Raw genomic sequence first — 144,179 nt, forward strand, 5'->3', positions numbered from 1 at the left:
TAGGTTGGATTAAAGGTGATATTGCATGATTGTTTTAAATTCAACTAAAGGGAAGGTATATGTGATGTGAAATTGCATGGCGTGCAATTTATGATATTAAAACACCCATGTGAGAGTTGTGATATTAATTATTTTATTATGTTTATTGATTGTTCATTATGCTAGGTGTGAGCTTTTGTAAGTAGTTTTTACCTCTCTTTTTTGGATACTACAGTGGTTTTTCCTCCCACAAATCTCTTTAACTTGGAGCCTTGAGAAAATAGTTTCATATAAAGTTGCAAGTATCCAAGTGCTACTGGATTGCTCAAAGAAGTGAAGTAAAGAATACTATTGTGCATGTCCCTTTGAAGATTAATTATACTCTTACCCTTTTTTTTGTGTACTTTTTTTCTAAAAGGTTTTTCCACATAAATATGTTGTTATATTTGGTATTGTTGGTTTTCTACTTTTATGTTAAATGTGCAATCACTATAATCATCATATAGGCTTAATCTTAAGTCTATTTCAAATTTACAATCATTTTGCATAAGTTAATATTGTAATTTAGTTTTGCCATGTTTCTCAACAATTTCCACTCTTTAAATCTATCATCATAAGTACTTGGCTCCACTCAAGCAATCCATAATATCATCAATTTTCATCAATAAAGATATATACTTGATCCTGATCTTATTGATGGAGCCAAATTTGGTGCACATTCTCCTCTCTTCATCCCTCTTTGATGCTAGTATTGTATGTAACTGTAGAGAGGGAAAAAGCAACGACTCTTAAAGGTGGCAGATAACCTCTCAGGTACTTAATAAACATCTCCACTTAAGATAAGCACAAAGCATAGAGGTTGTCAAGTGCTAGTAGATAACACTAAATATGTCATAGAGATCTTCCAGTGACTTCTACCAACTCTTTTTCCAAGGACGCACACATAGGTTGTGGACAAATGCTGGCATCCTATATGGATAGAGTACAAAGTTTCATACCAAAAAATACATAGCAACTAGATAGTTGTTTTAATGTGTTTTAAAGGTAATAAATAAATAACAGAGACTGAAATAGTAAAAAATATGAAGTGAAAAGACAAAGAAAGGAAAGGAAATTCTCACAAAGGGTCCACGAATGAAGCTTCCAACAAAGTTAGCTCTTCCCTAATATTATCTTGCACACAAACCAAAAAGATGAAAATGTTGGGGTTGTGTTTTAGAGGTCTGTCACAGTCAAACCCTCATATTGGTGTTTCCACCTCCACAGACAGCAAAGATAGATAGATAGATAGATAGATAGATAGATAGATAGATAGATAGATAGATAGATAGATAGATAGATAGATAGATAGATAGATAGATAGATGATAAAACAAAATACAAAGTAAAAGAAACAATAGATATGCTATGGAGATAAAATGAAATGATAAATACAAGAGGAAAGAAACTCCCCTTCCACACCCAAAAGCGAAGAGCTCCTAGAAGAGAAGAAGAAACACTAAGTCCTCTCAGAACGTGAAGTGTAACCAAAAAAACAAGAGCCAAGAGAGAGAGAGCTCAAGAATGCAAGAGTGAGTGATTAAAAAGTTGTATGCAAGTGATCCTCTAAATTCTAGAGAGCAAAAATGAAGCTAGGAAAGGCTAGATATGTAGCCTAGGAGAAAAATTGATGTCAGTGCACTCTGAAGGTGTCATTACAACCTCAACCAGTTGCAGGCGTAATGCTCCAACAACCACCTTCAAATTGCATACTCATATAATGTTAGTGCAACCCGCAGGCATCCACAAGCCAAACAGTCAAGAGAGTCAAGAAAAGGACATAGACGAGGCTAACATGGCAAGCCGAGTGAGAACATGGACAAAAGGTGAAGGAGGCTTCATTTCTCTAAAAATAACACTTCTACTATGTATTACCTTTTGTGCAACAGGGTCCCAAAGCTTGTACCCTTTCACACCATAATTGTATTTGATGAAGATACATTTCACAATGTTGTTCTCCAACTTTGTTACAATCTATACTTTCTCATACTTTTTCATAATTGAAGGGGTTCTCCAATCGGCATAAAGCGAAGGAGCTTATGTAGCATGGAATTGCATGAGGTACAATTTACAATGTTACAATAACACACAAGGACTCGGGCTCTCTTTAACCTTCCTTTCTTCTATAGGTCTTGAACTTGTTTGTTCAACTCATCATTCTTTACAAGAGACATAATGTGGACTTTCTTAATTAGCAAAATTGTTCCTAGTATCAAATCCATCTAGTGATTAATCTTCCTTACTAGTGGCAAACATTCAAGTATATTATCAAATATAAAGTCCAAGAACTCTTCCAGTAGATCTAAACTTCTATTGATGCATCTTCATCTTCTTCCTTGTTGACTCTAGGAATCAATGCAAATGGCATATGCTTATGATTCATACCATCCAAAAAAAATTGTCATCAATCAAACAAATTCTTGCATTACTACACACATTTTCTTCCACCTCCTTTAAAGACTTCAAGTTATGGTGAACTCCATACTTTGTTGAGGAATAGGTGTTGGCACGACTATCATGTAATGCACATTGATCAAACTATTATGACCTCCCTAATAATATATGACAAGTATCCATAGGCATGGTGTCACACAATACCTCATCATGGTAATTCTCAATCTAAAACTTTACTTAAAGCATTTCTCATTGACCAAAGCTCTATGGTCATACAACCATGCAATTTGATATAGATGTAGATGTCTCATACCAACTACAATTTGTTACTGAGATTATTAAACCTACCACTATCATGTTGGCATATGTGCAGAGTTTGATGACATGATGGTGTATGTTGTCATCGATGTCAATATGTTGAAGTATGAACCGGTATATTGAAGTAAGCGATCTGGCAAGTGAACCGGTATGATGGTACAAGTGAAGCGGTATGATGAAGTGTGAACCGGTATGATGGAATGAACCGGTATATGCAGAAAGTGAACCAGTATGTGAACTAATATATGGAAAGTTTGTATCGGGGTTTCTGGTTGATGCATTCCAAGTCTGTGTGATTCGACTGACGATATCCTATGATGAGTTAGCATTGAAATGAAGATGAGATCGTGTTGCCACGTCAGCGTTGTGCACATGAAGAATCTTCTTGAGGATCTTGCATGAAGAAGATTGATTCTATCCACCTCAAGAATGTGCAAAATCTCAGTAAATGGTGGAGAGCACGTGTGTTAGGTCTCGGAGACAATTGAGAGGGGGGGTGAATCAGTTGTTAGATAAATTCAAACCAAAAATAACTTAGCCAACCTTAATGCTTAATACCAGTAAACAAAACTTTTTGTCGGTAGACAGTTTATCAGTTAACTACAGTACCGGTAAGTATTAATGCATGAAACAGAAAGACAATAACATCCACAACACATAACACCAATATTTGTACGTGGAAACCCTGTAAGGGGAAAAACCACGGTGGGAAACCTTACCCACAATCAGATGATACTACTGCAGATAGTATGTGTATACAAATGGGGTCTGCACATGCAGAAAGGCCAAGCGCCTAGAGCTCACTGCTCAAACACAAATAGGAGTCACATTGACTACAATTGGATGGTTAAATCCAATAAGAATGTACTACTTAAATTAGCATCTTTCTATGCTGGATTCAGTACCGGTGTAGTTCTGATTGTCTTCACAAAACCTTGCTTTACCTTCAAATGATGTCTGTGTGTATAGCTCTACTTATTCTTGCATATACCATCTTACAATTCCTTATCCTTATCGCATATCGATCTTACAAATAAGATCTTACATATATACCATAACCTAAGACCAATTTTAGTAGGTCGGCTCTAAAAGATATTACAATAAAACAATTACAAGTAAATCAATAATCGATGCAATATTCGATTCAACATGTCGGCTTAATGCATTTACAATAGCAACAAAATCATCTCAAAAGCGTTTCGTGCTGATCTGGAATAGATAAGCCTGTCGGTGCTTATCCTGGACCTATTTGCCGGCAATAGAAAATATGCAAATATGAATATGCCAATGAACAAATCTCCAAGACAAAGTGTCCAAACGATGTCTTCGACATAACTAGGTGTTTTCCATATCATTCCAAGTGTCGGTGAAAATTATATCATGTCGGTGTACCAGATATCGGTGACTGTGCATAAGTCACTTGCTTGCCGGTGAACATTGTTGATCCTCCAAAGTGCCAGAGTTGATAAGTGTTGATAGGTGTTGACATCAATGACAAAACCATACGAAAATACCAACAGCATGATGGGTTATCAGCTTCCAGAAGCGGTGAAGAACGGACGATGGAGAACGTCTTGAGATCTGTTTGAGACTGTTTTACTCCATGCAATGTGTTTGAACGGTCAAGATTGGACCGACTGTATTGTTAACCTAGATGCTTAGGGTTTTAGGTTTTAGCTACCGACCTAATTGTTGTCTATAAGGTCGATGATGGTTTTCATTTGAAGTTGTTGGCAAATGCTATGTGTGTATCCAAGTGAAGAGATACTTGATTCTTGCCAGACCAGAGAAGTGAGTAGATACCTGCAAAGTGTAATTGCAGATGTAAAGGAACTGAAGTGGATCTGCCTTGGCATTAAGTGTTGTTATCAGATCAGTGTATTACCTGTTGACTTCTAACCATTTCAACAGTTGGAAAATCCCTTTACCGGGTATCTTTAACAGGCTTTTTGTAAATCCTTTAACAAGGTGACTCAAAATCATTGAGTTCTTCAAATCCTCTTGTGAGGTAACCTTTAATAGGGTTTTAACCTTTAACCGGGTATTTAGCCATCCCTTAACCGGGTGATCCCTAGCAAGATCGGTTCCTAGCAGAACCTATTGTAAAGTCTTTAACCGGACTAGGCTCCTAACAGAGCGAACTTCAGAAGAGTTCAAGAACAACTTGTGGGTATTCATCCCCACCGTGGTTTTTCCCAGTTGGGTTTCCACGTGAAAAATAAGTGTGTCATGTGTGATTCTTTTTCATGTGACGTTTTAGTGTTTTTTGTTAAGCGGTGATGCATGTTGATCCAGTGGTCAGTATATTTTTGATGTATTACTTGTGTAAGCATATGGGTGAAGTGGAAATGAGATATTAGGTTTTGTGAAGATCTATGTGTTACCGGTTTATGACTTTCACAGTCACTGTGTTTTACCGGTATTGCCTTGATTTAGATCAGTGATGTTGTTTACTGGTTAGTGTAGTCTTTGTTGTTTAAATTCGTTAAAGAATTTTTCATCTATACTGATTCACCCGCCCCCCCCCCCCTCTCAGTATCTGTTGAGTATTTATTGTTCATCATTATTCATCAATTGGTATCAGAGCATCCTCTAGGTCCTTTGTGTTATAAGCTTAACCGCTTGAGGAAAAGATCCTATTCTAATGATGAAGAGGGAAGGTCCTAAGTTCAACAGAGATAACTTAAGATATGGAAGGACAAAATGAAGATATACATTAAAAGCATGGGTGCTCAACACTGGAACTATGTTGAGAATACTTATGTTGTCCCTACCGGTACTCTCACCGATGATCTAAGAAGAGAAATTCAGGAGAATGGGAAAGTCATGGAAGCTCTTATCAGCAGTCTATCTGATATTGAGTTTATAGATGTTCAAGACAAAGACAATCCCAAAGATGTATGGGATACTCTGGAGTCTATCTATGGCGGTTATGAGCATGTGAAGCAAGCTAAGGAAGAAAGCCTTAGAGGAAAGTTTGAAGACATGCGGATGGTTGAAGGAGAGGCCATTCAACAATATGGGATAAGGATTAAAACTTTTGTTAAAGACATCAAGAGTGTAGGAGGTACAATGGATGATTCCACCGTTGTTAGCAAAGTTTTGAGAACCTCATTACCGGTCTATGCAATAAGGGTTGCCGCTATTCAGGAGTTGATATCTATTGACAAGACAAAGGTATCCCTTGATTCCATTATTGCTAAGTTGACCGCATATGAGCTAAATAGCTATGATGGTAGTGTTCAAAAGACTGATTCAGCCTTTAGAGCATTTGTTGCACTATCTAGAAAGGGTAAAGAAGCTAGTACCAGTTGTGAGCCTAGACAAAGCAGAGATATGGATGATGAGGGATCCTGATGGAATTTGAAGCTCTTCTGGCCAAGAGACTTCCTAAGGGAACTGGAAAATACAGAGGTAAGCTCCCTTTGAAATGTTTTTCTTGTAATAGGATAGGGCACATTGATGTAAACTGTCCCAATAGTGATAATAAGGACAAACTGGAGAAGTTCAAAAAGTTCAAAGGAGGAAATAGGAGAAACTGTCTTGTTGCAGTTGATGAAGGTGTCACTGATGATGAATCAGAAGATGAAGAAAGTGAAGACATAGTGTTTGTAGCCATTAAGGAAGATGTGTCAGACAAGAAGGCTCTTGTCTCCTGCTTTAATAATTCTAATGAGTGGATTATTGACAGTGGTTGTTCTCACCACATGACTGGTGACTGGAGAAAGTTTATGTCTCTGGAAGAGTATGATGGAGGTGTAGTCCGATTTGGTAATGATGCACCATGTATGGTAAAAGGAAAAGGGGCCATCTCTCTAAATGGAAAAAGCATTTTCTGATAATGTGTATTGGGTAGAAGGTCTCAGGCATAACCTTTTGAGTGTTGCCCAACTGAATGATAAAGGACTCACTCTAGAATTCAAAGATGGAGTATGCAAAATAAAAGGAAAGAGTGGTGAACTGATGGCCACCGGTATGCAGACCAAAGGTAACTTATTTAAGTTAAATACAAATATCAGTCAATGTCTAATGGCTAAGTTTGATGACAGTTGGATATGGCATAGGAGACTCTACCATTTGAATTTTGATAATATTGTGAAAGCTAGTAAGATCAAGGAAGTTAGAGGATTGCCTATGCTGAACAAACCGAAGAATCCTTTATGCAGAGAATATCAACTGGGGAAAATGTTTTCCTCAACCTTCAAAGGTAAATCTTTCACAACAGATAATTTACTTGATCTTGTGCATATTGATTTGTGTGGTCCTATGAAAACTAGGAGTGTTCAGGGTGATAGGTACTTTATGATTCTTACTGATGATTGCTCAAGAATGATGTGGGTCACATTCTTGAAAGACAAGTCTGAAGCTTTTGGAAAGTTTAAATCCTTCAGAGCACTAGTTGAAAAGGAAAGCGGTAAGAGAATTAAATGCCTTAGAACTGACCAAGGAGGTGAGTTCACTTCTGGAGAATTCAATAAGTACTGTGAAGAGAATGGCATCAAGAGGCAACTGTCTGCCCCCCGGACTCCACAGCAGAATGGCCTAGCAAAAAGGAACAATCGGACTTTAGTTGAAGTAGCCAGAACAATGTTGATTCAAGGGAAGGTTGCTCACACTTTTTGGAGAGAAGCGGTGAGCACTACAATCTACACTATGGACCGAGTACTCATCAAGAAAGGTAAGGATAAAACTCCTTATGAGTATTGGACTGGTAAAACTCTAGTGGTAAGCTACTTTAGAGTGTTTGGTAGCAAGTGTTATATCAAGAGGAGTGAACACCAAAGAAAGCTTGATGCAAAATGTGATTAGGGAATATTCCTAGGGTATTCCACCAAGAGCAAAGCTCTTAAGTGTTTTAACAATAGGACTCAGAGAATTGTTGAAAGTATCAATGTTAGAGTTGATGAAACCTCTAAGAAACCTGAGGAAACTGGCAGTGAGTGAGCGGAAGATGAACTGGTCGTAACCTTCTGGGAACCTGTTGCAAAACAACCAAGTACAAGTAACAATGCTTCTACACCAATAGCTGCTGATGTAGATGAAGATGAAGATGAGGATGAAGAAGAAAAGCAAGAGGAATCAGTTAAGATCATTCCTAGGTATGTAAAGCTACATCATGATCCAAAGCAGATCATAGGAGATAAGGATGCAGGAATTCTTACAAGAAGAAAGGTCAGAGAAAATTCTTGCATGATTTCTGAATTTGAGCCCAAAAACATTTAAAGAGGCACACAAAGATGAAGACTGGATTAAGGCTATGGAAGAGGAACTTGACTAGATAGAAAAGAATGGTACATGGTCTTTGGTACCCAGACCTGAGCATAAAAATGTTGTTGGCACCAAATGGATTTTTAGAAACAAGCTAAATGAAGATGGCATAGTGGTAAGAAACAAAGCAAGATTTGTATGTAAGGGATATGCTCAAGAAGAAGGAGAAGACTATGGAGAAACCTTTTCTCCAGTAGCTAGATTGGAAGGAGTTCGAATGCTTCTTGCATATGCAGCCTTCAAGGGATTCAAAGTGTATCAGATGGATGTGAAATCTGAATTCCTAAATGGAATACTTGAAGAGGAAGTGTATATAGAGAAACCAAATGGGTTTGCCCTATCAGAAGACAGTGATATGGTGTGTAGGCTACATAAAGCCTTGTATGGATTGAATCAAGAACCTAGAGCATGGTATGAACGTTTACACTCCCATCTTGTAAAGATTGGATTTGAAAGAACAAGTGAAGATAGCAATATCTATCTGAAGTCAGAAGGAGATCAGATTCTGATATGTGAAGTGTTTGTTGATGACATAATTTTTGGTGGAAATGACAAGATGAGCCATGCGTTTGCAGATGAGATGAAGAAGGAATTTGAGATGTCACTAATCGGAGAGATTAAAATCTTCATTGGACTACAGATTCAACAAATGAAAGATGGTATCTTTATCACTCAGTCCAAGTATGTCAAAGAGCTATTGAAGACCTTTGGCATGGAAGACAACAAACCGGTTGGTACATCGATGATGATCGGTTGTAAATTGTCAAAAGGAGATGATTCAGCATTGGTGAATGAGAAGAAATATCAGTCAATGATTGCTAAGTTAAACTATGTAGTACACAGCAGACCGGACATTGCACATGCAGTGGGCATTGTTGCGCGTTTCCAGAAAAGTCCAAGAGAATCCTACTTGGTAGCACTCAAGCGGATTCTTAGATATCTGAAGGGAACTATAGATTATGGATTGTGGTATCCATACGGTAATGATTTCAATCTCAAAGTGTTTACAGATGTTGATTGGGCTAGTAATGTGGACGACCGGAAGAGCACAACCGGTGGTGCATTCTTTCTTGGTGGTAGACTAGTCTCATGGATGAGAAAGAAGCAGAGTTGTATCTCTCAGTCTACAGCAAAAGCAAAATATGTAGCAGCATTTATGAACTGCACTCAGACAATTTGGATGAAGCATGTATTAAGTGGTTTCAAAGTCCCTGTATCTGAACCGATGAGTATATTTTGTGACAACACAAGTGCAATTAATATTTCCAAGAATCCGGTATTGCATGCTAGAACCAAGCACTTCAAGCTCAAATATCATTTCTTGAGGGAGAAAGTTCAGAACAAAGAGGTTGTATTGGAACATGTTTCCAGTAAGGAGCGGTTAGCAGATATATTCACCAAGCCTCTACCGAAGGCTACATTTACCTATTTAAGAGGTGAATTAGGCGTGCTGTCCCTTCAAGAGGTGAACTAAAGGTATGTGCTCCACATCAGTCAAGTATTGCATTGTCAAATCTTTTCAGGATTGGTGTGTTGAAGGATGCTACTCCTCAGGGGGAGCAGCATAGTAGATCATGGATGTTTGTGCCTCCACTTTGGCATTGTTGTCAAAGGGGGAGAAGATGTGAAGCAGAGAAGATATCTGCAGTTTTGAAGACATATAGTATGGAAAAGATTGGGGAGAAGATGTGAAGATGCAGAGATATCTTTGTATATTGCCATCAATGCCAAAGGGGGGTATTGTTGGCATATGTGCAGAGTTTGATGACATGATGGTGTATGTTGTCATTGATGTCAATATGTTGAAGTATGAACCGGTATATTGAAGTAAGCAATCTGGCAAGTGAACCAGTATGATGGTACAAGTGAAGCGGTATGATGAAGTGTGAACCAGTATGATGGAATGAACCGGTATATGCAGAAAGTGAACTGGTATGTGAACCGGTATATGGAAAGTTTGTATCGGGGTTTCTGGTTGATGCATCCAAGTCTGTGCGATTCGATCAACAACATCCTGTGATGAGTTAGCATTGAAACGAAGATGAGATCGTGTTGCCACGTCAGCCTTGTGCACGTGAAGAATCTTCTTGAGGATCTTGCATGAAGAAGATTGATTCTATCCACCTCAGGAATGTGCAAAATCTCAGTAAACGATGGAGAGCGCGTGATGGGTTATCAGCTTCCAGAAGCGGTGAAGAATGGACGATGGAGAATGTCTTGAGATCTGTTCGAGACTATTTTACTCTATGCAATGTGTTTGAATGGTCAAGATTGGACCGACTGTATTGTTAACCTAGATGCTTAGAGTTTTAGGTTTTAGCTACCAACCTAATTGTTTTCTATAAGGTCAATGATGGTTTTCATTTGAAGTTGTTGGCAAATGTTATGTGTGTATCCAAGTGAAGAGATACTTGATTCTTGCAAGACCAAAGAAGTGAGTAGATACCTGCAGAGTGTAATTGCATATGTAAAGGAACTGAAGTGGATCTGCCTTGGCATTAAGTGTTGTTATCAGATCAGTGTATTACCTGTTGACTTCTAACCATTTCAACAGTTGAAAAATCCCTTTACCAGGTAGCTTTAACAGGCTTTTTGTAAATCCTTTAACAGGGTGACTCAAAATCATTGAGTTCTTCAAATCCTCTTGCGAGGTAACCTTTAACAGGGTTTTAACCTTTAACCGGGTATTTAGCCATCCCTTAATCAGGTGATCCCTAGCAGGATCGGTTCCTAGCAGAACCTGTTGTAAAGTCTTTAACCAGACTAGGCTCCTAACAGAGCGAACTTCAAAAGACTTCAAGAACAACTTGTGGGTATTCATCCCCACTGTAGTTTTTCCCAGTTGGGTTCCCACGTGAAAAATAAGTGTGTCGTGTGTGATGCTTTTTCATGTGACGCTTTAGTGTTTTTTGTTAAGCGGTGATACATGTTGATCCAGTGGTCAGTATATTTCTGATGTATTACTTGTGTAAGCATATGGGTGAAGTGGAAATGAGATATTAGGTTTTAAGCATATGGGTGAAGTGAAAATGAGATATTAGTTTTTGTGAAGATCTAAGTGTTACCAGTTTATGACTTTCACAGTCATTGTGTTTTACTGGTATTGCCTTGATTTAAATCGGTGATGTTGTTTACAAGTTAGTGTAGTATTTTCTATTTAAAGTTGTTAAAGAATTTTTTATCTATATTAATTCACCCCCCCCCTCTCAGTATCTATTGAGTATTTACTGTTCATCATTATTCATCATATCAATGATAACATCACAATGTTTACTAAGATGAAATTCGATATAGATGTAGATGTCTCATACCAACTACAATTTGTTATTGAAATTATTAAACCTACCACTATCAATGATAACATCACAATTTGTTATTGGTCGATTCTTGAAGGTCGATGATGCTACGTCTTCAATGGACCACACTACCTTTGCCCGCATCCTCGTGGACATTGGTATCTCTTTGTCTCTCTCGGGCGATGTGGTTCTTATGGTGGGAGATAAGCCTTGGTCACAGTTGTTGGATTTTGAGGGCCTCCCCTTTCCTTGTTGGAAATGCTTCTCTACGGGTCACCTTGCTTTGGACTGCTATGTTTCATGCCACAAAGGTGTTGCCACTTGGTGGAAGGACACTACTGCTGACCACTTGATCATCCATGCTACTGATGTTGATTCAGATGGCTCCTCTCGGGAGGATGAGGTGCCCCTTACTACTATTGATGTTACCGTTGATTCCATGTTGGCTCCTCTGGTGGACTCATCTTCCGCCCATGTGGTTTCTACTCCGGTCACTCTAGCTTCACTACCACGATCTACTCCTATTGGTTATTCTTCTACTATTGTTTCACCACAGCCTGTTGTTGCTTTGCAGTAGCCCCTTGTTGTTCTGTTGTAGCACTATGTCGACACTTCTGATTGTAACCCTGTGGGGTCCATCTCGATTGATCTCTCGTTTGATGGTCCTAGTGACAGCATCGCCTGGACTGTGGCTTATCGCAGGCAAAAAGGGAAGTCTTCTCCCCTCCCCCAAACCCCCCCTTGTCTGGATTTGGGTGTCTCTCCCATTCCTTGATTGGGGTTTTGGGTGTTTTCCAGTTTGACAGGGTTCTCTTTGGCATGTCCGACTATGTTTTGTTCCTTACTGCCTTCGGGTTATTTTTTTGCCAACATCATGATTTTTGGTGTTGATTGTTTGTAGTTGATAGTTTTTAACTATGTTAAGGGTCAGCGCCCTGGTTAAGGTTGCTTTACTAATCAAAAACATCACAATATTTACCTCCATTGTTGCACCTTTTGTGGGAAAAACTCTTCCTTTGAACTAGTTCTCTTTTAACATTTTGCAAGGGTCTCCTAATGACAAGTGTGTCTCCTCTTTCTAAATATTCATAATGCTCAAATTCAACATCTTCATCTACATGTACAACATGTACATTACCTTGAAGTCTTCTATTTGTCCTTCCTTGATGTTGTCGACACGCATATGCTTGATGTCCTCCGCATTGAAAATAGGTTCATTTGAAGCCTCATCTCCCATGTTGTTAGGGTTTCAAGCAGATCCGAAGCAAATATGAACTAACAATTATATGCAGATTTAAATACAAAAGATAAAGGAATAAAACACAACACAGATAACACAGAGATTTAACGTGGTTCACCCAAAATGGGTTATGTCCACCATACACAGCCATCCAATCTTTCTTATTATCCAGCAAAAATAGTACATCAACCTTACAATGCCTTAAGCATCACAGCTGCTTATAACATGCATTTTTAGGGCAACAAACAAAGTCAGCCTTTTTAGGGTTTTATTACAATGTCGGTTTTCATCCCAAAAAAAAAAATTCTCGGGGGCTGCCACCCCCAAACCTCTGCCCAGGGCCCGGCCCAACCCCGGACCCCAGCAAGGATACGTGCTGAGTGTACAGTACTTTTCTGATCAGTCGCCACATTTTAACAATCTCCCACTTAGAGACTGATCAAGCTCCACACCAAACAATCTCCCACTTGGAGACTGATACTACACGACACCACTGTACATGCAACATCCGCTGGATAAAACACTAGGACGCGACTGGTATAAATTCCATAATTATCAATCAAGAAGACCAATAGAAACTGATGAAGAAATCAGCTTCTCCTGTGGAACTACCTTCGTGAACATATCGGTAGGATTCTCACTTGTGTGAATCTTCTCAAGCCATAACTGACCCTCCTCCAAAACAGTCTGGATGAAGTGGTACCTGAGCTGAATGTGCTTTGTCCTTGAATGAAAACCAGAGTTCTTCGCAAGATGAATGGCACTCTGGCTATTAGTATACAATGGGTGATCCTCCTGTGTCTGACCCAATTCCTCCAGAAAACATTGTAACCAAATCATCTCCTTGTTGGCTTCTGTAGCAGCAACATACTCAGCTTCAGTGGTTGAAAGTGCAACAACCTTTTGCAGCCTAGAAATCCAACTGACTGTAGTTCCCCCTATAGTAAAAACATACCCTGTAGTACTTCTCCGTGAATCAATATCACCCACCAGATCAGAGTCAACAAATCCACTCAGAGCAGCATTAGATCCTTTGAAACATAATGCCTTCATAGTAGTTCCTTTCAAATACCGAAGAATCCATTTCACGGCATTCCAATGTTCCATACCTAGATTACTCATAAACCTGCTCACAACTCCCACTGCATATGCAATATCTGGCCTTGTGCATACCATTGCATACATCAGACTGCCAACAGCTGATGAATATGGGATGTTAGACATTTTATTAACCTCTTCCTATGCCTTTGGGCACATCTCCTTAGTCAATTTGAAATGACTAGCCAAAGGTGTACTAACTGCTTTTACATCCTGCATGTTAAATCTTTTCAACACCTTCTTTATATACTCACTTTGGGACAAATTCAAGGTTCTATTTTTCTTGTCCTGTGTAATCCTCATATCGAGAATTTGCTTAGCTACACCCAAATCCTTCATAGAAAATGACCTGGCTAATTTTTGTTTGAGATCATTTATGTGTTCCATGTTAGAACCAGCAACAAGCATGTCATCAACATAAAGCAACAGGATAATATAATTGCCATTATCCAATCTCTTAAAATATACACAATGATCAGAATGACATCTATGATAACCATGTTCAGCCATGAAACTATCAAATTTTAAATACCATTGTTGGGGTGCTTGCTTTAGGCCATACAAATTTTTCTTCAACCTGCACACCAAGTTCTCCTTACCTTTGACCTCATATCCCTGTGGTTGCGACATGTAAATTTCCTCCTCCAAATCTCCATGGAGAAAAGTTGTTTTGACATCTAATTGTTCAAGATGTAAATCATCTGCAGCCACAAGACTAAGTACAGTTCTAATTGAAGTCATTTTTACAACTGGAGAAAATATTTCATCATAATCTATACCCTTTTTCTGTGCAAAACCTTTTACCACAAGTCTCGCCTTATATCTTTTCTGACCTCCTTCCTCCTCCTTCAGCCGATAAACCCATTTGTTAGGCAAGGCTCTTTTTTCTGCAGGTAAAGGGACTAAGTCCCAAGTCTTATTTTTCATCAAGGAGTCCATCTCCTCTTTCATGCCTAGCTCCCATTGTTGTTTGGCATCCACCTGCATTGCTTCTTCATATTCTTCTGGTTCACCAGAATCCGTTAATAAAATAGAATACAAAGAAGGAAAAAATCTTTCAGGGGGTCTACTTGTCCTCATAGAACGTCTAACACTTGCAGGAGTTTATGGGACAATCTGTTGTTGTTGAGCATCAGGTACCTGTGGCATTTCATTTTCAGGAATCTCATCCAACACCACATATTCTTGTTTGTCATGTTCATGCTTCTTTTCCTACATCTGTTCTTTATACATAACCTTCTCATTGAATATAACATCTCTACTTCTAGTTATTTTCTTATTTTCAAAATCCCATAACCGATAGCCATATTCATCTATCCCATGTCCAATGAAGGTACATTTGTGAGATTTAGCATCAAGCTTGGTTCTATTTTCTTTATCAACATGGACAAAAGCTTCACAACCAAAAGTTTTTAGAAAAGAATAATTTACCTTTTTACCAGTCCATGCCTCCTCTGGAATACCACCATCCAAAGGGGTTGAAGGCCCTCTATTTATCAAATAGACAGCAGTATGTACAGCATCTGCCTAAAAATGTAAGGGCAATCCAGCATGCAATCTCATGCTCCTCGCACGTTCCATGATAGTCCTATTCATTCTCTCTGACACACCATTTTCTTGTGAAGTTCCTGGAACTGTCTTCTGCTTTCTAATCCCGTTTAAGGAGCAGTAATCTTCAAATGCTTTGCTACAATACTCACCTCCATTATCCGATATGAGACACTTCAACTTTTTTCCTGTCTCATTCTCAACCAAAGCTTTCTATTTCTTAAAAGTTTCAAAAACATCTGATTTTTGTTTTAGGAAATATACCCATGTTTTTCTGGTTGAGTCATCAATAAAAATAATATAATAACAAGAGCCACAAAGAGATGATACTTGAGCCGGTCCCCATACATCTGAATGTACAAGCTCTAACTTCTCGCTCTTCTTCTCTTTCCCAACCTTGAGAAATCTGACTCTTTTTTATTTACCATAAACATAGTTTTCACAGAACTCTAAATCAATCTTCTTTAGTCTTGGCAATAGATTTTTGGAGTGAAGGATTTTCATCCCTTTCTCACTCATGTGCCCAAGCCTATGGTGCCACATTATCGAATATGTTCTTGCAACATTTATTTTTGTTGTCCCTGCAATAACTTTATCTGTAGTAGCTAAGGTAGAGTAAGTGTTACCAGTACACAGATATAATGTGCCTACCTTCGCACCTTTAGCTACTACTAATGATCCTTTAGTGACCTTCCACATACTGTCTGAGAAGGTAACTATGCAACCTTCACTACCTAGTTGCCCTACAGAAATTAAATTTCTTCTTAAATTAGGAACATGTCTTACCTCCTACAGAAACCAGTCATTACCATTCTGCAACTTGATCTTTATCTTTCCTTTTCCAACAATTTGACAGGGCTCGTCATCACCCAAATATACCTGTCCAAAATCACCTTGAACATAATCTAGAAAATATTTTCGATGGGGTGTAGCATGAAATGAAGCCCCAGAATCTATTACCCAGGAATCATTAACATTATCCAAACATAAGATTAAAGCATCTTGTAAAGTATTGCTTGCAATATTAGCTTCCTTACTGTCATTTTCATTTTTGTCTCCTTCTTTGTTTTTCCGAGACCAACAGTCTTTCTTTAGATGACCAGGCTTTCCGTAGTACCAGCAATCTTTCTTTCCTCTAGATTGAGAGCGTCCTTTCTTTGACTTCCCTCGTGACTTCTCATTCCCGGGGCCTTTTCCTCTTTTCTTTGATCTTCCTCTGTTCTCCACATTCAAAACACTACCCGATGATGTTGAAGTCTCACCTGTGCTTTTCCTTCGCATTTCCTCGCTTAGAATAACACCAACAATATCATCAAATACCAAAGTATTTTTACCAGAGACAGAGTTACTTACAGCCATAACCAAGCTATTCCAGCTTTCTGGCAAAGAACATAAAATCAAGAGAGCCCTAACCTCTTCTGCAAAGGTAATTTTTACCAAAGACAATTGACTGGTAATTGTATTTGTAGTCACATAAATCTGTCCACTTAATTAAATGAATACTTAGTATTTATTTGATTATTTAACCATCAATTAATAATTAATTAAATTAATATTTAATTAATTCATCTTAACCCTATTCTCCTATTAATTAAATAAATTATTCAATTTATTTGATTTAATTCACTTAACCAAATTCAGACCATTAATTAAATAAATAAATCATATTTATTTAATTAAATCTTCTCTCACATTTAAATAAATTAATATTTATTTAAATCCCCCAAAATCCCACCTCTCACATTTAAATAAATAAATCATTTATTTAAATCACCTTTATCCTCCACCCACTTGCATTTTCCTACAAATGCAAGTTGCACAATTATTTTAAATAAATCATTTATTTAAATCACCTTTATCCTCCACCCACTTGTATTTTCCTACAAAAGCAAGTTGCACAACTATTTTAAATAAATTATTTATTTAAAATCCTATTTATCCTCACCCACTTGAAACCTTTAATGGTTTCCCTTAAAGTAGTCAAACTTGATGGCTTTAAAGTCTTCAAACTTGATGGCTTCCTTCTATAGTCTTCTTAAGACTTTAATGGTTTTCCTTAAAGTCTTCAAGCCTTTAATGGTTTCCCTCAAAGTCTTCAAGCATTTTAAATGCTTTATCTTCATTTTTCTCATTTAAGTAAATTAATATTTATTTGAATATTTATCCAAATGCAAATTACACCATTTAATTGAAATAAATGATTTTATTTTAATTGAAAATACCAAAATTTCTCCCACTTGCATTTTCCTACAAAATCCACTTGTATGCCTAAACCCCTTCTAGATTCTTCTAAACCCTTCCTAATTAGCCTAATCCATCCCCTAAATATTGTCACATTCCTAAGCAAATTGGAGTCACTTCTCAAAGACTCCAAAGTCTTTGAAAAGCAATTAATGCTTTGTGTGTTCAACAAATTAACCCTCAAAGTCTTGGATAACCTTTGAAAGCTTTCAACCTTCAACCACTTAATCCCCAAAGTCTCCAATAACCATTAATGGTTAATTCAACCCTCCCACATGGTTAAAACATTTGTTTTGACTCAACCTCTACCCAACCCAAAGGTCTCATCAGGCCATTAATGCTTTGACCATGATTATCTCTTAAATATTTGCACAAAGGTTTATCCTTGCATTAACTCCTAATCCAGTGGGTAATCCTAATTTATGCTTGACCCTTACCTTCTAGATAACCATGAGGTCTTCTCAGGCCTTTAATGCCTCCAACCTCTTCTCTCAACCCAATCCTATGTTGACACTTGTCACCATTTTATTGGTGCCAATTGTGCACATGGATCCCCAACTTTCAATCCTAACCCTTGTTAAGATTGCTCAATCTTAACCCTTCATTTCTCCATTTCTTCTATAAATAGAACCCTTCTCCTCAAGCAAAAGAGAAGCATTTTAGAGTATTGTTGTTATACTGGCATTAGCATAGAGCTTTTTCATAGCATCACTATCTACTCTTGCATAGTATTTTCTTATCATATTCAACCATCTTGAATCTCCATATGGCATCCATGGCTAGTGCTAAAAGCTGAGAGCTACACTCGTTTGGGACTTGGAGAGGAGAGGAACAAGGGAGGAGCAACTATGAGCATCTTGATTAGCTATTTCATTTTATGTTTATATGCTTTCTATTTCATGCTTAATATCTCTCTTGATATGCCTGTTTAGGATAATCTTTTGTTGCTAACACTAACGTTTGTTTCTTGTGCTCTTGTGTGTGTTGCCATCAAACAGATTTTCTAATCCTTTTTGCAGAGCATCATTTGGTGAACCCGACGTGAATCGAACACGCAAAAAGAGCAACTTTTTTTTTTAACCAATAACATGTTTGAATGTTGAAAATGTCACACAGGTTGCGCTTTTGACACTGTTTTGGTGTGTTTGACATTATTTTGGCGCTATTCACTCTGTTTCAGTGCTTTTCCCTTCTCTGTCTTTCCCTTTCTTTTAGTGCGTTTGTGTTAAATAGTGCCTCTGTTCAAACGCAGACTAGCGCTATTGTAACAAAACGTTGTACAAATCACCTTGTAACCAAAAAAAAAAAAAATTAGGCTTGTAGAAGCCCACCAAATAGGCGGATTTTACTAACTATTTTTCTCTTTTGTGCAGATTTAAATTAGATTAAAAAGTAGATTTATATTTTTTACTAACTTGTTTTTTGAAGTTGGTTTTAAAAATGAATTCACTTTTTATTTTGGTTTAAAATTAACTTCACATTTCAAATTTGGGCTTTTAAAAAAGAATCACACATTTGTTTGGGGCTCTTAAAAAGAATTTCATTGTTCAAAGGTAAAAAGAACCACAAACTTATACAAAAACAACTTTATTTTTTTTGCAAGTTAGGAAACAAACTTCGTTTTGGTGCTTAAAATCAACAAGGCAAATTTTATTTCTTGCATCAAGATAAAACTCACAATCCACACTTCCATTTTTGGTGCAAATAAAATTCACAATCAACTTGTCTCATTTTCAAAGCAATTTTCCTTCAAAGCAAAACGTGTTTTTCATTAAGTTGACCAGGATTTTCAAAATTCTAGATTACAAAACACATTGCCTTTGAAGTTAAAAAGAACACCATGACTGTTGGAGCAACATCTCCAAATAGTTAGATCATATTGCCATGATGGATTAAAAAGAACAAGTGAATTTCATGTTTGGCACGCTTGTGCACAAAAGTCAGTCGAGTGGACCTACTTCTAACACACACTATCCTCTCCCTTGGCTCTCGTGGTCCTAGGTGCAAGAGAAAAGTGTTAGTAACACTCAAAATTTTATTTTTTTAAGAGAGGCCTGCCAAGGGATCGATACTCTTGGGAACGACCTCGAGCGGTAAATCCTTCGAGCCGCTATAGAAATCAGGTGAGAGCGAAAGCTGTAGCCTTGGGTATAGCTGTTCCTACAGTGTAACTGGCCGAAAGGACAAATGGGCCCCACCACCAGTTACAAGGCTCTTAAGTGAGTCACTGCAGAATGAACTTATGTCCAAAGCCATCGAACATGACTAAACACCTTTAAGTAGTAGCTCACCCGTTCTATTGATTGAGGATATTTGAGATACAATTTAGTGCAAGAGCATAGAAGGTTTTGCTCCCAAGATACTCACCATACATATTTCCTTGAGTAGAAACATAGCTTTTTGAAAAGTCACTTGTGACTTGATAAAAGTGGTGACTCCCCCATCATAGGGATCATCTATTTGTTATGCTCGTGCAAGACTTAGTATATCACATCCTTACCTGCCACGGCGGGATTCATAAGGTATGTAGTACCAAAGTCGAAGAAATATCAAGATGTGGGCTAAATTTATCACAACTGGCCACTTGACCTTAGGGATAAAAAGTGTTTGAAGTGTGTTCGTTTTACAGACCTAGTGCAAATTGAGCCGACTTCAGGCTTTGGAAATACACCTTAAAATAAATCTAAAGGAAGGGTCAAAAACAAGTCCAAGGATTGGGTTGATCTAGACCCATACTCATTTGTGCCTTTGAGGCTACAATTTTGTGTTTGTGTGCTTGCTTTGTTTTCTTGTCAAAGAAAAATCAGAAAATCAATCCCAAAAACAAAGTATTCATCCAACATCTGTCAACACAACCAAAAATACCAAAAACAAAGTGCAAACAAACAAAGAGTCAAAAATTTATGACCATTCTTCACATCTTGCGAAAGAAGAAGTGTCATCAGAATATTACCTTGAAAAGAAGACCATTAAGCTCAAAGGCTTTGATCAAAAGGAGGAAATTCTTCTATCTCAATAGACAAATCTTTGTCTCACATAGAGTCTTTCTACATCGCATGCGTCTCTATCTTCAAGGTAAAACAAACGAGTTTGATTCCGAATCATTGAACCGCAGAGCTTTTATGCAATATAGGGCTCTGAGTTATCACAAAAATCAAGGAGGAAAGATTAATCCCAACTTCTTCCCAAAACGTCTGTATCACCTACAACACAGCTCGAGAAGTGCCACCAACGCCTGAAAGGGAAGAGGTAGAGTTTGTTCCATTTGTAACACAAAGTTTTTATTGAAGTTGAAAAACAAAACATCCATCATCTCATTCATACATCATCACTTCATCATCAATTCATCCCAAAACTCTCAAAACATTAAGAGGTTCTTGTCCCAAGATTCCTTTTTTAGATATTGCTTGAAATCAAACACATCACATCACTTTTAGATTGTTTCTACATCTAGGATAAGCTCATCCTAAGAGACACATCTACGCAGGTTAAAACTAGTTCATGAGTGAATCCTCTCATTGCTAGGTAGTCAAAATCTGTAACACATCTCAGATTTCTCTACACCTTATCACATCCAAACTCATCAAAACAAACAAGCAATTCAAAGAAAGAATTCTGGTTACATTTACCTTTAGAGTGCTAGAGATCTACAATCCACTAATCATCCATCTTTCATTGAACAACTCATCATCATCTTCAATCAACTTCAACACAAACTTGCAAACAAAATGGCTCAAACCCGATCACGATCAAGGCAACGAGAAATGGAAATTGAGGAAGAAGAGGACAACCTCAATGAATTTCAAGAAGCACTTGGAGGAAATGGGAATGATGAAAACCCAAGTACTCCCACTCCTTCAACAATCGAAAGGGTTCAGCATAACCCTCATTTTAACAGATTATTTGATGAAATACTAAGGAGCAATGCGGATGCTCACTTTTTACGACTTGCTCAAGAAGGAGCCAAACTCCCCTCTGACTTTGATCTCGCCCAATTAAGACAAGCATCAGAAAGACAAAGTCGCCATGAGGAGGAAAGGCGTAGAGATCCCATTAGATATAACATCCCTCGAGGTAACCCACCACCTCCTCCTCCAAATGAAATAGAGATGTTGCGGCAACAAGTCGAGAATCTCGCCCAACAACTTCATAGTGGTGTTAAGACCAATCAATTCTCACTCAACGACATCTGTCCCTATCCGTTTGATAGGAATCTTTATATGCCACCCTTTCCACGCGGGTTTGAAACACCCAAATTTGAAAAATATAGAGGAAAGGGGGATCCCCGTGATCATGTCCGAGAGTTTCATTCCGCTTGTCTTGAAGTGGCTTATGAGGACACGTACCTAATGCGCCTTTTTCCCCAAAGCTTGGGAGGAACAACCACATCATGGTTTTCCCGACTACCAGGTGGCATAAGAACATTTGAGGAACTCATCCAGAAGTTCCTATCTCATTACTCTTATAATATTGAACGCGACATCACCATGGCTGATCTGTGCAACACCAAACAAAAACCAGGTGAATTATTCTCAGTATTCCTACAACGATGGCGCCAAATGTCTAGCAGACGTTCTCTTCAGTTACCTGAACGAGAACTAGTGGAAATTTTCATTTCCAACTTAAACGAAGAAATGGAATTTCACCTGGATGTCAAAGACACAGACTCTTTTAACGATATGATCACCAAGGGTATAAAATGTGAAAGGGCACTCATCAAAAAAGGACTCATCAAAATCTTTAATGAACCCAAAGATGGTCCTCGCCCGCGCTTCAATAGCGATAAACCGAACTTCTGGAACAAGAATAAGAATATCGTCAATGATGGAGTTGTGGATGCCAGGACTGTCCAAAATGCACAACCTATGGTTCGGTTTGCAGGACAAAATCCTCCACCTCAAAATAATACACATGGTCCTCCTAATCAAGGTCGCATCACATCTCAAGATGAACCAAGACCTCGTCCACAAAAACAAAAACGCACTTACACTCCCTTAGGGGAACCCATTGAAACAGTGTTGCGACAACTCCTCTCTCAAAATTTGGTCACTCTACCTAAGCTATCAAACTATGAGCCTCAAGTCAAACCAGCATGGTGGAAAGATACTGAACACTGTGAGTTCCATCAAGGAAGAGGACACAAGACAAGTAATTGTCACCGATTGAAAGATCTCATTCAAGATCTTATTGATCGAGGAGAAATTGAGATTGAAGGACATGATCCAAAAACAACAAATAATGATCACCTGATGTTCAAGAATCCACTTCCATCACAAGATCAAAGGGGTCCTTCCACTTCCAGGCGAGGCACCGATACCACTGACTATACGCAGGCTGCGTATAACTACACTGTAAATCACCTATATGATGCCAGTGAACAAATTGCAACTATAACCTTCAAAAATCCCACCTCAAATTGCAATGTTGTTACACGTCGCGGCAAAGTTACCATAAAGGCAGCTCCACAGGGCACCACCTCTGTCCCGAAGCAATACAATCTTGTGGAACAATTAGACAAAACCCCTGCACTTATATCCATTTTGGAGCTTTTGCGTCTGTCACCCTCTCATAAAACAATCTTGGATCACGCACTCCAAGAGGCGTCAGTCCCTGCAAACCTAAACACGGACCAATTTCAAGCCATGGTTGGAACTCTAAAGTCATCACCTTGTCTCACTTTTTCCGAAAGTGACAACTCTTCCTTCCAACAACCTCATAACGCTTCGCTACACATTGAAGGATTTGTCAACCAACACAGGATCAAGCGAGTCTTGATAGATAATGGAGCAGGCCTAAACATTTGTACACTACAGTTGGTCACAGCATTGGGATATGCACTAGAATCAGTGGATCCTCGCAAGAAGATCACCATCAAGGCCTATGATGATGCAGAGCGTTCATCCAAAGGAGCTGTGGTACTACCCATCCGAGTGGGCCCTGTGGTAAAACACATAATTTGTCAGGTTCTGGACCTTCCTCTGCCATATAATCTATTATTAGGGAGACCTTGGATACATGCCATGCAAGCTGTTCCATCTACCTACCATCAATGTATCAAGTTCCCACATAACGGGGTCGAGATCACAATCCTGGGCGATGCAAATCCCTTTGCATTTTGCCATAATATCAGCCATCAACCAGAGATTACCGTTCCTAATAATAGAGAAGCCATTTCCTCCACATCATATGTAAATCCCACCTCTCTTGCCAGTTCGAACACCCCTATACCCAAGCAAGAAAAGCTTAAGATGAAAGTCGCAGAGGAAGGTCCCGGGGAATATAACTTAAGTCAACTCTTTTGTGTGGGACAAATGCCCACTTCTCCTAGAACACATGGTAAACCACAGCAGTTACTCCAGCAACGACTAATCACGCCAGCATGTGCCTTAACGCCTTTCATCCTTGGAAAGAGTCAAGAGGAAGAAACACAAGATGAGGACCTAGCGGACTGGATCTATAAAGATCCCATCACCACTGACAAACCGCAAGTTACACTTCCTACGGAACAATATGGCAAAGGCCTCCTCATTATGCAAAGAATGGGATATGATGGTCAGAGTGCTTTGGGATACTGCAAACAAGGACGACACGAACCTCTACTACCAGAATTCAAGCCCAAAGGTAATACAGGCCTTGGCTTTGAAAAAGAGATCCTTCCTAAACTCAGATTCAAAGGAAAACCCAGCAAACCATTTTGCCCACCTACTGCAAAGAGGATACCTTTCATAATCAAAGCACCATCAAGCACTATCCCCACTGCCCCCTCAAGGCTCACAACTCCACCATCACCAATGTCACTCATCCCATCAAACGAACCAGTAATCCTATCAGCAACACCATTTGTAGCAGCAACTATATTGGAACCCGCAGCAGCATCTATGGCACCAGTAGTTCCAGCAGAAGCCACTGAGTCACCATTACCGATACTTCCAGTGACAAATCCATTAAACCCCATCACAATTCCTGCAGCACCGATCACTACAAGGATACATAAACCAATCACACCTGTCGTGTTTAACTCCAAAGACATCCCAGTATGGTATAGCAATCGGATGCTGGAGAGTGATTCAGAGACCGACTCACATGAGTGGGAATTTGATTCAGTGCAACTTAACACTTCAGATGAGGAAGACACATCACCACCTCCACCCCGCAAAGACATCCCTGTTTACGGAGAAGCACAGATAAAGACCACTTGGGTACCTGAGCTGGAAACATCTTCCACAGACCCTACGTCTCATCCTACGCCTGATTCTGACAGGGAGAGTACCATCAACGACCTTCACCACACCGTCTTAACCCTCACTGATACATCTCCCGCACTTAACTTAATCGATGAAGTAATGCCCATTATCCACCCTGAACTCATTGAATGGAACCAACCAAATCCCCCATGTCTTGACCTCTTCCAGAACGATGAGGCTATCATTGACTTTTTGGAATTAAGGGATAATCTACCAAGCGGGGATCACAAAGCTGGATTCGCCATTGAACTTAATAGCACAGCATACTTCGGAGCGGATGCCAAACCCTTCAGCTGCAAAAATATAACATTAAAACATGGATCTTCCAGTGAAAACCACACTGTGGCACTGTTTGATCCAACAAAAGTAAAAAGAAAGAGCGTATCCAACGGTGAAAACCTCTCTGAGGCGCCGGAGGATGAAGGGTTTGACATTCTCCCTGCTAGTACACAACAGGAACGATCGACGATTCTCATTGAGGAGACTAAAGAATACAATGTGGGGACTCCTGAAAACCCTCATATCATACATCTGGCATCTCTTCTCACTCCAGAGGAACAGCCTCAATTTATAGAGTTCTTCCAACAGCGTCAGATCAACTTTGCATGGTCATATGCAGACATGCCTGGGCTTGATCCTGATTTAGTCATGCATCATCTCACAGTAGCAAAAGGAGCCAAACCTGTCAAGCAGAAGCTTCATAAGATGCATCCTCAGATTGCCGTGCTAGTCAAAACAGAACTCAAGAAACTCCTGGATGTTGGTTTCATTAGACCAATTGATTATGCAGAATGGATCTCCAATATTGTGCCAGTTGGCAAACCAAAAGGGGGCATCCGCATTTGTACAGACTTCAGAGATCTAAATAAAGCATGTCCTAAGGATGACTTCCCTCTACCAAATATCGACATCATAGTAGATTTGACAGCAGGACATGCCATGCTTTCACTCATGGATGGCTTTTCAGGATACAATCAAATAAAGATCGCACCAGAGGACCAACATAAGACAGCCTTCACATGTCCATGGGGCACATACTGCTGGAATGTAATGCCTTTTGGTCTAAAGAATGCAGGAGCGACCTATCAAAGAGCAATGACCACCATCTTCCATGACATGATGCATACTATGATGGAAGATTATGTGGATGATTTACTAGCAAAATCACTCACAAGAGAAGGACATCTCCATATCTTAGATCAAATCTTTGATAGACTGGAACAATACCATGTTCGACTCAACCCAAAGAAATGTGTCTTCGGAGTGACCTCCGGGAAGCTTCTAGGATACATTGTCTCAAGCAAAGGCATTGAGGTCGATCCAGCAAAGGTTAAGGCAATCATGGACATGCCACCTCCAAAGAATATCAGCCAGCTAAGGACATTACAAGGGCGACTTCAATCCATCCGAAGATTCATTCCACAATTGGCTGATAAGTGTCACCCCTTCACACACCTGCTACACAAGAACATCCGCTTTCAGTGGGATGCCCGATGCCAGCAAGCATTTCAGGCGCTTAAAGACTATCTCATGAATCCACCATTGTTGATGCCACCAGATCCAAGTAGACCGTTGTTACTTTATATCTCAGCGACAAGTACAGCATTGGGTGTACTACTGGCACAACATAATACAGAAGGTAAAGAGTGTGCTATTTACTACATCTCTCGCACACTGGTTGGCTATGAACTCAATTACACACCTATTGAGCGAGCTTGCCTAGCAGTAATCTTAGCAGCCACTAAATTGCGGCACTATCTGTTAACACACAAGGTGCAACTCATTGCAAAGATTGATCCACTCAAGTATTTACTTAGCAAAGCAGCATTGACAGGTCGTTTGGCCAAATGGGTAATGATTCTAAGTGAATTCGACATTGAGTATGTGGACCGTAAGGCTATCAAAGGGCAAGTTATTGCAGATCAGTTGGCCGATGCACCACTCATAGGCGATCATCCTCTCATTTCCAATTTTCCAGATGAAGAGATATTCATGATCACAGAAGTACAACCATGGAAATTATATTTTGATGGTTCATACACTAGGCACGGCTCGGGGGCAGGCATTCTGTTTATCACACCTCAAGGTGATAGCATCCCGAAGTCTTACAGGCTCACATTTCCATGCACAAACAACATAGCAGAGTATGAGGCCTTGATCACAGGACTCAGATTAGCCATACAATGGAAATTAAAAGAATTGCAAGTATATGGCGATTCCCAACTAGTCATTCGACAAGCAACAGATGAGTATCAGACCAAAGATGATAAACTCATGCCATACAAGCAAATGGTGGACAATCTAAAGACATCATTTACTACTATCACTTTTGAGCAGATACCAAGAGATCAGAATCGAGCTGCTGACGCTATGGCTACTATCGCATCTCTCCTAGATCTTCCACAGAATTCAACACGCTACGAGTTCTTGGTAGAACAGCTTTGGATTCCCGCTTATGATATCCCCGAATCCGAAATGATATGTCGCCTTGTCGGTTCTGAATCCCCATGGTATGGTGAGTTCTACACCTATCTTCGCGATCATACCCCTCCTCCCAACCAATCGAATAACCAACGAAAAACCTTCATTCGCCAAACTGCTCGATATACCATTATTGCCGAAACCCTATACCGACGTAGTCTTGATGGTACTCTCCTTCGATGTCTGGAACAAGATGAGATAACAAAGGCTTTGGAAGAGGTGCATGAAGGAATTTGCGGGACTCACTCAAGTGGTCCATCACTAGCCAAGAAGATCATGCGAGCTGGATACTATTGGCCATCTATGGAAAAGGATTCCTACTACTTTGTCAGGAAATGCAAAAAATGTCAAGTTCATGGCGACCTAATACATGCACCAGCTCAAGAACTGCAACCAATCACAACACCATGGCCTTTTTGTCAATGGGGCCTTGACCTTGTGGGTAAGATTCACCCATCTTCATCCAATGGCCACAAATTCATTATTACTGCCACCGAATATTTCACCAAGTGGATCGAAGCTGTTCCACTTACCCAAGTCACCGGCAAGCAGATCGCCTCATTCATCCTCAATTACATCATCTGCCGGTATGGTGTGCCCATGTCCATTGTCACAGATAATGGTCTTCCTTTTAAAAATCAGGATGTCCGTGAGCTCTGTGAGAAATTTCATATCCAACACCGCTTTTCCACTCCCTATTACCCACAAGGCAATGGTCAGGCCGAAGCATCCAATAAAAACATATTGAGGATCCTAAAGAAGACAGTCAATGATGCCGGTCGTGATTGGCATGTTCAATTGAATCCAGCATTATGGGCATATCGAACTAGCATTCGGACCCCTACAGGTGCAACTCCTTATTCATTGGTCTATGGTGCCGAAGCTATCTTACCTATTGAGGTTGAGATACCATCATTACGAGTTTCCTTGCATAATCTCATTGATGATGAAGCATACAGAGTCTCACGCCTTCAGGACTTAGAGTTACTTGATGAGAAGCGACAAGCTGCATACAATCACCTCAAAGCCTATCAGCAGCGCATGAGTAGAAGCTACAATCACCGAGTTAGACCTCGTACATTTGAGGTAGGTGATCTTGTTCTTCGAGAGAATCCTCGCAACCAACCAAACAGAGAACATCAAGGCAAGTTTGAATCAAATTGGCTAGGCCCATATGTTGTCACTGCTGTATTTGGGTCCGGGGCATATCAGTTGGCTACATCAGACGGAGAACCGCTTGCAGATCCAATCAATAGCATGCACCTCAAAAGATTTTATACCTAAGGTATACAGAGCATCAGGCTCCCCTACATATCAGAAAAATACCAAAAACATTCAGAAAATGTCCTGAAGAAAATACAAAAACATTCAAAAAAGTAAAGAAAAATCATGCATCCAAACGGTGAACAACCACTCCGGTGGCACCTTGGGTAAGTACGATGGCGAAAACCTGGCAAACAGGCGCCACTCGTAAAGGCTATGGCTCCATTGTCTTTCAGGCTTGTTGCGATCACATCTACTTCATACATACATCCATCCATCCATCAACCATGGCTTGTTATTCCTCTGCAATTATGATAGTACTCCATACATCTTGCATCCCGCTTTTTCATAGTCATGTCTAAAACTGGGGGCAATGCCTTTAACCTATTGATGGAAGTGGATTCTACATTGTCTTCTGTGTCATTACGCTCTTCATTCAGGCAATCATCAAAAATATCAAAAACATTCAAAAATGTCCCAGAAAATATCAAAAACATTCAAAAACAATACAAAAATCCAAAAACATTAAAAAATGATTCACCAAATCCAAAAACATCGGAAAAACCATCAAAAATCACCCAAGAACATGACAACACCTTGTACATACTCATCCATGCAGATACCAAAACAAACATTGCGACAAACTACTCACACAATGACCATTTACCAAACAACCACACAATCCACATCAACAATCCAAAATTGTCTTTAAAAACAAGGATGCATCCTTCCTTACCAAAACAAAGACAAAAGTGACGTTTTCTTTGACAAGAAAATTATGTTAAGCTATCAAATGCTTGGTTGATTCGTGAGTAATTCATTTGTTTATCTGTATCAGGATCTTTCAGCATTGTTTTGTATCGTTTGCGCATTACTTCCGATGAAATTCTGGGGCATGTACTAATGGTGTCTACGTGGGAAGTTCACCAAGCTACATGATCTTATGCAAAATGCAGTCATAGATCACTACGGCTTTCTGACTACAGCGTATACCTCGACCATCTGAGCATAAACCATTACCAAGGATCCTTATTCTTTATTCTTTATGTATATATACTGCTTGGTTACAGGTACAATGCTCATCCTTTGATTCCTCTTCCTCCAAACTGGATAAAGATTTTATCTCTTATTACGGTATGCACTTGTCTCAGGATATGATCAGTCTAAGATCAAGGAGGACGATCCAAGTCATGCATGAAAGGAGATAATCCTTGTCTGTCCCGCAAGAAATACTCAGGTCAACTTGATCCATTATATCAAGTTGCTTGTATTAACTTGCTATATAAAAATCCATGTAAGAAATACTCTGGTCATCTTGAATCTTTATGTCAAGTTGCTTGTATTTTCTTACAACATTTTAAAGCTCAATGATGAAAAATAATGCACCATGGATCATCATTCCATCTCATTTGTATATATTGCATTCCATTGCATTCCATCCATCCATACATTCATAAATAGCTGCATATCATTCATACATAGTAATGACAATGGATACTCTATTTTCCTCTTCTTCCATAGGAATGTAATAGGTCCTCCATTTCTTCTATCTAACATTGCACCCCCCCCCACCCTCCCCATCTCAATAATCAGCATCACATACCCTACATCGTGTCCCAATCAGCCTAATCAAGCCACGTTCATCACCATCCATCTCTAACTAGGAGGGATTGTGTTTCCTATCCTAAGTCATCCAATAAGTCAAGAAAGTTACTCTATCTGCACAGATACATCAACTCCCACACACCTAGACTATCAACAGATACTCTGATCAAGTATCTTCGGGTCTCAACAGGTAATCGATTATGGTAATCCTAGACTACATCAGGCATTTATCATAATGACCTAGTCTCAACAGGGCTGCCATGATTCCCCACAACCATCCATCACATGCACACACTATCAATTGATCAACCAATCAAACACAATCCAACGGACAATTACATCAATTGTCTACGTCTCAACGAGTATTTTGCTTCATATACCTTGACTTCATCGGGCAATTACATCAATTGTCTAAGTCACCATCAGGTCACTTTGATTCACTTACTCAGACTTTATCATGTCCAAGCGATCAACTGACATCAACTGTCACGCTTTGACTTGACCGGGGCAATTCAACTGATTGCACCAGATTGTCCAAACAATTTTGATCAATTGTATAGCATCAATCCAAACCCCACACTACATCTGCTATGTATCTCTTGCATGACCTCAGGGTACTCGCTGGCTTGTTGTTTCTTCATATTCACTCCATTTTCTCCCATTCTTTCATCATTAGTTCTAATTTCTTCTATTCTACCTCCCCTCCGCTTTTCATTCTTTTTCGAGAGATCGCCCGATTTTTCAAAAAAATTCGGCCCATCCCTCGAGGGGGCATACCACCCATTAAATTTACATTTTATGGGGCATTTCTTCACACCTATTTTTCTTTCTTTGAAACGACGTGATAAACCGCACCGTCTCAAAGAGGGGCAAATGTAGTCACATAAATCTGTCCACTTAATTAAATGAATACTTAGTATTTATTTGATTATTTAACCATCAATTAATAATTAATTAAATTAATATTTAATTAATTCATCTTAACCCTATTCTCCTATTAATTAAATAAATTATTCAATTTATTTGATTTAATTCACTTAACCAAATTCAGACCATTAATTAAATAAATAAATCATATTTATTTAATTAAATCTTCTCTCACATTTAAATAAATTAATATTTATTTAAATCCCCCAAAATCCCACCTCTCACATTTAAATAAATAAATCATTTATTTAAATCACCTTTATCCTCCACCCACTTGCATTTTCCTACAAATGCAAGTTGCACAATTATTTTAAATAAATCATTTATTTAAATCACCTTTATCCTCCACCCACTTGTATTTTCCTACAAAAGCAAGTTGCACAACTATTTTAAATAAATTATTTATTTAAAATCCTATTTATCCTCACCCACTTGAAACCTTTAATGGTTTCCCTTAAAGTAGTCAAACTTGATGGCTTTAAAGTCTTCAAACTTGATGGCTTCCTTCTATAGTCTTCTTAAGACTTTAATGGTTTTCCTTAAAGTCTTCAAGCCTTTAATGGTTTCCCTCAAAGTCTTCAAGCATTTTAAATGCTTTATCTTCATTTTTCTCATTTAAGTAAATTAATATTTATTTGAATATTTATCCAAATGCAAATTACACCATTTAATTGAAATAAATGATTTTATTTTAATTGAAAATACCAAAATTTCTCCCACTTGCATTTTCCTACAAAATCCACTTGTATGCCTAAACCCCTTCTAGATTCTTCTAAACCCTTCCTAATTAGCCTAATCCATCCCCTAAATATTGTCACATTCCTAAGCAAATTGGAGTCACTTCTCAAAGACTCCAAAGTCTTTGAAAAGCAATTAATGCTTTGTGTGTTCAACAAATTAACCCTCAAAGTCTTGGATAACCTTTGAAAGCTTTCAACCTTCAACCACTTAATCCCCAAAGTCTCCAATAACCATTAATGGTTAATTCAACCCTCCCACATGGTTAAAACATTTGTTTTGACTCAACCTCTACCCAACCCAAAGGTCTCATCAGGCCATTAATGCTTTGACCATGATTATCTCTTAAACATTTGCACAAAGGTTTATCCTTGCATTAACTCCTAATCCAGTGGGTAATCCTAATTTATGCTTGACCCTTACCTTCTAGATAACCATGAGGTCTTCTCAGGCCTTTAATGCCTCCAACCTCTTCTCTCAACCCAATCCTATGTTGACACTTGTCACCATTTTATTGGTGCCAATTGTGCACATGGATCCCCAACTTTCAATCCTAACCCTTGTTAAGATTGCTCAATCTTAACCCTTCATTTCTCCATTTCTTCTATAAATAGAACCCTTCTCCTCAAGCAAAAGAGAAGCATTTTAGAGTATTGTTGTTATACTGGCATTAGCATAGAGCTTTTTCATAGCATCACTATCTACTCTTGCATAGTATTTTCTTATCATATTCAACCATCTTGAATCTCCATATGGCATCCATGGCTAGTGCTAAAAGCTGAGAGCTACACTCGTTTGGGACTTGGAGAGGAGAGGAACAAGGGAGGAGCAACTATGAGCATCTTGATTAGCTATTTCATTTTATGTTTATATGCTTTCTATTTCATGCTTAATATCTCTCTTGATATGCCTGTTTAGGATAATCTTTTGTTGCTAACACTAACGTTTGTTTCTTGTGCTCTTGTGTGTGTTGCCATCAAACAGATTTTCTAATCCTTTTTGCAGAGCATCAGTATTAAATTCATTTAAGTGCTCCGCTACAGATTCTCCCTTACTCATTTTCAAATTAAACAAACGCTTCATAAGAAATTTCTTATTCGAAGCCAAGGGTTTCTCATACAACTTAGTCAATGTTGCCATCAAATCTACAGTCGTTTTTGCTTTTGTTATATTGAATGCTACAGACAGCGCAAGGCACAATCGAATGGATCCCAGTGCCTTTCTATCTAAAATGTCCCACTCTTCGTCTGACATTGTGGTCGGTTTCTTTGCCTTTCCTTCCAATGGCCGCCACAAATCCTTTTGATACAGATAATCCTCCATCTGCATTTTCCATAACTGATAATTATGGCCGTTAAACTTTTCGACCTTGAATTTGGAATCCTCCATTGCTCCCACTCAAATCTGAAAGTCCTGCCAATTTACAGAAAACCTCGCTCTGATACCAATTGTTAGGGTTTCAAGCAGATCCGAAGCAAATATGAACTAACAATTATATGCAGATTTAAATACAAAAGATAAAGGAATAAAACAGGACACAGATAACATAGAGATTTAACGTGGTTCACCCAGAATGGGTTATGTCCACCATACACAGTCGTCCAATCTTTCTTATTATCCAGCAAAAATAGTACATCAACCTTACAATGCCTTAAGCATCCCAGTCGCTTATAACATGTGTTTTTAGGGCAACAAACAAAGTCGGCCTTTTTAGGGTTTTATTACAATGTCGGTTTTCATCCCCAGAAAAAATTTTCTCAGGGGCTCCCGCCCCCGAACCCCCACTTTTCTCAAGGGCTGCCACCCCCAAACCCCTGCCCGGGGCCCGGCCCGACCCCGGACCCCGACGAAGATACGTGCTGAGTGTACAGTACTTTTCTGATCAGTCGCCACATTTTAACACATGTCCTCATCTAGGTCTTCCTCTTCCTCTTTGTTCACCATTATTGTGAGCACAAGAGCGATAGGCATTATTTCCTCATTGGTTCTTATTAGTACAAGTCTCTCCATTCTTCTTTTGATCTTCATTTTGGCCTCCATAGGATCTTCTGCAAATCTTTCCATCACAACCTCTTCCTCTTTACTTTTCTACTTTTATGGCAAACTGATAAGGATCTTCTATAGTAGTCATTCTAACCAAACTAAGCTCCTCTTGGATACTTGGTCTCAACCCATTAATGCAACAAGCTACCTTCTCCTTGTTAGCCTCTTAATGGTCTATTCTAATTATGATCTTGTAAAACTCCTCGATGTATTCTTTAACAAATATACTTACTTGCTTCAAACCTTACATCATCTTCAACAACTCTAACTTCTAATTAATAAGAACGAGTTGTTTCTTTAACTTCTCCATCATCAAATCCCATCTTGTGATCTTTCGTTTTGCTCTTCTATTTATTTCTAGTTGTAGCTTTTTCCACCAAATTTTGCCATGACCTTTCAATCTAGTCTTTGCAAACTTGACCCCCTCCGAATCTTCTATATCTTTATATTTGAAATACTCCATATCATTTATCCAATCAATTAACTCTCCATGGCAAGCTTATCACTTCTTCAAGAAATGTGTTTAACAAATCAATAACATATGTAACTTCATTTCACTAAAGAACATTTTTGCTTGAATAGTAACTCCAAGTAATTTTTTATAATGGTGCAATCTCGCATTCCACCTAAACTAATAATTAAATTATGACTCCCATTATAATTTGTTCAACGATTGGCACTGGTTCTCTTACCAACATTGTTCTTCCCCTTAATACAAATATATCGTGTACTCTTTCCCAAAATATCCCTAGTTCCTTGAATATTAAATGAAATTGTGAATTCAATAATAAATATGTGGTTAAATTGTGTGCAAAAATATGGGAACTCGAAGCTATTCAATTGCTCAAATACTTGCCTAAAAAATCCTACATTCCAAATTGTCTATTGCCAATAGATTAAAATATGCACTTGTTCACCCAATTCAATGTCCCTTTTGCCATTCAGATAAAACTTCAATACATTTACTTTGGTGTTGTGTGTTTGAAAAGCAACGGTCTACTATTTTAAGAGACTTGTTGCTTTATTTGATCATCATTTGAACTCCAAAGAAATCATGGATAATATTTAAGGATAACACATTGATTGCTTAGCAACTAGAATAAATCAATTTGCAAATCAACGAACTCCTAATAAACAGTTTTTTGCAATCGGCTCACCATATAGTTTATTGTATTCAATCACCATTCTAATATTCTCTTCTCTTATAATGATATTTTGTATGCTTATACTTGTTTAGCCATAGGCAAATCTTTTCTTTACCTTTGATTCTTCCTAGCTGCATACTTATTATAGTAATTCAGCTTTGTCCAAAAAAAAACACTTTCATCTATATCTAATAATAGACAAATATCATTCCCCTCACGTCATTCTTAAATCAACTTCTTATCATCTATATCTAATAACAAACATTTATTTTCCAATCAGTAGAAAAAACTTTTCACATTTTTCTTAACTTCAAAGTCGTCGTAACCTAACAATAATGGGCACCCATCACTGCATTACCTAGAGAACATGGAGTGAGGTTGTGGTGCAATAATTATTGGGTAAGATCCCATCACTAAATGTCAACTGGTAACCTGTTGTGACGTATTCACACATCGCCCCATTGCAAATGGGGACCCCTACTTTTTTGCTTTATGGGGTTTGTTTCTAGGTCTTTTAGGGTTGTGTCTATTAGCCTTTGCATGCTAAGTGTTGCCAGAGGAATCACTAAGATAGTAGGCTCTATTTTAGCTAAAGGTGAGTCAGTGGATGCTCTGGGTTAGGGTCATCTTTGAAAGTCTTCCTTAGGACAAAGTTTTGCTCTTGTTGCTAATTGTGTCTTGTTTGAGTTTGAGGAGGTCCATGAAGCTTAGTGAGTGAATATCATCTTTGAAGGTCTGAGTTAAGTCAAATTGGTGAGTGATGAAGTCTGGAATGTCATCCTGATCTTCAAATGTCCTGAAATTTGGTTGTCTGGAATGTCATCCTAATCCTAAAATTTGACTAAGTCTGGAAAATTGAAGAATCCTCCAAAAACTAGATTTTGCATTATAACTCCTGGAGGTCTGAAACCACTCTCAAACATCTTGACAGTATATATGGAATATGACTTAAAGTATAAGATATTCCATATATGAATCCTGATGGAGAGGCTAAAATGTCAAATTTCACTCCTGGCCCTTCCAAAGGGTCCAGAGCGAATTTCAATTTCGCTCCTGACCCTTCCAAAGGGTCCAGAGCGAAATTTCACAAAGGACCTAAATTTTTCACCTAAATCATTGAATGGTTGAGCAAATTTGCAAGGATAGGGAAGGAAATGGATCTAGGATCAAGTCTAAGGTAAAGTCAAGTCAAATCCAAGGTGAATTGAGCCTAGAATAGGAAATTCGCTCCTGGCCCTTCCAAAGGGTCCACAACGAATTCCTCTATAAGACACTCTACATTGCCCAAAGCCATGAACTAGCTCATTCCTAGGCATTTGTGAAGGCAAAATACTTATTTGGAGTGAAGAAATGTGAAAATGAAGTCAGGATTTGAGCCCAAGGAGGAATTTCGCTCCTAGCCCTTCCAAAGGGTCCAGAGCGAAATTCATATAAAACCCTATTTTCCACAAAATCTTGAGCTATGTGTCAACTTAAAGAGCAAATTTGCATGGTCATGATGGAAGGAAGCCTAACAAAGTGTGTCCAAGGCATGAAAAGGAGAAAGGAAGTAAGAAATTAGCTCAAAATGAGAATTTCGCTCTTGACCCTTCCAAAGGGTCCAGAGCGAAATCCTCATTTGACCCTCAGTTTTGGCCTAAGGCATTGAAAATGAAGATTTTTGAGCCAAGTGGATGGCAAGTGGACTTGAATATGGCGAGAGGAGGGTGAGTTTGATCAATTTTGAAGATGGATTGGATGAAAGAGGTGAGAAATCAATCAAGAATGTGAATTTCGCTCCTGACCCTTCGAAAGGGTCCAGAGCGAAATTCTTAGAAGACACCTTTTTCTTCCTTGTTTGCACTGAAAGTCTTGCTCTTTGGGAATGGTGGGGGTAGGTTGATATGTTCTTGCCTTAGGAAGTGATTGAAAGTGTTGAGAAGTGAGGATCTTGTCCAAGATTGTGAATTTCGCTCCTGACCCTTCCAAAGGGTCCAGAGCGAAATTCTTCATAAGCCTCATTTGCTTCCTTGTTTAGACTACCAACCTTGTTCCTTGGGCGTATTTGGAAGGGAAATGACATGTCTTTGCCTTTTGAAGTGATAGAATGTGAAGAAGTGAAGGATTTTGGCCTAAAACTAGAATTTCACTCCTGACCCTTCCAAAGGGTCCAGAGCGAAATTCCTAAAATCTATCTTTTCCTCTCAATTTTGTGTCTAGCCAAGTGTGGATCAAGATTGAAGAGGTCCTTAGGCATGGTTTTGAGTTACTTGTGATCACCAACTGTGAAGGAATTGAGCTAAAACTAGAATTTCACTTCTAACCCTTCCAAAGGGTCCAGAGTGAAATTCTTGAAAAACACCTATTTTCCCCTTGGAGGAGGTCAAATCCTTAGTTTTTATGGCGTGGATGGGAGTGGAGTGATGTGTCCTTGCCTTTTGAGGTGGATTGGAGTTGAAAAAATGAAGAAATGAGCTCAAGACAAGAATTTCACTCCTGACCCTTCCAAAGGGTCCAGAGTGAAATTCCCAAAATCCCTCTTTCTTCCATTTTTTGTGTCAAGACAAACCTTGATCAAGGTGAAATGAGCTTGGAACGACCCCAAGGCGTGCCTTTGAATGGATTGTGGCCACCAATGATCAAGATTTTGAGCTAGAACAAGGATTTCGCTCCTGACCCTTCTAAAGGGTCCAGAGCGAAATCCTAAATAGGTCTTGTCCCTGGCCATGATTTTTAGCGAAATTCTCCTTTCTAGCCATTTTGAGGGTCAAGCAAGTGTTGCATGCATGGGAGAAGGATCCAAATAGAGAGTCAAGGTAGATCAAAGTGAGAAGAATGGATCTAAGTAAGAGAAATCAACCTAAAAGGAGAATTTTGCTCCTGACCCTTCCAAAAGGTCCAGAGTGAAATTCTTCAAACCACCTATTTTCTCCTTGTGTGAAGCCAAAACATTGATTCCTATGGCATGGTTGAAGGTGGAGTGAGGTATTCTTGCCTTGTAAGGTGAATTGAAGTGAAGGAAGTAAAGAAATAAGTCTAAAACTTGAATTTCGCTCCTGACCCTTCCAAAGGGTCCAGAGCAAAATTCTCAATTTCACCTAATTTGCTCATGATGAAGGTCAAGGTATGGATTCCTAAGCTTAGGTAGAAAGAAGACTAGTGTGTGCTTGTTTTAGGATGTATTTTGGAGTAGAAAAATGATAAAACTTGAGCCTAATCAGGAATTTCGCTCCTGACCCTTCCAAAGGGTCCAGAGCGAAATCCTTAAAAAGTCCATTTTGCTCCAATTTTGCATCAAACTTGGTGTTGGTTGAGATTAAGGGGATCCTTAGACATGCATTTGAACAAGTTGTGGTCACAAAATGTGAAGATTTTGTCCTAGTATGCAAATTTCGCTCCTGACCCTTCCAAAGGGTCCAGAGCAAAATTCCCTATAGGTCGTGTCCTTGGCCTAGGTCCAAAGCGAAATCCTCTTTTTTGGTCTTTTTGGAGGTCAAATCAATGATGTCTTCAAGAGAAAGCAATTCAAAGGTCAAGAGAAGTTCGGGGCAAGGAGAAGATGAAATTTGAGCTAAAATACAAATTTTGCTCCTAACCCTTCCAAAGGGTCCAAAGCGAAATTTTTATAAGGCCTGTCCCTGGGGAGGATCTTGAGCAAATTTCATTCTAATGTTTTTTTGTTGATGATTTAAGGTAGAAAATGCTATGTGAGATAATTATATCATGTGTACTTAATCATCTTTTGATTTGTTTTGCAAATAGAAGAAAATCAAGCCAGGACAAGGACGACCTATTCTAAGCCCATCACCATCAAGGACATCCCAGATGCATAAAGGAGGACTCAAGGTGTTTTGAAGAGTTGGAAGACTTCAAGTGTTCGAGGAGTTGTCAGCTATCTCTAAAACCTTCACTTCACCACACTAAGGAACCACAAGATGACAAAGAAAGGAGTTGTCAACACTTCAAGGCAAGGTATGCTACCAGAGAAGGAAGACTTGACAATAAGAAAGCCTCATCAAGCATATGGGAGTCAAGGAGGTACGATGTTCATCAAAGTACATCAAGGACGAAGGAAGATCAACCAAGGCACAAAAGTCAGACAAGGTGGCATCCCAGTCACTGCTCCTCCAGTCAGATTGGTCCACCTTAGCATGTTCAGATTCAACGTACCTGACTCATCGAGGACGGTGCAAACTTCGGTGTACCTACCCCTGCTTCCTATTGGTCCTCATTCCTTAAATGTAATTATCTCATTGGCTAAAGGAGTTTGTTCTAACAAATCCTAATTAGGGTTTCTATCCTGCAATCCTAGTCATTGATTCTAAGTCAATCAGAGCCATCTGTTTGTAAAGGGTTCTATATATAAAGCACTAGCTCTTCATTTGTAAAGGTTAATAATTCATAGTCAAAGAATAGAGAATAGTTAGGAGTTAGCAAAAGGAGAGATAGTCAATAAGTAGTAGCTCAATAGTAGATAGCATTTTAGAGTAGAGTAGAAAGAGAAGGCAAAGATTGTTGCCAAGAGATTGTTGCAAAAGACATGTAAACTTCATTGAAGGAATGGTGAATTCTATGTGTCGATTCTACAATTTGCATGGTCTCTATACTTCTCAAATTTAATTTCATGTTATTAGATGAATGGAAGAAATTTGTATGATCAATGGTGAAATTTGTATATCCATACTATTAGCGGTTTGTTGATTGCAAATTTATCTTGCGTAGTCAACTGGAATCATTCAACTTAAGATTAACTTCAATTATCATTTTTTCATTGATATGCATCAACCTGACGGTGTCTATGCTTGTAGCGGTGGTCTGAACATCATAAAGTTTTCCTTAGAAAATCGCACTAACCTTGTGGAGATAATCCTAGCATGTCAAAGCAAGACTTAGTTAAAGTTTCATCAAAGGTCATCCATTGCTCCTACATTCTTAGTGTTAGAATTATATCCTTCTCCAACCCTTATCCTTTTCCCTTTTTAAAAAAATCAAGGATCAGTAAAGACCCACGTTCCAGTGATATCCAAAGCAAATCAGACGCTCGGGTCATCAAATGTAAGTCCCCTTGTGATTCCAGCAAAATCACATCATACCGCAAGAGCTTATCCACACTTAGAGAACCTACAATCAGAAGCTTGGAGCTACTCTGATTGATCCTTTTGCGAGATCTTCAGCATTCGGGGAAGCTTTATTCAAGAGAGGATAAGGTACCTTTAAGTATTGTATTTTGTGTTTGGTCGTGTACAAAAGACGCATCAAAATAACCTTACTCAAAATTCATCAAGCAAAAACGATATTTTCCTCCAATCTTCTTAACATTTATTCCAACCCAATAGTAACTGCAGAACATTTTTCTCAATTTCCCACAATCTTCTTGACATTTATTCCAACTAAATAGTAACTGCAGAACATTTTTCTCAATTCTCCACAATCTTCTTGACATTTAATCTAACTAAAAAGAAGCTCGTTCTCACAAAAATTGAATTCATCAGACCTGTACAATTTTAATGCTCCCCTTCACTTTAATCACATCATATAACAGAATTCAAACGCCAAAAGGAAGCGCAGTGTATGTATATCTCCATCCAGTCTGACACTGCTCTAAACAGAAACCATGCCTTCCTTGCTTAATTATATAAGTAATATAAGACATCTTATATCTCATAATTAATACGTGCTGCACTTATGCATCCATATTTGGTAAAGCTGATCGAATCTGCAAACACAAATGTTGTGGCTGGCTGGAGTAGCAGTATTTTCAAAGTGGAAAAATTTCACATAGCTGCGAGTATATCAACTCTCTTGAAGACAGTTTACCCTTTATTTTACTTGTATTACAGCGCCTATTCCTAGTATGCTTCAACAATACTAATTCGTCAATTATTTTTGGTAGTTGGATCTGTTTTCTCTAGCATCCAGGTTTACCATGTTTACCATGTACAACCATAAAAGCAGTTTTGGGGATTTCTCTATTGTATCTATCCAAAAAATAAGACAGAAACATACAACGCATTTGCAACTATATAATTTGGCGAATCTCAATGCATGGTCGAAGGCTCTAAAATCTGAATCTATCAACCAATATACATAGGACAATTCCCAAAGGGCGTGTAGCACTGCTTCAAAACCCAAGGAGAAAAACTAAAAATAAAAGCAAATAGGTTACCATTCCAATTCCCATTGAGATTACATGCTAATTAAATAAACAGACTGGAATTTATAGCAGCTAGGCTACACAAAACCAAATTAATCTCATAATCCATTTGGCAACACATGATATCATGTGTGTAATAACCCACTGACAAAACTGTCTATATATTCTCTACGCAACAGTAAGGTAGAGAATGCATGTGATATAAACCCTCTATAGCCTACTTCAAAATGACTTTGATTTTCATGCAGTCAAGATTTACACTCCTCATGTCTTGCCCTTACAAATTTTCTGCTGACAGATAATCTCACACATATACAAGTACTTGCCTTTATACTAGAGAATATAGCATGACAATCAATCAATAGTTGGAACTTCAGTCTAAAGGAAGAAAAATATCAGATCACTGCCTAAAATTCCAAGTGAATGGCATTTAACAATTTGATCTTAACCGCCATCATTCTGGTAAGTTGATAGTGCCTGGTTTACTACAATGACAACAAATATACAGGAGCTATTTTACCCTGCAGACTTTTACTCATGCAATGAGTTATACTCTCTATATGTCTTATATTCTTCCAAAGATTCAGCTGATTGATAAGCTCACTCTTGTACTCGAGAGAATATCGCATGCTAATTAATTAATCAATCAATCATTAGGGCTTCAGTTTGAAGCCAAAAGAGGATATCAGATCATCGCCCAAATTCCAAGTGGAAGACCTTATGAATTTGGTCTTGGCCACCATCATTCCACAAAACAGCAATTACACTCAAATTCATTCCTGTTATCCTCCAGCAACAACAAATATTCCTGAATTGCTTGAACAGGCATATTTTTAAATGCCTATTACACTCGTCATAGAAATAATGGATGCCTCTGTTTAATTCGCATTGATTGGATCGCTTTGCTTTTTTATATCGACCAATAGTCTTAGTGATACATTGAACTCATAATACCATCACAAAAACAATGCCATAATTACTACTTGCGCTGTCAAGATGTATGTGTTATATGGCTCACCTTCCAGCCTTTACCCATGCATCAATAATGTCACACCCATGGCAATGCCGATCAATTTGGAATGATTGTTCGGCGCCTCTTCAATTAAATAGCACTGCTGTTTTAATTGTTTATTACCATATTAGTTTAATCATCTAAAATATTGAGTTTTGTGCGTTATCTCTTGAATACTTAGTAGAGCATATTTCAACTAAAAATTCTAATGCAGGTGCTGCAAAATAAGAAGCTTTCCATGCACTTACAACTTTGATGGCCATATTTTCTAGTAAAGTGATATCGAAGCTTTTAAACTCCATCGATGACCACGTTTGCCTAGATTGAAAAGGCATTGTCATAGGTTCTTTAAGGCATACTCACTCGAATGGGTAGTGCAAGCTGCTTGTATGTGAAGTTAAAATAAGAGAGGATGCTGCATGTCATACATATTTAATTAATCTAAATATCTGATATTTACTCATGGGCTTCTTGTATTGAAATTCTTCAATTTCTATTTTCAAAACGTATAAATTGGGGGCAGCAATTGAAGCTTTTGCAATTGCATTGAATATGTAACAGGAATGAGGACTATTACCAAGGTACTGTAAATATTACAACAAAAGTTGAAGCATGCTGCGGTATTTCAAACAATGTTAGTTGCAGCTTCAACTAATCAACAATTCTCTACCAGCACGTACATTAAGTGCCGCCTTAGCCTTAATTAGAATTTTTCCATCACCAAAAATATACAAAACAAGGCATGGCAAATAAGACTGGAATAGATCGAAACTCAATTGACCTGTAAAACCATATTCAATTCAGTCTGCTGTCATGCAGATTCATCCACCATTCCATGGTATTCTTGCAAACAATGCAGTGTTACTCTTTGCCATGCTACAGTTGCCTTCACATTAACAAATTTTGATTACTGAAAAAATCAGCCAAACAGACTATGGAATGTTCACACTTCTTGAAGAGCTACACTCAATTCTTGGGAAGATTTAGCAATAGCTCCACCTTTCCTGTAGCATAACAGCATGGTAAACAAACATATGAGAATTTGAATTAAGAGATTATAAAAATTCACTTCTTGATTTGAAACTACAATCTACCAACATTATTTTAAACAACAATGAATTGTGTTACTTGCCTGCTCAAAGGACCAAGAATCTGCTTGACCTTTTCCAGCTCAATGGAACATAGTTTACAGCGTTCAAGCCTATCAAGATTTCAACTACCAAGGTTAAAACACTAAAATTAGCAGGACAACCAGCTGACACAACTGCTAAGAGAATGCTAACCTACCTTTGCTCTGCTTGAATATCAACTCCAATTGTTGGAGATGCCACAATCGTTGCTCGAATAACATGACCAAAGGTCTTCACTAGCATTACCAGAGCTTCAAGCGCTACACTAAGATGCCTACATACAATAATAAAAAAGTAAGAAAAAAAGGTAGCATGATCTTCCCAAACATAAAAGCTTTTCAAACAGTCTTCCTAAAATTTAAGGACAGATTCAAACAAAAAGCACAATCTTTCTGAAATCAAAATTAGCCCAACCAAAAAGAGTGATCCTTCTTAAATCATCTCATAATTAAAAGGGTAGTAAAATATTGGATTGGGAAATACAAAGCATTCCGTTTCAGTATTTGTACAGAAATTTGCATCATCTTATTCCATAATAGATTGTATAACAAAGTACCTGTCAATCTCACTTTCAAGCAACCGACTTAGTAATGGAAGCAGGACTGTGCAAATATCAAGAGTGAAGACATCACTCCTTTCAATCAGAACACTAATTACATCAGTAAGGACCTGCATAAATTACATCATTAGAACCAAGCACTAGGAAATCTCAACAGATTCTTTAGCAACAAATCCAGTATGTATATATGTATTTGATGATTCCAGCAAAAATAAGATGAATGCTAGTGAAGGACACGCATAATTAGTTGAATTAGAAGTATAAACAAAGATTTCATTACAAAATTTCAAGCACTGAAAATTACAACGAGAAACACCATTATCAGAATACTTACAGAATTGTCTCCCATCTTTCCCAATGCCTCTATAGCACCTTTCAGGTCACTCCTTCGCCAAAAACGTAATATTACCTGTCCAGAAAAAGGTCAAACACATCACGACATCTGAGAATATACCAGCTCAAAAAAATTGAGAGGCCATTATTAGCATGGTATTGTGTGCACACTTCATATATATACCCCATGAAATTCATGGAAAGCCAAACTGCCAAGACATCGAGGTCAGATATAATTATATATAATAGTCTTTTATCATCCTTATAATGCATTCTTCTAAACTCTACGCTTAAGTTCAAGGTAATCCACTACATAGACTAAGTTTGTATTACATAACAAAATCCCTCAGTTGATGAATACAAAATACTCCATACATGATAAATGCAAAGCCTAAATTTCTGCGAAGAATAATGGGAAACAACAAAATTAAAATACCAAGGTGGTCAAAAATAAAGGATTGATCCATAGGCAGGCATAAACAACATTAGGTAAAAAACGTTGAAAATAAAAAACAGCCCAAAAAATCAGGTTACTAGTATATAAGTCAGTTAATGTGGTGTTTTTGTGAAGCAAAAAAAACCCAGAAAATAATGAAAAATCTCATATTTTATTTTATGGCTCTCTTTTCTATATATTTATTCACTGATTATAAAATTGAGAGAGAGAGAGAGAGAGAGGAATTTGAGAACAGTTTTGTGGTGAACAAATTACTTATTTTGATAAATTCTGCCCTACCTTTCCCCTGGCAACAATATGAAGGCATCCTTTGTCTGTCTCTTTGATTTATCTGTTCTGGTCTTTGTAAAAGGGTGGGGCCCTTTCAAAATCCCTCTTTCCAGTCCATAGCTCCAATCAAAAGCGTTTACCCATAATCAAAAAAAAGGAGCTGCTTTTATAAAAGGCCTAAGTTACTGGGTTCGCCCTCCTGGCCCCCTGGTCCTGGTCCAGTCCGGACAGGGTCCGTGTTCCACAGGCATGGTTCGTGCCAGGACGGACCTGAGCAGACCCAGGTCGAACCCGGGCAGCCAGCAGCCAAAAAACGCCATTTTATTTGCAAATTTAATTTTTTTTTATTCCGCCACTTAAAAAATGAAAATAAAACCCTAAAAGTGAGTTTTAAAACATAAACATTGCTCATTTCTCCTCATTTGTGTTGCAAACAAAAGTTTATTCCTAGCAGGTTGAAGAAAGGGTGAACAAAGTTTTGCTTCCAAAATCAAATAGGAGTTGAAGACTGATTTTTGAAGCTTCAACAAGTGTTGCAACATCATTTCTACACATTTGCAAGCTCCCATTGGCTGAAAGACGTAGGTTTTTGAACCTTTTTTTCAACTATTTTTGTTTCACAAATTGTCAAACATGAAACATTAATTGTTTTTCATTATTTTAGTTTTGTTTTGAATTTGTTCATATTATTTCTTGCCATAGGAACTAGAATGGCACCTACCTCTTCCTCCATTGGCACAAATGAACAATCAATCTCAAAACAAATAAATGATCCAAATTCTCCCCTATGGAGGTATGTTGACATTATAAGACCGCTTCCAGGAGGTGGGAGATTCCGTTGGAGATGCCAAGGATGTGGTGTTGAACGTAATAGTTCATATTTTCAGGTGGCAGGCCATTTGTGTGGAATACAAGGAAGAGGCATCAAAAAATGCCCTGGAAAAGAGGGTAAACCTATACCGAATGAGATGGTGATAAAATATATTAGGGAGCATGAGGCAGCAAAAGAGAGAGAAAGAGATGGAAGCCCTCAGATTGAATCAAACCGCACAACAAAAACAAAGGGAATGCAAACCCCATCTAATCCCAATGTTGTAGTAGAAAACCACCCCTTCTTTTCCACTGCTGAACCTTAAAGTGAAGCACCCTTGACATGCAAAAGAACAAAGGGGCCTTTAGAAACCGCATTTCAGAATGAGATGTAGCAAGGTGCATATATGCTAATGGGTTGGCTTTCAATGTTGTTCGCTCCCCATATTGGAAACAAATGTTGAGAAGTGTTAATGAAGCTCCAAGAGGGTATAAGGGACCAAGTTATGAGAAAGTAGGTGGCACCTTATTGGAAAAAGAGGTGAAGGGGGTTGAAGATGCATTGAAACCCATAAAGGATTCATGCGCTGAGACAGGTGTATTAATTGTTTCAGATGGGTGGAAACTAGAGAGATTCTAAAAATTCTCCCTTGATCAATGTCATAGCGGTGTCCCCTAAAGGGGCAATGTTTTTTAAAGTTGTGGATTGTGAGGGCCAAGTAAAAGATGGCAAATCTATTGCAGATATACTTAATCTCCGCCATTGAGTCAGTGGAACCCCACAATGTTGTCCAAGTCATAACGGACAACGCAAAAAATTGTAGAGCATCTGGTTTGTTGGGTGAGGAACGCTATGATCACATCTATTGGACACCTTGTGCGGTCCATTCACTCAATTTTATGCAACAAAAGATTGGGAATAAAATTAAATGAATCAAAGATATGTAAATGCAAAGGCTGAGGACATCCAGATCACAAACCACCACATGCCAAACTTTGAAGGTAAGTGAAATAGTAATTTAATTTTACATTTTCTGATTTTTTTAATTTTCAATGTTCATGATATTGTTGTGTAAGCTATATTGTATATTCGTCTTTAAAGTTTGGCTTTATTTTTTAATCATTTTGGCATTAATTTGTGTTATAGGTTGTTGAGACCCGTTTTGCATAAAACACAATCGTCCTGAGACGACTTGTGATAGTGAAAGTGGCACTTTGCAATATGGTGATCAGCACAAATTGGACTATATGGAAGCAAAGTAGTAGTGAGAAGGCAGCAAAAATTAGGGAACGGATATTGAATGAGTCATGGTGGGATCTTGTGACATCTCCTTAGTTTCATTGAGCCCGTTATGAGCATGATTCGCTATACCGACATGGATAGGCCTTGCATTGGTGAGATTTATGATGGCATTGACTTGATGCTTGAAAAAATGAAGTGCATTATAAATGCAAGCGAGAATGACCCCAAAGAGAAATTCTTCAAACAAGTGGAAGCAATTGTTGTAGAAAGGTGGAATAAGATGACCACTCCTTTGCATCTTCTTGTTGATGTTATAGCAGCAGGAGATATCTTTCCCCTGACTGTTGTATTAGTTGTTATAATTACTTTATATTACAACTTGTGTTTATTCTAGTTAAACTTTCGGATTAACATCTCACCCCTTGGTTTTGACTTTGACCCACCCGATAAGAGTCATGCCTATTCGTTGTCTTGCCTTAACCGAGTATATAGTTCCCTTTGATCGGGAGTCTTGGAGGGGTGGGGTCATCATAGGATATACTATGGTTGCATATGCGATACTTGTGGATAAACAACATGGTATCAGAGCAAAATAGATTATGTGCCTACTATTTAGTGATAATGACCAGGAGATTGAAAAGTATTAATGAGTTATGAGTATTTGTGTATACTTGATGGCGTAGGAGTGTCACTCAAGCATCCACCCAAGTATAGTGTTGCAGAATTACCGTTTTAGAGGCCTGTGATTGCAAGGGCAAATTGTGAAATTACCCACGGGAGTAAGTTGGAGATCGTGTAAGCTGAAAAAAATCAGGCGCTTCAAGTATTTGCACTCTTCACGTCACTCTCTGCTTCAACCATGAACTTGTTGAGAACGAATCGTTTCCATGTTATTATTTGCTGATGCAAGGCGAGTTTGTTGAAGTTGATACCTGGCGCAAGCATCTCTCACCTTTGAGCTAGGCATAAGTTTCTTCAGAACTTTTAGGGATATCTCTGATTCATCTACAGCACTTGTTTTGTTCTCTTAAGCGATAGCACCAGTATTCACAGTTGAGTGAGATGGTGATGCCAAAGCTTGATTCTTCTGCAGTGAAGGCGTCTAAAGATCGGTCTTAATCTCTCTCTCATTGATCTTCTTTATTTGGAGGTTCATACTTCTTTTTCAAGCCACGATTTATCACTCGAGATTGCAATCTGGTTTGAGAAGCTAGCCAAACCAGATCTGAATATGAAAAAAAATTATTTCTTGACTCAACCTGATAGTCAACTCAAAAGAATAAGATGTGCCTTGGCATCATTAGCCAGCCTTGTTTGAGCATAGTTAGCTTGATCATTGATTGATTGGGCATTATTTTTGGTGCTTTTTGTTGTTTGAGAGAGTGAATTTGAGGAGTAGTTTGCTACAGGTGAGATAAAAAGAGGATTATTGCATTGTGTGTTTTTCAAAAGCCATCGTAGTCGCCATTGTTAAGAGAGCGTGCTTCGAACTCAGGTCGCTGCAGAACCGTGTGCTTCTTGACGATGAGAATGGTAATGAGAAGAATGTTTTGGAGCGCGAAAATTGCGTGTAGAATCAGGAAAATAAGGTCGTTCCGGACTTCGACGTTACTGTTATTGAGAGCGACGACAATGAGGAAGAGTTGAAAAAGGCAAAAGTCGCCACGAAAGTTGCTCAGGAAAAGGTCATTCTCGTCATGCAAAGAAGAGCCCGATACAGTGGTTGAAGAATCCCAGCAATGAAGAGTGAGCCCTAGGCTCCTTATCGTCGAAAGGCCTCTGTACTTCCCACGTCCTCAGATTGTGCAAAGCCAAAGCTAAGCAAAATAATAATGATGATGACGATCACGATGATGATGATAGAAAGCAGCGCTGCCGTGAAAAACCTGAAAGGGCCCCTCGAAATGGTGTTACTCGGTACGACGGGGAAGTACCACAGGAGATATCTTTCAATGGCTTTGGTCCACGTGCTATGGGGCTAAAGGACCAAGATATGCTAATTCCCTTGGCTGCTGCAACCGGCCTAAAGCCAAATGGCAAAGAGGCTACTCATGCCGAAGGGAAAATCCAGTCAAGCGATGCCCCGTTGGAGGAGTCTCCACAAACATTTGATCAGTGTGTCTTTGGACTTTCTGCAGATAGCATACTTACTCCTGAGGCTGTTGCCATGTCAGTGAAGACAAATGGGGTGTCTAGGCACACTAGGCATAATAAGGCTAATAATGTCAACAACTCAGCTTCCCTGAACCCTACCAATAATTCGGCACAAGCGAGGAAAAGAAAATCAAGAGAAAATCAAATTAAACAAACAACTTCTGTACTTGGTAATATCGTTGAGATATTGAAGATGAACCCTGCGGAAGAAGTCGATCAGTTTCTTCAAAGAGGAAGAACCTATACAAATTGCGATCAATTTCTTCAAAGAGGCGGAAATAACATTCAGAGGGGGTCTAACAAACCAACAGAGGCAACCTTGGGCGAGGAAGTCAGGAGGTTGATGCAAGAACTTGGAGCTTCAAAGGGAGTCACATCATCATAAAGCCCTTGTTAGTGTATATTTCTCTGAGACGGAGAAGTATGAGATGAAAGCCCTTGTTAATGCATTTTTCTCTGTGATAGAGAAATTTGAGGTGAAAACCCTTGTCTTTCCACCCTCTGGGAGTAGCCATGGTGGACGTCATGTTGAGTAACTCCACGACGATGTGTTTCCTTCCACTAATGGGAGTAGCCATTGTGGACATCACATTGAGAGACTTCATGATGATTCTCTTGTACTTGTGTTTATCCACTATCTGGGAGTAGCCATGGTGGACGTCATGTTGAGAGACTCCATGACGACATCACATTGAGTGACTCCGTGATGGACACTTGTGCACTTGTTTCCTTCTGTATACACCTAAAAATGGTCTAAAGATAATTAATTGAATAAGCAATTATTTAATTAATCCCCCTTCCTAATTTAATTGAATTCATTAGCAATTTGATTAAATTCTCCCATTCATCTACTTATTAATAAATCTAAGGATTTATTTAATAGGTTCATTTCAATAGTCCCCTTTGATTAATTAATCCAAATTAATTAATCCTCCCCCCATTTAATTCATTTCTTCTAATCCCCTAATTAATTAAAACAAATCAATTTATGAGTTGTTGAAAGTTAATTAGCCTTTTCCTATTATTTGAATTTTTAAATTCAAATTACCCACATGCCTCCTAACTTCTAACCACCTAGCCTAACCATCCCTCTAACCTAACCCATTTCACCTAACCTTGGGTTTAACTAACCCTATCCTATCTTGCACATCCTAACGTCCTTATCCTAACCTCCTATGGGTTGGATATTCTCCCCTTGAGACACATGGCACTTAGGCCACATGTCTCCTCCCTTGGACACTTGCCCTCTCATGAGCAAGGCTCCTTAACACTTGTCACCACAGAGATGGTAAGTGTCCCTCCCTCCAACCTCGTCTCCAACCTCCTCCAATTTCACCCTTGATATCTTCAGACTCAATCTTGACCGTTGATTTTGCCACCTCACCCCTGGCCTTGGAAATCCTATAAATATCCCCTATTTTGGAGCACAAAGGATCCCATCTCATATCAATTTATGCATTGTTACTATAGGCATATCCATTCTAGCATATCATTTGAGCATTGTTATTATAGGTAATTGCATCTTAGATCTAGTATAATTTGATCATTTTCTAGCATAATTGTTGGATCATGTAGCTTAATCAATCTCTTTTCTAGCTTAATTGCATCATCATCATAGCTTAATCATGCATATCAGTAGCTTAATTAACCTCTTGGATCAATCTATCATAATCAATCTCATCTAGCTTGCATATCATCATCATTTCAAATCCTCCGTCTAGGTGTAGTCAAGTCACTGGGATTGCTTATCCAAATCTGAGAGCAAATCCATACTCGCATCTCTTAGGAGGCGATAGGTCGCTTTGTCATGGTTTATCTTTCATTTGCTTTTAATTTGCTAACCATGCTTGTAATGATCTATTGAATGTTTGTGTTGCAGCTGCGGGTATCCTACTTCACACACACGACACCTTCCACTCTGAGAGTAGCCATGGTGGACATCATGTTGAGTGACTCCATGATGATATCACGTTGAGAGACTCTGTGATGGGCACTTGTACATGTGTTGCATTCCACACATGGGAGTAGCCATGGTGAACGTCATGTTGAGAGACTCCACGACGACATCACATTGAGGGACTCCGTGAAGAACCTTTGCGCTTTCCACAAATGGGTGTAGCCATTGTGGGTGTCATGTTGAAAGACTCCATGACACGAGTATCTGGAAAGATATCTCCCTAGCTAAGAGGGAGTGTTGATGTTATAGCAGCAGGAGATATCTTTCCCCTGACTGCTATATTAGTTGTTATAATTACTTTATATTACAACTTGTGTTTATTCTAGTTAAACTTACAGATTAATATCGCACCCCTTGGTTTTGACTTTGACCCTTCTGATTAGAGTCATGTATGTTCGTTGTCTTGCCTTAGCCGAGTATATAGTTCTCTTTGATTGGGAGACTTGGAGGGGTGGGGACGTCATAGGATATACTATGGTTGCATATGAAATACCTGTGGATAAACAACACTTCTTGCCTACACCTTGACACCAAAGTACTATAGCAATCAATTTCTTGATAAACCAGGAAGGATTCCACCATGGAGAAATCTAGAAGTATCTGATGGATACAAGGCAGCATTCCTTAGACTCTATCCTAATGATGATTTGCGAGATATTGATACAAATGAGTTCATAAAATTTGCAAATGGAAATGGTCTAAGTGTTGATGCTCTTTGTCATAGATCCAAGAAGGATGCTCATAGTTGGTGGTACTTCCATGGCACATGCTTCCAAAACCTACAACCCCTTGCTGTCAAAGTTTTATCACAAGTTTAATTAATTAAAATTTATCACAAGTTTATTTATAGTTTACTTCGTCTTCATAGGTTGCTAGTAATTTTTAATTTTAATTTTTATAAATGTATAACTTTAATTGTTTCCTTTGTCTTCATAGGTTGCTAGTTCATCTGCTTTAGAAAGAAATTGGAGCACATACTCTTTCATCCACTCAGTAAAGCGCAATAGGTTGCTATCAAAAAGAGCAGATAATTTAGTATATATGCATTCCAACCTACGTCTTCTTTCACACAAGCAACATGACTACAAGCAAGGGGAAACGAAGATGTGGGATATAGAGCCAGAGCATACTGATTTGGATGCTTCCACTTCTCAGCTTGTTGCATTTGGTGACTCGGATAGCGAGCAAACTTATAGTGCGAGTGCAAGTGAAAGTGGCATTAGCATTGGTTCATCTAATGTCAATGTCAATGATGAGGAGGAGGAGGAGGAGCAGAATTAGGATGATGAATTAGAGAATCCATTTGATGATTAAACTTTAAATTGCTGAAAGTTGAAACAATGATGCTTGAATATTTTGTCATTTTGATATTAAACTTGATGTACATGATGCTATTATGGTTGATCATGATGCTATGATGTTGGTTTTGTTGTTTATATGATGCTTTGTGACATGCTAATCTTAATTCATGCTTATAGGCTGCATATATATATATATATATATGTTTTTGTACTAACAAACCCAAACCCCTTTTCAAAATTTTGCTATACCGGAATACCAGTTCTTCGAAACCAAACCGGTGCTCGAACCCGAACCGGCAACCTAGTTTATCTATAACAATATTGTGTATGTAACATGTCACTGATGGTCCTGTGGTCTATCTTTTTAACCTGACACTATGATGGCTTTGTAGCCTGTGTGCTGCCTTGTCAGGCTATGATGACTTGACGTTTTGTAAGCTTTCTGATGATTGATGCTATTTGAGCCACGTTGTAAACTCTATTCCAATATTTTTTTTTTTATTGATAAAAGTATATTTATCCAGTTGATAGAAACCACATAATAAGGATACAAGCTCAAGACAGAAAGAATACCACAACTGAAATCTTCATCAGCTAATAACTTCTCTCACCTTCCACTCATGAGTAAGTTAAGCAATTCTGAAATAAATCCGCAGAAAGCAAAAAACACAGACATATGTTAACTAGTATGAAGACAAATATAATTACAATAATGAGAAAAGGTATTTATATTGTTGATATCTATTATGAACTACTCATTATAGAACGATTCAATATTTACTTTAATACCAGCACAAAGAGCTTCTTAAATATAGCTTCATGACAGATCAACGTGTCATACATGTGTACAATTGGTACATATTGTTATTTCATGATATGCCATGCCAGACAAAAATGTTAATAAAAGCCTAACAATCCAAATATAGATACTGCAATCCAATGAGGAAAAGAAAAAGAAACAGATTTGTTAACTATCATCTATTTAAGAGAAAAACATAAGACATCTTCCAGAAATGTTAATACAACCACAATTACCTGCAATTTTGTCAAGCGGGTATGAAGTATACCCATAAATGCATTATGCTGCTGCATGAGGTCTTCAATAGCACCACTGTCATCACCAACTGAGCAATCCTGCTCAGAAGCCCCATAGCTTCCTCTCTGCCTTAACCATAAATCAATATTAGTGTTTAAGCAGAAATAGTCTGGATCCCAATAGATGACACCAGATAACAAATCTCAAATAAAGTATACCAAATCTAAACAGTTGTGTTCACCACAATGAATGCAAGCAATTGTCAACCATCATTTTTTAATAGAATGTATAATTATCCACTTTGGGGATAAATTTTACATACAGGGATAAATGAATTCATATCCGGCCCCACAGCTGGGGTGGAAAAATTACTGAGCAATACAGGTGCATCTGTAGTATTAGCTCTCTGTCGCCTTTCCCAGCTAGCAGCTATAGCACGCGCACGCCCAGGCTCAACTACTGATGATATTTGTAAGTACCATGTCAGCTTATCAACAAACCGTGTCTAGAAAAAAGCAGAACAAACATCAACAGAAAACAGTGAACAAATAGTAAGGAAGCCAACCTTTGATTACCTCTTTTGGATAATTCAGCTGCTGCTGTTTGTTGTACTGCCTGGGTTAGGCTGCCATCATCTACAATGTGACAAAAAAGGTTTAAATTAGCAATCTTGATACTGATTATAAAGAGAACATATAATTATTAATTTCTCCACAACTCTCCAGGCATAAAAAGCTTACTCCTGAATAGATAGAAAACATTTACAACACAGTTGCTTCAAACTTGAACTTAAGGAAAACAAAAACTTGAACATTAGGAAAACAAAAATAAAGATATCAAAATATATAATAAATTTATTGACAGGAGTTAATCCCTTGTCTGAAAACAATAGCATACTCTGCAGATATGCATTACACTGACATACATAAACATCATTTTCCTAACAGAACAATAATTCCTATAGAAACACTGCTCAGAGACACTACGACAAATCAGACAAAACAAAAACCAAACAAACACACCAACTTCAGCAAAATCCCCATATGAATAATCCTTGTTAGTTTTAACTGGCTCTGTAGGTCCCTGAATATATCCCAACTGATATCATTGGGTTTCTGTAAAACCCTCCTAAATTTTGTGGTTACTGTGTTCTTCTGCAAATTTCTGTGTATGTTTTGGTCAAGTTATATCATATGTGGATCTGGCTATTTGTTAGAAATTATCTCAATTTGATCAAGTATAAAAATTGGTTCATTATGGCCTTCGATCTCTCTTTTGGGCTTAGGGTTTCCAAAAGAAATAATGAACAAGTGCTTTTCAGCAAGCCTTTTGATTGGACATTTGCAGATAGATCACAAAGTGCTAACTTCAAAAGAAGCAAACAAACAAAGCTTATTAAGTGTTTTAAGTTTCCCCAAAGTATGATCTATTCATTTGAAGGAATGTAATCTACGTATAAATCCTATTGAAAACAATGTCTATGATTTATACATTTAAGGGAATATAATGCTATATTAATTCTTATTAGGATTAATGTTAAGAGATTAAGTTTCTACATTCACATGTTAATGGATTGGTTGGGCTGGTCATCCTTCTAAGTCTGAATGTGCACATAAAGAGTGTTGACCAGGAAATGAGCTATCAGATAATCATAATCTGGATCATTGAGTGGCAAGGTTAAGTCCAAATAAACAAGCCAACGAAAGTTGCATTAATAAGATGGTCCCACTTGATGATTCAGTGCATGTGCACCATTGATCTTCCTTAGCTCAACATATCAAATGATTACACATCCTAAATGAGGAGCCCACAGTTTGTAAGGCAAAGCCTTTGATTCACTATTCACACTTTCATAAAAACATAAAACATCTTGGAAGATGAACCAGTGATAGCTGTCGATCTTAGACAATCATAAAAATTGGTAAAGTCATTCAATCACCTGTTCAGACTTCGAAAAAAGTAAAGCGAAGTAACACAGTGAATAGGTAAACAAAAGTATATCCAATCTTCTAAAAAATGTCCTTCACTCTATTGCAAGATACTTCGCCTTCAATCTAGTCAGTCCAAATGGTTCAGTAGTTGTCGATTGTCCCTTTGAGTCCCATCATGTGATGAGATGCTGCTTGATCAGATGTTTGCTCATCGTCCAAATCCTTGATATTTTACTCTTCAAATGGGCAAATGAAATAGTTTTAAACCCGATCAGCTACTAACCAATAGCAAAAAGCAACCCTGGTGTTGAGGCCAAAGACACAAACACTGTTGATCCTCTGTGATCTAACTGACCAGATTTCACCACATATATATATAGAAGGGACAAAAAAGGTGAGCTTGGAAAGTTACAATCAAAGATTCAGAAATTTTTGAGAAAAGGTAGGCAACTGTCTGAATATGCAAATGGAGGAAATTTCAAAAAGGAAGGGCGTGTGCCAAGATGTACCTTCCTAATTATTCTGCTCCTTTCAAAATTCAATATAACCAAGGCATTTACTTCATTATTCACCATTAGAATGTGTCTAAGCATCCAGATCAAGTTTGGCAAACCAGAGACTAAGCAGACAAAGTGAATTTGCACTTAGAATGCGAAATAACAGGGAATTGAATTTATTAGACAGTGAGTTTGCATCCTGTCTTGTTCTAAGTTTTCAGATAAGTTTAATACCAGGTAAAATTTGGTCAAAAGAGTTATGAACCAATATTAATTGTATCTGGGATAAATCTGGAGATTTGCTAGTTTCAATTGATTGAAAATTGAATTGTTGCTGGTTGGGATTGGGTTTGGATATGATTTGGATCTGTAATCGTGACCCCTCTGGTATTCCATATTTGTGTTGAATAGCTAGCAAGATTCTGTTGGCCATGTTCCATTTGAATATTTTTAAAGCCCTAGGAAGGAATGGGTTCAGACTTGTGACCATACAGATATCAAGCTTGAACTCTAATTTCTGTATCCCCAGATTAGTAGTTTAGTTTAATCCCTGCCCAACTATACAGAATCCTGTGAATGTAATGTATAAACATGGAATTCAGTGCAATTGCAACATTGTGTTAAAAATGGCACTTAAGTGAGCTTTAGAGCACAATATTGTTATTGATGAACCAGATACCTCAATTGTCTCAAACAAGAAGCTCAGAAAGGATCAAGGGGAAGAAAAGAAGCTGTATTCCCATAATTATTTAAGGACATTAGGGCTGAAGAAAGGGAACTGTTTTTCTCCTCCAACGGTCATGATCTATCTGGACAGTTAGATACTACGATGAAAAACTCAAGAGTAGTTACGAACAGTGCAGGAACAACGATATTGGATTTAAATAAACCACCCATCTCAAAGGCCTTCAGTTTGAGGGGCAACAACTTGAAAAGTTTACAGCAGACTCTCTTAGAGTTGATGAAATACAGGAAGAATAGGCACTTGCACAAGAATGTAAACTTAAGAGGCATATCCACTGCACAACCAGTATGACTTGTAATCAAAAAAGCATTGCAGATAATGTGGCCAAAATGTGATGTAAGTTTATTAAAAAAGAATTTTCAGACCAAATTATCACGTTTCTATTAAATGATGGGAAATGACAATGGCAAATCAGTTGACAAGCCTACAGCAGCATTCACGTGTGACGTCCTATATGCACAAACCTCAGTTCTATATGACTCTGCAGGGTTGCATACCAAAAACCTTGACCACAAGTTGATGCAATACAACAAGAATAGTGACCACACAAGTTCAGGCACTATTCACTTTTGTGCTTCAAGTACTTATACAGACATACAAAAAAATGACCTAAGAAGTTGGAATTCGAGTGGCTTCCTAGAAACAGTACAACTCAGCAAATTGTGTCAAGGTCACTACAATTATGATGCACCCACATGGATAGGCAACATTACAGGGCCAAATATGCAAAGTTCAAGGACATTTTTGTGGGCACATTGTACACAATAATTTGTGGTCATGACAGGGCTAAGTTGTGATTGGCTTCAATCAAGATACTGAATCCCAATCACTATACTGTTCCAGGGGGGCAGGCCACAATTGGGTTGATCAGTGGTTAAACTCCGACTGCACCTATTTCAGAGCCTCTGGCTCAAAAATGCCTCTATGTATGTTATTGTTGCATGCCCCAATCAAGTTTGTAGCCTTGGAGCTGACCAGACAGAATCAGTCAGCCAATGAAGAATTTTGGGAGATAGGAAAAAGGGCTCTCTTGAAATTCTCTCCTGTCATAAGTGACTTCACGCTCAAGCACAGATGTGTTTTAAATGCATTAATATGATTACTGAAAGAGGTTTGGATAAACACCAAGAATATAAGAGGCATAATCCAGAGTGCTTTATTAATAGCCAAATGATTCTCACCAGCAGAAACAGTGGTTATTGTCATGGGCCATTGGAGGTAGAAGATGCCACCAGAAAGTGCCCATATTATAATGATTTTGTAGAGAAAAATTCTACCTGGAGCAAGGTACAAACTACAGAAACCAGGAAAACCGAAAAAGAAAGTGAACCCCAACTACCCTGGGGCCTTAGCTGGAATAAACAATCCTGTGAAGAATTAAAGCAATTTTCTCTGACTTATGATTTGCACAAGGTGCAAAGGGGAGTGAGAATCATCGAAGCTACAAAAGAGGAGCAGGATACAACAGGCACTAGTTTTGGAACAACTTCCTCTGCTACTGTAATAGACTTGGATACATTATGATTAAACCAAAGCAAGTAAGAAACAAGTTGTGGTTGCTTGCTCCAGCTGAGATCATTCAAGCCATGGTACTGCATGAAATGATGGGGTCAGTTCAATACAAGCCAAGACTTTGGGCAAAGGTTTGACTCAGCCAAAACTGCTCAATACTTCCATGGAACTGAGTTTAATGTAGAGAAGAAAAATGTTTGATGCAAAATAACCCCAAGAATGTTACATTGTTGATATGGCCTCTTGTGGTGTGCTTGATCACCCGTGTCATATTCATGAGCTAGCAGCACACCTCCTTTTTGCACACTGGTTTGCAGCTCATCTAATCAAAGCATGCACTCCTTACCTCATGACTTGCTCATCACACAAGACAGCACAAGATTGTGAGAGTTCACGTAAAGAAAATGGTTCCTTGTATTCCACATTTTTCTCATGGACCAACCCTGCTTGTGCAAAATGAATCTTAGGCACCCTCTTCATCAACTCCTGTAGTACATGAAACTGGAGGTCCTTTCCCATCAAGCTCTAAACATTCTCAGCCCTCTTCAGCCCCAACTATGATCATTAAAATCAAAAAAAGAAAATTCAAAGTTAAGGTTGATGATGGAGGTAATGTAGTGTTCATTGAGATCATGATGTGGAGTGCAAGACCAATCAGGGTGTCTCCTTGGTAGACTTGACAGCTTCAGATAATCCAGGGAATGGAAAAAGAAAAATAATGGGTTATGATTGATGTTTCAATCTAAACATGGCTGATGGTTTCATTTGAACTTTGATAGACTTCAGACTTTTATTTCTATGTCGCAGGCTTTATAGTTCTGTTAGGATATTGAGTTGAATACTTTTGTTTTGAATGATGGTTTGAGAATGAATTCTAATGGCAATTAATAATGGTGGTATGATTGATTTTAGTACTAGTTAATTCAATAAGTTGATAATGCAAACTATTCAAGTTTGATAAGGTATTATGGTCTCAGCCTTAAAGAAATTTTGTATTGTGCAGATTAGTGTTAAATTTTGAATGTTGTCATGTGGAAGTATGATGAAATTGATTTGAGTTGAGTACTGCAGATTTCTGTTTTATTGAAACTTGTTTGCTTGTAATCATGATCAAAGGTTGAAAATTAACAAATTATTAGCTTGCAGAGATTGCTTATTATTCTGTAGATTGCTCTCGTTCTGACATCCTATGATTTAATAATGGTGGTTTGATTGGCAAATTGGAAAAGGATATTGAACTGCTTGCTGTATACTCATGTTTTCTTGTAGATGATTATAGATATAGTGTTAGATGGTGGTCTGTTTTATATGTTGGAATATGGTCTATGTTGAAATATGGATATGGCAAAATCAGCACAAGAGAAAGCATTTATCACATTTCCGTTAGGTGTTTAGCTAAAGTTTAAAGTAGCTGGGGACACCCACCAATGAATATCATTTAGTGCCATTACTATAACAACACCTAATTCCTTTGCCAGCTTGTGAATTAAGTTATAAAGTGCCTTTTTCTATATCTATGTTAAATTTATAAATTTTATGGTCACTTCTCTATTATAACTTATGTTTCATAAAGTCACTTTTAAGTTTTTATTTTATGATCTAAGTCAACAAAAGTTATTTGGGGGTGGGTGGGAGGCCCTTTATTCCCACCCATCCCTTGTCAGGGCACTTACTATTCTAATGGAGTGGGAGGGAATTCTAGTGTCAGCGCTCTCCCTGCTCTGCTTATTCAGCATTCCTTCTATTGTTATTGTTCGTTCCAGATGTGCCGAAAAGATCATCTCACAGTACGTTTTAAAGGGGCACTTCCATCTTTTAAATTTAATTTATAAAGTCGCTTAGTTATAACCAACTTCAAACTAGGAGAATAGAATTTCAGTACGAAAGAAGTTCTACAAGTACAAAAAAATCTAAATTATTTCCATGCTTAACTATTTATATGAAAAACATTTCTAAGTTGGACATCTGCTTGCAAGCAGGTCAAAGACACCTTCTATCATGGTAAAGAACTTTGCTTAAAACATACAAGTATATCCAGATTGTTGATTCATTTCAAGCTGAATATCTGATTATTGATTCAGAACTGATCATTTTCTGATTTCAGAACATATTTGCAATCACATGTAACTTAGAGTTGTTGCTCTGCTTTGAAATGATGAATACTTCATGCAGATGAATGCATGACGGTTTGTTGTCTTCAGATTGGTTTTAAACAACTGCAAGTTCTTGTTCAAATAATTTATATCTTTATTAACATTTATCATATCGGTAATTTATATCTTTTTGTATTGCACATTTGTGACATTCAATTTATAATGTCTATAATTAAGTAATTCAATTACGGTGTAGATGAGATTAATGAATCAATTTTAACTTGTACTGAGAACAATTTTTCCACAGTTGTATTCTTTAATGGGTTAAACATATTTTAGATCTTCACTCAAATATTTGACCACCCTTTCAAATTGTGATTTGAGGTAGTTTTCTAATATAGCCATCCCCCATTACAGATTGATTATATTTTAAGTTAATGCCTTGATTACCAAATATCTATTAGGTTTTAGGTTCACATACACAATTAAATTTCCCTTCCCACTTTACCTAGTCATCTAGTTCCGAGGTCCCTTACAATAAACTGGTCTGATTCCATTTTGACCTTCACAATAGGTGAAAGGGTTGATTTGTTGGTCAAAACATTTTTCAATATCATCATGGATTGTAGCTTCTCCACATAACAAACCAATGAACCGACACTAGAAAGTTGCAAACATAAAAAACATTAGAAAAGGAGAATACAAGATTAACAAGAGAAGCTATGAATATAAAGGTTCTCCTTGGGAAGAAAGATTGGATGATAAGGAGGCTTGTGATATAACCCCAAGGTGCCCAACTCATTCTTTCTCAAACTTTGATGCTTCCTCTGGTTTCAAATACTCCTTTTGTTATGGTAAATCGATGTTGTATTAAACAATAGAGATGAAAAGCATTTACAAGAGCCGATGTTTCTAAATGAAACAATTGTGAACTGAAGACAAAAAAGGAAACTTCCTAAACTAACTAAGATGACCATTAAATGAACATTACATTATTTTAATACCCTCCCTTAGTGGTCATCGTCCTAACAACCCTACAGAAGACAATCTGCAGGTCTTTTGATCACAAACACAAAGAAGGCTGTCCTTTCACCTCAGAACACTCTACTGCTACTGAGAACCTCCCTGGATCTGCCAAATGTTAATGATCAAGATAACCAAAAACCTTCCAACAAAAATTGCCCCTCCTTGTAGCCAGAGACACCGAGAACGACCGCATAAACTGAAACCACAATTTTGAGGAAAAATCAGCAAACCCTCCACTGCTTCAGAAAAACAGCCACAAACTTTTGTAGATGAGCACAACGCCCCAAAACAGACTGCAACAAGCCACGATTTTTTAAGAAAAAACCGTCAAACCCTAAGACTGAAATTTATAAAGCATCGTTTTTCGGAAAAAATGGTAAAAACCCTTAGAGTGCATACACGAAGCACAAAATGCTCAAAAAAATTGCTCCAACAATTTTTTCATAAAAAAATCGATTAAAATTTTTGGAAAAAAATTCCAAGGAGGCCACAATTTTATTTTTTTTTTAATTCACCAAAACTTAAAAAAAAAACCATCAAACCGCTCTGATACCATGTTATGGTAAATTGATGTTGTATTAAAGAATAGAGATGAAAGCTCTATATAAAGAATTTACAAGAGACGATGTTTCTAAATGAAACAATCGTGAACTGAAGACAAAAAAGGAAACTTCTTAAACTAACTAAGATGACCATTAAAGAAACATTACATTATTTTAATACCTTCTACATCAAAAGGAAGCCCTTCTTATGCCCCACCTGCCAGAGCTTCACACTACACCTGGCACTAGTGAATAAACAGTTGAGGGATTGCATAACCAGATAAGGCACTATAATTATGAAAGTTGCCCTTGGAAATAAAGATTGGATGATAACGAAGCTTCTTATACAACCCCGAACTAGCCAACTGACTCTTCCTCAAACACTGTCTCCTCCTCCAGTTTCAAACATTCCTTCTACATCAGAAGCAAGGCCTTCATCTGCCCTACTGGCAGAGCTTCACTTGCACCAGGCAACAGTGAATAAACAGTTGCATAACCAAATAAAGCAGATGGTAGCCCAAATTGACCAGCTTGCCAGTGCAATAATATACCTTATTGAACAAAATAAAACACTGCAAGCAAGAAATATGTCCTTGGCAATTTAAGAGCACTATGTTGAATCTCATCAAACCCAAAGTTGGAGAAATAGAAGAACTAGCAGATTCTTTGTGGGATTCAATATATAAGGCAAGGAAAATCTCCACCCGAGAGAAAAATGTCTTATCCCAAATAGCTGACACAAAGAATAAGTGGTCCCCTAAAGCTACATTGGCATCAACCATTTCCAATGACGTTATCATTGGACTTCAGAGTGCACATAAAAATATTGTTCTATTTCATTCACTCACACAATAATATGGATTACAACTAAACTATAACAAACCTATTCATTCACACATTATTATTTTAACCCATGTGAACACTAACATATACTCCTAAGTCCTAACAGTTATGTGGCAAATCAATGATGATCTGCAATAAAAGAAGTGATTGTCGGTAAAACAGTTCAACAACACTTTAAAGGCTATGGTTAACACTTGTAGGATCTCAGTAATCAAAATGGTAAGCAGGTTGGTGATCCTGAAATTTCATTTAGAAGGTGACTCTCTAATAATCATAAATGTCATTAAGAAGGGTGAAGCGTTGGATTGGCATTTAAATAAATGTATAAAAGACATTAGGAGTGAAATACAAAAGTTTGAACATTTCAAAATAACCCACATGTGTCGGGAGGGAAATGGCATAGCAGATGCCCTGTCAAAATGGGCAGTTGCTTTTAATAATTCCCAAACCGAGATTTGAGAAGATTTCCAAGAGATTCAGAGTGATGACTAGACGATACTGTATGCAGCCAAATGAAGGCGGATTTATGAGGCATTATGGCATAGCTCTTGCACGATGAAATACGTGTGAATTTCTTTGAATTTTGTTGGCCGTGTCTTGTCAAGGCACATTTGCCTTTGTTTTGGAAGCCGTGAGTAATGGTGCAGTTTAGCAAAGGTTTCGGACTTACCATGGAGGTGAATTTCATCTTAATTTCAAGCAAGCAACAGCTTGCCTTCCTGGGGAGAATTTCTAAAGAGGGACTGAAGAACGTGTTTAAGAACAAAGACCCGATGCTCTTGCAGATGGTGGGTGTTTTATTGAATGAAGATTATATGAAATCCAAATTTAAATATCGAACAAATGTCGATATTGCTTCCATCTTCCTGGCCTAGTGTTTGGAGCTTGGAAATAAGGAAGACGTTCAATGGGTGATGAGGGAAGAGAAGAGTGGTCTTATGGTTGGAGACACTTTTAACAATAGAGAGATGGGGCGAAGGGTTTGTGGTGCCGCATGGGGAATGGCTTCACGCAGCAAATCTTACACCACCTCTGCATCATTTTATTCTGTGGAGTGCCAATGGCAACAAGGAGGAGCATCGAGCTGAAGCCCAAGTGGGTTGGGACTTCATTAAAGAATACCTCTGAGACAGGGAGTGGGAGGTGCAGCAGTTCAGCCTTCAAGCTGTGAAAAATACTTAGTAGCAGCTGAAGTTCAATTAGAACAATTGCTGGGTGAGGGTGTCACGGCAAGAAGATGAACAAAAATAAAGATGGTCTATAGTTTTTGTTTTTTGATAGGGTTAGTTGTTATCATCAAGTCTGTAAAGTTTAAATTTTGTATGGGTGTACTGATCGTAGGGATAATGGCATGGCGTAGTATATGTAGAATTGGCTGTAACGACTTTTCAATGGTGTATACGCTGTGTGGGCAAAGTATAGAATTGTCATGGATAGAATGGTAACATTTCAAAGTCATATCAGTGGTAGATGCCACAAACATATTTTTTGTATCATGTATGGACTTTTTATTAATAAATATATATCATATTTACCAATCAAAAAAAAACTTTGGTTTAAAAGAGTATGACTTTACCATGATATCTCTGTTAATCTGAGAATGATATTACGGCGAATGCCAGCTAGAGTGCTAGTAAAATTCATATCAAATCATAGGTCATGGAGATTTTACAATATGTGAAGCAAATTTAATAGTAAAAGTACCTAAACTTTAAAAGTTTCTTGATTATCATATGGCTTCACCACTGTTTTTCCCTGGGGAATTAGGCACCAGCCTGATCAGAGGTTTCATAGTAACTGAATTCTAAATCTTTATGAACTCGATCCTCAAGTAAATCTGCATTTATCTCTGAAACCTAATAGTTCAGGATTTTTCTGTTGAAAACCATAAAGAGTTCCATTATGAATAAATTTGATGTCAGATTTCTCAGTCCGCTAAAACATTTTGGCTAAGTACAGCTTTTAGCCTTTTACAAATCAATTATTTTTGTCTCTTGTTGACTCTTGTACAGACCTATGCATATGTGTAAGTAAAAAATCTTTACCATATTTCGATGATGAAAGAGTACGCTGCCTCAAAAGACTTAACAGTTCTTAATACACAAAACTAAATGCATCAAAGCATAAATCTCAATTCTGTTATGCATCATATGATATAATTAATCCCATACCATAATATATCAAGAAAACTCTGTAAGTCTCTCAAAGAACAGCTGACAAGTAAAAGAACTTTTGAAAGATACCAAGCTGTCTCATTCATTTTCATGAAAAAACAAGACAGCTTCATATAGCCTAGTATACAGGATTACATCATGCATTTATTCACCAAAAAGTAAAAAAAAAATGCAAATTTCCAACTAAAGAAAAGACCACTTACCAGGTGCTGGCCGTGAATGCAATGAAATTCCATCATGTGGAAAATCAAGTGATTCCATAAATGAATTTCTTCTAAATTTTGCTGATCCAATCCATCTGGGACCTACTGGATTTCCCACACTGATTGCTGTTGAATTAGTGCTAGCAGAGTCAAGTCTAGACGTAAAGTTTTGGTCACTTCTACCAAAGTTCTTGTCAGTTTTCTCATTTCCCAAAGTTGATTTCTGACATGCCAACTGAAATTGATCATTTGGGTCTATCTTGTCAGCTTCATCTCTGCTGCTGCCAAATTTCAAGAGGTCAACTGATTTGGATGATCCCATATTTGAAGCCATCCTTCCAACATTGTTTGGTTCTTTCCTCGAATATGGTGATGTTTCAGGTCTTTCACTATTTCTAGGGACAATGACAGGTGCGACATCAGCCCTATCTGATGTGTTCATTTCTTTCTTGGAATCTGCTGTTGTTTCGACTCTTGCACTGTTTCTGGGAACAATAACAGGCACTACATCAGCCCTACCTAATGTGTTTGTTTCTTTCTTGGTATCTGCTGCTGTTTCCACTCTTGCACTGTTTCTGGGAACAATAACAGGCACTACATCAGCCCTACCAAATGTGTTTGTTTCTTTCTTGGAATCTGCTGCTGTTTCCACTCTTGCATTGTTTCTAGGAACAATGGCAGGTGTAACATCAGCCTTGCCTAATGTGTTTGTTTCTTTCTTCGAATCTGCTGCCATCTCCGTTTTTGTACTGTTTCTGGGGACAATAACAGGAGCTACATCAGCCTTGCCCAATGATGTGTGAAAACTGGTCACTGGCTGCACCCTAGACACGTTATTTTTCTTTGGAGTCGATACATATGATGGTCCTGAATTCGCAGAATGATTCTTTGTGGCAAATGTTATTCCAGCTTGTGGAGATGAGTTTGGAGGACATTCTGCACCTACACATAGTAGAAGAAACAAAAATTCCATTTTATCATCAAGATTGTCTTCAACAAACAAAGATAACATGGAAAATTATTTCATGTATAGAATATGGAATTAAACCAAGATCCAAACTAACAGAGCAACAAAAACTTTACTCTCCTCTGGGTTTGTAATGCCTAGAAAAAAAATGGAATACTGCAAAACAAGCGTGTTTAGATCGAAAAAGAGAATACCATAGAAGCAAAGGTATAAATGGCATGAAAATTGTGTAACACACTAACATACCAGTTACTGATACAGCATTTTTAGATTCCTTGTTTCCTGCCTCTGAACTCTGTGCTGACGAAAGTCTTGTGGCAGAAGTTTTTAAATTACGATCAGACTGCTGTGCATATTGATGATTGCTGCTGGAGTTCAACTTGCCTTCATTACGGATATTTGTTGTCGACACATTTGCAGCAGCATATGGCTCCACCCGCTGAAGCACCACAAAGCGAAAGAATCAAGATGATAGCACAACTGCATATCAGGCATAATAATAAAATTTACAATAAATGCATGAATTTGGCAAGGGAAGCCTCTACTGCATACCGAAATATCCACAACCCACACACCAACACAACTTTGATTGTATGAACAACCAAGAAGCTTTTCCTTATGTATGCTAAGATCAGCCAGTTTGGACCAACCAACATCCACCGCATCATAACATATTAAAGGTTCCCAAGAAAATGTCTGCCATCCAATCAAGATGATTCAAAAAATAAACTTAAACAATGATTGAAAATATATCGACATGAGGAAAACATTTAATATCCTATGAATTTGATAGAGTACACCAAAGACTCTCCCACCTTCAAACTTTCATGCAGTCCACACAGAAGAGTCCTTCCATCTGGATTGAAAATCATGGAACGAGGCCCTGTTGTCTGAAATACAATAAACGGGAGAGCTTATATCATATAGACTATTAAATATCTAGACTAAGAACTTATGAAATATGCTTCAGCTGATCTATTTTGGGCAAAAAGAAATATAAAACTGAACTAGGAGGGTTCAATGAACCAATAGTGATAATAATGCTTCTTAAAATATCATGTCACTTGTCTGGCTGTTTAGATTTCTCCTAAGTTGCTGATTCGGATATGGGACCCAGAACATGGTACAGGTAAAAAAATCCATTGGGTAAAGGTACGGTTATATGTATACTCTGTGTCACAGGGCTAGCCGAATTTCTTGCTTGAAGTTGAAAACTCGACAAACATTTAACTAAGGTATGAAATTCGTCAAAGGTCAAGTTTAAATTCATACCAGAAAAGGCTAGTGGCTAGGGCACAATTTAGTTTTGCTGCATGAGTTTGTTTAGGCATGACTGCGTGACAAAGGGCTCAAGGCACAAGGTGCAAGACACGACAGCAAAAAAAAGGGCAATACAAATAGTTGCAATGGATTTCTTTAAGCCTGGCAATGGTGTCAACCTACACGCTCGAGGAAGTGGGAAGCCATGAGCTGAACATGCTGTGCTCCCACACGCTTAGGTCTCTCCCGAAATTTGCCGAACTTAATATAACAGAAACATACTAATAGAACAAAGCCATAATTTGCCAAACTTAATAGAACACAAACACAGTAATAGTTGTGATACTCTAAATCATATATGTCAATTAAATTTTCTTAATGAAATGAAAGTACAGGATGCAAAATTTCTAAAGCCCATAGGAGGTTTCAAAAGAGATCCAGGAGAAATGGCTAAGATGGACCACCAAACGGATGCTTGGCATGTTGCTTTTCTAATAAAGATTTTTTTTACACTTTGTAGTGATATATTGTGTTTTTTTTTTTCAATTACTAAAATTAAAATTTCATTTGAAAACAAATATGATCAATAATGAGGTCAATTAAAGTTTAGTACATTTCATAATAAAATGAGTAGGTAATGTTATTTAATCATTTCATTTGTTGGTTCTAATGCACCACCAACAACAGATTTATTTCCTTCTCCCGTATAATTCCGAATACAATATGTTTTTTAAAAATATTTCATATTTTTTTTAAATTATTTTTATAATACTGTGGAAATATTATGCATATTTTTAAAAACTTAAATTTGTATATAGGGCAAATTTAATGTTGAATTTGTTTTTGAATTTTACGTCTTGTCGAACTTCATCAGAATTTTATTGTTGCCAAACACAAACTCGAATTCAAACCTTGTGATTTGAAAAGATACTCATAATTGCCAATAAATAAAATATTTAAATACCACATTCATAATTTGCAAAAATGAAGTGCTCAAATCTCAAATTATATAGATAAAATAGTAAACATATATTTGAATAATTATAGATAAATAGTAAATATTACGTAATATGTAATTAATATATATATAACATTTTATCCAGCCACTGTTGGTGGCATTTCATGGGAAAATTGAGAATCTTTGGCCCCTTCCCATCAGGGCTGGATGAGTGGTTTTTGCAATGGCCTAAACCGGCAGGAAAGGCTATTTTTGCTGATTTGCTTTATATTTTACCATCTCTTCTGATTTGGGAAATTTGGAAAGAAAGGAATCGCAGAATTTTCCAGGGTAAAAAGATGAGCTTAATGTCTCCATGTGGGAAAATTGAGAACCACCTGAATGAGGCTGCTCAATCCTAATCATTAAAGAAAAATATGTATACGGACTGGGATTGGAAGATTATGCTGGCTCTTCCAAATCTACTCATTCCACCGCTTTTTGGCAAGGGAACCCCGGTGGATCAAGTCAATCCAAGAGTGGGTGTTAATTGGGAAGCGCCAGAGCCTGGGTGGTGCAAGGTAAACTTTGATGATGCTTCTGCAGGAAACCCAGGTCAAAGTGGTATTGGGTGTATATTGAGGAACTCCGATGGTATTTGTATAAAAGAAATCTCTGAAAAGATTGGAGTTGCCACTAACAATGAAGCTGAATTAAGGGCGGCTTTAAGAGGACTGCAGTTAGGGAAGGAGCTTGGGGTGCAGAGAATTCATCTAGAGGGAGACTCATTAAATGTGGTTAATGCGGTCTGTTGTAACAACATCCCTAGTTGGCGCCTTAACCAGTGGCTTCAACCGATTCTGGTGCTGCTAGCCACCTTTGATGAATTTCGGATTAGCCACATCTATAGGGAAGGTAATGGAGAGGCTGATAGACTCTCTAAATTGGCGATAGTCGTTGGTGACCACCCCTTGGCTCTCTGACTGGTCTTTCTAACTAGTTTGTTACCCCTATTGAACTTCCACCGGTTGATATGGCTCGTTTATCTTGCCAGTAATGGTGCTTTCCGGTTGAGTTTGTCGGTAGTGGTCTTTACCGATTCTCTTCTCCTTCCAGCTAATGTTTCTCTGATTGGCTGATCGGTGACGGTGCTAACTAGTATTGCCTCCACCGGTTGACATGGAAGCCCGACTATCTCATTGATGGGGGTGCTCTCCGGTTGAGTTTCTTGCTGGTTGCGTTCTCCTTTCTCCTTCCAGTTGAGTTTCTCTCTGTTTGAACCACCGATTGTGGCGCAAACCGGTGCATTGCCTCCCCGGTTGCTGCTTTATTCTTTCTTAACCTAATGGTCGTGGTTTCCGGTGGATTGATCGACCGATTGATTTGTTCACCTGTTAAGGTTTCTTCCTGTCATCGAGATGTGGCACACTACCGTCATTATTGGTCTGTGTCGATTTGGGCCCCATGGCAATTGGACATAAGTGTACATTAATTAATATCTAGCTACAACTCGATCCTTTCAAGATTTGCTTATAATACTTGATGGATAAAGTCGGTCGACATTAAGTTGACGAGCTTTGGCTCAGAAGATGTTTGGACACTGGCATTTCACGCGTGTGTGTATGCAATTGGCATGATCTACTTACCTGGTGTCGTATCCCCTAGTTTGATGACTTGCTATTTAACAATGGAATGCCCTCATTTTTCCATCAAGTTTTGCTTTCTTCACTCGATGACTTGCTATGGAGACCCCAATTCTCCTTGAAGCTACTTGTCGACAAATGGCCTTCCTGGGCGAAATCATTGACAGACATCTGCAGGAGGTCCTCTACTCTCGACACCCTCTTATTCTTCACAGCCTTAAAAGGATACTGGGGAAGGAATTCCTTATGGCTTATCATAGGTACAGAGCCAATGCCGACATCTCAGCCTTTTTCCTTGCAATGGTGATATACATGGGGACCAGCAAGCAGAGAGCAAAGCTTTTAACTCAAATGGTGTTTAAACATCGCTTGCTAGGGGAAATTGATGCTGCGTTGGACAATATTGATGCCAACCTGAGAATACCGCTTCCCCAAAATTACTATATGTCCTTGGGCAACAGGGCGGAGGTGAGGAAGTTTGTGATTGTGAACTCTCTGGACTTTGATGCTCTTCAAGCAACCCGGCCTGCCATTACCAAGAATATTGAATTTTTGCTTAAGGCGGCTGGCATTCAAAATGGCTTCACGTCGGAATGGAGGGCAAAATTTCTTCGAGACGAAGAGTTAGCAGGTGCTGATGGATTTGGGATTTTGGAGTATGGAGATTTGGTTGATGGTAATGACTGGGGGTTTGGGCTTGGCGAGGAGTGGTTCCCAAACGACTACCGACTCCCTAGGGAGACGGCAGAAGCAGCGGGCTCACTCGAACTGTGGCACTGAATGCCCTATTGTCCTGGATGCAGCTCATGCTCCTGTGGATGTTGACTCTAAAGACTCCCATTGACTCCGGTTGTCACCTCTCTCTCCGGTTTCTCTGATTTGGTTATTGTCTTTTTTTTGTTTAAAGGCCTCTGTTATCTACTTCCAGAGGTTGGCATCTGATGTTTTGTACTTATCCAGCCTCCATTGCTGGTATTTTTGTATAAGGAATAGAGCTAGGGTAGGGGGTTTTCTTCCTAGTTCTTTCCCCCTACCGCTCTCACTGAATCAGGGCTTGTATTCTCTTATTTTGATTAATACAAGGGTGCTGCCCCTCTGCAGCTATTTACTTATATATATATATATATATATATATATCATTTTCTATATATAAACTATTTAATATATCATACATTTAATATTATATATAAAATTTTATATATGTGAATTATATATTATGTTATACTTAATAATGTATAATTTACATAAATATTAAATATTATGCTAAAAATATTTTAACAATCATGAAATATCATAAGACAGGAATAGCCGATCGAAGTGAGTTTCCTACCCCGTGTCATAACCAATTCCCAGACAATAGAGTATAAATTATATTATAAAAAATGGATGATCTCAAATATAACATAGACCTCAAATGACAACAGAAATTGCCTCCTAGCTCTTCCAATACTCAAGCCACATCTAATCAATGTTGCAAATGCCATTAAAGGTTCTTTGTGACCAAAGTCGTACTCGCAGTTGGCCCGTAACAGACTGGGACCCGTACCAAACCCACACGGATACAGCAGGCATTCCTGCCGAACCCAGTAACACAAGATTTTTCCAGAATTTTTATAAAATTAGTTTGTTGTGACTATAAATTTTACAAGATATCACTCAAGTTTTAACTTGTTGACAGTTGCATATTTAAACATGTAGTCTGCATGTGCAATTTTATAAGTACAGGTTGCCAAAGCCTTGAAACTTTTTTTAAAAACCTAAGACCCTTTTGAATCAGAAAAAAGATTTAGTGGAGTCTATTACAGTGAATGCTGATGTGGAAATTTTGTATATTGGAGAGACAGGAAAAACAATTCAAAAAAGGGTAAACGAAATTTGCAAACAACATTCAATATGGCTATGTGAAAAGCCAAGAACCAGCAAAACGTTCTTCAAAAACAACTCAGGAGATTTGCACTATGAAAACTAATGAGTTGGTGAGTGGATCATTTTATAAATATATAAATATGAAACACAATGGAAATTGGAAAGTGTCAAAATAATTTGAATGGGGATAAAGATCTAGAGCTTAGTGACTCATGGAAGTTGGTGATTCACACACTTAGGGAGATCAATGATCATCATTGGAGAAATATTTGGCATCTAAGCTATAATTTAGTAAAGTTATAATACCATTTGATATTTTTACAAATTATGGAAACAAGAACACTAGTGGATTCCTTCTAAATTACAGTAGAAGGGTTCTCTACCACTTGATGTAATAACAAAATTTTATGTAATGCCCTATTTTTTTGCCCTAAAATCCTACTAGGGTTAGGAACATTAAGTTAGTCATATGATATTTCTAATTTCTTGGGGATAGGATGTCTAAGAGATCCTCTACCCTAGGCCAAAGAGCAGATATACCATCCCTCTTGGCCTCGTGTGGCCTATGCCATCCATATGAGGTGATTTACCTAGTGAGGTGTCCTACACCCATTCCCCCTTCATCTTGCCGTCCATCTCTCAATTCCTATGATTGGACTTTCTTCATGTATTAACTCACCATGACAGAGGGATGAGGCATATTCACGATAGGGTGCTCCAGAAGCCCATCTCTTCTAAGCCCAAAGGCAGTACCCCCTCAGCCTCATTGGACCATTTAGTCACCACCATGAGGTGGTGTACCTAAAAGAGTACCCCATCAGCATTCCCCTCCTTGTAATCCCTCATTGCCCCTATCATGGCTGAATATAACAATCAAGCAGGATGTATAATGAATCTTAAGCAGTCATAAACATACAGCATATTATAAACAGACATAACAGTCTGATATGTATTATAAACAGTCATATATATTTTAAACAGTTATAAACAACAGCATATTATTAATCATCAATGAGCAGATAATATTCATCATGCTGTGCATAAAGAACTCATACCCAAACCCATAAGTATATTCGAACTGCTGTATATGTAATTATTAAAATTCAATCCGATTCATTCCCTAGTTTAGGTCTGCTCCTAAATCTGCTCTTAATGCCTTATATATTTTGTTCCATATTTTCTTCTGCCTTTCCTCTAAATGATCTCTCCTTTATACTTTATTGGCAGAAGAGTCACCACCTTTCATAGGAATTGAGGCACCAACTTTCATAGGAATTGAGGCACCACCTTTCATAACAATTGTGTCACCACTTTTCATTGCTGCCTTTCAGAATAATATATTATTCTCCAAATTGATCTCCCTTCCATCACATCCTCAAATGAACCTTCTTCCCTTTATATCTTCCCATGTGAGGGAGAGGTCACATTTCTTCATAATTCCTGCCCTTTAACAAGAGAAATAACCTTTCACAATTTCCACCCTTTGAATTAGTACAGCCCTTGATAATTTTTGCCCTTTGAAAGAGTCACTTCCTTATCTACTACTCATTCCTTTCTTCTTTCATTAATCCTTCCTTGATTCACATGCTTCATTCATTTCTTCCCTCCTTATCCCATTTCAAATGATCTCTTCTCCCTCTTATATCTCATGTTTGAGAGAGTCACAACTCTTCATTCCATGCCTTTTGACCATTCATTAACTTAATTACATTTTAAATTTATAATATTATACTTTTTTTATTTTGTGTTTTAATTTATTATTATTATTTATTATTAAATCGTATTTCAAAATGGGGAAACTACATTTTATATCTTAGGAGCATCCAAATCATTTCTTCTAATGATGGGCCATTAATCCATAAGGATCAAGAGAAGTCATCCTTGATCAGAGGAGTAACTTCTGACAAGAACATGGAGATTAGATGCAATCCATAAATGAAAAAAATCATAAAAACTATGTTTCCCAACGCATCAACTGCAGGAAACCAACAAAGATGTAAAAACACCACAGCTAAGTGTTTGTACTGCATCCATGAACTCGTGAATCTCCTAGATCAGCATGCTTGTGCTAGATGACAAACACTACTACTATTTAATATATACATAATAACCAAGGAACCCCCAGTGAACCAGTTATTATTTATCTTGTCCAGCTTCTCACTGATTCTGTGCCCACCTTACTTTTAGACAATGGAGACTACAGACACCCATTTTACTCAGATGCACTCAATTACCACAACCATTTTTGCTTCCCTTTCTTAAGCATATAAACCAACTTTCTTACTCAAGCTTTTATCCCATGCACCAGTTAATAACAATTCGTGATTCACAGTTTGTACAAACAAATCATTGTGAATCTATAGCTCAAACTTGCGATGCTTCTAATAAAAGTGTAATTGTCTATGTTTGAACTTATTAGAGGCGCCAAAACAGACCTGGCAATAAAACACTCCTAAAACTCTCCCTGTAAAAAGGAGAATGTTCAATTTGGATGGAGAGATGTTAAAAATTTGGCAAAGACCTTAACAGACATCTTCATAAAGTTGCATTTTGAATACTTTACTAATGGTCCATAGAAAGTTCTTCCTGGAATTTTATCCTCCATAAACAACACTGACGCTAACAAAACTGTAAACCCCAACAGCCTATACTGTTCTATTACTTGCACACTTAGACATAAAAATGAAATTACCTCTAGTGTTGTGATCATTTGTAATTAGCCATCATTTGGTAGTATTTGATTACGCCCAATGAAGTGTGACATTATTTATAATTATAAATAATGAAGTTTCATGGGTAAAGCATGATGCAATGATTGGTTGTGACTTGTGAGTGATCACGGACAGTGTTCTATCCTAAAGCAGCATAACTGTGAGGTGTCCAATCGGTGCAGGATAGTGGACAAGAGAATTGGAATCAAACCTTCTCTTATAAGTCAGATAAAACCCAGTTGATTCTTGTTAGGGCTTACCAAATTTTTCACAGGTTGTTTGCATTGTCAGACAAGGCAAAAGCCAGGAAGCATTGTCATTTTTATACTTGCCTTAAAAAGCACAAACATCATAATTCTTTCAAGATATGAAGTGCCCAAACTCACACAAGACAAACACTATACGTATCTACGTCTGGGAATATTCTTTTGAATGCAACCTTATAGCCAACAGCAACCTATTCATCCCCATAGGATGCCACCCTCCTTGGCAAAGAAACTATCTCTGCTAATATTTCGAAAATGAAGCGAATGCAATGAAATGCAAGGGCATGCTCATCTTGTTCCAACACTCAAAGATGACATTTTGCACCTTCTGAAAAACGCTTATATAGTTATATGTAGTCATGCTCCTTGGCTTCTATTATGGTCCTTATTTTCTCAACCAGAGTCCATGCCATCATCAATTTCAACCAAACATAGGCAATCTCTTACAATATTTGGTCCCACCCCACAAAATCAAGTATGCTCTAATACCATTTAAAGAAAATACAGCCACACAATGAAGAGACCAAAGAGTTATTGGATACAAAAGATGCAACTCTAAACAATAAGTTGTATCATTCGTAAGATAATTCCAATGTGCATACATCCCTTTAAAGGGATATAGGTTGATGCAATAATTAAACTACTCTAACCAAACCTAGCTAATTATACTAATAATACATTGATTAGAAGTTACATTGGCTCTTCCAAGTTCCTGATCCACGATTTTTTAGGAGAAAACTGTACAAAACCCCCCAATCTGTCCAAAAACTTTACTCACAGCCATCACGAATAGTAAACAGAAATAAAAACTCCCTGATTTTTGTGGAAAAAATCAAGCAAAACCCTTCCATGATTTTTTGTGGAAAAAAAACAGAAAACCCACGAATTTTTTACCAAAAAAAATCATCAAAAAAACTTAAACCGCTCTGATACTCTGAAATGATAATAGATTGATGTTCGATAATGTATTAACAAAGGAGACAAAGACTCCTTAAATAAGCAATTACAAGCAAAGTTTCTAAAACAGAAACAAAAGACCGAAAAGAAGCATTCTAAATAAGAACAAACTACAAATAGGAAATATCCTAAACTAACCAAATGAACATTATTAAAACATTACATAATTACTTTAATAGTTCCAACAATCTCGTCAGATGGAATAGGATCACAATATTTGTCCTTGGTATATGTTTATTTTTGTTAAATAACTAGTTGATAATATCTTTTGAGAGAATGGCCTGGGTTTTATTAATTAAATCAATAATACTTGAGATGGAGATAAAAACATTGTGAAAATCATAAGAGGACATAACTAGTTTGGTCATCTGGCCTGAAATAAAAGATGTAACTCTCCACACCTTTGACCTCATTACTAACAGATGAATATATAAAATCAAAACAGATTCGAGTTCATGATGCTTCAGAAAAATTTAAAGTGAGATATGAAACCAAATACAAATTCGGGATCACAGGGTTGACAGATCACTTGTCCAACACTAAAAATGTCTGGCACATATACAGTCATTAATCATGTGAAGAAGCTCAGACAAATATTTAAAAAATAGGAAGTCAATAAAAGATTTTAATTTTTAGGTGATGACTCCATAACTATCATACTAAGAAGTCTAATCACAGCATTTGCAGACTCTGTGATCTTCCAAGATATATTCCTACATACAAAGGAACGTCAGGAATGCTTCAGAAAGAGAAGTGGATGATAACTGAGGGTGGCAATTGCCCAAATAGATGGAGCAAACAAGTTCAGAAACAGATGTTATGGCAAAGACCTAGACAGAGTTTATGGCAGAAAAGGCTGTCACAACAATATAATGGGAGACAATCATAATCAATTCAAAAATCTAGAGACAAGCTGGTGTCTTGTGGGAACAAGGCCATTATCCCCAATGACCACCAGACCACAATGATGGTTAGATGAAATTTCCCAAGCATCCAACTGCCACTCTTCACCCCCTCCACACCCTCTCTGGTATTGGGTAAAAATATCACTCACCGGGCACATTTGCATTCTTTACTGACTCAGGATAAGTAGCTGATTAGTGCTGATAGGTTTATGTAAACATTAGTTTGACCCACAGTAGTTGCAGCCAAAATTAACCCAAATGTTTTTCTACTGCACATGGTGTGTGCACTCTTCTAAACAGCATTAACAAATAATGAATCTGTTTAGAGGGAAATCTTTAAGTAAATTTGAATTGGACAAAACAATAGGAAATAAACATTTGAAGAATGAAATAATCATCTGCACTCATGCAATATGGTGCCATCTTAACTAATTGTTGTGGTGTTATTCATTAGTATATATTTACTTGAAATGTTTATAGGAGTTAAAAGAGTTCATGGGACTAATGTAGTATCAGAAAAGGCTGTCTTTGCAGTTTTGAGATTCCGTCATTCAGAAAGGCTCCAAAAAATTGCATATTATAGATTTTTAGTCCAAGATTATTTCATTGCAATGCTTTACAGCTTACAGGCTCACAATTCCATAAGCAAGTGCTATTAATGTCATGAAAGTTCAAACGATCAGATTTTTAATAAAGCCATCTACATAGTTATATAAGAGCCTTTCTAAAATATCACCTCTGGTGCAGTTGATCCAATAAGCTCAAACGTCTCAAGATCCCAGAACTTCACAGTCCTGTCTGCAGAACCTGGATATAGAAAACAACATGCATTAGTATCTTTCAGTTTCATCTATTATCAAAATGCAAGAGCTGCTAAATTTTTCTCTTGAGCATAGATACAGTCAAAGTGAATAAGTATATAATAATTCAAATTCATAACCAACTCCTGTTACTATATTGATAATATAATAATAAGTTTACATCTTTCTAAATAGCAACAAAAATAATAATTCTGAACAAGGTCGAATAAGGATGATAAAATCAATGCAACCCATTCACATGCTAATATAATGGTAAGTTTACATCTCTTTAAACAGCAATGAAATCAATTATTAAAGATTCTGCACAAGATTGGCTAACGACAATCAAATTAATGCAACACACTCTACATACAAATTGTTGCATCATAAAGGCAATAACAAAAACCCACAGGATCAACTAAACTATATGATAACAGTGTGCAAATTGACTTGCATAGAAACTGTAGACATTTTAGGTAACCTTCACTTAGAAAAATGATGGAATGGCAATTGATTTAATACTTAATTCTTGACATGAGGAGGCAACTATTCAGAAAACAAAAAAAAACAAATTATGTGAAAATGACAACTCAACAAGAGCCCCATTTGTGACAGCAGTGTGCAGGAAGGTGAAGGCAAGGAATGCAAACACTGTAAGAAGGAGAATGCCCACACTATTGACCAGCTCAATCAGTGCATAACAAAGAGCAACCAGAGCAAATGTAAGATCTGGAAGGAAATGGCTGCAAAGAATCACCCTTTAGTCAACCATGGCTGGAAGAAGCAACCAAGACTGGGACAGATCTCAGTCGATATGAAGGGTGATGCCTCTAAGGTGGACAGAGTTGCCATGGGTGGGCTTAGGCAAGGCTTTTTGTCCTCCACCTCTCCTCCAGTCTCAATCGTGGCACCTCAAACACAATAGCAGTCAATCCTACAGATGTCATAATTTACAAGGAATGCCAAAAACGCAATAAACCCTCTCCATGGATGTGGCAATTTTTTCATGGGGAAGATTATGAAAGTAAACCCCAGGCTTTCCCCATAACTGGTTTCTAGAAGTTTAGATGTGGTTTTTGGCAGGCCCTGACCCTCAGCCTATCAATATTCCTGATTCTCTCTTCTTCGGTGACAATAAAGTTTTGTAAGTGCCTAAGCCCCTTGATTTTCACATCCCAAAGGATTTGCTGCTGTTTGGGAAGCATCCCCCTTTTGAAGACTTTGAGGTCTGGACAAAAAAGACATGGTCAAACTTGGCAGCCCTGTTGATGGGGATCTTAGATCATGGTTTTTTTTACTGCAGTTTAGTTCAATTGAAGATTGCAATTTTGTGCAGCTGCACAGATCCTTGTTCTTTGGCGATGCTGTATTGTTCATGGCCCCATAAAATTTCCCCTCGGTTATGTTACCAATGGACATATGATAAGTTATACCATCACCTTTCTTGAAGAAAGAATTTCTCAAGCATGTGGATGCTGGGTATGTTAGCTACTTCATTTTGTTAGAGGATGGTTGCGAAACAACAGGCTTTACAATTAATGGTGGTTAATTTAGAGTGGGTTAGGTGGTCAGAGGCAAGAACACCTAAATGAAGAAATGTGAAACAAAAAATCCTTAATGATAATTGGTGGTCCATGATGAGGTGAAAAATTGTTAGTTTTATTATTAAATTTTTAAAAAGTGAATTTATTAATGTTTCTAGCTTGTAAATTATTTTCATTCATTGTAATAGAATTCACTCTATCATTTGAGTCTTAAATTTTTAATCTTTTTTTAGATTTTAATTCTGTAAGTTGATTGCACTTGTAAATATGTTTGCTCCTCCATTGAGCTTGTTGTGCAAGTCATAGGATATGCTAATATAGACTCTTCTAGCATTGGAGAGATTCAAGAGACCTTCGATTGCATATTTAGACAAATGAAGCAAGCCATTTATAACAGGGATCCTACTTTGGGATTTTATGAGGAGCATCTTAAGCAAATTGTGACATGGCAATGACACACTATGAAGAGGTGAAAGAAGAGCTCTTGAAGGCCCTTCGAAAAATGTATACTGAGGACGAGTCTTCTTCACTTTGCACACAATGGCTTGCCTTTGTCAATCTTTATGGTCCAATCTTCAACAAACTAGAAGCAAGGATGGATAGAGTTACATTAACTCAAACCAACCCTATTGGATGGTAGATGTGGCACGGTAAGGAAGCACCAAAGTTGTTAATTCTTGCCACTTGCCTCCTTTCATAGGTTGCCAATTCCTTTACTGCAGAGAGGAATTGGTCCACATATAGCTTCATCCAATTCATCAAAAGGAACAACTTTACCTCTAGACAATCATACAAGCTGCCTTATGGCTACGAGATCTACTAACCTATGAGTATCACCAAACTCCAAAGTCATACAAGTTGATGAGAAGGAGGCACCAAAGGGATTGGTTTGGATTCCATTGCTTGAGGCAGCTCCTCATGCTGACAGTGACTCAGACTCAGACTTCAATTTTGATGCAGACTATCAAATGCAAATGTTGATTAGGGACAACTATATATTTTCTCTAGTTTTGTCATTTTGTAGTTGAAACTTGCAACCTTTGAACATTTTGTTGTGATTCTTATATATCATTTATGCACATCGATAGTGAAACCATATAAATTTCATTCATTTGTTTGTCAATCTCAATCAAATCTAATGTTATGAATTAAGGTTCTATGAATCTATAATGTCTATGTTAAATGCTTATCACTGTTATCGTATGAATATTTGAAATTTCTTTTTTTTTAAATAGCCATCCCCTATCATTCCCTAAAAATGGGATTTTCTAGAAACATGTCCCCTCCATCCATGTCCCAAAAACTTGAGGGAGCATAGAATAAATTTCAAAGACATGTGGGACCATGTGAAATCAAATACTGTCAAACAAGGAGACCTCTAAAGCCTACAAAACAGAAAACAAAGCAAACAACAAATAAAATTTGACATCATTTTTTGTATGTACAGGATTGCCCTCAACCTGGATGCTCCTGCATCACATCTCCAATATGCTCAGACGAAAAATTAAAAACTCATGGAAGCTGGTGAGCCCCATCATCCCAAGAAACTGAATAAGAATGCAGACCATAGTAATGACCATTTATGACTCTGACTAGATACCTCAATCCAGTGGGAATTGATCAGAATGGCTGATAATGGATGCTTTTAATGAAAAATGAGAAAATGACTCAAATATAGTTCTCAACAGGTCATGCTGGTAGTTTCATTTTTTACTCAACAGCCCTAACAGTAATATCCCCTCGCATTTCAGCGTTTTCACTGCACCTCCTTGATTATGTATTTAACATGGATTTTGGCATGCCCCAAGGAAATAGAAGTGGAGCTGATGCTTATTCTATATGAAGCAAGTTGCAACAGTTCATTTATGTTTATAGCTACCACCTTCTAGCTCAAACAAGCCTATAACAGGTATCTGTTGCATTGCAGTTTCACAGTTTAAGCATCTAAACAAGCAATACCCTTCACAGTAGTATTCTATCCTTGTGACCTTGTGAGCTTAGATATTGCATTAAAGATTTGTCCGGTTCAGAGTCATAAATAATTTTAAGCATAGTAACAAAAATCATTCTCGGGAATAAATCAGCAAACCAAAATAAGACTTTTTCAATTCACCAGGGAAAAAATCAAATTAGATTTAGGGTTAAGGTTATGGAAAGATCAGGAAAAATCACTACAGAAATCTGAAAAAAACCCAGGATATATTGCAATGCATAGCGGAAATATCAGAAAAATCACAAGTCAAAAGTTTTTGGTGATAAATTGCAAATTTATTGGTCAAACTTGTGCTTTCTATGATCAAAATTGTTGACCACGAGTTTATCAAAATACTGTGATTTTCACTTCAAACAACCCTTTTTCAGGCAAGTCATGATTTATCACAATTTTTTCCCAGTTGTACCAATGAATTCAACTTATCATGCTTTTGACCTTGTTTGAACCCGCTATTTGTTTTAAGTAGGCCTTTGGCTTTGTTGTAGGGTCATTTTTTTAAATATTATTGTTGATTATACCAACCTAGAAGAATATTCATCAGGCCATTTAGCCAGGTAGTTTAGTGCTATAAAGAAGTACATAAGTTCATAAATTATTTCAATATTGCAAATCAACCAGATTCAATGAAAACCATTGGGGAAAAGATGGGAATAAAATTGTTCTAGTTACCTGTAGCGAGAAGAAACTCCTGAGGATGGAAATCCATACACTGAATCTGACCTTCATGGCATTTAAAATCATGCATGAGCTTTCCAGCAGTCAGATCCCATAACTGCCACGACAATCTTCTAATGATGAGTGCCATTCAATAAGCATTATTGTTTTAAAAACAAATAGGACACTTTAAGCTCTTACATTACATAGTTATTTTCATAAAAAAATCAAGCCCTCAGAAGCTAAACTTCAGGCAAATATCAAGATAGTATCAAGCATACCTTCACAATATTGTCCTCCCCACCAGAAACCACCCAACGACCATCAGGACTGAATTTGATTGAATTAACTCCACGAGTGTGCCCCTTGTAAGTGTGGATGCAACCCTTACGCCTAATGTCCCAGATCTTAAGATTTGTATCTAAAGAACCAGATGCAAAAAATTCCCCAAATGGATGGAAGTCTACAGATATGCAATTGGATCTGTGACCAGTGAGGGTCCGAACAACTGGAAAGAAATGCAACCCATTAAATTTGATTATATGTTCATATATAGAAATCTAATTCAGAAAAGCATGACTAGCTCTAGTTTGTGTTTCTTTATCTTTTAAAAAGGCAGTCAGATGATATAGACTCACTTTTTCCTTCTTCCAAATCCCACAGTTTTATTGTGCCACTTGCAGCTCCAGCAACTAATAAATCTTCTTGGGAATCAAATGCTACAGATTCAACTGCACTTGTGTGACCTGACAAACTCTGTATGATTCACAATAAATAAATTATGACAGACTAAATGAAAAATGGTTCTACAATGGCACTGAACAAAATTCACAATAAAATACAATTATATCGGTTTGCATATTCTAGATAATGATGTTAAAAAATAACAATGCAAAACAAAGACAAAGGCCAGCATACATACTGACGCATTGCTCACCTACATTTGTAGTAAGATGTAAACATGAAAGATGATTTTCATTATTGTTTATACAAATAGCAAAACAAAGAGAAATCTGCAACTGACCAATAGGGCATTGGGCTTGCCAATGGCCCACATGTTCACTTTGTGATCTTCTCCACCTGTCACGAGAATTCTGGAAGTCTTCTTCCCAATCTTGAGACAGTTGACATTGGATGCATGGGCCACAAACTCCTCTTAAATCACTAGGTTAAGGTAAACAAAAGCATATTTCAACAGCTGTGGCACTTAAAAACTTACAGCCCATGCGTTGGATACAACATTGCTACTGCAGCATTTAATCTAGTTCTTGGACTAATATGTGTAGAAAGCACTTATTTAATCTAGTTCTTGGATACAAACATAATGCCTGTACACAGTCTTTATTTTTTATATAACTATGACTGCAATAAGATTATGCTCGTTATAAAAAGTTTATAGTTTTCACTTTTTCCCAATTAACTAATTTCACCCAAATTTTTGAAATTAAATTCAGCTTATAATTTTCACACAAAATGTGCAAAGCATTAATAAATTTGCCCAACTTTACAAGGCTTTAAAGAAAATACTATGCTCTTCGTCAGGTGTTATCTTAAAATAGTAATACAGATATTCCTAATTATTTGAATATAAAACATTTGCTACTATTTCAAACTTGCAAGAAGAGCCACCCCTGCCCTGTTTAAGTAGAACCCTGCAATTCTAATTTCTAAATGGCTAGTTTATTGCATTTCATATTAGAATCACCAATTACCAAACTTTTCAAAAAAAACCGAGCATATTTTTTTACTGTAAAATGTGTATAGAGTTAAAGCGCTGTCAGAATTCACAGGAGTTAAAAGTAATCCGATGCTTCTCGCCAGATATTATCTTATGATATATATATAATTTCTGAAACAGAAATATTTGTCACCATTCAATACTTGCAACAACAAAAAATTCTATTCCTTCAAATTTTCCCTGCCATTTACTATAATATTTATGCAAAATCTTCTCTGTGCAAATTTCATGTCAACAGATAACAATAAGATAATGGAAACATACAACGTGTTTCTAAGAACGCATGGATTTCCTACACACATATCTTCTGTACAAAGGATACGTAACTTGTAAGCCCGCTTCATCGTCTGGGACAGAAAAAACAAGCCCTGAAATCAATCTTAATCTCTGTGATCTCCGGTTTCGCATAACTTTCTCCCGACTCACTAATACCCACCAACACAAATCCAAACCAAACGCCAAATAAGCTCTGAAGCAACCACTGCAGTTCAATGTGCCTCCGCAGGCCCAAATCTCACCGAACACCGGTAATTACCGGAAAACAAGTCAGCAAACGCACCACATCTGGAAACCTGCAGCACCTGCTCACATTTGCGACACCCAAAACACATCCCATCCAATTGCCCTCAGTTGACTCTATTTTTTTCAAATCTCGTCCTCTGCTGCTGCCTGTGATAATTTTTTTATGGGTTTTTGGCAGGCACAAGTACAGATGCAAAGAAATGTGGTTGGAAGGGCTGCAGTTGTGGACAGATCCAACAGCACAAAGGCAACAACATGTGCAAGACGACAGAATGTCCCCTTTCTAGTGCATTTTTTCCAAGGTTAAAACCAAAAAAAAAGCAAACACTCAAATATTCAGACCCTAGTTGAGCATTATTAATAGCTTGTGCAGATTAAAACCCTACCTCCGCCTTTTCATTGATTCTTCTCTGCAATAGCCGTTTCCTTAACATCTGAATCCGCTTTTTTTTTGGCTGTGAATTGTTTGAATTGTGTACTGTGGCTCTTCATCCTCTTGTAGTTCATCGTTGCTTTAATATATACATTTAATACTCACGATAGAAGCGGAAGCTTACTTGGAGAGAGTACACTCAAAGAGGGCGACATTTTTGGCCATCTACGAATACAATTTTTGAAATGTGTATATTACATTTGTCTGTATATATCTCTGGTGTATATACACACATGCAGTATAGATGAACTTTGCAACTTCCATTGGATTTATTATGTCCAAATAGAAATTAGTAATTATATTGGCTTCAAACGTAATGATTAGTGTTAGTTACTTGAAGAAAAGCACTTTTTTAATTTTAAATGTTACGCATCTTTTAACACACTTCAATGGATGTTGACCTGAATCTAAGTGGGCTTAAGAAAGAAAATCTCAACTAATACATTATACAATAGTGTAAATCTTATTAGGAAGGTTGAGAATGATTGTTATATTTTTGAGTTAGGTAGTTGGTTAAATGTTACAACTAAAAGATTTGAAGTTTGTTGTCTCTTTATTTCAATCCCCACCGTGCCTTTTGTCGATGTACTTTTTTGTTCTTGAATTTCAAATTTTGGTATAATTTCTGAAGACAATTATAAAAATTAGATTAGCATTAGGATGTGTTTTTGTGTTTACTTTTTGTGTGGGTGTTTTGAGCATATGATTCTAGCACATGATTTTGATTGAGATGGCACTCCTACTTTATTGATCTTAATTTTTAATTAATTCATAAAAATAGATGTTAATTTTTAGACGTGTTTTTAGTTTTTAAATTATTAGTTTATCATTTTGAATCAAATTCTTGGGTGTTGAAATGAACCAAGTCAATTTTGGAATGTGGATTTGACTCTCAATTTCAAAATCCAAATATCACTTCAAACCTAAGCCATTAATTTTAACTAGTTATAATGTACCAACTCTCACACCAAATTTTCTATTGTGTGCTTAGGTGGTGTATAAAGACATTACCCTTATATCATTTTCATGATTTAGCATCACTTGAAATCATTCTATCCTTTCAAATCTAACATTGCGTCTCAAAATTACACTTGATCTATCATAACACCACTTTGCATCAACATATTCTAAGCTTCATCACCTATCTTTCAACAAGTTCTAAAATCTTGGTTTCACACTAGGTCTTTGTATCACTCTTTGCATTTTTTGTTCAAGTAACAAATTTTGGGTTACCTTCATTATTACAACATTATTTACATTCATTGTGTTTTGTTTTCCTCCTTTTATCCAAATTATTGAATTGATTGTCAAAGTTTGTCACAAGGATAAGATCCTTGCTTGGCAACATATTAAAATATGTGCATTAAAATTGTCATTTCTTCATTTTAGGTTTAAACGCTCAAGGTAAATATTTATTATGAGTATTGAAGGTTTGTACGCATCAAAGATAAACCTATGGAAGGTTTTTTTTCAAAAGAAAGTTGATTTCATAAGAATTGAATCACACAAACAAATCCAGAAATTACAAGACAAGGCCATTCCAAATCCAAACTCCAATTTCAAGTTCACTATCAAATTATATCCTCTTCACTAATATCAAGATGCATGTTTATTATTTGTTATTTCATTCTATTTTCATATCTAACTAGATACATGCTTAAATATTTGTTGAGTTAAGTACATGTTTAATTTACTAGATTAAATATTTGTGGGGATGTATGGAATTGAATATATATTTTATTTACCAGCTTAAATATTTGTGGGGATGTATCTTATTTTCTTGCAATACTAATTTGATATTTGTGGGAATTAAATTATCCCTTGCAGTTATTTAGGAATGTTAAATTAATATAGAATAGTTATAAAGAAATAAAAACATCCTAAATACCCGTTAATGGGCTTTCTAGGGTAAATCTTATTGTGGGGATTTCCTTTGCATCTATTTGGGTTCGATCGAACCAAGGCTAGGTAAAATTTTGACAATGTCTCATGGGGAAATCCTAGAGTTTCAGGTGTTGGGTGTATTGTTTGGGATTATGCAGGTAGGATCCTTGCCAAAGGTGCTTAAAGGTTACCAAATGGCACGAACAATGAGGCTGAAGTTTGAGTTGTGTTGATGGTAGACAAACTAGCTTGTAATCTCAAAATCTCAAAACTCCATCTTGAAGGGGATTCCAAGACAGTTACGGATGCAATGTCGGGTGGATCCTCCCAATGTTGGAGAATAAATAAATTTCTCTCTATTATTTGTACAAAATTGGATTCTTTTCAAGACTTCAAAATTTCACATATTTGACGGGGAGGCTGATGATTTGTCCAACCTGGGATGTGATTTGGACCCCCAAGGTATTCGGTGGTGGGATAGCTCAAGGGTCGATGTGGCATGGGTTGCTTGAGCGGTACTTAGTAATAATTTCACTAGCCATTGGAATGTACAGTGCATTAATTTCACTTCTTTTCTTTTGCTCTTTATGTTGATCTTACTTCTTCATCATTAATTTTGAGTCGTCACCCAAAATTATTATTATGACAAGTTTTTTGTGACTGGATGTATGTGGGGTGGCACATTTTAAGTCATGTGGATGGGTTGGCTTACTCTTGATGTCGAAAATTCTAGATTTGGCAATCATTTGTTTCCCTTTGAGTGTGGTTTTTCTTGGTTTTTGGAGCGGGGGTGAGGTGTGGAGGTAGAATTTCTAATCTCAACCTCTTTGTTGGAGATGGAGGCCAATTTCACTCATCACTCCACAAAGAAGCAGCTGGCGTAAATAGGGGGCATCTCTGATAAGCAGTTGGGTGGCATCTTTCTCTATGATGAGGAGAAATTTCTAGACATTATCAAGAGATTGTTGGGCCACAAGTATTTGATGTCTAAGTTTCAGTACAAAACAAATATGGACATTATGTCCATGCTGGTGGTCTAGGGTCTTTCTTTTGGGACCAAAGTAGAAGTTGAGTGGGTGGCCAAAGCTTGTGTTTCAACTCATTCATTGCGTGGTTTGGTTTCTCTATTGGGGAGAGTAGTTTCAGGGCAGGGTTTGAGATGCTCATTTGGGGAAGGAGTAATGTCTAATCGTGTGAATGTGGAATACAGATTGTTATGCTTTGGCAGGATGGTGTTGACCGTGTGGCAAGAACTGATGAGGCTCTGGAGGCTTGGGAGGATTTTTTGGTGTATATTTATTCAACATAAATTGAAAGGGACAAGGCTCATGAGGCAAAGAAGATGCAGGACCGGGGCAATAAGGTGGTGACTAGCACTGCAAAGGGTCGGGGTTCTAATTTCGGCCAAAATTTGAAAACCAAGTAGGAAATATTTTTGTCCTCTATGTCCAAATTTAACAATTTAGTTTGGACCAGGTTGTTAGGTTTTGAAAGTTCGAGTTTGGATGGGGTAGATGGATGTAGTGGTTGTCTGTGTACAACTATTAATGTCGGATATGTAGTCTGTTAATATTTGCTCTCAAACTCTGGGTTTATCCCTTGTTTATGGATTGGTTAGATATGTATGCAAGTATCTTCATTTTAATATAAAAACTTATATATTATCAATAAAAAAAAAACATCCTAAATAAATATTTAGGTTGAAATAATTACAAAGGAACTATGCTAAATAATTTAGTTAGATGCACAAGTTGGATCAAAAATATGTACCCAAATGAATCTAAATTAAAAATAAAAGAATGAAAGTAAAAGTGTACCTTAAAGCTAGAGAGGAGGCTAAGAATAATGTCACATACAATTGTTACCAACAATTTGATGTTGGATCTAAGACATATGTGCTTTATGAAAAATATGGTTTTGTATTGACATAGGTTAATCTTGAAAGGAAGCAAAAGTCATGAAACAACTTCCTACACTAATCTTGAGGGAGGTTTATTGAAAACTTTTTAAATCTTTACAATAGTTATGGAAATAAACATAAATATCATTTATACAACATAGTGATTTGCGTGAGGAAAATCTCTTTCGAGAGGAAAGCCCCACACTCCAAAAATTTTCTAATATGCTATCCAAAAGTCACAAAGATTACAATAGTTGTGAAAATAAACATAAATACCTTTATACAACATAGTGATTTGCGTGAGGAAAAGCTCTTTCGAGAGGAAAGCCCCACACTCCAAAAAATTTCTAATATGTTATTCAAAAATCACAAAGATTGCAATAGGTACTTACAAAGCAAAACATGAGTATCACAAAATAGATATATGCAGGTAACTCTTGGCAAACAGAGCTAACATAATCTCTACCATCAAATATGAGACTTAATGATGAATGACCTGTTACAAGCATGGTTATCGTTGCACCAAAAAATCAAACTGTTAATGTCTGATACAACCACTAGACTTATAGAATACACAGGAGGCGGTTAAGCCATGTCACAAACTTGATCATTGCGTTGTACAACACAAGGAGATCAAGGGCGCACACCTTGCAACAATCCCTCGCTAGTGCAAGTGAGGGGTTTGAACCTGTGACCAAGCTCTGATACCACTTGTTATAAGTGTGGTTGTTGTTGCACTAAAAGAGCAACCTGATAATGCTTGATACAACCACTATACCTATAGAATCCATAGGAGGCAATTAAGCCAAGCCACAAACCCAAGTGTTGCGTTGTACAACACAAGGAGACCAAGGGTGCAGACCTTGCAACATGGCCTATAGTTATAATAATTAAATATGCATAAAATGTGGCTTTCAGGGGTGTTGCCTCTGAACCCTCGTTGAGACACCTGACCCTCAAACCCCCCAGCAAGGAGATGAGCCCTTTGGACCCCATAGGGAGAGTACCCCCCACCCCCTACACTCAACTATCAACGATAACCTTTTGTAATTGTATGGTTGAGACATCATTTTCCTAACATTATTCCACTTGTCAAATATCTTGCAAGAGCAATGGGAGGATCAACATCATGAATTAATTATTAGGGGTTGAGAGGCTCGCACGCTCTAAATACCATTTGAAATTCTTTGTGCTCACAAGTTTAATTCAATAAACTATAACATTTATCAAATTTTCTACCTTGACCAACTTCACCCTACCATCTTTGACCATATCTATAACAAAATAATATTTTACATCATGTGCTTCATCCTAGGATGAATGGTTAGGTTCTTAGCTAAGAAAATTGCATTGACTACCACAATAAATTATTATTCTCTTAAACCAAATGACTTCTTTACAAGCATGAGTAGTTGCCATATACTCGACTTCAATAGTGGACAAAGCAATCATATTCTATCGTTTACTTGTCCAACTAATTACAGTACCAAATAAAGTAAACATATGAGCACTAGTGAATTATCTACTATGAGCGTCACCTACCTATTTTGAATCCACATAATGATGGTATCAAGGGAATGACTATCTGTGCTCGCATTACCATGGTGTTACATAAAGAATGTAGATGCCTAAAATTAATTAAATTAATATTTTATTAATTTATTCCTTCTCACATAGTTAATTTTATTAATTATGTTAGCTCGTTATTCTTCTTAAAATTAATTAAAATATATTTAATTAATTTTGTCCCCTAGCCATATAATTAATTTATCAAAAAAATTATATAATCCCTCATTCTTCTAAAATTTGATTTAATCCCCAACCTTAGCCAAATTATTCAATATTTCTTCTAATCCCGATTAGTTAATTAATTAACTAATACCTTGGTTCTTACAAATCTTCCTCATGATTCCCTTCATTAAGTTGAATTGACCCAAGCCTAATCACCATTAGTATTTTCCTCGATTTTAAATTCATCCCACCTACCTAGGTCCACATGTGACTCCTGCTCATAAATGAACTTGCATTCAAGGGTCACTTTCCTCCTCCACCTCATTTTTGACCCATGGGTGCTCACACGCGTGTGATAATGCTCTTCCCCATATGAGCCACCCTACACTTTCTTCTTTCATCTGCATGTCATCCTCCCCAAACCTGGAACTCTTACACTTTGCCAAAAGTGTTTCCACTTACCATATTTATGTTATTCTCAATATATGGTCACACATGTGTGACCACACCTTGTCCTCTTCCCCATGCCAAGTGTTCTTCCCAAGACCTGACACCAAGGCTATGAACCCAAGGCACCTTATCTCCTCACATTCAATCTTGCCCTTCATAATCTTTCAATCTCAATCGTCCATTTCAATTTTTGAAATATATAAATTGGAGTCTCCTCCCTTCACAAATTATCCACTTCATTTGCAATCTTATGATACTATTTTATCTCCATAATCACTCCCATTGGAATCCTCGTTATCCTTGTTTCAACACTCAATCCATTCATATTATCCTCATAATGCCAAATTTCTATTGCAGTCCTTCATCCTAGTCCACTCATTCTTTGATCAACCTATCATTTTCCATTGTTGTTGTGTAACTTGGAGAGAATCTCACATTCCAATCCAAAAGAGAAAATCAAATGGAGATTGGGCGGATCCATTTTTAGGTCTATCCATGGTGCTTGGAAGGTAACTTAGTTTGTTATATTTGAATATGTTACATTGTTTTATGTATTTGGCATGTTTAACTAACCTATTATTTTTCATTGCTTTCAAAAGGTACCCTGCAAATATTCAAACAAACTAACAAACATATGTACAATTTATAAACAGACATCAAACTGTCATTGCTTGGGAAATTTAAGGTCTAGTGTAGATCATAACATACATCGAACTACCAACTGCACTTAGGTAAGGCACCATTCGCATGTCTTCCATCTTCAATGGGGGCATTGGACAATTTGAAGCAAATAACTTCATTTTAATTATAAAGAAACACGTAATGTTTGATAATCCTACATGTAAAACCTTTGTCAAACTGAATTGACATACTTTGGCCAAGCCATACTTTTCTATTCACTCCATCTCTTTTAATTTTCATCTCAATAATATATTTAGTTGCACCAAGATAATTCATTTTAAATTTAGTTGTAAGTCGAGACTTTAGTTAAAAAATTTAGGTTATGAAAAGCATAATAGAATGACAAAGAGCGATTCTGGTAGTAGGAGGAGTGCGGGTTTCATTGCTTAGGGGTGAGAGACCTTAAGTGGCCATTGTCTCCACTTTTCATTGTTCAAAATATTGTGGGTGGAGTGTGTCGGGGGGGTTGGGTGCACAAGGGTCATAGGGTATTTTTTGAGTTGTGAGGCAGTTGTTTTAAGTGTTTTTTGTTTGTCTAGTTTGGGAGGTGTTGCAATGGTAGTGAGGAGTGTTGGCGTTTTATTGAAATTGTTGTTGTGGGAGATTTTCTCATGTTCATGCTCTCAAAGGTAGTTTTTTGTCTAAAGTTTGTGTGTAGGGTTCTTTATGATGTTTTTTTTACTTTTTCCTCCAAGATGCTTGCATGGCCTTGCATGGAGGTTCTTCCTTAAAGCAAAGTCTTTCTTTCAAAGATGCGGTGATTGGGAGAATTTATTCTCCAATCATGTAAGATAAATCTAATATTGGCCTGAATAGTACTGTAATCAATGAAATCTCTTCACAAAATGGAAGGTTACACTCGTCGAAGGTGAATGGTTGTCTTGCAAGAAGTGAACATTGGCCAGTGATTGTGATCCAACCTAACACTGTGGAGGAGTATGTTAACTATTTAGCCAATCACACCTTGATTAAGAAATCATGGGTATAAAAATTTCACTACCCTTTTTGGAATCATGGGCCCATCGCACGTGGAACCCGGAGGGAGAAATGGAGGTGATGTTGGCTACCAATAGCTATTTCATGTTGGTATTTTCATGCATTTCAAATAGAAACAAGGCTTTTGAAGGAGGGACAAATTTTTATAATCGAATTGGGCTTTTCATTAAGCCATGGCATGTTGGGTTCAACCCTACAAGGAAGCTTCCATCAAGGGTTCAAGTTTAGGTACGACATTTGTGTTTCTCTCTGAAATTTTGGAGATGTGACATTTTTCATTCGATTGTGATTTGCTTATAAAACCAATGGGCTTGTCACAACAAACTACAGACAAAAAGGTAACTACTTATGCTCATGTTTGTATTGAAATTGATTTAAGTAAGCCTTCACTACATTCTATGGAAATTCAACTAAGATCCACCTCTTGGATCCAACAACTTGATTATGAAACCTTGCCTTTGTATTATCAAAAGTATCATGAATATGGTCATTTTACATTGGATGTGTCCTAAATCTAATCCTACAGGGCCTTCAAGTAAGGGGTCGCCTCATCCACCACCTAAACAATATAAAGGGAAAGCTCCTATGGTGGAAGATAAAGAGGGATTTATCCCAGTCAAAGCCCAAAACAATTGGAGAGGGCAGAAGAGAACTCTAACAAATAGGAAAATGATGACGTGTTCAATAGATTTGATGCTCTAAGAGAGTTAGACCAATTTGATGAGCCCCTCCCAGGGATGCCTATTGGACGAGAACCTACCAGTATAAAACAAATAGTTGGTGAGAAGGACAACACTCTTCCTACTAATTGGCAAGTTGGAGGCCTAGATGCTCAAATGAACACATTTATCCATTTGTTGACTTCAAGAGACTTAGAACTGAATGGAAGAAAATAGGTGTTAGAGTGTTCAGGGTTAGTCAATTCAATGGCTATTCTAGAGAAGGACCCTCAAAATGTTGGCAAAAGTAAAGGAACCTCATATGTATTGGGGTCACAACAAAAAAATCTCAAAAAGGGGTTTCCTGAGAGGTCCCCTAAGGTGGGCAGGAAGAAAGATCAAGAAAAATTGAAAGTAATTAGTGAGACATTGGTTGAGTCTAGTTCAGTGAAAACCATTGATTATCACTTCTCTCCATCCCCCCCAAAAAAATTCTTTCATGGAATGTAAGATGTTTGAATAGCACCCCTAGACAAAAGGTTATTTGAGATTTGATTCATTTTCATTCTCCTAATATTGTCTTCATCCAAGAGACTAAGATGTTCATGGAGGGTATGTTGAAATTGGCTTCCAGGATTTGGGATAGAGGAAAATGTCAATACATTGGAGTTTAGGGCAGTTATGTTGGAGTGGCTTGCCTCTGGGACCCACAAAAATTTATTCTTATTTGGTGAACTTATAATAGATCTTTGATGTCTTTGGTTACCTCAAGTTTGGAGTTTGGTGAAGTTAACATCCTTACCAAAGGTGTATGCTCCAATTGATCTCCTGAGAAAGTCTGCGTTGTGGTCTCATATCAAGATGGTTAGGTTTCATGCTCCTTGTCTTCCTTGGATCCTCGCAACATATTTTAATTTCATTTTAAGTGTGGATGAAAAGAGAGGTGGTGTTGTTAGGCTTGAGCATTCTTCCAGGCTCTTGAGGGATAATATAGATCTTTTGAGCTTAATTGACATAAAGCTAATTGTTTACTTGGAAAATTAGGAGATGGGGTTTTGAAGCTATCTCTAAGAGGTTAGACAGGTTCCTTGTGTCTAATTTTTGGGTTAAAGATATTCAGACTGCCAACTCTGAAATCCTTGATTGGAAAGGATCAGATCATTGGCCAATCAATATTTCAACTACTTTCTTCAAGGCCTCTAAAAATCCCTCTTTCAAATTCCAACTTATGTGGCTTTGAGACTCTTCTTTATAGGATTTTATTGCATAACGGTGGTCCAAAGGGAATCATGTGTATGGGATTGCAATGTTTTCATTTGTTAAGAGGCTTCAATTTGTTAAGTACATATTGAAAAGATGGAATAGGTAGTGTTAGGGCAATATTTTCAAGGTTAAAGTGGTTTCTCAATCATGCCTAGATGACATTACTTGCCAAATCCAAGCCATGGATTAACAAAGGAATCCATGATATTAGAAGTTGTAGATTTGAAATATCTGGTGGTATGTGAGTTGCATGAATAAATCTTCTCGAATAAAAAGTCTCATATTGATTGGTTATAGGAAGGAGATAGAAACACTGCCTTTTCCCATAACTCTATTAAGGGTAGAAGGCAAGGGAATCTCATTAACTCTCTCAAGTCCTCTAAAGGGAATCAACTCTCGTCTTTTAGTATGATTTCAAGGGAGATCATCCACTAATATTCCACTTTGTTTATTAAGGATACCCCTCTAGCATGGGAAGAAGGAAATCTTGTTTTGGATTTCATTCCCTCATTGATTTCTAATGAGACGAGTGATTCATTGAATAAACCCATCACTTTTAATGGATTAGATGGGATTGCATTTTAGATAAAGAAAGGGAAGGCCCCTAGACCCGATGGCTTCCAAATGGAGTTTTATCAAGAGTTTTGGGATATTGTCAAACTAAACCTTTTGGAGGTAGTTTTGGAGTCTCAAAGGAATAAACAAATGTTGAAAGCTATGAAAGTTACATTCCTTGATCTTATACCAAAAAGGGAAGGAGTTGATATTTTGGACCTCTTTAGGCCTATAGCCCTATGCAATGTGGTTTATTAAATTAATATTAAGTTGATAACAGAGAGACTTAAGTCATGGCTTAGTTCTCTTATTTCACATGAGCAAGGAGATTTTATTGCTAATAGACAATTTTTGGATGGGGTTGTGGTTACTTCAAAGACTATTCATTCCATGGCAATCTCCAAAGAGAATGTTATATCTATTAAGCTTGACATGGCCAAAGCTTATGACTGGGTTAACTAGACTTTTTTGCGTAAGGTTTTGGAAGCTCATAGATTTTTCAACGAGTGGAATAAGTGGGTCATGAGTTGTGTCACCTCCTCCTCTTTCTCTATTATCATTAATAGTGAACCCTCAAAGCTATTTGGAGCTTCTTATGGTCTTGTAACGGAGGGAATTTGCTACCTCAGGGATGATGAATCCTTAAGAACAAATCCACCCTTTGATACCTCACTTGAACTAGCACTACGTTGAGCCATGGGATAATAAAATCATGCTAGGGCTTCAAAAGTCAAGAGGATTCCCTTGATGACTATGCTAAGCCTATGTCTTTGGGGCAAGTGCGCAGAGCTGGGACACTAGTGCGACATGTTGATGTCTTGTATGGATGGAGCGCAAAGTCTGGGCAGAAAACTCCAAATGAGCTGATAGAACTGAAGTAAATGCAAGAAAGAATACTAAAATAAACAGATAACACGAAATACGAATTAAAGTGATAAACAGTAAAAGAAGGCAAAGAAGTCTTACAAAGTGTCTATGCTATGAAGCCTCTCGCAAGATGATTTCCTCCTTGTGATAATGTACCTACACATATACAAGAAGGAAAATGTTGGGGGTTGTGTTTTGGAGTCTGCCTAAGTTAGATAACTGTTTTGGTGTTTCCACCTCCACAGACAACCCAAGAAGCCACTAGAATAATGAAAAGATAAAGATAATTGGAAATACAAGAAAAGATTGGAAAATGATATGGTGAATGAAAAAGAGAGGGATTAAGAGAACTCCCCTTCCACAACACTTGCGGAAATGTTGGTGTGAGTTGTTGTAATAATGGTGTCTTTGATGCAAAAAGTTGTGGAAGTTGTCCAATAAATCGCCAAAATCTTCAACCCATAAAAGATAATCTCAAAATGCCCTAAAAGATCCCACAAATGCTTTCAAATAAGAGAGATATAGGCCCTGGAAGGCAAATCGACATCGGTGGGTGCATGCAGAGGTGTTAGGATTCCTTCCAAGTGCAAGCGTAATGCTCAAACGACCACCTGTGAACTATCAGATCCGTAGGATGCTAGAGCATCGCACGAACGTCTCCGCGTCGTGCCCTAGTCCCCAAAGGTTACAAGTTGGCAGAGTTGGTAGAGACCAGTTTGGAGATGACGAGGTGATCTCGGGTTGACAAAAGGACAAAGGTGGCGATACCCGACCTTTGATGACAAGGAGAAATGCACCATTTATCAAATTAAATCACAAAGGGAGAGATTTTTGACACTACATTTTGCCCCCACTTTAGTGAGCATGTCTTTACCAAGAGATGTGAAGCTAAAGTAGAGGAAGATAGAGAGTTGCGATAGGGAGGTAAATTTTTTGTTGATAAGATGAGGTTTCCCTAGCAAGAAGCAGATGAGATTTGGAATATATATTGCTATTTGATACATCACAAACATGTTAGTTGTAGTCTAGCACATTGGATGACAAGATAAAGGATAGATTTAAAAATTGGTAATAGATAAGACAACATAATAGAAACAAACCTTGCTTTGAAGGAAAGCCCCTAGTTATGAAAAGATGTGAGATAAATGATTTTCGTGATATAAGATACGTTAGTATGGATAGCGAAGTACATTATGCTAGATAGTCATAAAATAGGGCGATGAGATATGCCAAAATGGATAACTATACGATGGGGAAATCATAGATAGCTTTTGCCAGCATGGATAGTGATACGTTAGATATCCATGTGATTGGGTGATCAAAGATAGATTTGGTAAGAAGTAGATTGGCCCCTACTAAGGTAAACAAAAGAGACAAAGCAAATGGTTTGGCTCCCATCTAGGCAAAAAAGGTAAAGCAAAATATCAAGTAGTTTGGCCCCCACCCAGGCAAGCAAAAGAGATGTGATCAACAAGAAGTAATAATGCAAAATACTAAATGACAAAAGAAGATTATGCAAAAATGCAGATATGATGGCTCCCTCTTAGAATGATATGCATGAAAGGCATGTCATTGTAAGGAGAAGAATAATTATGGCACGTCAACATAGCGAGATGTTTCCATGGAATGTCACCATTAGCTGGTGACACAAAGATGTCCACAACATTGAGAATGAAGTGCAAGAGGACAAGGGGATCTGATAGTTTGGCATCAAAACCCATAACAGTGAGAAGAGATATGCAATATGACTGCGAGATGGTTGTATTAGAATAACGCCAAAGTTCTCGGATCCGAAGAAGAGCACATGAAGACAAAGATAAAATAAAAATTTGGGTCAACATGGAAGAAGGTTAAAGATGCCCCCAACACTTTGCATCGTTCCTGAATATCGAAAAAGCAAGATACAACGAATAGAGGAAGTAGAGAGACAAATAGAAGAAGATGTACGACATAAAAGATCCTATATCCGAGCACCTATAGAGTAACTCGGGTCCTCCAGGAGAGCACAACGGATAAAGATAGTCAACCTCCCATGTCCATGTACCTATGGAGTAACCTGGGTCCTCCGGGAGGGAATAAACATGAGACACAAGCACACGGGAACACAATCAAACAAACACACATAAAAAGATGGAGGGAAGAGATAAACAACCTAAAGGTCATCCCATAAGAGATCATTGTCCTCCCAATCTAGATCATAGGGAGAAGGAGGAGGATCTTGGAGAGGGACAATAGTAAGAGCTTCACTAGGCACCTCACCAACAACGAGGGCAAGGGACGAAGCAACGGCAACGTCTGCGTCCGCAAACTCAGAGGAGGTAAGGGTCAACGATTGCGTGAAGATCGTAGATAAGGTTGGGATGTCCTCCAAGTAGTCAAACATGCAAGCCTCCATGGAGGAAGCAAGTGACTCACTCAAAGAAGATGAAACAAGAACAAGATTGTCAGCCTCCCGAAGAGGGGCAGTGACGAACTTGGGAGAAGGCAAGGCCTTCTCAATCACACATATGGAAACAGGCAAACCAACAAGCACTGAAATAGGCATAGAAGAGGGTGAAGAGAATACCTACGAGGATTTATGTCATCAAAACTTTGGAACGAGACCCCGGTCAAGCTTGTGTTTGTGTCAAACAGGAGAAGCATGTCTCCTATCAACCGTAGCAAGTCGAAGGACTTCATGAAAACTTTGATGCTACGATGGTTGCGAGATAGGGGGAGTAGACATAGTTGCACTAGACACCACTTGTGTATGCAACATGTTAATGGGATGAGACAATGGAGGCATGTCCAACAAAGAGGTGATGAGGGGCGACTCTAATGAAGGAGCAATAAAAACCTGCACCCGTTTAGAGGGAGGTTCATCGAGAGGCCCCAAAGCAGCTGGAAGCAACACTGAAGAAGATGCAGAAATAGGAACACCAGATGAAGTAGGAGTCGATGTGACAGAGCTAGGTGTCGTAGATGCAACAACAACCTATAGAGCGACATCACACTCTCGAGCCATGGACCGTCGATAACGTTTATGCTCACACGCACATTGATTACGACCAATTGAAGCCCGAGAGGATTCAGGAGCATCATGATCCATAGGGGAGGTCTCTGGAACCATGTTAGGGATAGGAGAAGGCCCGATTGATGAGGTGGGAGGTGCATCTAGAATACTTATGACATTCACAACATCAAGTGCCCTATCCCACTTTGCTCGAGGAGGGACCGAGAGAACGGAGGGTGTTGACACAGACTGTGAAACAAGAGTGAGCGATGATGAACAAACATGAGAAGAGTGCTTCCCTTTCTCATAGTGAGAGGGCCAAGAGATATTAATGAATATTGGGAGTTCGAAGGGAGGGTGGGTCGCAAACTTTGGCAACATGGGTGCTTTTCCTTTATCTGCACTAGGTGCAGTGGCAGGAACAAAAGACACCATTGGAGGTTGTGCAATCCTAGGTGGACATGGAGGTATATTTAGAGGAGCAGGCTCAAACTCGACCCTCGATGATGAGGAGATATGAGGCACCACCCGCTCCATCACCAGAATAGATGGAGCAGAGGTCGTTGCAGGGGGAGGCAATGAAAAGCTAGGTTGCACTGGTTTAGGAGCTGACTATGCCATTTTGTATTGGTAATACACACAATACATCAAATCATCATGGGGAAGCATGGGCCCCACTTGAATAGGCCAAAAATGATCTAACAAAAAATCCCCATGAGCTACCAAGGGTCGATACCAAGTGTCCTAGATGACATGCACCAAACCCTCATGGGGAAACTTAAGGCATTTATGAATCACTAATGAGACCGCCTCTATAGCAATGAACTAGGGAATACCTAGTTTAGCTCTAAAGAGATTTGACTCAGGAATGATCACAAATGTGGACGATATAGCCTTGGGTCCCACAAGGATCATCAAGGTGATATTACCCAAAGGAGGGAGGGCGAAGCCATTGTGCATCCTCAGGGTTTCTCGATACAGGCCTATGCCAACCGTTCATGAATAAAGTCTCCTTCGTGATGATATTGACTTTGCACGACGGGTCAACCATCACACCCATGACAGTTTGACTGTTTAGTTTAGCATGGATGTATAAAGGAGCAAGCTCCCCACAATACGAGGCATCCAGAGGGGTGAATGACAAGGACACATCAGACACCTTTCCCTTCTAACTAGGATGTGAGAAAATAGGAGTGATGGTGACCATGTTAAAAAATGTACCGTCATCATCTAAAGAAGGATCTGATGCAGAGATGAAAGTTGTTGAATGTGGGAGAAAGCGGTTGATATAGATTTGCAAATCTTTGTTATCTTGATCAACAACTTTGTTTGACTTATGTTTTCACGTATCAACCTTGATTGCACCACTATCAATGTGGTCCTAGACTATGTGTCAAAGATGGTAACCTCGCTCGATGTCATGACTAGGCACACGATAAAAATGGCAGAACTTTGACCCATCATACCATCACGAATAGGGTCTACTATCAAACAATGGTATAGTCTCAAGAAGGGTTATTAAGTTATCTTTCAACAACCGTTGCATTATGCTCAAATGAGAGTCATTCAATTTTGTGAAGACCCTATTTTATTGCGATCCTTTTGTGGCAGTTGCTAGAGGGATAGTCATGACATTAGCTACAACTTTATTCTTCCTAGACCATTTCATGGATGTGCCTGCAAAGGACCCACAACGAGGGTTCGAAGTAGAATCTTCAAACAGCGACATGGTGTGATGATAGTCCGTAAGCGCGAAACACATGTTAGCAAAGTTTTGATATCGATTAAGAGATAACTTTTCCCTCAATGTCGGCTACAAATTATCGATAAACATCCTTTGCAGGTGACTATCTGGTAGGACAAAGGGGATTTTGGTAAAAATTGATTGATATCTTGAAATAAAATTTGTGACCTTCTCATTGGGTTTTTGTTTGCAATGAACAAGGTCAGTGATAGTTACCCTGCTACCAATGTTAGCCTGAAATCGTCTAAGGAAAGGTGCAGATAGAATGATCTGATAAAGAGCTATACCATTCTAACACGGTACCCTTAAGAGACCATGAGAATAGTTGAAGCAACACAAAATCTAAACTATGATAATCATTGCACATAGTCATGAAAGAAACGATATGCACATTAGGGTTCCCATCACCATTGAACCTGTCAAACTTCAGTGATCCAGTTGTAGGAGGAAGGATAGTGTTCAAGATGGTGATGTAGAGGGGACTCTTCCTGTAATATGCATCCATGGATGACTGACCAAAGGCGAAGGCCAAGTTGGTTAACTGTAACTGCAACTAACCCATGTTTTGTAAGATGGTGTTCAAGACTAGATTAGCAGGCAGAGGAGGTGGAGGTAGGCCAAATTTGCCACCACCTCCACCAGAATCTCTATAAGGACTAGTGCCACCAATAAATATAGTTCTAGTGCTAACCGTAGACATCTGAGTTTGTAGTGGAGGCAAAGGTTGAGCTGCTAGACATACCCGTATAGCCCAAGGGGGTAGATGGAGCACTGTGTTAGACAGTTCAAATAACTGGAAGACAACTGTGGGGGGGGGGGGGTGAATCAGTTGTCACCAGATTACCAAAACCTTAAGCAATTAAAACTTTAATACCGAAACCCCAAGGATCAATACCATAATGCATAAACCAATTACCAAAATAGTAGATATACCAATTAAGCACAAGCAATTATTAGAGAATAAATACCATCTACATGACACCAAGATTTATATGTGGAAAACCCGATAAAGGGAAAAAACATGATGGGAAGCCTACCCACAGTTAGATAATACTTTTGCAGTAAGTATGTGATTACAAATTGAGGGGCCCACACTTGCGGGAAGGCCAACAGCCTAGAGCACACTTCTCATTACAAAAGCAGTATCACTGAATACATAAAAATCCAGACTACAATCTGGAAGAAGAATGAACTGCAATGATATCATCTCCTATGCCTGAATATAATTTTGGTTAAGCTCAATACCAGAGGACTTAATCCTCTTACATAAACCCAAATCGATCACCAATGATCGACCAAATCCTCTGCATGAATGATTATTACATTATTCGCTCCTTACATATCCATACATTCTTACTATCCTCACATATGATCTACAATGAGATCTTACATCATATATATACAAACCCTCGACCACAAACAATAAGGTCAACCACCAAACAATAAAACAATTACATAATTACAAAACATGTCAGCTTGAGACCAAACAAATAATATCCAACCCATAACACATCCCAAAAACACATCAAGAAGATCAAACAACATGTTACATTAAGTCAGTCCATAACCTAGATAGCATAACATGGAATAGAATAGGTCTGGTACCAAATGCAATGATCCCAATCAACCAAGTCTCAAACATGATCACCATTACCATCATGAATCTCTATTAGAAGCCACACCAACACTACTTATGCATAACATCAAAGATCTTCATCAGAGCTTTGTCAATGAAACCCTCACTGGATCAACAAACCAAGCTTACCAGCATACAAGATAGCATCTGATCACCAAATCAAAACCAACTGAATGAACATGTATCTGAGTAGCATGAATAGCATATCCAAGCCAATTCCAAAAGCCAAAACATACAAAAGTATACCGGATCATCATGATCTAATCAACCAGAAACCAAACATCCTACCAGGACCAGAAGGATACTGGTAAAGCAACCAAAACAACTAGTGTTGACATCAATGACAAAACATCAATGCAACACATAATTAATTCCTGCAAATGCCCAACAATCTCCCCCTTTGGCATTGATGGCAACACTAGATGTGAAAAACATCCAACTGCCAAGAAATTCCAAACAAATTTCCCACACAAGAATATAGCAATGAAGTTTTGATCCATACTCTCCTCGTAGACGATATCACCATTAAGTTCTGCAAGTTTCTCCCCTTAATGTATATATCCCTTAATTTTTTTACATGAATATCTCTCCCCCTTTGACATCAATGCCAACGATCGACATAAATATCAAAGAAAAAAAAAACCATTGAATCACAAGACTAGCTACTCCCCCTGAGTAGTAGCATCACCACATCAATCCGAAATAAATAATATCTCTGATAATGCATACCAGACTGATGCTAAATAGCATCAAATCAGTTCTCTATCGGAGGGGCAAAAACCCCTAATCTGTCTCTTAGGTACTCAAATGATTCTTTAGGCAAAGGTTTAGTGAAGATATCTGCAATCTTCTCTTTAGTGTTCACATAAACCAATCTAACTTCATTTTCTTCCACCTTCTCCTTCAAAAAGTTATACTTGATAGATATGTGTTTTGTCTTAGAGTGAAATACCAGATTTTTTGATATTGTCTATAGCAGTAGAGTTATCACAGTGAATAACTACCAGTCCATTGTAATGCACTTTTATGTCCTTCAACATTGGCTTCATCCATAGAACTTGTGTACAGTTAGTAACAGCAACAACACACTCAACTTCAGCAGTAGATAAAGAAGTACATGATTGTTTCTTGTTGATGCATGAAACAAGTTTCTTTCTAAGAAAGAAAGCTCCACCTGAAGTACTTTTCTGGTCATCAACATCACCTGCCCAATCTGCATCTATATATGCACATAAAGTAAAGTCATCATCTTTACGGTACCACAAACCATATTCAAATGTACCTTGCAAGTATCTAAAAATTGTTTTCACCGCACTCTCATGATTTTCTCTAGGATCACTTTGGTATCTTGATGAAATGCAAATAACATTCATTATATCAAGCCTAGTCTGGGTCAAATATAACAAACCTCCAATCATAGACTTGTATCTTGTAGGATTTACCAGTGCAGATTCATCTTTCCTTGTCAATTTCTCACTGGTAACCATAGGAGTACTTACTAGTTTAGAATCTTCCAGACCAAATTTCTTCAACAAATCCCTACCATACTTAGTTTAATAGATAAAAATACCTTTATCAATCTGAGTAATCTGCAAACCTAAGAAAAAATTCATTTCGCCAATCACAGACATCTCAAATTCTTTCTCCATATTTTTTAGAAAATTCCATGCACAACTTATCTTCACCTCCAAAAATGATGTCATCAACAAAAACCTCAATAATCAGTATATCATCATCAATGACTTTATAATATAGATTACTGCTAGCATTACCTTTAGTGAAACCAAGCTTCAAAAGATATTTGTCCATCCTTGCATACCAAGCTCTAGGTGCCTGTTTCAATCCACATAAGGCTTTCTTTAACCTGCAAACCATGTTTTTGTCATCTGAAAGTGAAAAACCATTAGGTTTCTCAATATAAACTTCCTCATCAAGATCCCCATTCAAAAAGGCACACTTAACATCCATCTGATAAACCTTTTTAGTTTTTATGTGCAACATAGGCAAGAATAATCTTACAGCTTCAATCCTAGCTACAGGTGCAAAAGTTTCACCATAATCAATTCCTTCCTTTTGAGAATATCCTTTACAAACCAATCTATCTTTATTCCTTACAACTTGTCCATCTTCATTTAATTTATTCCTAAAAACTCATTTTGTTCTAATAACATTCTTATTTTTAGGTCAGGGAACTAAAGTCCATGTGTTATTCTTTTCTATCTGATCTAATTCTTCTTCCATAGCTTTCATCCAATATTCATCTTTACATGCTTCAATTACTGATACCGGTTCAACTTGAGAAATTAAACATACCTCATTAGCTACCAATATTCTTCTTGTCATCACTCCATTGTTCTTATCCCTAATGATCTGATCTTTTGAATGATTCAACCTTACATACCTAGGAGTCTTCTGATTCTCTATTCCTCTTCCTGGTTCTTCAGTTATTATTGAATTTTTTGATACTGCCAGAGTAACTGGTTCAACATTTTGTTTTGGTAAAGGTGTTACCGGTTCAGTTATGATCATTTCCAGTGTCAGTTCTTGCTCATAAACTTTGATTTGACTTTTATTTTGCTCATCCACCTTGACCTCTCCATAATTCTCTGCAATCTCTTGTTATAACATCTATATGCTTTGTTTTCATTAGAATAACCAAGAAATATTCCTTCATCATATCTAGGATCAAACTTGCCAATGAAATCATCTCTTCTAATATAACATTTACTACCAAAGATTCTGAAATACTTAATTGTAGGTGTATTGCCAAACCATAATTCATAAGGTGTCTTATCGATTTCCCCTTTGATATGAACTCTATTGAATGTATAGACTGTTGTGCTCATCGCTTCTCTCTAGTATATATGAGGTAGATTAGCTACCATCATCATGGTTCTAGCAACATCCAAGATAGTTTTGTGCTTTCATTCCACAACTCCATTCTGATGAGGTGTTCGGGGAGCAGAAAATTGTCTCCTTATGCCATGCTTCTTAGAAAAGTTATTAAACTCACCGGATGTGAATTCTCCACCATGATCTGACCTTAAACACTTAATCTTCAATCTTGTCTCAGTTTCAACTTTAGCTTTAAAGATTTTAAACTTTTTAAAAGCCTCAGATTTCTCCCTTAGAAAAGTAACCCACATAATTCTAGAATAATAATCAATGATTAGCATAAAATATCTATCATCTTGAACACTTTTAATTCTTGTAGGGCCACACAAATCGGTATTAATAAGATCAAGAACATCATTAGATTTGTCTTGTATACTCTTAAAAGAGGTTCTGACCTATTTTCCCATTTGACATTCTTTACATACCAGATTAGAAGGCTTTAAATCTTAGGTATATCTCTATCTGCCTTAGTTGAACTGATCTTTACCATGCAATCAAAATTCACATGACATAGCCTTTTATGCCATATCCAACTCTCATCAATTTGTGCAATCAAACATGTCTTCTCACCGGAATTCAAATAAAATATATTACCTTTTGTCTAAGTACCAGTTGCAATCTCCCATCCAGATCTATTAATGATTTTGCATTTTCCATCCTTGAATTGTAATTGAAATCCCTTATCCACCAATTGTCCTACACTCAAAATATTATGCCTTAAAACTTCAACATAATAAACAATATCAGTATTGTGCTTACCATCTAATGATATAGTTCCTTTTCCTTTGATCATGCATGCTTTGTCATCTCCAAATCTAACCAGACCGCCATCAAATTCTTGTAAAGATAGAAACTTCCTTTTATCTCCATTCATATGATGTGAGCATCCACTGTCAATTACCCATTCATCCTTATCTTCAATTTTAGCAGCCAGGGCCTTCTCTTAAGGTACATTATCTTCTAGTGTCAGGTCATCTTCCTTGATAGCCAAGAACACCCATTCCTTTCCATTGCCGGAACCACTGGCAGAATCTTGTGTCAGTTCATCATCAAAATTAGTCACACCTTCCTCATCTGCAAAGTAACATGATTTATCTCTATTTTTCCTGTACTTATGATATCCAGGGTCAGGCTTAAAAGATCTTCTAGCTCTTTCTTCAAATCTTGAATTCCTTTCAGGACATCTAGATGCAAAATGACCTATCTTATTACATGCAAAACATTTAAAAGGTGTTTTTCCTTCATACTTACTTCCTACCGGTTCTTTAGGTATCTTCTAGCAAATAGGGCTTCAAGTTGCTCAAATTCTTCATCTTCTCTTTTCATATCATCCAATTCCTTTGCATACAAACCTTTCCAATCTTCCTTGTTGGTTGATGTTGTAAATGCATGAAAAGCAGGTTTAGACTTCACAGCTCCAAAAGGTCCAAATTCTTCAAGCTCAAAAGCAGATAATTTCCCAACCAAGGTATCCCTATTGACAGAAGTATTAGCCATTTTTCTCAATTCATTAATTGTAGTATCCTTCATCTTGTAAGTCGGTGGTAAAGCTCTCAGAACTTTAGAAACTATTTCATCTTCACTTAGAGTTCCACCATAACATTGAATTCCCATAATAATTTCATTTACCCTTTCCATGAATGTAGTAATCCTTTCATCGTATTCCATCTTCAGGTTTTCATATCTCACCCGGTAACCATCAAGTTTAGCAATCTTAACAATAGGGTCACCTTCATTAAGAGTCTCCAAATTGTCCCATATAGCCTTTGTTGGTGATTTGTCAGTCAATCCCATTATTTTATGACCAGAAAGTGCACACAAGAGGGCTTCTCTAGCTCTACAATCATTCTCAAGCTCCTTATCTAAGATTATCGGAGGAGGATTGTTAGATGCCAGATTAAAAGGTGTAACTCCATTCTCTGTGATTTCCCAAATTTCCTTACCAAGACATCTTAGATGAGTCTCCATCAGAATCTTCCATACTCTGTCATTTGTTCCATCGAGCCTAGGAATATCTCTATGAAAGACAACAACAGATGAACTAGATGAACTTGAATTGTTAGTCGCCATAGGATCTTCCTCAAGTGGTTAAGCTTATGCAGAGAGGACCATGGCTTTGATACCAATTGTTAGACAGTTCAAATAACCAGAAGAAAACTGAGAAGTGGGGGGGGGTGTATCAGTTGTCACAAGATTACCAGAACCTTAAGAAATTAAAACTTTAATACCGAAACCCAAAAGATCAATACTGGAATGCATAAACCAATTACCAAAATAGTAGATATACCAATTGAGCACAAGCAATAATTAGAGAATAAATACCATCCACATGACACCAAGATTTGTATGTGGAAAACCCGGTAAAGGGAAAAACCATGGTGGGAAGCCTACCCACAGTTAGATAATACTTCTGCAATAAGCATGTGATTATAAATTGAGGGCTCTGCACTTGCAGGAAGGCCAACAACCTAGAGCACATTGCTCATTACAAAAGTAGTCTCACTGACTATATAAAAATCCAGACTACAATCCGGAAGAAGAATGAACTGCAATGATAACATCTCCTACGCCTGAGTACATTTTTCGATTAAGCTCAATACCGGAGGACTTAATCCTCTTACATAAACCCAACTTGATCACCAATAATCGACCAAATCCTCTGCATGAATGATTATTACATTATTTGCTCCTTACATATCCATACATCCTTACTATCCTCACATGTGATCTACAATGAGATCTTGCATCATATATATACAAACCCTTGACCACAAACAATAAGGTCGACCACCAGACAATAAAGCAATTACATAATTACAAAACATGTCGGCCTGAGACCAAACAAATAATATCCAACCCATAAGACATCCCAAAAACACATCGAGAAGATCAAACAACACATTAAATTAAGTCGGTCCATAACGTAGATAACATAACCTGAAATATAATAGGTTTGGTACCAAATGCAATGATCCCAATCAACCAAGTCTCGAACATGATCACCATCAACATCCTAAATCTCTACTAGAAGCCGCACCAAAACCACTTATGCATAACATCAAAGATCTTCATCAAAGCTCTATCGGTGAAACCCTCACCGGATCAACAAACCAAGCTTACCAGCATATAGGATAGCATCCGATCACCGAATCAAAACCAACTGACTAAACATGTATCTGAGTAGCATGAATAGCAGATCCAAGCCAATTCCAAAAGCCAAAACATGCCAGAGTATACCAGATCATCATAATCTAATCAACCAGAAACCAAACATCTTATCGAGACCAAAAGGATATCGGTAAAGCAACCAAAACAACTAGTGTTGACAACAATGACAAAACATCAATGCAACACATAATCAATTCCTCCAAATGGCCAACACAGTGATACTAGGAATAGTATGCCCAAGATCAACCATGTGCACCACTGAACCAAGAATACCGACACTAAGTTGAGGTCCACAAGTAATGGATTGGCCATCCTGAGGAGGAGCATCAACCAAAGGCACATGATCTTTGACAATAATAGATAATGCTCTCAACATCTCCATGCCTCTCCTATCTAAGATCAACATGTCTCTCAGAGTGTTGGCAATATTTCCAACCCGGGGGAGAACATTCTCCCAATTTAGGAAACCCTCAAAGTCTCTCAGATTTTGCTCAAGCATGTCAAGTTGCTCAAAATCAATAGTGAGAGCAGAGTCATGATCAATAGCAAGAGGGGAAGATGGAGTAGAATTTCTCAGAGAATTACTCTGAGAGTTGTATTGCAAACTAGGTGGAGAGGGACTTGTAGATGTATAAAAATGACCATATTCCTAAATGAATATTTTATATTCATTTATCTATTTAATTAAATCCAATTTAATTAAATCACCCACATTCCTCTATTTAAATTAAGTAAATTACTCAATTTATTTAAATTAAATTCACTAGGCCTCTTTTTACATTTAATGAATAAATCATTTTATTCATTTAAATCCCTTCTATCCACTTTTAATTAAATTCAAATTTAATTAAATAGTTTATCCTGAATTGAATAAATCTAATTTATTTGATTTCCCCAAATTACAACCAAATTGAATTAAATTCATTTTATTCAATTAAATCCTATTATCCCTTCATCCACTTGCAAAATCCTATATCTCCCACTTGCTTCCTAAACCCTATTCCTAACCCCTTCTAGACTCTTCTAATCACTTCTAAATTAACCTAACCATTTCCTAAACTTTGTCACATCCCTAAGCAAGGGGAAGTCACTTCTCAAACCCTCAAAGTCTTTGAAAACCCTTAAAGGCTTCGACCACTTAACTTTAAAAGTCTCCCAAACCATTAATGGTTAACTCAACCCTCTAGCATGATTAAAGATTTTTCCCAAACTCAACCTCCATGTAACCCAAGGGTCTCATCAAGCATTTATTGCTTTGACCATGGTTATCCTTAATCTTTTGCACAAGAGGTTATCCTTTGGATAAAACCTTTATCCATTGGATAACCCTAACCTAACCTTAACCCTTACCCCCTAAGGTAACCACGAGGTCTTCTCAAGCATTTAATGCTTCTTACATCTCCTCTCAACCAACCTTATGTTGACAATTGTCACCATTTCATTGGTGCCAATTGTAAACATGGATTGACAACTTTCAAACTCAACCCTTGATTACCTCTTTCAATCCTGACCATCCATTGCCCCATTTTTGCTATAAATAGAGCTCTCATTCCTCCATTTTTCATCATCTAAGTCTTTAGCATCACACTTATACTAAAATCCATCCAAGCTTTAATATATCATTTGTGCTCATCATTTAGCCTCTCTTTTCAATAGGAATTAATCTAAATATGCATGTTTAGAGTATTTTCCTTATCATTTAGCTTAATCATAGACTAATATAGCATGCTAGGATAGTCTTGTTACTAATCTTGTCATCTTAAAACTAGTTTATTGCATTTATAGGATCATGTATAGCTTAGGATGCATTTCATCTTAAAATCAACCAAAGCATCCCTTGTTCTTGCATTTGTCATCCCTAAACCACTTTGCTCAGTGATCTGAGAGTAGAGAAATTGGTTTGAGGGAGCTTGTGAGATAGAGAACCATGGAACAACCTTGGGAAGCTGAGCCATACTTCATGACTCCATAGATTGCACCAAGAAGTCCTGTGGGTGTGTGAGCAAAGCCTCTTTGAGCTCTGTTTTCCACATATTAAGTTCTATCGACCCGCTTTTCCTGCATACAGGACCCCTTATCAAAATGGACTTAAGGGAACGAGAAACAAAGATATAATTAGGGTCGAGCAATTGATCATTGAACATTGTGTTAGGTAAAGGAGGACTATAATGGTCAGGAGGAAAACTCTGCCTAGATGACCCCCTCACCACAACTCTTGTGGCAGTTTGGGTCATAAAGCTCATAGACGAGTCTTCCAACGCTAAGGCTACACTACAGGGACACAAGGTGTTCTGCCTTCGGATAAAGTCTTTATTAAAAGATGAAACTAGACTAAGCACAAATGAGTTATTCTATATGCAAATGCTAAAACAAAGATGTAAACCCCCTTTTTTTAAAGTTTGATTTTAACTAAATGAATGCAATGATCTTAATGACAAATACACAATACAAAAGGAAAGTTGCTTCACGTTGGGTTCACCAAAATGTAACTGAGGGAATTTTATACCTTAGGGATGATGAATCCTTAAGAACAAATGCACCATCTGATACCTCACTTGAACTAGCACTAAGGTGATTCAGGCAATAACAGAATTATGCTAGGGTGTCAGAAAATCAAGAGGACTCCCTTGATAGCTCTGCGAAGCCTCTATCCTTAGGATGAGCGTGCAGAGCTAGGACACCAGCGCGACACGTTGACATCCTGTATGGATGGAGTGCAAAGTCTGAGCAGAAAAATCCAGGCGAGCTGAAAGAACTTAAGTAAATGTGAGAAAGAATACTAAAATAAATGGATAACACGAAATACAAATTAAAGTGATAAACAATAAAATAAGGCAAAGAAGTCTTACAAAGTGTCCATGCTATGAATCCTCCCATAAGATGATTCCCTCCTCATAATAATTTACCTACACACACGCAAGAAGGAAAATGTTGGGGGTTATGTTTTGGAGTCTACCTAAGTTAGACCCCCATTTTGGTGTTTCCACCTCCATGGACAACCCAAGAAGCTACGATAATAATGAAAAGATAAAGATAATTGGAAATACAATAAAATATTGGAAAATGATATGGGGAATAAAAAAGAGAGGGATTCAGAGAACTCCCCTTCAAAAAAACTTGAGGAAATGTCGGTGTGAGTTGTTGTAACAATGGTGTCTTTGATGCAAAAAGTTGTGGAAGTTGTCTAAGAGATTTCCAAAAGCTTCAACATGTAAAAGATAATCTCAAAATGCCCCCAAAAGATCCCAAAAATACCTTCAAACGGGAGAGATATAGGCCTTGAAAGGAAAACCAACATCCGTGGGTGCATGCAGAGGCGTTACGATTCCTTCCAGGCACAAGAGTAATGCTCAAATGACCACCTGCAAAATATTAGATTTGCGGGACATTAGCGCGTTGCGCCCTACTCCCCGAAGGTGATAGGTTGGTGGAGTTGGTACAAACCAGTTTGGAGCTGACGAGGCAATCTTGAGTGGACAAAAGGACAAAGCTAGTGATACCCGACCTCCGATGACATGGAGGAAGGCACCATTTGTAGTGTTGAATGACAAAGGGAGAGATTTTTGACACTACATGTCTTTGCCAAGGGGATCCTACTTCAGCTTATTTATCTATCTTGAGGGTTGAAGGCTTGGGGAGACTTGTAAAGTATTGTGTAAGGCAAGGATTGTTGCAAGGCTGGAATTAGGCCGACAAAGCACCTCCCCTCTCTCATTTACAATTTGTGGATGATACTGCTTTGATGAGTTTAACTCAAGTTAACAAGGTAGTCAATCTAAGAGGATTGTTGGATATTTACTTGGTAGTTTGTGGGGAAATGATAAATGAGGACAAGTCTATCACATTCTTCTTTAACACCTCTAAGCGTATCGAGACCAAGATTGCTCAAATTATTAGATTCCAAATTGGTTCCTTTTTATTATTATTATTATCTTGGGATCCCCATTGCTACTAGGACTTTACATAGTAGGTTTAGGTAGGATGTTTTAGATAAGTTTCACAAGAAAGTTACCAATTAGACTTGCAAATGGCTTTCCTCTACTAGAAGGGTGACTCTTCTAAAGTTGGCGATTTAGGCTCTTCCTTTATACTATTGTTGTGTTCATGAACCTCCTTCTAGATTTATTCATTATTTTGATGCACTCTCCCAAGAATTCTTATGGTCTAGTAACTTTCTTTCCAAGAAATGGAGTTTGGTGAAATAGGATTTTGTTTGTCAGTCGAAGAAAGAAGGTGGATTGGGCTTTGGGTAGACTATTCTTAATGGTTAGGCCTAGGCAAATAAACTCTATTGGAGATGGTGTTGTCATCAAGATTGAATGGGCTAGGATCCTTACTATGAAGTATCTAAATGGATTGAAGAGTAAGAATGTTCCTCATTGTATCCTCGAGGATAAAGGCTCTATGGTTCAAAGCACTCTAAAAAGAGGCGTTAAATTAATCAAGAAAGGGCCATTTTTTATTTACAATAGAGGCTCAAAGGCTCTACTCTAGTATAATTCCTAGGATGGAACCCCTCCCATTATATCTATGTTTTCATATATGTGATCTTTATGTACTATTTTTTTTGAGGCAGGGTGGAGTAAGGTGGAAGATTACAAAACATCATAGACTATGGGTAAAGTAGAAGTGTTTACATGGAAGCAACCTCATGAGTGGGCTCAAGGAGGATTTGAGGAAGATCATCAGGAGATAGGTAGGATTTTGGATGGGTAGAGCTTGTAACTTCTTGGAGGAGAGAGATTTACTTGCTTAGGGTCTCGGCCTGAAAGGAAAATTTTCAGTTGCTTCATGTTATCAAGAGTTATATAGGCATGTTCATGAGGGAATTAGGGTTCCTTTGTGGAAACAAGTTTGGAGCAAGTTTTCTTGGCCCAAATATAACTTCTTTACGTGTCTTGTTGTTCATAATAGGTGCCTCACTTAGGATAATTTGAGATTCAGTGCAATAAGAGTGAGGAATTCTCTTCACATATTTTCTTCGTATGCTCCTACTATAAGGAAATTTGGAATTGTTAGCGGGGGCTTTGGAATAAGACTTTCTTCCATGCTTCCTCCTTGGTTGAGTTCTAGGTGTTGGCATTTGCATGAAGATTGCATTGATGAAATGTTATGTTGTCATTGATGTCAATTAACCGATAATGATATTGTTATAATGTTATTTTGTAACTTTTAAGTGAGCTTGTGAAGGAAACCAGTATTACTAGAGAAGAAGTGAGATCAACGGGTAAACCCTACCTGTTGATATGATAAACCCTAACCGATGGAGTTTGGTGAATCAGTGGTATTGGTTTATGATCAAATAATGAGCGGTAATGATTATGACATGTATGCATGTTGTATGAGAAGAGTTTCAAATGGCTTTTGACGCCTAGAGATAACGGTTTTTGTCTTGGGAATGAGCAAGTTCATTGCATGTAATGGAAACCACGTGATGAGTTACAGAGTTCAATGAAGTGGTGATCAAGGATTGGTCGAGGTTGTCATGAATGATGTGTAGTGATTGTTATGTAATCCAACGGCCATGCTTGAACTGATTTGTGTTGTAATCTCTATGAGACCTTAGGTTTGTGATGTGTTACCGACCTATTGATTTGTTTTTAAGGTTGATGAGTTATTTTGTTGAAGTGTTGGCAATTTATAGTTGAGAGTAAGAGAGTGTGGTTGCCGAACTAGATGATGTATTTGTAGTATGTGTAAAGGCAGATAGGAGCATGAAAAAGATCTGAACAAGCAAGTGTAGTGCTATTCAAATAGATCAACAAATCCTTGTTGTTCTCTAACAATTACAATAGTCAAATCCCCTAACCAGGTAAGCTCTAACAAGCTTAGTGTTATTCAAATCCTCTAACCAAGTGATCTATTAGATTGGATTCCAAATACTCTACTGAGGTTACTCCTAACAGGGTATTCCTTCTAATAGGGCATTATAGTCAATCCCTTAACCGGGTGGTCCCTAACAGGATCTGTTCTTAACAGGACTTTTTGTAAAGCTTTAACAGGCTAGGCTCCTAACAGAGCGAACTTCAAAAGAGTTCAAAATACTTGTGGGTATTCATCCCCACCGTGGTTTTTTCCATTTGGGTTTCCACGTCAAAAATATTGTGTCAAGTGGTGAATATTTTTGTGGCTGTGTTTACTGTGGTCGAATTGCTTAACTACTAAATCCACTTTGATATGTTATGTTAACCGACAAGAATATGAAACATGTTTTAACTACTGTCAGTAAAGTATTTGAATGATTTAGTTAAAAGGTTTTGAGAGTTTCAAAGATGTTTTATTGTTAGTTTGTTATAACAGTCAACCGGTTTAACTTGTCAGTAATATTACATTTGAAGTTCAGTGTTTAAACCAGTTAGTTTAGAGTTTGCTTTGAGAGGTTGATTTTTGTTTGGTGAAAATATATTATCAATTTTCTATCTACTGATTCACCTCCCCCTCTCAGTAGTTTACCAGATCCTTATTCTTTCATCATACCATCAATTGGTATTAGAGAGATTCAGGTCCTCTAAGGTCTAAGCCTAACAGCTTGAGGTAAAGATCTTGAAGAACATGATAAAGAAAGAAGGTCTGAAGTTTAATAGAGAGAACTACAAAATATGGAGTGATAGAATGAAAATTTATATCAAGAGTCTAGGAAGTCGATACTAGGAACATGTTGGTGCTTAATATGTTGCACCTAGTGGGATTATGACTGATGATCAGAAGAAATAACAACAAGAAAATAATCAAGCATTAGAGGCCATTATAAATTCTTTGTCTAATGCAAAGTATGTAGATGTCCATGGTTTGGAGACTGCTTATGAGGTATGGAAGAAACTTGAAGAGATCTATAGCGGTGATGAACATGTGAAGATTGCCAAAGAAGAGAGTCTAAGAGGAAAATTCGATGACATGTGGATGGCTGAAGGTGAAAATATACAACAATATGGTCAGAGGATCAAAGAGATAGTTGGTGAGATAAAAAATGCTGGTGGTAAAGTGGAGGATGCCACGATGATTAGTAAGGTGTTGAGAACCCTTCTATCGGTCTACGCTATCTGAGTTGCAGCCATTCAGGAGCTAAAGTCAATTGACAAAACTAAGGTAATCCTTGACTCCATCATTGGTAAGCTTACTGCTTTTGAATTAAATGGTTATGATGGTAGTGTTCAGAAATCTGAATCTGCATTTAGAGCTTCAGTTTCTAACCCATTCTATGAGAAAAAGTAGAGATGTTAGTCACAACTATGAATCTAGATCCAACAGAGAAGTTGATGATGAAGACGGTTTGGTCGAGCTTGAAGCATTGTTGGCCAAGAGGTTTCCTATAGGTACTGGTAAGTATAGAGGTAAATTACCTTTGAAATGTTTTGCATGCAACAAGATTGGACACATTTCAGCTAATTGTCCTAATGGTGACAATGAGCACAAGCATGAGAAGTTCAAGAAGTACAGAGAAAAAGGCAAAAGAGATTGTCTCATTGCAGTTGATGGTGGTATCACTGATGAGGAATCTGAGGGAGATGCTAATGAAGACATTGTTTTTGTAGCCATTAAAGAGGAGACATATGATCAGAAGGCATTAGTTTCTTGGATGAATAATTCTGATGATTGGATCATTGATAGTGGTTGTTCACACCACATGACCGGTGACCGGGGTAAATTTATTACTTTGAAGGAATTTGATGGAGGAGTTATGAGATTTGGTAATGACTCACCCTGCATGGTAAAAGGAAAGGGAACTATTTCTCTTAATGGAAAGAGAAATACATTTGGTGTCTACTGGGTTGAAGGATTAAAGAACAATCTTTTAAGTGTAGCCCAACTCAATGACAAAGGTTATCCATTGGAATTTAAGGATGAAATGTGAAAAATCTATGGGAGCAAAGGTGAACCAATTGCAACCAATAAGTAGACAAAAGGTAACCTATTTCACCTAAATCCTAAAGTCAACAACTGTTTGATTGCTAAAGTAGATGATAGTTGGCTTTGACATAGGAGATTTTATCATATAAATTTTGATAACATTGTCAAAGTGAGTAAGTCCAAGTCAGTGAGAGGTTTGCCTCAATTGGAAAAATCAGTTAATGCTCTGTGTAAGGAATGTCAGTTGGGAAAGATGACATCCTCAACTTTTAAGAGCAAATATCATTCAGTAGAACATTTGTTAGATTTGGTTCATATAGATCTTTGTGGACCCATAAGGACTAAAAGTATTCAAGGTGACAAATATTTTATGATATTCACTGATGATTGCTCAATAATGATGTGGGTCACATTCTTGAAGGATAAGACAAAAACATTTAGTAAGTTCAAGGCATTCAAGGCCTTAGCTAAAAAGGAAAGTGGTAAGAAGATAAAGTGTTTGAGGACTTATCAAGGTGGTGAATTCACTAGATATTGTAAAGACAATGGAATAAAGAGGTAGCTTTCTACACCGAGGACACCACAGTAGAATGGTATTGCAGAGAGGAACAACCAGTAAGTTGTTGAAGTTGCTAGAATGATGTTGATACAAGGAGGAGTAGCAAAAACATTTCTGGAGAGAATTTGTCAACACAACTGTCTACACTATGAACCGAATATTGATAAAAAGAGGTAAGGATAAAACTCCTTATGAATATTGGTATGGTAGTTCACCTAATGTCAGTTATTTTAAGACATTTGGCTGTAAATATTTTATTAATAGAGGTGACTATGTTAGCAAGTTTGAGGCTAAAAGTGATGAAGGCATATTTCTTGGTTACTCCACCAAGAGTAAGGCCTACAAATGTTACAACAACCGAACATAGAATCATCGAAAGTGCTAATGTTTGAGTGGATGAGTATCCTGAAGTCTGAGGGGAAACCAGTAAGGAGATGAAGGATGAGGATCCTTGCATTCTGATTTTGGAACTAGAACTGGTGAAGCCTGAAGCTGGTAAAGAGAATGTTGTTGTACATGTTCAACTAAAACAGGTAGATTCAGAAGAAGATGATGATAATGAAGAAGAAGAACCTGAAGATAATGATCATGTTATTCCGAGGTATGTGAGACTCAATCATAATCCTAACCAGATTATTGGAGATAAATATGCTGGAGTGTTAACTAGAAGAAGAATTAGAGATAATTATTGCATGATCTCCACTATTGAGCCTAGAACTGCTAAGGAAACATTTGGATATGATCATTGGATCAAAGCTATGGAGGAGGAACTTGATCAAATTGAGAAGAACAACACATGGACCCTAGTACCCAGACCGATGAATAAAAATGTGATAGGTACTAAGTAGGTATTCAGGAATAAACTGAATGAAGATGGTGTACTAGTTTGAAACAAAGCTAGATTGGTTTGCAAAGGTTATACACAGGAAAAAGGAGAAGACTATGGTGAAACTTTTGCACTAGTTGCTAGACTGGAAGGTGTTGGGACTTTACTTGCATTTACAGCACATAAGGGATTTAAAGTATATCAGATGGATGTGAAGTCAACATTTTTGAATGAAATACTGGAAGAAGAAGTATACATTGAGCAGCCAGATGGATATGCTTTGATTGATAAAAAAGATATGGTGTATAAATTGCACAAGGTACTATATGGTTTGAAGCAAGCATTGAGAGCATGGTATGAAAGGTTACATTCACACCTGATGAAGATAGGTTTTCAGAGAACCAGTGAAGACAACAACATATATCTCAAATCTGAAGGAGATAATATATTGGTTAGTGAAGTGTTTGTAGATGATATCATATTTGGAGGCAATGATGACACGAGCAATGACTTTGCAAATGAGATGAAAAGTGAGTTTGAAATGTTTCTAGTGGGAGAGATAAAATTCTTTATAGGTTTGCAAATCCAATAGATGAAGAGTAGTATTTTTATCACACACTCTAAGTATGTGAAAGAGGTGTTAAAGACATTTGGAATGAGTGACTGTAAACCAGTTGGAACACCAATGGTTACAGGTTGTAAATTGTCTAAGAAAGATGAAGCCACGTCTATTGATGAAAAGGAGTACAGGTCAATGATAGGGAAATTGCACTATGTTATTCACAGCAAACCGGATATTGCTCATGCAGTTGGTTTAGTTGCCAGATTTTAGAAGAATCCAAAGGAGACACATTTGATAGCAACCAAGAGGATATTCAGATATTTGAAAGGTACTATTGACTATGGATTATGGTATCCATATGCAGGTAACTTTGATTTGAAGGTTTATACAGATGCAGACTGGGCAGGTAATGTTGATGATAGGAAGAGCACAATCGATGGTGCATTCTTTCTTGGAGGAAGACTTGTTTCATGGAGTAGCAAGAAGCAGAGCTATATATCACAATCCACTGCTGAAGCTGAGTATGTTGCAGCTTATATGAATTGTACCCAGGCTATCTGGATGAAACACATTTTGGAAGGATTCAAGATAAATTTTACATAATCAGTAAAGATCTTATGCGACAACACCAGTGCCATAAATATTTCAAAGAACCTTATTTTGCATGCACGAACCAAGCATATTGAGCTGAAATATCATTTCTTGAGAGAAAAAGTGCAGAGTAAAGATTTGTTATTGGAGCATGTTTCTACCAAGGAGAAACTTGCAGATATCTTTACTAAACCTCTGCCTAAGACTAATTTTGAGTATCTTAAAGGTCAGCTAGGGGTTTTACCCCTACATGAGGTCAATTGAGAATGATGTAGAATACATCAGTCCTGGAGCTACTTGCAAAATTTTACAACATGATTGGTGTAGAGTGGAAGTTATTCCATAGGGGAGCATCAAGTTGCAGGTTGATGATGCTTAATAGTGAAGTTTGACATTGCATGTTTTACTTTCACTTTGGCATTGTTGTCAAAGGGGGGGAATAACTATAAGACTATGAGAAGAATTGTATGATTAACAAAGAGAAGATCTATAGCTAATTACTAGCTGAAGACATGGAGACTCAATTGAAGGTGAACACATGGTAAAATGTAAACCATGATTCCTATTCACAATCATAGCAATCAAGGGTATTGATACTTGTATTTCCATCAATGCCAAAGGGGGAGATTGTTGGTATTTGCATGAAGATTGCATTAATGAAATATTATATTGTCATTGATGTCAATTAACTGGTAATGATGTTGTTATAATGTTGTTTTATAACCGGTAAGTGAGCTTGTGAAGGAAACTGTATTACTAGAGAAGAAGTGAGATCAACCGGTAAACCCTACCTTTTGATATGATAAACCCTAACCGATAGAGTTTGGTGAATCGGTGGTATGATTTTATGATCAAATAATGAGCGATAATGATTATGACACATATACATGTTGTATGAGAAGAGTTTCAAATGGTTTTTGGCGCGTAGAGATAACGGTTTTTGTCTTGGGAATGAGCAAGTTCATTGCATGTAATGGAAACCGCGTGATGAGTTACAGAGTTTGATGAAGCGGTGATCAAGGAGCGACCGAGGTTTTCTTGAATGATGTGTAGTGATTGTTATGTAATCCAATGGTCATACTTGAACCGATTTGTTTGTAATCTCTATGAGATCTTAGGTTTGTGATGTGTTACCGACCTATTGATTTGTTTTTAAGGTCGATGAGTTATTTTGTTGAAGTGTTGGCAATTTGTAGTTGAGAGTAAGAGAGTGTGGTTGCCGAACCAGATGATGTATCTGCAGTATGTGTAAAGGTAGATAGGAGCATGAAAAGGATCTGAACAAGCAAGTGTAGTGCTATTCAAACATATCAGCAAATCCCTGATGTTCTCTAACAATTACAACAGTCAAATCCCCTAACCGGGTAAGCTCTAACAAGCTTAGTGTTATTCAAATCCTCTAACCAGGTGATCCATTAGCTTGGAATCCAAATCCTCTATCGAGGTTACTCTTAACAGGGTATTGCTTCTAATAGGGCACTATAGTCAATCCCTTAACTGGGTGGTCCCTAACAGGATCTGTTCTTAACAAGACTTTTTGTAAAGCTTTAACAGGCTAGGCTCCTAATAGGGCGAACTTCAAAAGAGTTCAGAATACTTGTGGGTATTCATCCCCGTCGTGGTTTTTCCCATTTGGGTTTCCACGTCAAAAATATTATGTCAAGTGGTGAATCTTTTTGTGGTTATGTTTACTATGGTTGAATTGCATAACTGCTAAATCCACTTTGATATATTATGTTAACCGGTAGCAATATGAAATATATTTTAACCACTATCAATAAAGTATTTGAATGATTCAATTAAAAGGTTTTGAGAATTTCAAAGATGTTTTACTGTTAGTTTGTTATAACAGTCAATCGATTTAACTTGTCAGTTATATTGCATTTGAAGTTCAACTTTTAAACCAGTCAGTTTAGAGTTTGCTTTGAGAGGTTGATTTTTCTTTGGTGAAAAGACATTATCATTTTTCTATCTACTAATTCACCCCCCCTCTCAGTAGTTTACCAGATCCTTATTCTTTCATCATACTATCACTAGGGTCTTTTGGGGGTCCTTTGGGGATTTCCATAACTAAAGCTCCCTTTTTTAATATTGCTCAAAACTTAGGCCCTTCTTTTATTATTTGGAAAATTTAGTTGGAAAGGAAAATAAGGTTTTTCTAGGATAAGAAAATGTTGCCATCAACTCTGGGTGTGAATTATTAGTTCTCTGTAGGAAACCTTATCTGCAAAATGTGACTTGTTTTCCCAAATGGATTAGGGTGAATTGGTTGTCTTACAAGGATTAGGTTTGGTGGGTTGCAGTATGAGGCTTCCCTCCTACAAAATGGGTCGATGGGCCAAGAGCAAGGTCAGTCAAAATAGCTCCTAGTCGCCTCCTCCTCATGATGTGTTGAAGATAAATACTAATGGGTCTTTTAGAGGTAATCTCGAGAATGATTGTATTAGTGCAGTTAGTATAGATATTTGTGTATAAAGGTCAAGATACTAACAACTTTATGGAAGTTCTTGCTATCCTTTATGCTTTGGAGAGAAGTTATGCCCTTAGTTGGAGAAAGATCATTATGAATTTGACTCTCTGATTGTGATTGATACGTTGAATAAGAGACAAGTGGAGGAAATGAATTGGCAATTGGCTTTGGTGGTCAAACAGATTCTGAGACTTTGTAGTTCTTTGGATTTTCTTACCTTCTGACACATCCCTCAGGAATGGAACAAGGTAGTAGGCTATTTGGCAAAATGGGCTTCTAAGAAGATGGGGATGTAGAATGTCAGGGATTGGAGACTCTTGTCCATAAAGTACTCTTGAATATTAGAGAAGCCTGATATGGATGGTATAAGAAATTATTTAAGGCTTTTGTGAGAGCCCTGCTTGGTTATGTTGTTGGCTTTGTGCTGGTTGGTTTATTTTTTTGGGCCTGCTGGTCTTGCTGCACTATTTTGATCTTTGTTGATTAATAATTTTTTACCCCTTTCCAAAAAAAAATGAGACTTTAGTTTTAAAATCATTCATTTCCCTCTATCATTAAAAAACATATCATCAACATACAATGCAATAAACAAGAAATAATCATATGAATTAGATTTATAATAAACACAATGATCTAATTTAGAACACTCAAATCTAAAATTCAATATATATGCATCAAATTTTTGGTACCACATATTGTCACGTGTCATCATTTTATTCATTTTAATAATGGACAAAATCTTGATTTAGATATTTATTGAGTTAGATTTTAATTTATTGAGTGGATTAAGTTAAATAGAATATTGTTGTAGCATCCTAAATTGTACTCCCTTACAATTTTGTCCTCATTTGGGCCCTCACCTTGGCGTTCATGTCTTGAGGCCTGATTGGAGCCTTGATTTTGTTGGACATTGGCTGACATGTTGTCATTGATGCCAATGTATGGGGAGATAGTTGGAAAGTTTTGTTAACATATTCTTCTGTGTATTCCAGTATTGCAGTTTGATGGAATGAATTGTTTTATCCTATGTGTTGCAGATGAGCTAATGCAGTTTAAAGGGTTTATGGAATGTTGTTTGTAGATGGTTCATTCCCATTTGCAAAGGTTCGCATGATGATTTGATTGAGTTATGAGATTAGGTATTGAGGATGTTATGCAGTTGTTTGTGTTATTCAGTATTATGGTTTCTGCTCCGTATTGCTATATCTTTAGATACAGATGTGTGGGATGTGTTCTGGATGTTGATGTGTGTATTCAATTCGATTGGTTCGTGATTTGGAAATCCACCAACGAATCTTTCAAGTTGATAGTCAGTTATGTTGATGATCTTGAGCTCTGGTAGAGAGATGATGATGATGATTTTGGTAATCTGAGTTGTTGTGGTGCAATTCACGTTGCTTGTGAATATATCTAGATCGTGTTCTATGCGTATTGGTGGTCTGCATTGATTATTATGCGCATTATTGAAGATTTTCTTTGTCTGGTGATGTTATTTGTGTTATACAACATTCTTGGTGGTTGTAGTGTGTTACAAATGATCAAGGCATAATTGTTGGAGGTTTTGCATTCTTGCGGTATTGATTTGGGTCCATATTATGTCTTATTTGACATTGTTTTGGCCTACATGTATTGTTGTAGCGTGTGAGGAAATTATTTTGTAATTTGTATTGAGGGTTTAGCCGACCTATATTTCATGGGTTGAGGGTTTGTATAAATAAATGTAATAATCATGTAAGATGAATGTTTGCAAGTGTTTGCAATCTTTGAGAGTGTGTATGATCGAGTTGTATGTTCAAAAAAGTGATTTGATCTTGTAGAAATGTGAAGGAGAAGAGAAGTGTTGCAGAGCAGACTGTGTGCTTAACCAAAAATGTACTCAAGAATATGAAGATGCTATCTTCATAGTTCATGTAATCTGGATTGTAGTCCAAATGTTTTGTAAGTCAGCGAGACTTCCTGTAAGGGAGTGAGCCTTCCCTAAAGGTTGTAGCCTTTCTGGGTTTCTTATATTGGAGCAGTGAGATCTAGGCAGTGTGCTTGAATGCATGTGCAATCCCATTGTAATATTCTGATTTACACCTAATAGGGTATTATCTCATTGTGGGTAGGTTCCCATCGTGGTTTTTTTATTAACCGAGTTTTCCATGTCAAAAATATTGGTGTTATGTATGTGATTAATGTGGTGTTGTTTCATGCTTTAATAATTAATTATTAGATTTGTTTTGTGGTTTAAGTTGCAATAAGTTTTTGTGCAAACTAATTTACCCCCCCTCTCAGTTTGCTGCATTGTTGCCAATAATTGGTATCAGAGCTAAATCCTCTGGAAGAAGCTTGACCGCTTGAGAAGATCTGGGATGACAACCTGTGCTTTCAAGAAGGATAGTCTGAGATTCGATGGAACGAACTACACTCTTTGGAAAAGTTGGATGCAATGTCATTTGAGATGCATTGGAGAAGAGTATTGGAAGATTACTAAGAATGTATATAATGTTCTGCAGAATGGTCCTACTGCTTTGGATGAGATAAAGAAAGCAAAATTCAATATCAAAGCTAAGGAAGCATTGCTGAGTGCCTTGTCAGATTCTGAGATGACTAATGTGATGGACTTTGAGACCGCTCATGAGATCTAGGTAAAATTGGAGACCTTGCATGAAGGTAATAGTCATGTGAAGATTGTTAAGTTGCAGAGCTTGAAGGGCAAATATGAGAACCTAAACATGAGTGAAGATAAGAATATTACTTCTTTTATGTAGGAAGTGAATGAGCTTGTGTGTGGAATCAGATTTGTCGGTGGAATTTTAGAAGAGTCTGAGATTGTTGTTAAAGTGTTGAGATCCTTGCCTCCTTCTTACAAACATAAAGTTGATGTTATTGATGAGATTTGGACTGTGACAAATGTGACAAGAGACATGTTGATTGGGAAACTTGTTGGAGACTCTCTTCCTAAGAATGAATCTGCATTCAAAGCTACTGTCTAGGAAGAAGAGATATGACTCGAGAGAAAGTTCTACAAGAGCATCTAGATATCAAAAAGAGAGGGAAGATGAAGAAAGAGAGCTCGAGGAGCTTGGAGCTCTTATTGCCAGAAGATTGCCTAAAGTTTCCGGTAAGTATGAAGGGAAGTTACCTCTTAAATGTTTTTCATGTAATAAGATGAGGCATTTTGCATCAAGGTGTCTGGAAAGAGATAGAAATCCTAAGAAGCCATTTAAGCCATATAAGCCTAAATATCAGAAGAAGAATCACTATGCTTCTAACGAAGGTGTGACAGATGACGAGTCGGATAAAGGGAATTTAGGAGATGAATTTTTGTTAATTGCTATCAAGGAAGATGTTGAGGAGAAAGATGAATGGGTAATTGACAGTGGTTGCTCTCATCATATGACAGGTGATAAGAGTAAATTTGTAAACTTTGAAAAGTATGATGGTGGTATAGTAAGATTTGGTGATAAAAAAGCTTGTGTAATCCGTGGTAGAGGTTCTATTTCTCTTGATGGCAAGCACAATATTGATGATATATTGTATGTTGAAGGATTAAAGCATAATCTTTTGAGTGTCACTCAGATGGTTAATAAGGGATATAACTTGCAATTCAAGAATGATAAATGTGAGATCTTGAGTAGCTCAGGAACTGAGATTGCATCACGAACAAAAACTAAAGGTAACATCTTTCACTTGAATGCTGGTGGTAAAAGTTGTTTGATTGCCCAGATTGATGAAAGTTGGTAATGGCATAAAAGGATGTGTCTTTTAAATTTTGATTTCTTGGTTAAGATAAGTTCTACTCAAGCAGTGTGAGATCTACTGAAGTTAATAAAGCCTTCTAATCCAGTATGTAAGGAATGCCAATTAGGGAAGCAAACAAGAGTTACTTATAAGAACAAATAGTATTAATGGATTTTTGGATCTTGAGCATACTGATATGTGTGGTCCATCTAGAGTGAGAAGCTTGCAGGGCGACAAGTATTTCATGTTGCTAATTGATGACTATTCAAGGATGATGTGGGTTACCTTCTTAAGGAGAAGTCTAAAGCATTGGAGAAGTTCAAGATTTTCAAGGCTAGAGTTGAAACTAAGATTGGATTGAAGCTGAAGTGTCTAAGATCTGATAGAGGTGGAGAATTCACTTCTAGTGAGTTTAATGCATATTGTGAAGAGCATGGAGTTAAGAGATAATTATATGCTTCGAGGACACCACATCATAATGGTGTTGTGGAAAGAAAGAATAGAACAGTTCAAGAAGTTGCTAGAACCACAATGACTGAAGGAAATGTTCCGCATGTATTTTGGAGAGAAGTTGTGAGTACTACAATATACACTCTTAATCGAGTAAATATCAAAGGTGATACTGGTAAGACTCCTTATGGGTTATGGTTTGGTCATGTGCCTACTGTTAGATATTTCAGAATTTTTGGTAGTAAATGCTATATCAAAAAAGATGAAGATCTTGGAAAGTTTGATGCTAGATGTGATGAAGAAATGTTTCTTGGTTACTCTATTAAAAGTAAGGCCTACCGATGTTATAATAAAAGATTGAGAAAGATGGTTGAAAGTGCTAATGTGAAGGTTGATGAAGGTAATATAAGATAGATTAGATCTTGCATATATGATTCTGATGATCAAGATACCAGTTCAGATATAGGAAAGCAAGTGTAGACCCAAAGTCAAGTTCAAATTGCTCTGAAAAAGCCTGAGAATGAAGGTGCAGATGTTAATGTAGAAGAAAGAGTTCAAGAACCTAAAATTCAAGAAAATCCTAAAACTCCCAGGTATATAAGGTTGAATCGTTCAAAAAATCATATTATTGGTGATAAGAATAAAGGTGTGACGACTAGGAGAAGACTTGCAGAAGAAAACTGTTTGATTTCTAAGATTGAACCTAAAAATGTTGATGAAGCATGCAAAGATGAAAATTGGATTAAAGCTAAGAATTGAATCAGATTGAGAAAAACAATACATGGATTCTTGTTCCTAGACCGAAGGATAAAAATATAATTGGAACTAAATGGGTATTCCCAAATAAGTTGAATGAACAGGGTGAAGTTGTCCGAAATAAAGCTAGATTTGTTTGTAAAGGTTATTCACAGATGAAAGGAATTGATTATGAGGAGAATTTTGCTTCGGTAGCTAGAATTGAAGTTGCTAGTTTATTTATTGCCTATGTTACTCACAAAGATTTCAAGTTTTATCAGATGGATGTCAAATTAGCCTTTCTTAATGGTGAATTGGAAGGAGAAGTCTACATTGAGCAACCAGATGGATTTCAGCTGACAGATGAAAAGGACATGGTTTGCTGGATGAAGAAAGCATTGTATGGATTGAAGCAAGCCCCTAGAGCCTGGTATGTCAGATAGGATAAGTATTTGATAAAGCTTGGATTCAATAAAGGTACCACTGACAGTAATTTTTATTTCAAGATTGATCAGAATAACATTTTGATTGTTGAAGTTTTTCTTGATGACATTATCTTTGGAGGAAATGATTGCCTATGTAAGAAATTTGTTGAAGAGATGCCGAATGAATTTGAGATGTTTATGAGTGGTGAAATGAAATTCTTTTGAGGATTGTAAATCAATCAGTTGGATAAATGTATTTTCATATCTCAGTCTAAGTATGTGAAAGAATTGTTGAAGAAATTTGATTTTGAAGATTTTAAACTTGTTGGTACACCTATGGTGAACGGATGTAAGCTAACAAAAGATGATGGCACTCTAAAAGCTAATCAGACCAGATATAGATCTATGATTGGTGGTTTGTTGTATTTGACTCAGAATAGACTTGATATAATGAATGTTGTGTGTCATGTTGCTAGATTTCAAGTTGATCCTATGGAATCTCATGTTAATGTTGTTTATGGTAAAAATGGAAACAACAATATTGAAAGACTAAATAGATTCAACTACAAAACCCTAGCCTAACAACAACAAAGATCCACCATAAAATATGAAGATTACCTAAGATAATGTAAATCAACAAAACCACAAAGATGATACCATCACATGTCCAATAGGGTTTGGATCTCCATTCTTCCTATCTCCATTGATCTTGCTTGATATATTTGCTCTTAGATTTTATGTGTGCATAAGAGCTCAACAAAGAACGGAAATGTGGTTGATAGATTGATCACATATGAAAGTTTGAATGCTAGAATGCTTGGGAGAGAGGTTGATAATGAAAGAAGCATCCTCTTATACATAAGACACTGTAAGAAATGGAGGGATAAGATTGAGAGGTGTAAAAGATAAATGGTCGGCTAGGATTAGAGGGTAGGTAGAGAAAATAAGAAAATAATAAGAGGGTAGGTAGTGTAGGAATTAAGAGATGAATGACATGTGTCATGGGTAGAAAAGGCCAATGAATTAATTAAATAAATAAAGATTTATTAATTAATAGAGGAAGTGGGATCAATTAAATAAATAAGTATTTATTTAATTTAAGAGAAATGGATTATTTAAATAAATAAATGTATTTATTTAAATGAGAAAAGGCTTAGAAGAGGATTAATGAATTAATTAAATTAATAAGGATTTATTTAATTAATAGAAAAATTAGGCTTAAATAATTAAATAAATAAAGATATTTATTTAATTAGACAAGACAATTTTAGGTGTCTACATTTTGCCCCTCTTTGAGACAATACAGCTTGTCGTGTTGTTTCAAAGAAGATAGGATAAACTGATATAAAGTTGCCCCAAGATGGGAATGATATGCCCCCTCGAGAGATTGGATGAATTTTTTTGAAAAGATCGCAGACGATCTCTCGATAAGAAAGAAAGGCTAGAAAGGACTGACAAGATAGGATAGAGTGACAGAGTCATAGGATAAAGAAGACTGACTCGGGAGACTAGGGTTAAGGTAGTCTATGAGATAGACTACGAAGGAAAACATCCTCATTGTCATCCACACACCTAAGAGATTAGAGTGCAGAGAGAGCATAGAGCAGTCAACAACGATGGCATTGGTGCATAGATTCGATCGTGTTCACTGATATCAGAGGCCAGCAAATGCAGGAGAGCCGGTAAGTACCACAAAACCTCCTTGTACCTTGTTGCATTAATTTTTGTCATAAATGCATGCTAGGTAGGGTAATAAATGCATATTAGGTAGGTTGCAAAAAAATATGAAGTGGGGGGAAAAAACGCTAAGGCGCGTTTGCGTTGATGCCAGGCGCATCTGGGTAGGCTAGGCACGTTTATGTCAAGTTTAAGCGCATCTATGCTTTTAATAGTGTTTGTGTCCAATGCGAGTGCATCTGTGAAATGCAGGCGTGTTTGTGCCGAACAAAGACACGTCTATGTGATTCAGGTGCGTTTCTGCATAGCAGACGCGTTTGGGAAGTATGCAAGCGCGTTTATGTCATGAATGCTCATTTGTGTCTTCAAGGTCGAATCGACAGTTCTATGATAAACATACATTGTCGATTGGATAAGCTGCTGAGAGGATACACTCAAACAGGTCCTCTAGGGAAGACTGGGATAATAGATAGGGCTAGGATTGACAATTTTGTGATAGAATATATGTTGCCAATCAGGAAACTACTCAAGAGGATACACTCAAGTAGAGGCCCTAGGATAGGATATAACGAGGTACTTTGTGATGAACAAGGAGTACCAAGAGAAATTGACAATTCTATGATAGAACATACGTTGTCAATTGGATTAGGCTGAAATTGACAATTCTGTGATAGAACATACGTTGTCAATTGGATAAGCTACTCAAGAGGATGCACTCAATTAGGTGCCCTATAAGATAGGATCAAAGCAACACTTTGTGATAAACAGGGAATGCTACTAGGATACAGTTCCATATGATAGATATAAGCACTAGGATTAAAAAGCAGCACTTTGTGATGAACATGGAGTACCACTAGGATAGAGTGCCATATGATAGATATAAGCACTAGGATAAAAAGCAACACTTTGTGATGAACAAGGAGTACCACTAGGATTAACACAGTTGATTTGCTTGACAGCAGGAGGACCTACCGATGCTGGAGTCACGAGAGAGATTTTCTTCGACTCAGAGTTTGCGAGCAGAGCTGACATTCGAGGATAGAGTAGTAGTGGAGGCTATGGGCTTGCGATATATTATGTATGCGCCTGAGTTTTGGGTGAACATGGGATTGTTGACCGCATTAGTTGAGAGATGGCACTCAAAGACATGCACATTTCATTTGCCAATGGGTGAGATGACAATCACCTTAGAGGATGTATACAAGATACTGAGGATACCGATCGATGGGGAGTTAGTTCCTTACGATTGAGAGGGAGATAGGGATGCACTGAGATGAGTGTTTTGGGATCCAGGACTAGAGATGAGGGTAGGACATGTGGCTTGGGACACCATGACAGCGACAAGATTGGCACTACCGATGGTACTGGCAGGAGTTATCAGTGGGTTCCTCTGTCCGGATAGGGCGACATGAGGGTTGGCTGTGGGATGGGGGAGGACACTAGAGACATTGGTGACTGAGCACACCAGGTTTGCATGGGGACCGTGTCTGTTAGCACACTTGTATTATGAGTTGCATCAACATGATTAGGATGTGGAGTGACATTGTTGCAGGTATGAGCATATGAGCATCTATCGGTTACACAACTAATACATTTTAGAGGCAAAGGACATGGGCACAACTATGTACACCTTTATGATATGATTACTTCTTAGCCACAGATTGGGAGGCTAGAGTATTGGCGTAGGGTTATTGATGAGGTAGATAGTATGGTATGGAGGCCGTTTGGTAGGATACAATGGATGCCACGGGGATCGGGGATGTATTCATAGACAGTGAGGGATCAGGTGCATTTAGGGCCATTACTTTCTTATGATCAGGCAGTGACACAACTTCTAGAGATGGTTCCCATGCCTTGGGACATATGGGCAGATGTAGAGGATGTAGGGATGGATGCAAAGTACACTGCATATTGGGGAGAGCATCCATTTCCACGATTGATGGATCCAGGGGAGCCGATAGAGGGAGGCGGTGGAGGTAGAGACCAACGATGGAGGCGGGGTGCAATGGTAGAGAGAAGAGTGGCTCAGAGTAGAGAGGGTGGAGAGGAGAGACAAGTGCATGTAGTGAGGGGTAGAGGTGGATTGCCATTACAGGTGCCAACAGCATAGGTTCCCAGATAGGTACAGGGATGGGGACAGGGACAGGAGCAGCTACAGGGACAAGGTGAGGGGAGAGAGGAGGAGGATGAGCGGGAGAGGGATCAGGCTATTCAACGCTATACAGAGGCTGAGACAACATTGAGGGTAGGGAGGCAGGCAACAGAGGACATAGGGGCCAGATACGCCTATGTTCTGCGGGCGGGGGAGGAGCTAGCCTACTGGAAAGACCTGTACTATGGAGTGGTACCACCAGATCAGTGGGCTAGGAGCTTCCGAAGACCATCATGGATGACGATGACCACTGGAGGGAGAGACATGAGACATGCATCTAGCAGTGGGGTCATGGGTCCTCCACCACCACCAGACAGAGGGGGTAGGAGAGATGGTCCTGGGGCGGGTCAGTCCAAGGCTCAAACTCCATCAAGGCCAGCTAGCTCCGAGGGAGGGAGTTAATCATAGCCTTAGAGGGCTCCCTATGTATCAGTGTTGTACCATTTTTGTATGATGATGCAGACACCTTCAGGTGATTGTAGCCATATGTATTTTGACATTATTGTATCATGACACTTATGATTTTTGAGATATATATATGAGATGATTCATCCTTGCGGAAACTATATGCATGTGTACCTATGTGATGTTACTTCTATGTGATGCATGTTTCTATATGATGCTTATGATATGGATGCAAATATATACATGATAAAATGCAATATTTTCGTTCTTTTATGTTTTTAATATGTTATGCATATGTAAATGTGAATGTATGAAATGCAAATGAATATGATAATGCGAATAACTATTTACATGATGAAAATGTAAAATGTGCTAACATGTGTTGTGTGTAGGATGTGATGCAATTGTGATATCTATATGTATGTATGAAATGCTAATATGTGGTAATGGAGGTGCAGACTACATGAAATGTAAATATTTTTGGTGTGTCATTATACTCAGTCATGTGATAGCAGGCTACACAGACTCCAAAAGTACAATGGAGGTCAATCAAGAAAGGGGGATGGAAGATAGAAGATATGGAAGTGAAAGAGCTTCTTGTGCTATTATCATCATTGAGCTTTATTATGGCAAAGAGGTCATGACAATCCAGATATATGTTCGACCCAGAAAGTCATTGTACCTATTTGAATGGAGGTCAAACATTCACAAACAAGGAATGCCCCAGTTCACACTAGACTCACAATGTCCTCATATCCTTGGACAAGTCATAGCATTACTAAGAAACAATCCACAGAAAGCAAAAAAAAAGAGGTGACGATACCCCATCCTTGCCTTTCTAGTCAAAGACATCCTGGAGATAAAATCTCTAGTCAGAGACATCCTGGAAAAGCTAAAAGACATGTCACCAAAAGATAAAATCAAAATAAAACCAAGACTCGACACCAACATCCATTGTAGTCCTCAAATTTAGTGTCTCTTGTCACTTGTATAAGTCTATTTGATTGTGGTCACAATGTTTTCTTTCACAAAAGGATAGATAGCACTGAACCATAATGTTGTCTGAGTCTGTTGAAAGATTTGATTTGTTGAAGTCCATTGTTGCTACTGTGTCTCATCTGAAATTGACTAAATCCATGAAACTGATACTTTATTGTGGAGAAGATGAAACTTTATTGCGGATTGGCGATGCAAGTGTTGCTTTATTGTGGATTGTGCGCGGAAAGACTGAAGAAAAATGGGAAGAAACTGTACTCCTCGGAACGTGCGATACTCTTAGTTCCACACCCATCACTAGACGTAGGATTTGCCTTAGCCACAGATAGGAGCTAATTTATTATGGATGGAAAGGGGTGAAAAGGGAGGTTTATTATGAATGGCTAACCAATATTGGGTAGATCAATAATAAGCCATGATGGGAGTGGGTAAGTTTATTATGAATGGATAGGCTGTGAGTGTGTGCAAAGTGAAAGGATGAGATTGAATCCTGAAGGAGGGAGGAGAAATGTCTCTACACATGGTGCCAGCAACCTGGTTTTCACCATGGTACTTGCCCAAGGCGCCACCAAAGTGGTTTTCACCATTTACGTGTCACAAGGCGCCTATTTGCCAGGTTTTCACCAAGTTATGATTTTTTTTTTTATGTTTTTTTTGTATTTTTGATTTTTGATTTTTTTTTTTTTTTTTTTGTATTTTTTTTTTTTTTTTTGTATTTTTGAATTAGGATATCCTGAAGAGCTATGTGTAAAACCTGGGAAGGTGCATGTTGTTGATAGGATCCTCCAAAGGTTCTCCATCTGGTGTCGAAAGCTGATATGCACCTGATCTATAGACTGCTGTGATGATGTAAGGACCAAGCCAATTTGGTTCGAACTTGCCCTTCTTCTCTTTGTCTTGCTGATTTTTAGGATTTTTTCTGAGAACTAAGTCACCCACCTCAAATGTACGAGACTTTACCTTATGATTGTAACTGCATTGTTCCTTGACTGAATGATGTGTAGCTCGAGTAACTATCTTCCTTGATAAAGGAACTGAGATAGAATTACTAGTGTGTGGACTACACAGTCCCATATGCGTGTCACCTAAAGAAGTTTGGGCATCCATGATAACAAAGTCCCTTGAGGAAGCTCCATTAAAGGTCCATGATGTATCGCCAAGAGGGGATGGATGTGTGGAATAAGTGGATGAGTTATGGAGGCTTATGATTGCAAAAAAAAGTGAAAGTAGGATAGCATGATGGAGACTTAGGATCAACAAGTATGCTTTTTCACTTGAAATTTTAGAGCTTTTGCCCCCAGTTATTTTGGTATTAGGGGAGATCAACTCTTGTTCTTTTTGCTTCATAGGAGTTTTATCCTTGACTTTGATTTTTGTAGAGTCCAATAGGTTTTGATTTTGAATTGGACTAAAAGACTTCTCTTTATTTTTGACTTTTAGATTTTTCTTTTCAAAGCTTGATTTTTGATCCCCAATTAGTAAGGGCTTTTGTAATTCTTGTTGATCCAAGTCTAGGAGAGGAGTGGAAATGGAATGAGTGGATGAAGTGGTAAGGCTATGTGATTTCTCAAGAGAGCTGATGACTGTGTGTGTGAAAAGTGGACTTGTATCTATATCTGCAAGACACAACACTTCAATTAAGTCATTAGATGCATGGTTAGTAAATCAATAATCAATGAATAATAAACCATTACAAAGCGACCCATTGCCTTCTAGTAGATGCGATTTTAGATTGCTCTCAGATTGTTAAGCTATCCAGTGACTAGACAACACCTAAACGAAGGATTTTTAATCTATATGAGCATGGATTTAAGCTAGATAGATGCAAGATTTAAGCTAGATATGCAAGATTAATCTAACATGATTTAAACAATATATGAATATTTAAGCTAAATGATTTAAGCAATATGAAATAACTAATATGCAATATCTCAATGCAAATTCTCAATGAACCTAGAGCAAAAACAACATAATAACAATATATTCTCCAGGATTTCTTGAATGAGAGATGACAGCCTGAATTTATAGAAAATTCAGAAAGAAACCAAAGGCTGAGATCAAATGATGATGAGCGGTCAAAATTTTCCAAGAGGAAGCACAATCCAGGTGAATTGATGTGATTGGATGCTTTTCTCAGTTTTAAAGGAAATTGAACTAAAATTAAGATAAAATCAAGAAAAACTGATTTATTCTCTATTTCATTCAATTTTAATATTTAATTGTTTTAATTGCTTTATTTGAGATTATTTATCAATTTTTAATTTGTTTTTTTTCAAGATTATCTCCAATTGATTTCTTTTCTCAAATTTTTAATTCTTTTTTGGTCAATTAATTCCTTTTTTGATTTATTTCCATTTTTGAAGATTTGTGCTCATAATTTCCAATTCCTCTTTCTTGATTTGTTTCCTTTTTTGAAGATTTATGACAATTTTTATTTATTTTTCAAATTAATTCCTCTTTTTTGATGATTTAATGACAAATTGATTTATTTAATAAAATATGCTAGGATATTTAATTAAAATAAATAAGATAATTGTTTAAAATGATTTACTTGGAATGATTAATTAATTAAATAAATATTTAATTAATATTGGTTGATTAATTTTGCCATATGACATTGATGATTTAAGAAATTAATTGTGTGCTCAAGATTTATTTAATTGCCTTTGGTTAGGACCTTGGTGATGTTGTCGAGATTAGGGGCCCATGGTTTAGATGACCATTTTTAGGGTATTACAACGATATGCTCAATAGATTATTTGTTGGAACCACTCTTAGGATTATTGATATCAAGAGCTGCTTGCACCACTAGAGGAGATTTGCATTCAGACTTAGTAGCCACAACACTAGGTGGTTCACACCCAATTCCTTGGCATTGCAAATTGTTTGTAGGATGTTCCTGTCGACTAAATGCCTTAGGAGATAGTGGGAGTTGATAAACATGAAAGATATACTCACCATATTCCATGTCTTTAATCTTGAACTTTTCTTTGAGCTCTTCTTGTTTGGATATAGAAGCTTTTAAGGATTCTGGATCAATATATGTTGAAGATGGAACAACTTCTTGATTGGTTGGAATTGTTATTTCTGATCTAGGTCACAAATTATTGCAATGTATGAATGGATTAGGATCACCATTAACTGTTACTTCAATTCCATTGTGAGGAAACTTAATGCATTGATGGTATGTAGATGGGACTGCTCTCATCTCATGAATTCAAGGACGTCGTAGCAATATGTTGCATGTGAGATCTAGGTCTAGGACTTGACAAACCACATCCTTTGTAACCGGCCCTACTCTGATAGGTAAAGTGACTGTGCCCTTGGATGAACACTCTTCACCATCATATGCCTTGATGGTAATTTTGTTTGTAGCATTCACAACTTTATCTGAATATCCCAATTGTATTATTATGTTTAAAGTATATATATTGAGACCAACTCCTCCATCTATTAGGACTCATTTTATTCGATGTTTGTGTAGGAAGGCTTCAATGTGTAAAGGTGCATTATGTGGTTGGCTTACAGAGGCATCGTTAGCTTCAATGAATGTGAGAGAATGTGGAACGGAAAGGTATCCCACCATGGCTTGAAACTGGTCCACATTCAAATCAGTGGGGATGAAAGTGTCTCTCAAAGTTTTGTCAAGAATAGCCTTATGTGCGGGGGATATGTGTAAAAGCTCAAGAATGGAGATAAGCGCGGGTGTCCTCCCTAACTATTCTACCAGATCGTACTCAGGCTTGGTTGATAAGGAAGCGGTGGTTTTAGCTAGAGAACCTTGCAAAGTGACCTTAGCTTGACGAGTTGTGACATTACATTCAGTGGTAGATTCAAAAGAAGGTCCAATGCCTTTTAGGACAACTTTGGGTCTTTGGGTAGAATTTTCAAGCGTTTTGTCCTTTATGATAATGGTAGAGACATAATTGTCCAAAATGTTTATGGTAAAAATGGAAATAACAATATTGAAATACTAAATAGATTCAACCATAAAACCATAGCCTAACAACAACAAAGATCCACCAAAACATATGAAGATTACCAAAGACAATGTAATTCATCAAAATCACAAAGATGATACCATCACATGTCCAATAGGGTTTTGATCTCCATTCTTCCTATCTTCATTGTTCTTGCTTGATATATTTGCTTTCAGATTTTATGTGTGCACAAGAGCTCAACAAAGAATGGAAATGTGGCTAATAGCTTGATCACATATGAAAGTTCAAATGCTAGAATGCTTGGGAGAGAGGTTGATAATGAAAGAAGCATCCTCTTATATAGAAGACACTGTAAGAAATGGAGGGATAAGATTGAGAGGTGTAAAAGATAAATGGTCGGCTAGGATTAGAGGGTAGGTAGAGAAAATAAGAAAATAATAAGAGGGTAGGTAGTGTAGGAATTAAGAGACGAATGCCATGTTTCATGGGTAGAAAAGGCTAATGAATTAATTAATTAAATAAAGGTTTATTAATTAATAGAGGAAGTGGGATCAATTAAATAAATAAGTATTTATTTAATTTAAGAGAAATGGATTATTTAAATAAATAAATGTATTTATTTAAATGAGAAAAGGCTTAGAAGAGGATTAATGAATTAATTAAATAAATAAGGATTTATTTAATTAATAGAAGAATTAGGCTTAAATAATTAAATAAATAAAGATATTTATTTAATTAGACAAGACAATGTTAGGTGTCTACAACTGCAATAAAAATGATATTCAGATATTTGAAAGGGACAACTAATTTCGATTTATGGTATTCCAAGAATGATGACATTACTTTGAGTGTTTGTACAGATGCTGATTGAGCAGGTGATGTTGATGACCAGAAAAGTACTACAGGTGGTGCACTCTTTTTGGGAAATAAGTTGGTCTCCTGGGTAAGTAAGAAGCAGAATGCTATTTCCTTATCTACTGCAAAAGTTGAATACATTGGTGTTGCTAGCAATCATACTCTAGTAATTTGGATGAAGCAGATGTTGAAGGATATAGGAGTTATTTATAATGATCCTATTGCTATATATTGTGATAATTCAAGTGCTATCAATATTTCAAAGAATCCAGTGTTGCATTCTAAGATAAAACATATATCAGTCAAGTTTCATTTCTTGAAAGAGAAGATGAATGAGAAAGAAGTCAAATTGGAGTATGTATCTACAAAGGAACATATTGTAGATATCTTTACGAAGCCTTTGCCTAAATATACTTTTGAGTATCTCAAAGGGAAGTTAAAGGTAATTGTCCCTCTTGAGGAGAACTAATATGCATGGATTTACATCAGTCCGGTGAACTTCATGAAGACAATTTATGCTCTGGATTGATGAGTGTGGCTGCTACTTAAGGGAGTAGTCAGTGCGAGTGTTGATGGTTCAGATATTCAGATTTATGAAGCTAATCTAAGGGGGAGAAAATTGTGATTCCTGAGCCTTTGTCATTGATGTCAAAGGGGGAGAGAAGCATGTAAAAATATCTATGTGAGAGAGTAGAGCTTTTTGAGATTTGAGTTGTTTGTCAATGGGGGAGTTGATCCTTGTGATTTTGAGGGAGATCGTTGAGAGTTGATTTCTTTCTTTGCATTAATTATTTTTCACATTCATATGTTGCCATCAATGCTAAAGGGGAGATTGTTGGACATTGGCTGATATGTCGTCATTGATGTCAACATATGGGGAGATTGTTGGAAATTTTTGTTAACATATTCTTTTGTGTAATCTGGTGTTGCAGTTTGATGGAATGAGTTGGTTTAGCCCATGTATTGAAAAAGAGTTGATGTGGTTTAAAGGGTTTTTGGTATGTTGTCTATAGATGGTTCATTCCTATTTTCAGAGGTCCGCATGATGATTTGATCAAGTTATGAGATCCGGTATTGAAGATGTTATGTAGTTGTTCGTGTTATTTGGTATTTTGGTTTGTGCTCTGTATTGCTCTGGAATTGCCATGTCTTTAGTTGCGAATATGTGGGATGTGTTCTTGACATTGATGTGTGTCCTTAGTTTGATTGGTTCATGATTTGGAAATCCACAAGTGAATCTTTCAGGTTAACAGTCAGTTATGTTGATGATCTCGAGCTCTTGTAGAGAGATGATGATGATTCTGGTAGTTTGAGTTGTTGTGGTACAATTCACTTTGCTTGTGAATATCTCTAGATTGTGTTCTATGAGTATTGGCGGTCTGTATTGATTATTGTGCGCATTATTGAAGATTTTCTTTATCTGGTGTTGTTCTTCATGTTATACAAAATTCTTGGTGGTTGTAGTGTGTTGTGGATGATCGAGGCGTAATGGTTGGAGGTTTTGAGTGCTTGCGGTATTGATTTGGGTCTAGACTATGTCTTAGCCAACATTGTTTTGGTTCACATGTATTCTTGTAGCATGTGAGGATATTATTTTATAATTTGTATTGAGGGTTTAGTCAACCTATATTTCATGGGTTGAGGGTTTGTATAAATAAATGTAATAATCATGTAAGATGAATGTTTGAGAGTGTCTGCGATCTTTGGGTGTGTATGATCGAGTTGTATGTACGAACAAGTGATTTGATCTTTTAAAAGTGTGAAGGAGAAGAGAATTGTTGCAGAGCAGACTGCGTGCTTAATCAGAACTGTACTCAAGCATATGAAGATGCTATCTTCATAGTTCATGTAATCCAGATTGTAGCCCGAATGTTTTGTAAGTCAATGAGACTTCCTGTAAGGCAGTGAGCCTTCCCTAAAGGTTGTAGCCTTTCTGGGTTTCTTATATTAGAGTAGTAAGCTCTAGGCAGTGTGCCTAAATGCATGTGCATTCCCATTTTAATATTCACATTTACTCCTAACAAGGTATTATCTCATTGTGGGTAGGTTCCGACCGTGGTTTTTTCCTTAACTGGGTTTTCCACGTCAAAGATACTGGTGTTATGTATGTGATTGATGTGGTGTTGTTTCATATTTTAACAATTAATTATCAGATCTATTTTGTGGTTTAAGTTGCAGTAAGTTTTTGTGCAAACTGATTCACCCCCCCCTCTTAGTTTGTTGCATTGTTGCCAACAGATTCTACTCACACCATGCAAATATATCACAATTTTTTAGAATGCACATCTCTTGTCCCTCTTTTCTTAGTCCCTTATTGGTCAGGACCAATGCGCTAGCGCTCTAGTTCTCCCAATCAGGGCCCATTTTTTGGGCCCTTTAATGGTAACATCATTTTGATGGGGACCTAAATCCCGTATCGGCTCATGTCAAAAAATTAAATAGTTTTTCAACAAGTATAAAAGGAGGTTTACCCCTCTCATTTTGATAACCACCTAAGAGATTCATGCAATTAATTTGAGGAATCAAACATTTAGATTCAAGTGAGCAAGCAATCAGTCTTGTTTCAAGCATCGAAGCAAAAGTAAGGTCAAGATTCAAGCATTGGAGTTGACATTCATGTTCTATGTTTATGAAGACTTCATGAAACCCTAATTACTTATGGAGATAAGAAAAACTCCATTAAAAAGGTACATTATTGGTGTTCTCAGACATTATTCAACATCTCCCTCAAAAGGAGATCATTTCCATTACTGCAATTCAATTACATTTCATTTCTATTTCATGGTTAATTCCAAAACTGAGGTTTGAACTAAGGCAAAGCCTTATTCCCAACCATTTCCCCTTCTCTATTGTGTACAAGAACAATACGAAGTTGCGGTCTTCAAAATTGGCTTTATTTACAGAGACAAACAGGTTCCCCTTTAGACGACAAAAAGTGCAAAGGACCAAAGCGACGGGCATTCTAGTCCTGAAATTTCAAGAGCTCCTTCTGGGAACAGATTCAAATACTCTTGCATTGCTTAGATCTTAGTTCATTGCTCATTGTTTATGTGTTTTTTACTTCAATTCCAACACATTTACTCTAAGTTTAACAATTACACAATTCAACTTAAAAGAGGGAATTAATTCAAAACCCAGTGAATCTAATAGGATTTTTCGACCCTATCCTTGCTAATTTGAGACTAGATCTATTAGGTTCACTCGTCTTTTATAAAATGGTACCTAAGCCTAAAATTAGAGGTTTCTACTACATCTAATGGTGAAAACCCTGATTTTTCACCATTACATTTTGGTGAACCTGACATATTACACTTTCATTTTCTGATTTATGTTCTCAAATCCGAGCGTTTATGCGTTTCAAATTCAAATTTACATTTATATGTTTACTTTTCAATTGAATTCCAAAAATTTAGTGGTTGAATTCACAAAAAACCTAATTTTTTATTCTAAAATTGAGCTTGTGGATTGTTTGATTTGGATTAATTATTTCGGATCCGATTACTCATGCAATTTAAAATTCAAAATTTCCCTCCTAGATCTCATTTTAAAATTGAATTACATAAATTTAGTGGTTGAATTTACAAAAGCCCTAATTTATAATTTTCTTGTGGGTTGCATGATTTTTCAAATTCATTTTTAGATCTAATCTTTATGAATGCTATTGTATGATCTAGATGCATTTTTCTTTCAAATTCACAAATCAAATTGTTTAATTACTTGCTAATCAATCAATTTTTACAAAATTTTACATTGTTTAATCACAATTTTCAATTTCAAATTCAAAATTTTCACCTTTGTGCATGAGTTGTACTACCATTAGTCATTTCCCACGAGAAGAAGTTGTAGAATTAAGGCTTCCCAAGGTTTAATTACTAAGGATATCAGATAACTTATTTATGAGAATGTTGGTGTTTCCTCTAATCTAACAAATGATGTTGTTTATCCTTGTTCTTTTCCTAATTCTCATGATGTGGATGAATTACTAACTAAGGTAAATCCATTGACCAATTGGATAAGATTGATAATGAATTTAAAAATCTTCGACAATGAATGAGTCAACAATACCCAGAAAGTGAGGCTATCCCATTGATGGATTAAAAAGGATGGTTCAAAGTGATAAATTTGGCATTGATTTGTTGCATTATCTTTCTCATATCGTTGACACTAATATCATGCCTATGAAAAGTTATGCCAAAGTCCTTGGTTACACCCAAGCTCCTAGTCAAGTTAATCATTCCATTCTTATGGCTATATCATTGCCTAGTGTGCCTACTTTCACATCTTCTACCATGACTACTTCCACACATGTTAGTCAAGGGGGAAATTTTTTTAATCAAAATTATTTCATACCTCCTTTTGTGAGTCTTCCATTTGTGACCCAATCATCTCCCATACCTACATATCATAGTGTTCCACCTCCTTTCTCTCAACCTCCATCTTCATACAACAATGTTACTCCTCCATCTCAATCCAATATGTATAATCTCAATTCATCCATCAAATCTATAATTAACAACCTAGCTCAAATTGTCCCATCCTTACAAAAATAACTAACTTCCATCACCCAATCCAAGTTTAATGTGCCCATATTTGATGTAGCGAGCCCATTATCTGACGACATTGTTCATATTGTCCCTCCTAAACATGTGTAAATCCCTCAATTGGAGCTTTATAATGGAAAAGGTAATCCGTTGACTCATGTAAAAAACTTTCAAATATTGTGTAGTGATTTTTCTCATGATCAAAGACTTTTGGCTAAATTGTTTACTAGAACCTTTAGGGATAAAGCATTGCAATGGTATTGTTCTTTGCCTCCTCATTATATTATTGCCTCCTCATTATATTACATCATTTCAATAATTAGTTAATGATTTCATCCAACAATTTCAAAATAATATTGATCGTAAGATTACTTTGACTGATTTGATTCATTGTAAGCAAGGTGTTAAAGAAAAAGTGTCCGATTTTATTGGTAGATATAAACATCTGTATTCTCAAATTACTTATCTTATGCCTAGTCAAAATGTTCAATTTTTATTTATTTCTAATTTATAAATAGACATTAGGGATGAGCTTCTCTTTTTTGAGTTTACTTTCTTTACACAGTTGTGCCCAGTGCTTCATAATTATCAACTTCAAGTGAGTCAATTTGAATCATCCTCTTCAATGGCTATGGTTGATAAGAATGAGAGTGCTCAATAATATTTTGTGAAGTTTAAACCAAATAAGGGATAAATGAAGTTCAATGACAACATCAATACCCAAGTAGTAGTTGTGACATCAGGTGTGCCTCCTTTATCCAAATACTTTAGAAAATAATTTACTCCTCTTTTTGAGTCTTTGCCTAGCATTATAATACAATTGTTAAACAAAAATATGTTGAAACTTCCTCCCGTCAAACCAATTGACACTTCCAAGCCTTTTCCACCTTATCATGATCCCAAATATTTTTTCCAATATCATCATTAGCTCGATCATAATACTAAAAAGTTTTATTCCTTCAATAGTAGAATTCAATATTTTATTGATAACAACACCATATATGTAGCTGGTGTGAATGACAAAGGAAATAAATCTGTAGATCCTCCAAATCAAAATATTCATTTTTTTACATGGAAACCCGGTTAAGGGAAAAACCATGGTGGGATTCTAACCCACAATATTAATATACTCTGCTAAAAGTATAGAAATATTACATAAGGGGAATGCACATGCATTCGGGCACAATGCCTAGACCTCACTGCTCAATATATAAGAAAGGGATACAACCTGGAAGGCTCATTGCCTTACAAATATTTGTAAGAGATTACAATGTGTTTTGAACTATGAAGTAGCATCAAAAATTTCCTGAGTATAGTTCCAGTTAAGCACAAAACATATTCTTACACTTCTCTGCAATACTGCATTGTTATTATATTCTGCAACATTCCAGAGCACCAATCTTCACCTTGCGCACGTGAAAGTACGCACAATCTCTCATAAACATATCCCACACACACATCTATATCCAAAATAATCAAATAAACCTTTCTTATATATTTGCATCACCAATTTAGGTCACCACCAAGTCGGCTTCAAGAACACATCACAAAAGATGAAACATGTACACAATTTGACTTCAATTTGATCCAAAAACAATTAGGAAAACCAAAACAAAATGTCCACACGCTTCCCACGGGTCAACTCATCAACCTATAACATGAAAACAACTGCAAAATTGATCCTCAACATCCATAATCTAAATTATCACACGTTACCACTGTTAACCACTATTCTAGCCAAAACATGATTACTGGATCTACTAACTTACACAAAACTTATCACTGGAAGCTATAAACCCGAAGTAAGGAAAATTTCATATCCATAATACATCTCCTAGATCCGCAAAGCAAAATACTCAACCACAATAATCCACCACCAAAAATATTGTATACTCCGTTGGATACCCTGTTCATCTTACCAAACCTTACCGAACTCAAGCAATCTTTACTCAATCTTCTGAAATGATGAAATCATGAAGTGTGGATGCCAATTCTGATATGGGTTTCCATCAATGACAACATCACAACATACCTGCGGTGTCTTTTGCCAACACTAAGGACCTATGCATTATGTGTGACCCTAGTGAGACTATCGATGCACCTAATGGCCCATTATATATCACTATGAAGATCAAAGAAAAACTCTCACGAGGGGTTCTCATTGATCCAACATGTGAATCTGATAACTAGATAATATCTTTATACTTTACAATTGCATCAAGCATCATGTAATAAATCTGATGTAGTGGTTAAGGTCTTTGATGTTTTCTCTTGTTCCACTATTGGTTCTATTACTCTTCCCATTAAGGTTGGTACTAAGTGCTTAGATATCATTTTTGCTATCATTCCTACATCAAATCAATTTCATGTGAACTTGGGACATCCTTGGCTCTCTTCCATGAAAACGGTTCCTTATAGCATTCATAAATTCTTAAAATTTCCTCATAATGACAAAATCATAATAATTAATTATAGCATGTACCAACCCATGGTGAGGCGTGGAGATGTTAACCTTGATTACTTTTGTCCTAAACAATTTGAACCTCTTAAGCCTCGTAGTGATTCTCATTTTCAATCTTATCAAAAGTGGAAGAATGATGTGATTTTATCTTTGAGTAAGCCTAGAGATCCTAGAACCATTCCTCCTCCTCATGATGGACTTGGTCTCCTTCCTACACCTTATATTCCTCCTTTATATGTTGTGATTCTACCTCCTACATCTTACAAAGGAAAGTGTTCTTCATCTCCTATCTTTCAACCTAGTAGACCTTCTCTTATCCCTCCTCCTTCGAAGGAAGAAAAAAACCTATGTCTATTGATCCTAAACCTTCACAAACCTTAGCTAAAACTAAAAGAAATTGTTGTGCAAGAGAATGTCGGCGGAGATGTTGCGCTAAGGCTCTTGAACATGCTTCTCAACCTATTTCCTCCCTGAAGACACCAAATGTTGGCACGATCCCATTTGTCCAGTCTTCATATAACCCTAGGGAGGAAGTTCAACCTAAATCAACAAGATTAAAAATGATTAATAAAGATGATGGTTCATGTTCTATTTGTGTTAAATATCCCTTTTTTATTAATCTTGATGAAGAGATGGATGAAAATAATGTTCATGATAAAAATGTTGATGCTAATGATTCCAATGATGAATATGAACTTGTTGATGTTGACAATGATTTATCTAAACAATTTTCATGATTATTAATCCTAGGTCCTAGTAATAAACAAAGTGACTTGTCATTAGAGCATGGTCCTTATGTGGAACTTGCAATATCTTAATCTACTGTGCTCGAAGTTTATCCTCTTGCATATTGTACACCTTCCCAAAATAATGTTAAATAAGATTGGGAGGAAGATGATTTTCTTGATTAGCTTCATTCGTGTCGTAGATTCTCTCTCTCTCTCTCTCTCTCTCTCTCTCTTGCTTGTTTGTGACATTCCTCTATTTGTATCTTAATTCTTTTATTTGTTTTCCTTAGTGTTGTCTACTTAAAGACGATGCAAAGCATTGAGATCACTTTGGTCTCTTCCATGTTGACTCAAAAGACACATGTGCCCTTCTTCCACTGTGGTTCTACTTCCTTTGGGGAGTGAGGTCAATTCATTGCAAATATATTTCATGATAGACATTATTTATCATAAGAGCGTACTAACCCCAGAGTTAGTAGAACCCTTATGTGTTTTATGACCGTTATCCTTTGATTTGTCCTTTCTTGGGGGCATATCATTGTGGCAACATACTTGTATTTCAGATGCATGCTATCTTAAAGCAATTGCTCTCTTTGTGGCATGCAATTGCTTTAACATGGGGGAATACACTCCACTCAATGTTTCACTTTTTGCACACACTTTCACATGTCTTAGTATTCAATTTACTGTTGTCACAAAAGGTTGCGCCCTTGTGGAGCTATCAACTCAACAACCTCGTGAAACATGGAAACAAACCCAAAGTGTGGGACCTTGTGCAAGGGGGTTG

At 37.3% G+C, this 144,179-nt stretch overlaps 1 protein-coding gene across 3 annotated transcripts; it reads right to left on the reverse strand.

Moving 5' to 3' along the window:
* Nucleotides 1-42,557: 42,557 nt before the first annotated feature.
* LOC131033647 (katanin p80 WD40 repeat-containing subunit B1 homolog KTN80.4) lies at nt 42,558-84,209 on the reverse strand. 3 transcript variants are annotated; one of them, XM_057964916.2, is made up of 18 exons: nt 83,391-84,207; nt 82,355-82,485; nt 81,969-82,086; nt 81,612-81,838; nt 81,346-81,448; nt 77,076-77,146; nt 66,610-66,684; nt 66,347-66,490; nt 66,041-66,233; nt 64,828-65,769; nt 53,837-53,896; nt 53,584-53,717; nt 53,261-53,386; nt 44,035-44,109; nt 43,698-43,810; nt 43,299-43,415; nt 43,144-43,212; nt 42,558-43,015 (listed from the first exon to the last, which is right to left on the reverse strand). In XM_057964916.2, the coding sequence occupies exons 1-18, from the start codon at nt 83,410-83,412 to the stop codon at nt 42,955-42,957; spliced, it is 2,781 nt and encodes a 926-aa protein (XP_057820899.2). In that variant the 5' UTR covers nt 83,413-84,207; the 3' UTR covers nt 42,558-42,954. The 3 variants fall into 3 exon arrangements, 2 of the variants coding, with proteins under 2 accessions (XP_057820899.2, XP_057820898.2); XM_057964915.2 differs by having other exon boundaries at nt 53,584-53,720; nt 83,391-84,206; XR_009103639.2 differs by lacking the exons at nt 42,558-43,015; nt 43,144-43,212; nt 43,299-43,415; nt 43,698-43,810 and having other exon boundaries at nt 53,261-53,390; nt 53,584-53,720; nt 83,391-84,209.
* Nucleotides 84,210-144,179: the final 59,970 nt, after the last annotated feature.

Source organism: Cryptomeria japonica, chromosome 3, assembly GCF_030272615.1.
Source record: "Cryptomeria japonica chromosome 3, Sugi_1.0, whole genome shotgun sequence".
Taxonomy (NCBI): domain Eukaryota; kingdom Viridiplantae; phylum Streptophyta; class Pinopsida; order Cupressales; family Cupressaceae; genus Cryptomeria; species Cryptomeria japonica.

Excerpts from the sequence above, each read along its gene's own strand:
- LOC131033647 (XM_057964915.2), bottom strand. The coding sequence starts at position 83,412 with ATGAAGCGGGCTTACAAGTTAC. Across the intron at positions 66,491-66,609 it reads GACTGCATGAAAGTTTGAAG|ACATTTTCTTGGGAACCTTT; the intron begins GTGGGAGAGTCT and ends ATTGGATGGCAG. Across the intron at positions 43,016-43,143 it reads ATTCTTGGTCCTTTGAGCAG|GAAAGGTGGAGCTATTGCTA; the intron begins GCAAGTAACACA and ends GTTATGCTACAG.